Raw genomic sequence first — 133,125 nt, forward strand, 5'->3', positions numbered from 1 at the left:
CCTCTGGGCTATACTCCCAGATCTATTTTATATTTTTATTTGGAAACAGGGTCTCACTAAGTTGCTGAGAGCCTCACTAAGTAACTGAGGCTGGCTTCGAACCTGGTGATCTTCCTGTCTCAGCCTCCCAAGCGCGGGGATTACAAGCGTGTGCCACCACACCCGGCTATTATTCTTTATTTTGGAAAAGGGTCTCACTGAGTTGCAAAGGGCCTCACTAAGTAGCTGAGGCTATCTGAGAACCGCGATCCTCCGGTCTCAGCCTCCCAAATGCTGGGATTAGAAGCGTGCGCCACCACGCCCAGTTTATTCTTTATTTTGAAACAGGGCCTAAGTTACAAAGGGCCTCACTAAGTAGTAGCTGAGGCTGTCTATGATCCTCCTGCCCCAGCCTCCCAAATGTTGGGATTACAAGCATGCACCACCACACCTGCTTTTCCCACTTTTCTGTTAGTTAATTGCTAGCTAGTTAGAAACTATCAACTATCTTGTTTGTGGGGCGTTTATCTATTTATTTGTAGTGGGGGTTGAACCCAGGGCATTCTACCTCTGAGCTACACACCCCAGCCCTTTTTATTTTGAAACAGAATCTAGGTAAGTTGCTGATGTTGGCCTTGAACCTACAATCCTCCTATCTCAGCCTCCCAAGTACTGGGATTATAAGCATGTGCCATCATATCCAGCCTGTATTTAGTTTGTTTTTGTTTTTTCTTTTTCGGTACTGGGGATGAAACCCAGGGGCATTCCACCTCCAAGTGACACCCCCAGCCTTATTTTTTATTCTTTATTTTGAAACGGTCTCACTGAATTGCAAAGGGCCTCACTAAGTAGTAGCTGAGGCTGTCCATGAACCGCAATCGTCCTGTCTCAGCCTCCCAAATGCTGGAATCACAAGTGTGCATCACCTCGCTGAATTTAGGGTTTTGAAGAACCATTCCCTTGGGTTGTTCAGCCACATTCTTAGGAATAGAAGATCTCATTAGGACTCTAATACAACCCTAAGTTGTATTTGTTTAAAGACTTCAGGTATCAGTGTGTGTGTGTGTGTGTATGCGTGTGTTACTGGGGATGGAACCCAGAAGCATTTAGCTTCTGAGCTATTCCCCCCAACCCTATTTTATTCTTTTGTTTTGAAACAGGGTCTCACTAAGTTGTGGAGGACCTCACTAAATTGCTTGAGGCTGGCCGTGAATCTGTGCTCCTCTTATCTCAGCCTTCCAAGTACTGGGATTATAAGCATATACCAACATACCTAGCCAGGGTCTATTTTTAACAAAGGAGCATTTTCTAGCGATAACCAGGATCTTATTTTATTTTTCTGCCATGCTGAGGGTTGAACCCAGGGTCTTGAACATGCTAGGCAAGCTCTCTATCACAGAGCTACATTCCCATCCCTTTTTAAAATTATTTATTGTTGCAGTACTATGCATTAAACCCTGGGAATTCTACCTCCAAGCTACACTTCCACCTCTATTTTTATTCTTTATTTTGAAACAGGGTCTCATTAATTTGCATAGGGCCTCACTAAGTAGCTGAGGCTGGCAGTGAAGCTGTGATCCTCCTGTCTCAGCCTCCTAAGTACTAAACTAGTCTTAGAGAGGAGGATCATAGGTTCAAAACCAGTTTCATCAACTCAGTGAGCCTGTCAGCAAACTAATGAGACCCTGTTTCAAATTAAAAAACAAAATGGGGCTGGGGATGTGCCTCAGAGGTAAAATGCTCTTGTGTTTAATCCCCAGTACCACACACACATACACACCCCAGTACACACACAAAAAATATTTCTTTACTTATTTATATACATTTTTCTTTATTTTATGGTACTGGGGATTAAATCCAGGGGAGCTCTACCACAGAGTTACATTCCCAGACCTTTTAAATTTTTATTTATTTATTTATTTTGGTGGTACTGGGGTTCCTGGAAGTCCTTATATGCCCGGGCTACACTCCCAGACCTAATATATATATATATATATTTGGAAATGGTCTCATAAGCCAGTGAGGCTGGCTCTGAATCAGCGCTATCCTCCTGTCTCTGCCTCCTAAGCGTGGGGATTACAAGTGTGCACCACCTTGTCCGGTGACCTTTTAAATTTAAATTTAAAATTTTTTGTGCATACATGTGTGGTACTGAAGATTGAACCCAGGGACATTCTACCTCTAAGTATTTTGTTTTATTTTATTATCTTGTGGTACTAGAGGTGGAACCCAGGGGCTTTTCTACCTCCAGGCTATACTCCCAGACCTATTTTATACTTTATTTGGAAACAGGGTCTTACTAAGTTGCTGAGAGCCTCACTAAGTAGCTGAGGCTGGCTTTGAACCTGTGATCCTCCTGTCTCAGCCTCCCAAGCTCTGGGATTACACGTGTGCGCCACCATGTTGGGCTTCTTTTCTTGTTTTGAAACAAGGCCTCACTAAGTTGCTGAGGCCTCCCTAAGTAAGCTGAGGCTGACCACGAACCTGCAATCCTCCTGTCTCAACCTCCCAAGCACTGGGATTAAAACTGTGCGCACCATGGCCAGTTGTCTTTGTCCTCTCATAGTACTTCTCTTTCTGATTCTGATCTGCTTCTCCTGAAACTATTGTATCATTTCAGGGCTCAAGAAACTCAAGAACCAAGAAAAGTGAGGTTCAGGGAAGAAAGGTAGTATCAGGAGTCCTGCCTTATACCCCTGGTACCAGAAGAGAAGATGGGAAGACCTAAAGAGAGTCAGGGAGGCTGAGGTAGGCCTACACATAGAAATATATATAATACTTGTTTGGGTGGGGAGTTCCTTTTCCAAGCTCTCCCGTGTGGAGGTTGCCAGCCTCTTCTCTGTATCCTGTTTTGCTGCCTAGAACCCCAGCTCGGTGAGCCTGGGCTCAGAATGCTGGATGAGGGCACTGGGCAGTGTTCAAATCCTGAGGCCATGCCTGGATCTCCCCTGGACCTACAAGTTTCCCTGGTCACATCCCCACTGATCTTGGGGACCCCACCAGATCAACACTGTCCCTCAGTCTCTCCTCCACGTCCCCGCCAGCTCAGTTTCACCCTCTCTCTCCCCTTGTCTTTGTTTTCCTGACTCTTGGGTGCCCTCTTTCCGGTCCCATCTGTGTTCTCTGTCACCGGAGTCACCACTGGAGATGAGGGCTGGGCCTGGGTGCCTGGTGTGGGGGTAGTGGCCAGACCTGGGGCCCGGGACATGAGCGCAACTTTCCAAGATTCTCTTCCAGGCCCCTGTGGTTGGGGAGCTCCACAGAGGGAGAGATGAGTCACCAGGGCCGCAAAACCCCGGACTGGTTTGGGGTGGGCACGCTGGGGCTCCCCAGGGCCAAGGAGTGTGCTGAGCCCTCCAGGTCTCTAAATTCTAGTGTGTGTGGGGAGTAAAGGATCAGAGGTACCCTGGAGGTTCCTACACTAATCAAAGGTGGAGGTGGCACTCTGTAGGACCGGCCATAGTGCTCACATTTCCCTCATTTCCAGGTTCCTGTAGGGAGAGGGGCTCCTAAAGGCACTCTGGGAGACCTCAGGGCTCTCTTGAGCTCTGAAGTTGTGATGATAGGTCGGTGTGTGCGACGTATGTATTGATGTGAGGCTGCGCAGGTCCATGAGGCATATTAGGTGACTGTGCATCTGTATGCATGCACGTATTTTGGCACATGCATTTTTATTTATTTATTTTTTGCGGGTCTGGGGGTAGAACCCAAGGGCATTCTCTCTGAGTTATACCCCCTGCCCTATTTTTTTATTCTTTTTTTTTTTGTGGTACTGGGGGTGGAACCCAGAGGCTTTCTACCTCCGGGCTACACTCTCAGACCTTTTTGATATTTTATTTGGAAACAGGGTCTCACTAAGTTGCTGAGAGCCTCACTGAGTAGCTGAGGCTGGCTTCGAACCCACGCGATCCTCCTGTCTCAGCCTCCCAAGTGTGGGGATTACAAGCATGCGCCACCGTGCCCGGCCTATTTTTTTATTCTTTATTTTGAAACAGGGTCTCACTGAGTTGCAGAGGGCCTCACTAAGTAGCTGAGGCTGTCCGTGAACCCAGATCCTCCTGTCTCAGCCTCCCGAATGCTGGGATTACAAGCGTGTGCCACATGCATTTTTATGATTGAGGGTTGGAGGGTCTTAGGGTAAGCATTATGTATGTAATACATACATAATATAGTGAGTCAGTGCAGGTCTCTGTATAGTACATATATATGTGAACAAGTTAGCTAAGTGTTACTCAGCATATATGCAAATGTATATATCTGATGTGTGTCTCTCATCAGGTGTGTATTAGAGAATGTGCTGATCTCTATTTTGGGGTTCTATTAGCTATTCACTGCTAATACCTCTGCAGGGCAGCCAAACCTTCTGTAAGAGCATCAATGGAAGGGCTAGGAGTCACCTTGGATTAGGACTCTCAGAGGGAGCCCAGCCTGAAAGAGTGGGCAGAGTGCAGTGGATGAGGAAGGAGGGCGCTTTCCTCCGGATCAGAAAGTAGAAGTTTCCCACTCTCCCCAGGTTTTGCTCGCTCTCTCCCCCCACTGACCTTTCCAAAAAAGATCCACAGTTATTAGGGAGAACTGAAGCAGGTTCCAGATTCAAGCCCAGTAGCCTAGAAAGCCCACCCTGACTCTCCCAGGGGAAGGCGGGAAGGGAGTGGTCCCTGCGGTTCAGCTCAGTCCTGGCATTGGGAGATCAGAAAGGCACCATCCCACCCCTCCCTTCGGGGGCATCCATCGCTAGGAGCTCAGCGTCTGGGTGGCCATGGGCGGAGGCTGAGGGGCCCCCAGGGTGGTGGGGGGTGGATAGAAACCAGATGCCTAGGGGGTTTATACTGGAAGGACCAGAGCCGCAGCCTCTACCCGCCCCTGCCACATGGCGCCTGGGCTGCCCCACCCCCGGAGGCTGGGCTGAGGGGGGCCTGGCAGGGTGGAGGTAGGTCCTTGGTAAGGGATTCTAGTTGCTGCCCCCAGTCCCTGAGGGCCCTGGGAAGAGGGATGGGGAGCAGTGCCCAGGAATACCCCGACCTCAGCTGGGCTGCAGGACTATCTTTAGAAAGGGTGTAGAAGAAATCAGAGCCCAGGGCCTGAGGGCAGCGAGGCTGAGGGCTGTCTGGGGACTTAGGCAGCCCCTCTGCCTGTCTGGTGCCGACCTTTGGTGGGGGCACAGCTCTGTGTCCGGGGGCTATCCTATTGGGGTTAATGCATCAGGGGCCCTGGCTCCCATCTCCTGGGACACTGCTCCTTTCTTTCCTTCCCTACCACTCTTTTGGAGTTGTATACTTTTGCCAGTTAGAGTTCAGAATTAAAGCCCTCTAGGGGAGTGGAAACGGTGGACCCTTCTCTTCTCCCAAGCCCTCTTTCCCTCCTTTCATTTTATTATCCTTTTTTTCCCCCTGTCTTTTTCTTCCTCAATCTAGTTTGAGTTCCAACCCCCTCTCACCTGCTGTCTCTTCTCTAGCGTCCAGACTTTTCTTCCCGACTCAGTTTCCTGGCTGATCTTACTGGTCTTGGTTCTTCAGTTGACAGTATGGTGACTTTCCTTCTTTCTTTCTTTCTTTCTTTCTTTCTTTCTTTCTTTCTTTCTTTCTTTCTCTCTTTTTGTGGCACTGGGGATGGAAATCAGGAGCATTCTACCTCCAAGCTACACCCCCACCCAGCCCTATCTATCTTTTATCTATCTATCTATCTGTCTATCTACTTTCTTTCTTTCTTTCTTTCTTTCTTTCTTTCTTGGTGCTGAGGGTGGAACCTAGGGGCTTTTCCACCTCTGGGCTATACTCTCAAACCTATTTTATACTTTATTTGGAAACAGGATCACTAAGTTTTTGAAAGCATCACTCAGTAGCTGAGGCTGGATTCGAACCTGTGCGATCCTCTTGTCTCAGCCTCCCAAGCGCTGGGATTACAAGCGTGCATCACCAGGCCCAGCTGGTAATTTCTTTAAAGTTTGCCTTCTTTCCATCTTCAGAGTTAGGGGCCCCAGAAATTCAATTGGCACCTCAGGTTCAGATTCACTCTCCCGCCAGGGGGAGACTGGGAGGTCACTGGGACACCCTACCAAGAGCACTTCCTCTTGGCCAGACGGGTGGGGTGGCCGAGGAATCATTGGACGCAATTATGCGCTATTTATGCTCTGCCCCCCCCCCCACCTGCTGGCTGCTGTAACCCTCCACCTCCTCTGACCTGGCCATGCCTCTGGCTATTTTCCGTGTCCTTCAGAAGTTATTGTCTTCCTATCTTTGTTCTTCTGGGCCTGTTTCTTTTCCTTTTTTCTGCTATTTTCAAAAGCCATGCACCTGGTGGTCGTTTGTCATCTTTTTTTTTTTTTTTTTTTTGCGGGTCTGGGGATGGAATCCAGGGGCATTCTACCTCAGAGCTACACTCCCACAGCCCTATTTTTTATTCTTTATTGTGAAACCGGGTCTCACTGAGTTGCAAAGGGCCTCACTAAGTAACTGAGGCTGTCAGCGAACTGCGATCCTCCTGTCTCAACCTCTCAAATGCTGGGATTATAAGCGTGCGCCACCACACCTGGTTTTGCTGGGGATATTGAACCTAGGGATTAGAGGTGGGCACCACACATCCACCTGTACCTGGTCTTCTGTTTTCCTCTTCCTGCTCTCTTTCTTATACCCAGTAAGGTCTCTTCTGATTCCCTTAGACTGTGTTACTTGTTCTGAGTCTCTTGGTCTTGCTGTGTTTTTTTTGTTTTTTTTTTTTTACCTCATTCCCTTTGTTTGATAGCCCCTAGTTACTAACCCTGTCCCCCTAAACTGGGCTCACAGAGTTCCTTGGGGGGAAGAAAATAAAATCCTGGGTTCGAGCTTGAACACTGTTTCTTCCTCCTGCTTAAACTGCTCCATGGACCTCCATCTGCTCCTTCTACCTCCAAGCTTTTTCCTTGGAAGGTTGGGAGAGCAGAAGAATGCAAGTGCGTGCACAGAAAGAGAAACTGAGGGCTGTTGGGGAGTTAGGCAGGAATGAGCACAGACAGAGGGGTGTGCTGGGAACAGCCTTCAAGACCACTCCACTGTCTGGGCTCTCCTGTGGAACAAATGCTGGTTCTACGACTTGGCTGCCCAGTCCTGTCTCCCATAAATGTATCCCAGGGCCCCAGGTATGGGTTAAAAGACTCTGGATTTCTCTCTTAGCTCAGTTGAACTTTCCTTTCTTTTTTCCCAATTTGAAGGAAAGTCCTGATTAAGCTCTAACTTCAATTCTTTTGTGTGTGTGCGTGTGTGTGTGTGTGTGTGTGTGTGTGTGTGTGTGTGTGTGTTACTGATTGAACTCAGGGCATTCTATTCCAAGCTACACTCCCAACCCTATTTTTATGTTTTTTTTTTTTTTTTTTTTTTTTTTTTTTTTTGCGGGTCTGGGGGTGGAACCCAGGGGCATTTGACCTCCGAGCTACACCCCCTGCCCTATTTTTTATTCTTTATTTTGAAACCGGGTCTCACTGAGTTGCAGAGGGCCTCACTAAGTAGCTGAGGCTGTCCGCGAACCGCGATCCTCCAGGTCTCAGCCTCCCGAATGCTGGGATTACAAGCGTGCGCCACCACGCCCGGCTTTTTATGTTTTATTTTTAAACAGGTCTCACTAAGTTACAGAAGACCTCATGAGGTTGCTGAGGCTGGCTGTGAACCTGTGATCCTCCTGTCTCAGCATCCCAAGTATTGGGATTAAAAGTGTATTCCAGCTGGGCATGGTGGCGCACGCTTGTAATTCCTGCATTTGGGAGGCTGAGACAGGAGGATCACGGTTCACAGACAGCCTCAGCTACTTAGTGAGGCCCATTTTAACTCAGTGAGACCTTGTTTCAAAATAAAGAATAAAAAAAGGGCTGGGGGTGTAGCTCAGAGGTAGAGTGCCCCTGGGTTCCACCCCCAGTACCGCAAAATAAATAAATAAATAAAATAGAGCCAGGCATGGTGGCGCACGCTTGTAATCCCAGCATTCGGGAGGCTGAGACAGGAGGATTGCGGTTCATGGACAGCTTCAGCTAGTTAGTGAGGCCATTTGCAACCCAGTGTGACCCTGTTTCAAAATAAACAATAAAAATTAGGGCTGGGGATGTTGCTCGGAGGTAGAATGCCCTTGGGTTCCATCCCCAGTACTGCAATAAATAAGTAAATAAAATAAAATGAAATAAAATAAAAGTATACACCATCATACCTTCAATTCTTTTACTGTCCAGGGAACTGTTGCATTGCAATAAGCAAGAGAATCAGTGTTCCCTCCTGCGGAAGTGAGAATTATCTATCAAAAGATGGAAACTAAACCCCTGGCCATCCGGAGCTCAGGGATGCTAACTGGGGAACTGGCAAGGAATAATGGAGGCTGGGACGTGTCTTTTTCAGGGGGCTCTGTGCAAGTGGCTAAGTGTGGGCATGGATGATTTGACCCATTAACCTTTGCCCCAACCCTCACTCTTGCCTGCTTTAAATTTCCTCAGTCAGGCCGGGCGTGGTGGCGCACGCTTGTAATCCCCACGCTTGGGAGACGGAGATAGGAGGATCGCTCTGAAGCCAGCCGCGAGACCCTGTTTCCAAATAAAAATATAAAAAATAGGTCTGGGAGCGTAGCCCGGAGGTAGAAGGGCTTCCAGGAACCCCAGTACCAAAAATAAATAAATAAATAAATAAATAAATATAAATTTCCTCAGTTAGATTCTAGGATCTGCCATACGAAGTAAGGTGGGCCTAGAGCCTATGCCAAATAAATGCTTCCCCCTCTCTACCCTTTCTCCATGCCCGCCTCTGCAGCCTACCTCAGTGACCCTAAAAGTTTGAGTAGCAGAGACCTCCACTGGACACACCTTCTCTCCTGGCCTGCAACACACACACACGCACACGCACACGCACACACTGCTCTTCAGAGTTGGTGGTGAGTGGGGCGGGAAGCATCTCGTGGCAAGCCTGGGTATGTGTGGTACGTGTCTCTGGTGTGTCACCATGTTCATTTGTGTGTGAGTTTGTGTTCATTCATGACAGTGGCCGTACTTGTGTGGGCAGTACTGTATGTGTGTACGTGTACGTGCATCACCCCGTGCGTGTCCATGAGTGTGTGTGTCAGTGTGTTCCAGTCTCTCTGTGAGTGTCGTCCCCAATCCCCCATCCCCCCACTGGATGTCTAATTAGTGGTTTGGGGTTTGTTCCTTTTCCCTCCTGTTCCTTCCCTCAGCAGCAGCGGGCGGCAGCAGTGGCGGCAGCAGCAGCAGCGGCGGCGGCAGCAGCGGCGGCGGCGGCAGCAGCAGCAGAAGCCCAAGCTGTGGCCGCCCCGCAGCAGCAAGGACTTTGGAATCAGAGTAGGATTGTAAGGATCAGAGCAGCCGAGTGGAACAGGAGCAGATCCCTCCCAGCGCCCTCGGGCCACCCATTGCCTGCACTCTCGCTGCCAGACCTCAGAGACGGGACAGCCAGCCTCAGGTTCCCCCAGGTACAGGATGCTGAGGTGCTCTGGGAGGGCTGCCCACAGACGCCTATGGGCTCTCTGGGGGTGTGCAGGACTCCGGGGCCCGCCATCCCTTGAACCTTTCCCCAGAGCACCCTCAAGGGAGCCCTGACAACTTGCCCATGTTCCTATTCTCCCTTCCTGCCCCCACCCCTTCTCTGGGTGCCCCCCCTTCTCCTCTCTCTCCCAGATCCCTTCTTTGGGGAGCTCAGCAAATGGAGCAGGAAATTTGGACCCTCTGCCTCCCTCTCTCGCCCTCCTCATTGGATCCGGAGCCTTCTCCGCTGGGAAAGCTGTAATTAGAGGGTGGATCCCTACAGACAGAGAGCAGCCCCCCCACCCCACCCCCCAGTCCCTTCTAACTTTAGATCTCTTCTCTCCCATTCTCCCTCCCTCTCCCCTCTCCCTCTCTCCGGCTCGGCTCTCTCCATCTGCCTGGCTCCTTGGGACCCGGTCCCCAGCCTCAGGATGGCGTCCTCCCTGCTTGAGGTAACTGTCCCCTCCTCCCCCTAGGAAACCAGCCACAATCCTGAAGTCCTAATCCCTACACCCGCCCCCAACTCACATAGACAGTAGCTGTAGAGCTTGTCACTTCCAGAGTTCTGATGTGAGAGGAGTGGGCTCCTCCTTGTGGAGGGACAGGCGGGGAGGGTGCGTGTGTGAGAGCAGGGCCAGGGGTCAGAGGGCAGTCAAAGGGGGGTGAGAGAGGATTAGGTCACTGAAGGCATGGACCCCTGAGGTCAACTAAGCCAGTCACTGTGAGGAATGGGAAAGCAATGAAAAGAGGAGGGAGAAGTGAGGGGCAGTGGCAGAGAGGGGTGGAAGCAGCTACAAAGCTGGGGAGAGGGCTGAGAGCACTGGTTGAGTGGGCATGGGGTCGCAAATTGGCTGGAGTTTTGGGGTCCTGCCTACCTAAGCAGCACTCCTAGTCTAAGCAGGGTCTTGTCTGGGCTGGGGGGCTGGGCCTGTGAGCTGGTGTGAAGGAGAGAAGGAGGCAGCGTACAAGTGGGGGGGCTGGCCAGGGGAACGGAGCCCAGGCCTGAGAGGGAACCAAGGAGGAGGGACAGGGTCTGAGGCCGCCTGCCCAGCTCACAAATATTTAGCTTTCAGCCAAAGACAAACTCAGCTCTATTTTGGGAGTGGGAGGCTCCAGGGCGGACCGGGCCACTTCCCCTCCAGGCTGGGACCCCAGCATCCCTTGCCTCTACTGCTGGGGATGAAGGGAGTAGGTACCACAAGGGTGCAGGGGCTTCAGAAATCACTGACCCTCCCAGGGCGTCTGGGGGAAACTGAAGGCTCAGAGTTGGAAAGGGAGAATTCACAGCTGCTCAGCCCTGAGTTCTCCTTGCTTCTGGCTGTCTGTTTTTCTGTTGCCATCTCTGTCCTGCCTTCTGGGTCTCTCTACAGGAATTTGGGCCCAGAGCATCCTTCCTGAAAGCCATCTGCTTTAGCAGCCTTGAATCTGCCTATTCTTGGCCTTCAGAAGCCTCCATCTCTGTTTCTGGTGCCCTAACTCGGGTCCCAGGAGGATGGGCCAAACAGGAAGTCAACTCACTCAACCTGTAGGAGAGGTGCCTGTGAGATGAAACAGAAGTTCTTTCAAGTAAATGTTAGAGTGCAGTGGACTGTGCCTTCATACAGCAGGCTTTATGAGAGTGCAGGTGTGTGTGTGTGTGTGTGTTGGGCATCTAGATGCCATTAGTCCAAATGAGGAATGGTATCTGTGTAAGGCCGTGAGATGGCGAGTTTGTGGATGAATTTGAGTGAATGGCGCCCGTGCAAGCCAATGAGGCAGGCATTGCTTCTCTTCTTTTTGTATCCAGCCCCCCACTATGCCCTCAGGCAAGGAGGCAGATTTTCATCCTGCCACCTCCCCCAATAGACTCTACAAGGGACCATCAGTGAAACACTTTTCTTGAAGAAGCTGGAGGAATAAGGAAGGCTCATGGAAACCTTGGGTCCACGGGGGCAGGGGCAGTGTCGGTGGGCAGGGGCATATGCCAGCGTTGCCAGCGTGGCACTGGTGCCTGGGGGAGGGGTGGCCCAGAAGCCTGTTGGAGAGACACAGGACTGGGAGAGTGCTTGGCAAGAGGCATGTGTCATGGAAGCTAGGTTTTCAAGTCCTCTTGCTCCCTGTGAGCTGGAGAGGCTCTCGACACAAAGGCGCTTCAGTCCTTCCATCTTCTTTCACCTGGTTTTTGGGTACCCGGGTCCTCAACCTCCTCCCTACCTCCCCAGGAATCCCTCTGCCTGGCAGTGGGAAGAACTTGGGGTTGAGAGGGAAGCAGGTGCTGTGTAATGGGAGGTTCACCTGGACCAAGTGAAATGCAGGGGAACTTGGAGGAGGGAGAAATTGGAGGGGCCGCCGATGGGAGTGAAGGATTGAGAAGCTGGGGCTGGGCCAGTGTGTAGGTGAGTGGTAGCATGCTTGCCTCGTGTGTGTGAGCCTCTTGATTCATCCCAAGCACCCTCAACCCCTGCCAAGAAGGAAAAAGAAAAAGAGAATTGGGAAGCCAGGAGAACTAAGAAACTCAGGAAAAGGCAGAGAACATTAAGAACTCGAAGTAGGCATTTCCACAGGGAGGTCAGGCTGAGCTCTGTACTGTGAGCTCCTTGGAAAGAGGGGTCCTCTTGCCCCACTCCACCTGGGTGGGAGAACTGGGGTAGCTCCTATCTTGGTCTTTCTCTGAAGACTTCTCCTTAGGTACTTGCATTTTCAAGTGACTTAAAAGCTTGTGTTTTTGGTGACTATTGCTTTTTTTTTTTTTTTTTTAAGGATGGAGGGTTGGAGATGAGGGAGGGAAACACCCGTAACGTGGGATTTCTAGTCCTGGAAGGTAAAACATGCGATCAGGTGTAGGGGCACACACTCAGAACCCTTAGGCAGGACCCTCTGTGCTAGTTCTCAGGCGACAGCAATAAGCCAGAGAAGGAAACTGAGGCCAGTGAAACAGCCACATGCGGAGCTCCTGGCCTCTGGGCGGTCTGCGTGGCTCGGGCCTGGCTTCTCTTTCCCTGTCCTCAGTGGCCCTGGGGCCTCTGCCCAGGGCTGGGGTCTCCTGCTGGCCTGGGGCTGGCTGCCTTCTTTCACCCCTGCCTCCCTCCCCACAGCTGGGTGGGGTCCTTGGGCTTGGCTGAGGCCCCTGTGGCCACAGTGTGAGGGCCGGGCAGGGGGGGGACGGCGTCGGCGTTTTTAAAAATAAACCGACCGCAGGGAAACCATCGGAGCCGGGCCGGCCTGGGCTGGGCAGGGGGGGAGAAGGAGGGAGGAGTGGCCTGGTCTGGGGGTTTTGTAGAGCCCAGCACCATGGTGGTTTTCTTAGGTAGGAAGTGCTCCGCCTTCCCTCCTCCAACCCTCCCCCCCCTGCCTTCTTCCCCTCCAGTCTTCTCCTCTGTTTTCCTTAGCTTTCCTAGCCCAGGCTCATTTCCACCACCTCTCTTGGGTTTTTTCTGCTTTCCTCTCTCTCCCTCCCTTTTGTCTTCTTACCTTTCTGCTCCTTAGGGTCCCTGCCTCTTTCTACCTCTTTGCAGTTTTCCCCTCTCTGGAGCTCCTCTCCCTGTACAGGGTCCTCTGCACCCCCCGCCTGGGGCTCTGCTCTCCCTACCTCCTTGTTCCTACCTGCTACTCCCGCCCCATGGGCTGTCCTGTTTTAGCTAACCCTATGCTTAGAGCATCAGAGGCTCCAGGGAATCCTGACTGGGAATCAAACTCTGGGTATTTACTGTTGGAGAAATCTTTGGCTTAAATTTGGAATCCCATGGGGTCATCAGGACCTCAGAGAGAGGTAATTGGTTGAGTAGGGGGAGCAGCAAGCTTATATTTGGGCAGGAATAGAGAAGTGGTGACACCCCCCCCCCCAACTGCAATTTTAAGACCCCAGACCTACCTCTATGACTGGCATCAGACACACACATACTGTGTACTTAGAGCTGCTAAGAAGGTCTGAGAACCCTGGATTCATTCATTTTTTCTTTTTTTGGTACTGGGGATTGAACCCAGGGTCACTTCTACCTTTGAGCTACATCCTCAGCCCCTTTTTTTTGTTATTTTTTGAAACAGGGTCCTTCTAAATTGCTAAGGCTATCTTCAAACCTGTGACCCTTCCGTCTTAGCCTCCAAAGTATTGGGATTATAGGCATGTGCCACCACTTCCGGCTAACTCCGTGTGTGTGTGTGTGTGTGTGTGTGTGTGTGTGTGTGTGTGTGTGTTATTGGGAATTGAGCTCAGGGACATTCTACCTTTGAGTTACACCCCCAGCCCTACTTTTACTTTTATTTTGTAACAAGATCTTGCTGAAATGGGGATGGCTGAGCCTTGTGGTGCACACCTTTAATGCCAGTACATGGGAGGTTGAGATAGAAGGATCACAGGTTCGAGGACAGCCTTACCAAGTAGTGAGACTCTCATTAACCTAGAGAGCCTCTGTTTCAAACAAAACAAACAAACAAAGCCAGGAATGGTGCCACACGCCTGTAATCTCAGTACTGGGAGGCTGAGACAGGAGGATCTCAGGTTCAAGAACAGCCTCAGCAAGTAGTGAGACCCTGTTTCCAAATAAGAAATAAAATTAGGATGGGGGTGAGCCGGGCATGGTGGTGCACGCTTGTAATCCCAGCACTTAAGAGGCTGAGACAGGAGGATCGCATAGGTTCAAAGCCAGCCTCAGCTACTTAGTGAGGCTCTGGGCAATTTAGTGAGACCCTGTTTCAAAATAAAGTATAAGCCGGGCGTGGTGGCACATGCTTATAATCCCAGCATTTGGGAGGCTAAGACTGGAGGATTGTGGTTTGCAGACAGCCTTAGCTACTTAGTGAGGCCCTCCACAACTGTGAAACCCTGTTTCAAAATAAAGAATAAAAAATTGGGCAGTGGGTGTAGCTTGGAGGTCAAATGCCTCTGGGTTCCATCCCTAGACCTGCAAAAAAAATAAAAAATAAAAAATAAAAAATAAATAAATAAAATAAAGTATAAAATAGATCTGGGAGTACAGCCTGGAGGTAGAAAAGCCCCTGGGCTCCACCCCCAGTACTACCCCCCCAAAAAAAATTAGGCTTGGGGTGTAGCTCAAAGATAGAATGCCTCTGGTTCAATTCCCAGTATCCCCCCCCCCCACATGGATACCTGTGAGTATGTGCATGCGCGCATACGCACACACAATAGGGCTGGGGATGTAGCTTGGAGGTAGAATGCCCCTAGGTTTAATCCTCCGTAACAACAACACATTTATTATTAGTATTTATCTATTTATTTTTTTGTGATACTGGGGTCCCTGGAAGCCCTTCTACATCTGGGCTACACTCCCAGACCTATTTTTACATTTTTATTTGGAAACAGGGTCTCCTAAGCCAGCGCGCACAGCTGGCTTCGAACCTGCGCGATCCTCCTGTCTCTGCCTCCCAAGCGCGGGGATTACAAGTGTGCGCCACCACGCCGGGCCAACAACACATTTAAAAAATAAAAATAAAATAAGTAGCTGGGTGTGGTGGTACACACTTCTAATTTCAGTATTTGGGAGGCTGAGATAGTAGGATTAAAGGTTTGCGGCAAGCCTTAGCAACTTAGTGAGGCCCTTTGCAACTTAGTGAGACCCTGTTTCAAAATAAAGCATGAAAACATAGGATTGGAGGTATAGGTCAGAGGTAGAATGTTCCCGGGTTCGCCCCTCAGTTCTGCAAAATAAATAAAGTAAATAAAGTAAATAAAAATGGTGAGAGGTATAGCTGAGAGGTAGAATGTCTCCTGGTTCAATCCCCAGCACTATACACACACACAAACACACACACACACATAAAGGAAGAAATCTCAAAGTATCTCAAAGGTAGAATAAAAAATGCCCCTAGGTTCAATCCCCAATACAGAAGAAAGTAATTTTTTTTTGAGACAGGCTCTCACCAAGTGCCCAGGCTGGCCTTGAGCTTGCCGTCCTTCTGTCTTAGCCTCCTGAGGAGCTGGGTTTACAGGCATGCACCATCATGCCATACTTCTTGGGTTCTTTTCTTAGATTTACTGGACAGACACCAGCCTTTTTTCTTTTTTCTTTTTTTTTTTTTTGCAATACTGAGGATGGAACCCAGGGGCATTCTACCTCTGAGTGACAGCCCAGCCCTTTTTTTTTTTTGGTGGTACTAGGGGTGGAACCCAGAGGCTTTCTACCTTCAGCCTATACTCCCAGACCTATTTTATATTTTATTTGGAAACAGGGTCTCAGTAAGTCGCTGAGGCTGGCTTCAAACCAGTGCGATCCTCCTGTCTCAGCCTCTCAAAGGCAGGGCTTAAAAGCGTGCACCACCACACTCAGCATCCTGTTTTTTATTCTTTATTTTGAAACAGGGTCTCTCTGAGTTACAAAGGGCCTCACTAAGAAGCTGAGGCTGTCTGCAAAACATGATCTTCCTGTCTCAGCCTCTCAAATGCTGGGATTACAAGCATGGGCCACCATGTCCAGGCTCCTTTTTCTATTTTATTTTGAAACAAGGTTTCAGCTAAGTTATTGAGGGTCTTAATAAATTACTCATGGTCTCATTGCTAGCCTGCCAAGTACTAGGATTACAGGCCTGTAGTACTGTGCCCAGCTGGCAACTGGCTGTGTGTGTGTGTGTGTGTGTGTGTGTGTGTGTGTGATTGAAAATTAAACCCAAGCCGGGAGTGGTGGCGCATGCTTGTAATCCCAGCACTCGGGAGGCTGAGACCTGGAGGATGACGGTTCGCGGACAGCCTCAGCTACTTAGTGAGGCCCTCTGTAACTCAGTGAGACCCGGTTTCAAAATAAAGAATAAAAAATAGGGCAGGGGGTGTAGCTCGGAGGTCAAATGCCCCTGGGTTCCATCCCTATACCCGCAGAAAAAAAAAAAAAAAAAAGAAAAGAAAAGAAAAGAAAATTAAACCCAGAGGCATTCTATTACCCACCTACACCCCTATTGAACCCAGGGGCATTCTACCTCTGAGCTACACCCCCATACTTATTTTTTATCCTTTATTTTGAAACAGGGTCTCACTAAGTTGCAGAGAGCCTCGCTAAGTAGCTGAGGCTGGCCACGAATCTGGAATCCTCCTGTCTCAGCTTCCCAAGTACTAGGATTACAAGCATATGCCACCATGCCCAGCTCCTATCCTTTTCTTATTTATCTATCTATCTATTTATTTATTTATTTATTTATTATTATTATTTTTTTGGTGGTACTGGGGTTCCTGGAAGCCCTTCTACCTCCGGGCTACACTCCCAGACACCTATTTTGTATTTTTATTTGGAAACAGGGTCTCTTAAGCCAGTGCATGTGCCTGGCTTCGAACCTGCACGATCCTCCTGTCTCTGCCTCCCAAGCGTGGGGATTACAAGCGTGCGCCACCACGCCCGGCTCCTTTTCTTATTTTTTATGTTCTGTGGTATTGGAGATAAAACCGAGGGACATTCTACTTCTGAGCCAAACCCCAAGCCCCATTTTTTTTTTTTTTTTTTTGCGGTACCCCCAGCCCTATTTTTTATTCTTGGTTTTTGAAACAGGGTCTCACTAAGTTGCAGAAGACCTTACTAAGTAGCCGAGGCTGTCCGTGAACCAGGATCCTCAGGTCTCAGCCTCCTGAATGCTGGAATTACAAGCATGCACCACCACACCGGGCTATTCTTTATTTTTGAGACAGGGTCTTACTGAGTTGCAAAGGGCCTCACTCAGTAGCTGAGGCTGGCCGCGAACCATTATCCTCCCATTCTCAGCCTCCCAAATGCTGGGATTACAAGCATGTACCACTACACCTGGCTCCCAAGCCCTATTTTATTTTGTTTTAAATTTGAAAAGGAGTTTTACTAAATTGCAGAGGAATCTGGCTAAATTGCTAAGAATGGCCAAGATCCTGCAGTTCTCCTGTCTCATCCTCCCAAGTGCTGGGATTACAAACATGGGCCACCAGGCTTGGCTTTATGTTTTATTTTGAAAGGGTCTCTTTAGGTTGCTCTGAGTCTTGCTATGTTGCTGAGGCTGTCCTCAAACATGTGATCCTCCTGTATTAGCCTCCCAAGTACTGAGATTATACGTATGCACCACCGTGCCCCACTTGACAACTGGCTTTTGAGAACCTCAATCAGAGAACCTTACAAGGCCATCTTTTTTTTTTTTTTTTTTTTTTTTTTTTTTGGTGGTATTGAGGATTAAACTGGGGGAATTCTACTTTCGAGCTATACCCCCAGCCCTACTTCTGAGGGCCTCACTAAGTAGCTGAGTGCTGGCCTTGAACCCTGATCCTCCTGTCTCAGCCTCCCAAATACTGGAAATATAAGCCTGTGCCAACATGCCTGGCTCAAGGCCATCTTTTTTTTTTTTTTTTTTTTTTGTGACACTGGGGTTCCTGGAAACCCTTCTACCTCCAGGCTACACTCCCAGACCTATTTTATATTTTTATTTGGAAACAGAGTCTCTTAAACCAGTGAGGCTGGCTTCGAACCTTCTCGATCCTCCTGTCTCCACCTCCCAAATGTGGGGATTACAAGTGTGGGCCACCACACCTGGCTCAAGGCCATCTTTTAATGGCATCTTTTCTTGGTGGAATTCTTAGCAATGGACACATGTCTATGTTGGCCAGGGGCGCTGGAAGGCATCTCCTCCTAGGAAGTGGTACCATGAGCTTTTGAAGGAGGGGGTGTCTTGAGAGTGGTTTGGCAGGGTAGCAGCACCATGGTGGGCATTAAGGAGATACCTCTGCGTTTCCTTCCTTCCTTCCTTCTTTCTTCCTTCCTTCCTTCCTTCCTTCCTTTCTTTCTTTCTTTCTTTCTTTCTTTCTTTCTTTTCTTTCTTTCTCTTTCTTTCGCAATACTGGGGATGGAACCCAGTGGCATTCTACCTCTGAGCTGAAAACTCCAGCCCTATTTTTTATTCTTTATTTCAAAACAAGGTCTCAAGGTCTCACTGAGTTGCAAAGGGCCTCTCTAAGTAGCTGAGGCTGTCCAGGAACCACTATCCTCTTGTCTCAACCTCCTGAATGCTGTGATTACAAGAGTGCACCACCACGCCCGGCTGCATTTCCTTTTTTATTTTATTTTAATTAATTTATTTTTTGAAGGTCTGGAGATGGAACCCAGAGGCATTTGACCTCTGAGCTACACCCTCTGCCCATTTTTATAATTCTTTATTTTGAAACAGGGTCTCACTGAGTTGCAGAGGGCCTCACTAAGTAGCTGAGTCTGTCCACGAACCACGATCCTCCTGTCTCAGCCTCCCGAATGCTGGGATTACAAGCATGCACCACCATGCCCGGCTCCTTTTTATTATTTATTTATTTATTTTTTATTTTTTGGTACTGGGGTTGAACTCAGGGGTATTCTACCTCTGAGCTATACCCCTACTCCTATTTTTATTTTTATTTTTGAAACAGGGTCTCACTAGGTTGATGAGAGTCTTACTGCTTGCTGAGGCTGTCCTCAAAACTTCAATCCTCCTGTCTCAGCCTTTCAAGTACTGTCTGCATTTCCAAAAGACTCCCACGACCTACATACATGTCTTCCTTCATCCACTGCACTGGGAGAGTGAAGAGAGACCAACCACATGGGCTCAATGATAGGGGCACTGAGGCACAGAAGGGTGTAGCTGTGAGCCAGAATAGAAGCCGCTCCAGTTCACTGCCTTGTAGGGGCCTGAGGGCCTCGGGCTCTTCTATCTCCCCAAAGGGGTACTAACTGGCAGTAGAAAGCAGGAGGTGCCCACTGCCCACTTGAAAGACATTCTTGCCTCAGCCACAGTGCTGGCTTGGTGGCAGCTCTGTTCCTCTCAGCGTCCCAGGGTCTCTGCCATCACGTCCTCCGCTGCCCAGTCCAAGCTTCTGCCAAGAGATTCCTGACCATGGACATGTGGACTTAAGATCCCAGGGAGACCAGGCCACTGCCTCAGTCAGGAGGTGAAGCAGAGACAGGGAGTATGGGGTGAAGACAAGAAAACCTGGAATGGAATGAGGGCAGATACGGTCCCCTAGCACTTCTTTCTCTCCGCTCTTTTTGCTTTGTTTTGTACTGGGGATTGAACCTAGGAGTGTTCTACCTTTGAGCTATGCTCTGAACCCTTTTCTTTTTTTTGTTAGTTTGTTTTGAAATAGGGCTTCACTAGGTTGCTGAGTCTTACTAAATTGTCTAATCTGCCATCCTTCTCTTTGCCTCTCGAGTGCTGGGAGTACAGGCGTGCACCACCAGTCCTGGCTATAGCTGGTGGTGTGTGTGTGTGTGTGTGTGTGTGTGTGTGTTTTGCTGGGGATTGAACTCAGGGACAGTCTACCTCGGAGCTACACTGTCAGCTCTATTTTTTTTTTTTTTTCTTTGTAGTTCTGGAGATTGAACCCAGGGGCATTCTACTTCCAAGCTATACCCCAGCCCACTTTTCTATTCTGTGTGTGTGTGTGTGTGTGTGTGTGTGTGTGTGTGTGTGTGTGTGTTACTAGGGATGAAACCCAGGGACATTCTACCTCCAAGCTACACCCTCATTTTCCTTTTTTCCTTTTTTTTTTTTTTAAGCCCTATTTTCCTTTTTTTTTTTTTTTAAGGTCTGGGGTTGGAACCCAGGGGCATTCAACCTCTGAGCTACACCCCTTGCCCTATTTTTTTTTTATTCTTTATTTTGAAACAGGGTCTCGCTGAGTTGCAAAGGGCCTCACTAAGTCACTGAGGCTGTCCACGAACCACAATTTTCCTGTCTCATCCTCCCAAATGCTGGGGTTACAAGCATGTGCCACCATGCCTGGCTCCCAGCCCTATTTTTTTTTTTTATTCTTATTTTGAAACAGAGTCTCACAAAGTTATGAATGGCCTCACTAAGTAGATGAGGCTGGCTGAGAAGAACCTGTGATCTTCTTATCTCAGCCTCCAAGTGCTGAGATTATAGGCGTGTGCCACCATACCAGTTTTTCCAGTTCATTTCACAGCCATTTAGAGTCTCCTGTCAAGTTGGATGTGGTGGTGCACACCTGTAATCCCAGCATTTGGGAGGCTGAGACAGGAGGATTGTGGTTCATGGACAGCCTCAGCCACTTAGTAAGGCCCTCTGCAACTTAGTAACACCCTGTTTCAAAATAAAGAATATAATTTTAATTAATTAAAACCTTTTGCAGGTCTGGTGATGGAACCCAGGGGCATTCGAACTCTGAGCTATACCCCTTGCCCTATTTTTATTCTTTATTTTGAAACAGGGTCTCACTGAGTTGCAGAGGGCCTAACTAAATAGCTGAGGCTGTCCGCAAACCACAATCCTCCGGTCTCAGCCTCCCGAATGCTGGGATTACAAGTGTGTGCCACCATGCCCGGCTAAAATAAAGAATGTAAAATAGGGCTGGGGGTGTAGTTCTGAGATAGAATGCCCCTGGGTTCTACCCCCAGTACCACAAAAATAAATAAATAAATAAATAAAAACTAAAAATAAAATAGTCTCCTGTCCCTTGCACACCTATTGGGACTCTACAGCCCTGTGTCCTGCCTGTTGGGTTGGGGTACTGGGCCTCTGCTCTCTTTGTACGACTCAACTCCACCTTGGCTTGCCCATATACCAGCCATCAGTGGCCCACCTCTCTTTCCTCTAATTTCCTGTTTTCTTCAACTGTGATCTTCCCGTCTCAGCCTCCCGAATGCTGGGATTACAAGCGTGCGCCACCGCACCCGGCTTCTCTTCAGCTCTTCCCTGAGCCCTCTGCACTGTTCTGCAAGTCTCTAGGTCTCAGTCCCAGAGTATTGCCCTTCATCCTGCCCTTCTCCTCTTCCCCTAAGCACTGCATACTTCTCTCCACAGGAGGAAGCTCACTATGGCTCCAGTCCCCTGGCCATGCTGACAGCGGCGTGCAGTAAATTTGGCGGCTCCAGCCCTCTGCGGGACTCAACGACACTGGGCAAGACAGGCACAAAGAAGCCATACTCTGACCTTTCAGCACCCAAAGCCATGGGGGATGCTTACCCAGCCCCCTTTTCAAGCACCAATGGGCTCCTCTCACCTGCAGGCAGTCCTCCAGCACCCACCTCTGGCTATGCCAATGACTATCCATCCTTTTCCCACTCATTCCCTGGGCCCACCGGCACCCAGGACCCTGGGCTACTAGTACCCAAGGGGCACGGCTCTTCTGACTGCCTGCCCAGTGTCTACACCTCCCTGGACATGGCACACCCCTATGGCTCCTGGTACAAGGCGGGCATCCATGCAGGCATCTCACCAGGCCCAGGCAACACTCCTTCTCCTTGGTGGGACATGCATCCTGGGGGCAACTGGCTAGGAGGTGGGCAGGGCCAGGGTGATGGGCTGCAAGGAACGCTGCCTACAGGTCCTGCTCAGCCTCCACTGAACCCCCAGTTGCCTACCTACCCATCTGACTTTGCTCCTCTTAATCCGGCCCCCTACCCAGCACCCCATCTCCTGCAACCAGGGCCCCAGCATGTTCTGCCCCAAGATGTCTATAAGCCCAAGGCAGTGGGCAATAGTGGGCAGCTGGAGGGGAGTGGTGGAGCCAAAACCCCCCGGGGCGCAGGCACAGGGGGCAGTGGTGGATACGGGGGCGGAGGGGCAGGGCGCTCCTCCTGTGACTGCCCCAATTGTCAGGAGCTAGAGAGGCTGGGAGCAGCAGCTGCTGGCCTGCGGAAGAAGCCCATCCATAGCTGCCACATCCCTGGCTGTGGCAAGGTGTACGGCAAGGCCTCACACCTGAAGGCCCACTTGCGCTGGCACACAGGAGAGAGGCCCTTTGTCTGCAACTGGCTCTTCTGTGGCAAGAGATTCACCCGTTCTGACGAGCTGGAGCGCCATGTGCGCACTCACACCCGGGAGAAGAAATTCACCTGCCTGCTCTGCTCCAAGCGCTTTACCAGAAGTGATCATCTCAGCAAACACCAGCGCACCCATGGCGAGCCAGGCCCGGGCCCCCCTGCCAGTGGCCCCAAGGAGCTGGGGGAGGGCCGCAGCGTGGGAGAAGAAGAGGCCAGTCAGACACCCCGACCTTCGGCCTCGCCTGCACCCCCAGAGAAAGCCCCTGGAGGCAGCCCTGAGCAGAGCAACCTGCTAGAGATCTGAGCTGGGCCGAGGGTCTCTAGCGCCAGGGCCCCTGCCAGCCTCTCTGGGCTCTGTGGACCACTGCTTGCCTTCCCCCGCATGCTGTCCTTTGGGGGCTCCTCTGTCTCTCCCCTGGCCATTCCGCACCCTGCTATCTGCATGTCTGCTCATCTTGCCTCTTCCCTTTGCCATGAGCCTGGCTTTCGGCAAAACTCTTATCTCAGGCCCTCATCTGGTGCCCGATTCCTGTGCTCTGGCTTCCTGAGCTCTTTCCTGGCCCTGCTCACAGACTCGCTCCCCGGCTTTTGCCACACAAACTCACTGTCTTCCATTTGGACTCCCTCTCTTCTACCCCTTGACACACATCTTTTCTGCTTCCCAAGCTTATTTACCTGCTCTCCCTCAGCTTCCTGGACTGTCTTCCCAACTTCTTACTCCACTGCTTTCTAGTCTCGAGCTTTTTTCTTTTCACAAACACAATGATGATGATGATAATTTATTGCCCCCTGGTGGCCTCTTCATTAAGGACCAGAGTAGGGGCGTTGGGGTTGGTGACCTAGCTGGAAGCAGGATCCCAAGAGGGGGGCAGACCAGTGGGGATCTGATCCCAAAGATGGGGTGACCCCAGGGTCAGGGAGGCTGCCCCCAGGCCTGTATATTTAACCCCATGCACCAGGAGTAATGACTAGTAATAATAATAATTCTATTTATGTAAGTTATGATGACGGGTCAGGTAGAATGAGCTGGGGAGGGAAGGGAATCCACTCTGCTAAGGACATTCTAGCCAAATGCATCTCTGCTTAGACAGTGTAGTAGTGGAGATCTTGTTAATAGAATTCCTATCATCAGAGTCTCAATTAGTGGGGTTTCTCTTTTGATGAAGTTTTTGTTTTGTTTTGTTTTTTACAAATTGGGTTGGTTAGCTAGATCTGTTAGAGTTGATGTGGTATCGCTCAATTAGGAGGTCCCTGATATCCCCAGCCCCAGCCAGAAGCTGTGAAACTTCAAGTCCTATGAGGGGAGAAGGACTGGAATGTACCCCAGCTCCCTTGACCCCAGAGCAGGCTCTTCCGCTGTCCCTCCCCTCAGACACCATGACCTCATCAGGCTAATCGCCTGTTGCCATGGTTATGGAGAGCTTGCAGCTGCCATCTTAAACAGCTCTTTGGGAAGCCCATTCTAACGGAGGACATTGGTTTCGGGGATGTCCCTCCTGAACAATGGGTGGGGAAGTCTTTCTCTGGGATCAGATTCAAATAAATCCAGTATTTATTGAGTGCCTACTCTGTGAAAGGCGCTGTGCTAGGGCCTGGTGCCGAGAAGCCACAGGAAAGAATTTATAGAGCTAGGAGGATAGAGGTCCCTGAGTGGATTTGGGGGTACATCCACAGGGCCCCAGCCTGGGATCTTCGACTCCATCTCCAGTGACTTTTAAAGCCGCTTCGTGCCTTTGAGTGCCTTTCCTGAGACTTTGGATTCTCCTTTTCTGCCCCTGCTCCTTCAAGGCCCCAAGTTAAAGGGTAAAGCCTCTGGAGCGTGGGGAAAGGGTAACCTTGTAGAAGGGAAGGAATCATCCCCTTGTGGAGTCTTATTTTTTTTTTTAATTTAATAAAACTTCTATTTGAAATTGTGTCCTGGTGGAAAAAAAGGGAAGGGAAGGCAAAGGATGGGCCACAGGAAATTCTCCTAGCAAAGCGAGGACTCTATGGTTGATACTCCATTATGCATACATACTTTTGGTGTGTGTGTGTGGTACTAAGACTGGAACTCAGGAGAATTCTACCTCTGAACTACATCCCCCAGCCCTATTTTTATTTTTAATTTTATTTTTTTGCAGGTCTGGGGATGGAACTCAGGGACATTCAACCTCCAAGCTATACCCCCTGCCCTGATTTTTATTCTTTAATTTGAAACAGGGTCTCACTAAGTTGCAGAGGGCCTCACTAAGTAGCTGAGGCTGTCCCTGAACCGCAATCATCTGGTCTCAGCCTCCTGAATGCTGGGATTACAAGCGTGCACCACCATGCCCGGCTTCCCCTGCCCTATTTTTTATTCTTTATTTTGAAACAGGGTCTCACTAGGTTGCAGAGGGCCTCACTAGGTTGCAGAGGGCCTCACTAAGTAGCTGAGGCTGTCTGTGAACCATGATCCTCAGGTCTCCGCCTCCTGAATGCTGGGATTACAAGCATGTGCCACCACACCCAGCTTGCACACTTGCATTTTATCTCCTGTGTGTGTGTGTGTGTGTGTGTGTGTGTGTGTGTGTGTGTGTGGTACGGGGGTGGAACCCAGAGGCTTTCTACCTCCGGGCTATACTCGCAGACCTATTTTATATTTTATTTGGAAATAGGGTCTCACTAAGTTGCTGAGAGCCTCAATTAGTATCTGAGTGAGGCTGGCTTTGAACCTGCGCGATCCTATCTCAGCCTCCCAAGCGCGGGGATTACAAGCGTGCGCCACTACACCCGGAGCACACTTGCATTTTTATGCTCCAAGAAAACTTTTGTTAGCCATCCCCTCCAGCCTTGTAGCGTTTTTTTTTTTTTTTTTAAATCATCTTTTCTGGGGATTGAACCAGGGGCACCTCCAAGGTATACCCCCAGACCTATCTTTTATTCTTCATTTTCAAACAGGGTGTCACTAAATTGTGGAGGGCCTAAGTAGCTGAGGCTGGCCGAGAACCTGTGCTCCTCCTGTCTCAGCCTCCCAAGTACTGGGATTACTAGCGAGGGCCACCACTCCCGGCGGGGTGGCGTTTTAATTGTCCAGTGCGGTCCGCAGAGTTAGGAAGGCAGGGTGGTTTCTTCCAGGGCCCTTTCTCTGACTGCGCCACTAGCCTCGGCCAGTGCTGTGACCCGGGCGGGAGCTGGCACCGCGGCCCCAGCGCGGCTCCCGGCGGGCGGACCCCGCCTGGCACGTACCCGCCCCCTGCCCCAGCCTGCAATCAGCGGTGCCCGCCGCGGAGTTAGCGGAGCAACAAAAGCCACTCTGTGGCCGCCAGCCCTAAGCCACAATAGGGCTTTGTGCAGCGCCCGCCCCCCGGGGCGCCGCGGGGTGCTCCCCCAGGCCTGGGTCGGACTCGCGCGGCACCCCCGACGGCGGACCACCCGCCGGGGCCGCGGGGCGCGGTCAGCGCGGGCTCGGGTTCCCGGCCCGCCCCGCCGGCCACGCCCGCCCCCGCCCAGGTGCTATCCCCCTGCCCGCCCCGGGGCGCGGCTTCAAAGGCGCTTTGAAGAGGCCGAGTTCCGACGGCTTCGTTAGTGGGCTGGGGGCTGCGGCGGAAGAGCCCGGGGAGGGCCGGGGGCAGGGCGCGGGGCGCCGCGGAGCCGGGGGCGCGGGGCCGGGTGGGCTCCCGGGACCCCCCAGGGTCTGGCCCTCGGCCCCCGGCCCCCGCCCGTCGTGCCAGCTCCCGCCCGCCGCGGCCCGCGGTCCTCCCTCCCCGGCCCCTCGGCTCCTTTCATCTTCCCTAGACTCCGCTTGGGGTTTTGCTGGTTTCTGGGAGATAAAAACCGCCTCAAATAGCGGCGGCGCACTGCCAGGACAAACAGGGCCGCCGGGCCATGTGCGCCTGGTTACGGCCGGCCGAGCCCGGGCACCCCGGCTCCGGGGGCGCCTCCGGGGGGCCTCTCGGGCAGCGCCTAGCCGGCTGCCTCGGTTTCCCGCCCAGGTCGTAGGGAGGGTCCCTGGGGCGGCCGCGAGCTCTCGCCGCCGGGGCGGTGGGTCGCAGCTGCGCTGTCGCCGGGGCCGTCGCGCCCCCTGGTGAGGTTGCTAAGGGAGCTCTCCGGGTCTGGACCTCGGCCTCCCCAGAACCCGCAAATTGTGAAAACCATTCAACAAATGTTAAATAAGCAGCGGGAGGGAGGAGGACAGTATTTGGGCCAGGCCAGGGCGGTGGCAGGGAGCAGAATAGCACTGTTTCTTTTCCCAGTTCACATTACAGGGTAAGAGGCAGACACCTAACCAATAATTACAACATAACCTGTTGGTGAAAATCAAGTTTTCATCGAAGGGCAGTGGAAGCTGCGAGCGGGAGAGAGTTTTGGGGGTGTTCGTCCGGATGCTGTAACAAACAGAAGGAACTTGGCAGGCTTGACGGCTCAGCCTCGTAATCCCAGCACTTGGCAAAATGAGACAGGAGAATCACAGGTTCGTGGCCAGCCTCAGCTACCTAGTGAGGCCCTCCACAAAGTAGTGAGACCTTGTTTCAAAATGAAAAGAATAAAATAGGTCGGTCTGGGGGTGTAGCTCGGAGGCAGAATGCCCCTGGCTTTCATCCCCAGTGCCAGAAAAACAGAAGAGCCTGGCGCAGTGGCACACACTTGTAATCCCAGTTGAGACAGGAGGATTACAGGTTCGTAGCCAGACTTGGCTATTTAGTGAGGCCCTGTTTCAAAATAAGCTAGGCTTGGTGGTGCAAGTTTGTAATCCCAGCATTTGGGAGGCTGAGTCAGGAGGATCCAAGTTTGCCAACAGCCTCAGCTACTTGGTGAGGCCCTTTGCAACTCAGTGAGACCTTGTTTTGAAATAAACAATATAGCTGGGCGTGTTGATGCACGCTTGTAATGCCAGCATTGGGAGGCTTAGTGAGGTCCTTTGCAATTCATTGAGACCCTGTTTCAAAATAAAGAATAAAAAATAGGCTGGACGTGGTGGCGCACATTTGTAATCCCTCATGCTTGGAAGGTGGAGACAGGAGGATCGCGCAGATTCGAAGCCAGCCTCTCTGGCTTAAGAGACTATATATATATATATATATATATATATATATATTTAGTCTGGGAGTGTAGCCTGGAGGTAGAAGGTCCCATCCTCAGTACCACCAAAATAAAGAATAAAAAATAGGGCTGAGAGTGTAGCTCAGAGATAGAATGCCCCTGAGTTCCATTCCCAGTAACACAAATAAATAAATAATAAATAAAAATAAAAAAGAAACAATACAAACACCGGGGGTGGTGGCACAAGTTTGTAATACCAGCTCTTGGGAGGCTGAGCCAAAAGGATTGCACAGGTTTAAAGCCAGCTTCAGCTGTTTAGTGAGGCTCTCAGCAACTTAGACCCTGTTCCCAAATAAAGTATAAAATAGGTCTGGGAGTGTAGCCCAGAGGTAGAAAAGCCCCTGGCTTTCGCCTCCAGTACCACCAATAAACAAACAAACAAAATGGGGCTAGGGGTGCAGCTAGGAGGTAGAATGCAACTACTGCCAATATATATATATATATATGTAAATAAAAAAGGCCTGGGAGCTTGGGATGGTGGCACACGGTTGTAATCCTAGTACTTGGGAGGCTGAAACAGGAGGATGGCAGGTTCTCCATCAACTTCAACTAGTGAGGTCATTTGCAACTCAGTGAGACCCTCTTTCAAAATAAGAATAAAAAATAGGGCTGGGGGTGTAGCTCAGAGGTAGAATGCCCCTGGGTTCCATCCCCAGCACCCAGAAGAAACTTTGCAGGTCCGACCTCAGTGCTTTTCACTAACCTGGATGCACTATTTTCCTTCAATCCTGCTTGCTTCCCTTTTTCTGGGAAACCTTTCCTAACCGGGTTCCCCAGGGCTGACTCTGTTTATACCTTATGCCCTTATGCTCCTTTTTTTTTTTTTTTTTTTGCAGGTCTGAGGATGGAACCCAGGGGCATTTGACCTCCGAGCTACATCCCCTGCCCTATTTTTTATTCTTTATTTTGAAACCGGGTCTCACTGAGTTGCAGAGGGCCTCACTGAGTAACTGAGGCTGTCCGCGAACCGCGATCCTCCAGGTCTCAGCCTCCCGAATGCCGGGATTTCAAGTATGCGCCACCTCGCCCGGCTTATGCTCTTTAAACGTTTTTTTTTTTTTTGGTGCTAGAGATTGAACCCAGGGGTGTTAGACCGCTGACCTACACCCCCAGCCCCTTCCTTCCTTTCTTCCTTTTTCTTTTTCTTTTTTCTTTGTGGTACTGGGTATTGAACTCAGGAGCACTCTACCTTTTAGCAGTACCTACAGCCCTTTTTATTTTTTGTTTTGAGATAGGGTCATAAGTTGCTCAGGCCTTGAACTGTACTTGTGATTCTCTTGTCTCAGCCTCCCAAGTACTGGGATTACAGGTGTGTGCCAGCTTTAACTTTAAACTTTATGTGACTTTCAAGATGACAGGCCTGTAATTTAAGATAATTATGAGGTAAGACAGGAGGATCACAAGTTCAAGACCAGCATGTGGTAATTTAGGGAGACTCTGTCTCAAAATAAAAAATAAAAGCCAGGAGTCAGGCATGGTGGCCCGTGCTTGGGAGGCTGAGACAGGAAGATCACAGGTTCCTGGCCAGCTTTGGCTACTTACCGGCTACTTAGTGAGGCCCTTTGCAACTTAGTGAGACTCTGTTTAAAAAAAAAAAAAGTATAAAAATAGGCCTGGGGTGGAGTTTGGACGTCTAATGCTCCTGAGTTCTATTCCCAGCACCACAAAAGTAAATAAATATATGAAAAAAAAGCCAGGCATGGTGTCCAACGCTTGTAATTCTAGTACTTGGAAAGCTGAGATGGGAGGTTTAAGGCCAGCCTTGGCAATTTAGCAAGACCCTGCTTCAAAATAAAGAATAAAAAGGGCTGGGGGTGTAACTTAGAGGTAGAACCCTCCTTGGGTTCAACCCCTGTACCAAAAAACAAACAAACAAAAAAAGAAAGAAAGCAAAGGAAAAAACCATAAATAAATAAACAGAAAATTGGCGTGGTGGCACAGGCTTGAAATCCCAGCGTTTGGGAGACTGAGACTGGAGGATCCCGGTTTGCAGCCAGCCTTAGCTACTTAGTGAGGTCCTTTGCAATTCAGTGAAACCCTGTTTCAAAATAAAGAATAAAAAATAGGGCCAGGCGTGGTGGAACACGCTTGTAATCCTAGCATTCGGGAGGCTGAGACAGGAGGATCGCAGTTCGTGGACAGCCTCAGCTACTTAGTGAGGCCCTCCGCAACTTAGTGAGACCCTTTTTCAAAATAAAGAATAAAAAATACTGCCAGGTGTGTAACCCAGAGATGGAATGCACCTGGGTTCCATTCCAGTACTGAAGATGTATCCTCCTCAACCATGCCAGGCTGAGATTGGTCTTTTATTATTTTTTTTCCGGTACTGAAAATTTTCAGTACTGGGGCATAGTACCTCTGAGCTACAGCCCCAGCCTGATTTTATTCTTTATTTTGAAACAGAGTCTCATTAAGCTGTGGAGGGCCTCACTAAATAGCTGAGGCTGGCCGCGAACCCAGATCCTCCTGTCTCAGCCTCCCAAGTACTGGAATTACAAGTGTGCGCCACCACACCCAGCTGAGGCTGGTCTTAAACCTGCAATCCTCCTGGTTCAGCTTCTCAAGTACTGGGATTATAGGCAGGTACCACCATGGCTAGCTGTTTTTTTTTTTTTTTTTTTTTTTAATCTTGTTAAATTGCTGAGGGTGTGGCTAAATTGCTGAGGCTGGACTTCAATCTGTAATTCTCCTGTCTCAGCTTCCCAAGTGCTGCGATTATAGGTGAGTACCATCACTGCTGACTAGATCACCTGGTTATGGCAACTCTGACATTTGTATAGCATTACAATTTTTTAAATGGCTTTTTTGGGGGATGGTGATGGGTATTGAACTCAGGGACATTTTACTTCCAAGCTACATCCTTGGCCCTATATTTTTAGGGAGAAGTATTAGGAATTGAACCCAGGGGCATCTACATCCAGTCCTATTATTATTATTATTATTATTATTACTATTATTATTATTTCATATGGTATTGGGGATGGAACCTAGAGGCATTATATCTCCAAGATACACCCCCAGCCCTATTTTTTATTCTTTATTTTGAAACAGGGTCTCATTGAAAACCAGCGCGATCCTCCTGTTTCCGCCTTCCAACTTAGTGACATCCTGTTTCCAAATAATATAAAAAATAGCCGGGCATTGTGGGCATTGTGGCGCATGCTTGTAATCCCTGCACCTGGGAGGCGAAGACAGGAGGATAGCGCAGGTTCGAAGCCAAATACAAATATAAAATAGTGTAGCTGGAGGTGGAAGGGTTCCATCTCCAGTACCACAAATAAATAAATAAATAAATAAATAAATAAATAAATAAATAAATAAATAAAATAGAAAATAGGCCTGGGAGTGTAGCCTGAAGGTAGAAAGCCTCTGGGTTCAATCCCCTGCACCACACACACACACACAAAATAACCCCACATAAACAAAAACAAAAACACAACAACTAAAAAGGGATGGGGGTGTAGCTCCGTGGTAGAATGTTCCTCAGTTCAATCCCCAGTACTAAAACAAAACAAAAGTAAAGAGAGTGCTCATGGTAATGTGCTCAAGAAAATTTTACTGTTTTCCAGGTGTCGCTACTTCCCCTTCCAGGAAGCCTAACCTTGCGTGCCTTGGATTTGGGGGGCGACGCTCTGTACATCCTCAGGTCTCCCTTCTGACTTCTCTCCTGCAAGCTTTTCCTGAGCTTTTTAGGTAGCCGCCTAAAACTATATTTTCCTCTGGGCGATCCACAGGTCTTGAGAAGGCTTAATTGGGTATTTTCCTGAAAGTGGCTTATTTTGGGCTTTCTAAGCGCTGAGAGAGTGAGTGGGAGACAGCGTTGGGGAACTTGGAGTTGGAAAAAAACAGTAGTTTCACAGGAAACCCCCAAAATAACAAAACCACTTTGGCCTTTAACCAAAGGTTGGCCCAGTGGACGTGCCCACGCTGCTCCCCCTCCGGCCACCAGGAGGCGCGCGAGGACGCTCCGGAAGCCCATCCCGGGACCGCACGCGCAGCTTCTCCTACTCTTCCCGTCCTAGAGCTTCGCGTCGTCGTATGTCCCTTGCGGCTTCCCGTCCGCGTATGAATCTAGCCCGGGAACTAAGAGTCACAGGAGCGCAATCTGCAGTCACTGGTCGGGAGCCTGCCGGCTGCAGGCGTCCTCGGGATTGGCGAGATGTGCTCTTTGGGGTTGTTTCCCCCGCCGCCGCCTAGGGATCAGGTCACCCTGTATGAGTACAATAACGAACTGGTGACGGGCGGCAGCTATGAGAGCCCGCCTCCCGACTTCCGGGGCCAGGTAGCGGGGGCGCGGAGCGGCGGAGCGGGCTGGGCGGGAGTGGGGAGCGCAGGCCTGGGGGCGGCGGCGGGGCGCGGGCCCCATGCTGGCGGCCCCGGCGGGGCGGGAGACGAGGACCGCGAGGTATTTTAGAGCCGGTATAGACCAATCAGGGATGCCAAGAAGCTGTGGGCCGGCCTAGAGGGGATGGAGAGAATGAATGTGACCAAGACGTGTGAGGGTGCTGGAGAACTATTTAAACGTTGGTGACAGTGTCTGGGAGAATCAGGAACTTTTTCATCAGAGTTTCTGGGAAGGAAAAGGAAAGGAAGCTTATATTTATTGAGTTTCTGCTATGTAAGACGGAGGTTCTGAGTCAGGTGTTTCTTAAAATGAACCCTGTGAAAAATCATTCCAGTTTTACAGATAAGGGAAGTAAGACTTGAAGTTTCCCTTAATCACAGGTCTCGGGAAACAGGACTCAGGAATTAGGACTCCGGCGTGTGATTAGCCCAGCCATGGGTTGTAGAAAGCAGGGAGTTCAGAAATCTGGGAACGACTCTCACTGTCCTATCCCTCACTTCTGGGCTACAGTGGATCAATCTTCCGGTCGTACACCTGAGCAAGGATCCCCTAAAGACCCCTGGGAGGCTGGATCATGGCACAAGAACTGCCTTCATTCATCATCGGGAGCAAGTGTGGAAGAGGTGTATCAATATTTGGTGAGGAGTGTCAAAGGGTTTCCTGGGCCATGGTTTCTAGATCCTGGCGAAGCTAAGGTCACCACTCTCTTGCTGCTCTTCAAAAGACTGTTTTAAGCTGGGCATGGTGGTATACACTTATAATCTATTTGGGAGGTTGATCCTGGAGGATCACAGCCTTAGCAAGTAGATTCTTATTAACCTAGTGAAACCCTGTTTCAAAATAAAAATAAAGCCAGGTGTGATGGCACATACTTGTAATCCTAGTACTTGGGAGGCTGAGACAGGCCAGCATCAGCTACTTAGGCCCTTGCAACTTAGACCCTGTTTCAAAATATAGAATAGAGGCTGGGCGTGGTGTCACACGCTTGTAATCCCAGCACTGGGGAGGGGGAGACCGGAGGATCGCGGTTTGGGCACAGCTTCAGCTACATTGCGATACTGGGGATGGGACCTAAGGACATTCTACCTCTGAACTATACCTTGGCCCTATTTTTTTATTCTTTATTTGAAACAGGATCTCACTAAGTTGTGGCGGGCCTCACTAAGTAGCTGAGGCTGGCCGTGAACCATAATCCTCCTGTCTCAGCCTCCCGAATGCTGGGATTACAAGTGTGCACCACCACGTCCAGCTTTTTTTTTTTTTTTTTTTTTTTTTTTTGCGGGTCTGGGGATGGAACCCAGGGGCATTTGACCTCCGGGCTACACCCCCTGCCCTATTTTTTATTCTTTATTTTGAAACCGGGTCTCACTGAGTTGCAGAGGGCCTCACTAAGTAGCTGAGGCTGTCTGTGAACCGTGATCCTTCAGCCTCCCGAATGCTGGGATTACAAGCGTGCGCCACCACGCCCGGCGACGTCCAGCTTATTTTGAAACAGGGTTTCACTAAGTTGTGGAGTGCCTAAGTAGCCGAGGCTGGTCGCAAATCTGCAATCCTCCTGTCTCAGCCTTCCAACTACTAAGGCCACCACACCTGGCTGCAGTACAGTTTAACTTGCATGTCCCTATGAGAGTGAAGTTGAATATCAATTTGCTGCCTGAATCATGCATTCCTGGACTCATTTTTCGGCTTCTACCTCTGGCTGCTGCTTTTCTGCCTTTTGGGTGACTCTCCTTCCTTGTGTACCTTAAGTGTTGGTGGCCCTAGGGTGGGATTTCCAGTTGATGCACCAGATGTGGGTGCTCACTTGTTTGCCAACTATCCTTGTTTGGTTATTCCATACACGTTCCACTTGTTCAAATTCAGTCTCTTCATGTCCCTCTCTACACCTGCTTCTTCGCTGGGCTTTTCATTTCAAGAAATGGTCACAGTCATTCAGGAGCAGATAGTTTGAATGTAGCCTCTGGGCCAGACAGTTTAATTCTCACTCTTCTACTTCCTACTTAGGTCACCTTAATCATATTAATTAGTCTCTTCACACCCTAGTTTTCTTGTCTGAAAGTGCTGTGTTAACAATACCTGTTTTGGGCCAGTTGTAGTGGCACACGCTTGTAATCCCAGCATTGAGGAATCTGAGACAGAAGGATCATTGTTCGAGGACAGCTTCAGCTATTTAGTGAGGTCCTTTGCAACTCAGTAAAAAATAAAGAATAAAAAATAGGGCTGGGGGTGTATCCTAGAAGTAGAATGCCCCCCGGGTTCCATCCCCAGTACCTCACACTCAAAAAAAGTAGATCATTGAAGCACCTAGCCCATTGCCTAGCACATTATAAACATTAACCAATATAATTGCTATTAGGTTTTTCCCTCGATAATATTTTTTTCATTATTCGTGTCTAATTATTCCTCAGATCTTGTATATTCTACTTCCTAAATCTGTTTCCTTTACTACATCTCTGCTGGTTCAGGCCATTTCATCGTTATTTCTGAAGAGGCCTCAAGGAGCCTCATAACTGGTTTCTTTGCCTCTGTTCTGTCTCCTCTGAACTCTAGCCACACTCACTGAAATGCTGATGTGATTACTTACTTTCTTTCTTTTTTCTTTTTTTTGGGGGTACTGGGGGCTTTCTACCTCCGGGCTATACTCCCAGACCTATTTTATATTTTATTTGGAAACAGGGTCTCACGAAGTTGCCGAGAGCCTCACTCAGTAGCTGAGGCTGGCTTCGAACCTGCGCGATCCTCCTGTCTCAGCCTCCCAAGCGCGGGGATTACAAGCGTGCGCCACCGTGCCCGGCAGATGGTCACTTTCTTTCTTTGCTCCAAACCCTTCTGTGTTTCCTTTATTGTCCTAGAGCAAGTCTCAACTCCCTGAGTTGCCCCAAGACCCTCAGCCTTAGTTTCTTCATCTGTGAACGGGCCAAGTGCCATTTAGAATGTTAGTGTGATAAGTACACAAAAGGACAAATTATAAAGTGCCTGGTACAAGCTGGGTGTGGTGGCACACGCTTGTAATCTCAGCATTTGGGAGGCTGAGACAGGAGGATCATTGTTCGCGGACAGCTACTTAGGCCCTTTGCAACTCAATGAGACCCTTCCTTCTTTCCTTCCTTCCTCCCTCTTTCTTTCTTTCTTTCTTTCTTTCTTTCTTTCTTTCTTTCTTTCTTTCTTTCTTTCTTTTGTGGTGCTGAGGGTGGAACCCAGGGGCTTTTCTACCTCTGGGCTATACTCGCAGACCTATTTTATACTTTATTTGGAAATAGGGTCTCACTAAGTTACTGAGAGCCTCACTCAGTAGCTGAGGCTGGCTTCGAACCTGTGCGATCCTCCTGTCTCAGCCTCCCAAGTGCAGGGATTATAAGCGTGCGCCACCACGCCAGGCTTGAGACCCTGTTTTAAAATAAAGAATAAAAAATAGGGCTGGGGTGTAGCTCGGAGGTAGAATGCCCCTGGATTCCATCCCCAATACTGCAAAAAAAAAAAAAAAAAAAAAAGGTAATAATAAAAAGCATGTATACGGGGATCAGAGTTATGTGAGTCACAGCTTCCTCTCCTTATTAGGCGTGATGTGGGCCTTTTTGGGGTGCTGAATGAAATTTCGAACTCAGAAGAAGAGGGTAAGTGTTTTTCTCTGATTTTGTCATTGATATCACCCTTCTGTATTCTTTTTTTTTTCTTTCTTATAGTACAGAGTATTGAATCCAGGGGCATTCTACCTCTAAGCTACACCCCCAGCCCTATTTTTTCCTCTCTTTCTTGCTTGCTTGCTTTTTTGAGGTACTGGGGATGGAATCCAGGGGTATTCTACCCCCAGCCCTAATTTTATTCTTTATTTTGAAACAGGGTCTCACTGAGTTGCAAAGGGCCTCACTAAGTAGCTGAGGCTGGCCGAGAACCATGATCCTCCTGTCTCAGCCTCCTAATTGCTGAGATTACAAGTGTGCACCACCATGTCTGGCTTTTTTCTTTATTTTGAAACAGGGTCTGGCTAGATTGGAAAGGGCCTCACTAAGTAGCTGAGGCTGGCTATAAACCTATGATCCTCCTGTCTCAGCCTCCCAGGTACTGGGATTACAAGCATGGACCACCATGCCCAGCTAACCATTATTATTTTTTTTATTTTTATTTTTTGTGGTACTGGGGATGGAACCCAGGGGCATTCTACCTCTGAGCTACATTCCCTGCCCTATTTTATTTATTTATTTATTTTATTTATTTATTTTATTTTTTGTGGTACTGGTGGTGGAACCCAGGGGCTTTTCTACCTCTGGGCTATACTCCCAGACCTATTTTATACTTTATTTGGAAACAGGGTCTCACTAAGTTGCCGAGAGCCTCACTCAGTAGCTGAGGCTGGCTTTGAACCTGTGTGATCCTCCCCTCTCAGCCTCCCAACTGCTGGGATTATAAGTGCTTGCCACCATGCCCAGCTAATTATTTTTTATTCTTTATTTTGAAACAAGGTCTCACTAAGTTGCAGAAGACCTCATTAAGTAGCTGAGGGTGTCCATGAACCATGATCCTCCTGTCTTAGCCTTCCAAGTACTGGGATTACAAGTGTGTGCCACCACACTTGGCCCCTTCTGTATTCTTTTTTTTGTGGTACTGGGGATGGAACCCACAGCCATTCTACCTCTGAGCGACACCCCCAGGCCTATTTTCTTTGGTGGTACTGGGGTTCCTGGAAGCCCTTCTACCTCCAGACTACACTCCCAGACCTATTTTATATTTTTTTTTATTTGGAAACAGGGTCTCTTAAGCCAGAGAGGCTGGCTTCGAACCAGCGCTATCCTCCTGTCTCCACCTCCCAAGTGCAGGGATTATAAGCATGCGCCACCACGCCTGGCTCCCCCAGGCCTATTTTTATTCTTTTTTTTTTTTTTTAACAGGTCTGGGGATGGAACTCAGGGGCATTCAACCTCCGAGCTACACCCCTTGCCCTGATTTTTTTTCTTTATTTTGAAACAGGGTCTCGATAAGTTGCGGAGGGTCTCGCTAAACAGCTGAGGGTGTTTGTGAACTGTGATCCTTCCATCTCAGCTTCCCAAATGCTGGTATTACATATGTGCACCACCACGCCCGCCCCTATTATTATTCTTTATTTTTTTGAAACAGGGTCTCACTGAGTTGCAAAGGGCCTCACTAAATAGCTGAGGCTGTTTTCGAACTGTGATCTTCCTGTCTCAGCCCCCCAAATGTTGAGGTTATAAGCGTGTGCCACCACGCCCGGCCCCTTCTATATTCTTTTTTTTTTTTTTTTTTTTTCTTTTTTCTTTTTTTGGTGGTACTGGGGTTCCTGGAAACCCTTCTACCTCCGAACTACACTCCTAGACCCATTTTATACTTTTTAATTTGGAAACAGGGTCTCTTAAAGCCAGCGAGGCTGGTTTTGAACCTGCGCGCTCCTCCTGACTCTGCCTCCCAAGAGCGGGGATTACAAGTGTGCACCACCACGCCCGGCCCTTCTATATTCTTAAGGTTGCTTCTTTTTTTTTTTTCTTGGCACTGGAGATTGAACCTGGGGACATTCTACTTATAATCCTTTTATTTTTACACCCCCCCAGCTGTTTTTATTTTATTTTTTATTTTGAAACATCTCTCACTAAGTTGCTGAGACTGGTCTTTATTTATTTATTTATTTTTGTGGTACTCGGGGTGGAACCCAGAGGCTTTCTATCTCCGGGCCTATTTTATTCTTCCAGACCTATTTTATTCTTTATTTGGAAACAGGGTCTCACTAAATACTGAGTGAGGCTGAGAGCCTCACTCAGTAGTTGAGGCTGGCTTTGAACCTGTGTGATCCTCCTGTCTCTGCCTCCCAATCGCTGGGATTACAAGCGTGTGCCACCACGCCCGGCCTGAGACTGGTCTTTAACCTGAGATCCTCCCATCTCAGCCTCTCAAGTACTGAGGTTACAGGCTTGTGCCACTATGCCTGGCCATATTCTTTTTGAATTCTTCCAATACCTATTAGCTGTGTCTTTTTCCTTTTACGTCAGTTTTTCTGTCACCTTCTTTTCTACCCTTCTACCTACCCAAATAGTCCAGGTGTCCAGAGAGAGGTGTACAAAGCTTTTGCTGGGCAGCTGGACCTAGGGAGTGCTTGTTCTTGTTCCCACCTAATAAAGTAACCTGAGAAAGGAAGAGTCTCGAGTAGTTTAATCAGAGTTGTTTCCTCGCTCCCACAGTGTTTGAGTGGGTAAAGACGGCGTCCACCTGGGCCCTGGCACTCTATCGATGGGCCTCATCCCTCCATGGGTCCCTGTTCCCCCATCTCTCTGTAAGTTTGGCTTCCTCCTGGCCTTCCTTGTTGGGTGGGATAACTTCAGAGGATGGAAGTGGCCCAGGTCCATTGTGGGAATCTAGAGGGATGAACTCCTATCGTCCCGGCGTGTCCTTTGTCTACTTTCTTCTTACAGCTCAAGAGTGAAGATCTGATTGCTGAATTTTCTCAAGTCACAAATTGGTGAGTGCACAAGTTCTGGGGCCTTGTAGGAAGGAAGTGCGTAACCTTAGAATTTCTGGGTAGAGGGAACTCAAGGAAGAGACTCCTTCCACTCCTGTCTTGACTGCTCACCACATTTTCACTCCTCCTATGCAATCCTCCAAAGAAAAAAGGAATAAAATAAAAAGTAGAGAATAAGTATCTCCTTAAGCAGAAGGGGGTCGGATTGCTGGGCTGGGTGTGGAAGGAGCAGGCTCTGACTATGCTCACTCCGCCCAGGTCCAGCTGCTGCCTGCGGGCCTTTGCATGGCACCCTCACACCAACAAGTTTGCGGTGGCCCTGCTGGATGACTCCGTCCGTGTATACAACGCCAACAGGTGCGTGTGGGTGTAGTGAGGGTGGCTTTGACTTGTCAGTTTCCCCTTGCTTCCAGCACTGGCCCCAGGGGAGTCTTGCAGTTCCTGAGCCTGGCCTGCAGGGCTCCATTTAGAACTAGGGTCAGGGAAACTTCATAACCAAATGTATCCTTTCTAGGCCAGGAGTGTACACCTGTAATCCCAGTACTTGAGAGATTAAGACAGGAGGATCTCAGGTTCAAAAGCCAACCTCAGCAGGTAGTGAAATTCTCATTAAACTTGTGAGACCCTGTTTCAAAATAAAAATAAAATAGGGCTGGAGGTGTAGGTCAGAGGTAGAATGCCCCTGGGTTCATCCACAGCACCACATGCACATACAGAGAAAAGCTGGGAGTGGTGTTGCACACCTGTAATACCAGTACTTGGGAGACTGAGACAGGATGTGAGTACTTTGTTTTTCTCTTGTTATTATGCTGGCCAAGAGGTTTTCTTCTTTACTTTTTATTTTTTTGGGGGGTTATATCACATCTTTATTTATTTAATTATTTTTTTTTAAGAATTTTATTAGAAAGATAGAAATACAGAAAATAGAAATACAGCTCCATACCAGACTGGCATGAAGGGGTGACTCGAAATGAATACACCCTGTTTTATTTTATTTTTTGTGGTCCTGGGGATGGAACCCAGGGGCCTCTACCTCTGGGCTATACCCCCAACCTATTTTATATTTTATTTGGAAACAGGGTCTCACTAAGTTGCTGAGAGCCTCACTAAGTAGCTGAGGCTGGCTTTGAACCTGTGCGATCCTCCTGTCTTAGCCTCCCAAATACTGGGATTATAAGCGTGCGCCACCATGCCTGGCTACTTTTATTTTTAAAATTTTATTTATTTATTTGGTACAGGGGATGGAACCCAGGGGCAGTCGAACCCAGGGCATTCTACCTCCAAGTTGCATTCCAGCCCTATTTTTTAATTCTTTATTTTGAAACAGGGTCTCACTGAGTTGCAAAGGGCCTCAACAAATAGTTAAGGCTGTCCATGAACCGGGATGCTCCTCTCTCAGCCTCCTAAATGCTGGGATTATAAGCATGTGCCACCATGCCCAGCTTTATTTTATTTTTGTTGTGGTACTGGGGATCGAACCCAGGGTCATCCTACCTCCAAGCTACACCCTCAGCCCTATTTTATTTTTTTATTTTTTGCAATGTTAGGGATTGAACCCAAGAACATTCTACCTCTGAGCTATACTCCCAGCCCTATTTTTTTTTTTTTCAGGTCTGGGGTTGGAACCCAGGGGCATTCAACCTCCGAGCTATACCCTCTGCCCTATGTTCTATTTTCTGTTCTTTATTTTGAGACAGAGTCTAAGTGGCAGAGAGCTTCACTAAATAGCTGAGGCTGTCCGTGAACCTGTGAACCTCTTGTATCATCTTCCCAAGTACTGGGATTACAAGCATGTGCCACGAAGCCCGGCTTTGTTTTTTCTTTGAAATGGTCTCAGCCAGGTGTGTTGGCACATGCTTGTAATCCCAGTACTTGGGAAGATGATACAAGAGGTTCACAGGTTCACGGACAGACTCAGCAAGTGGTGAGACTCTGATCAACCTAGTGAGACCCTGATTCAAAGTAAACATAAAATAGGGTTGGGAGTGTAGCTCGAAGGTGGAATACCCCTGCGTTCAACCCCCAGCACCCCCACACACTCACAAAGAAGGTCTCACTACGTTGCTGAGGCTGGTCTGGCATCTGTGATTCTTCTGTCTCAGCCTCCCAACAACTGGAATTATAGGCATGCTCTACCACACCCAGCTGGATGTGGCCTTTTTTTAGGTCTAACTCTTATCCTGGCTGGTTCTGCAGTACCCTTGGGCCCTGGGTGGATTAGCTTTCTTCTTTGTGACTTTCCTGCCTTAACTATACTCAGGTCCCTTGAGCCTTAGTGTTCCCGCTTTGATGAAATCTCCTGCTGTTTTTGCTCTAGCACTATAATTCCCTCCCTGAAGCACCGTCTACAGCGCAGTGTGGCAGCTCTGGCCTGGAAGCCGCTCAGTGCCTCTGTCTTGGCTGTGGCCTGTCAGAGCTGCATACTCATCTGGACTCTGGACCCTACCTCCTTGTCTACCCGGTGAGTCCCAGCAACCTGCAGCCTGTCTTTAAAAAAACTTATTTAATTAAATGAATTAACTGATGTATTTATTTTTGGCATGCTGTTGTAACTTGGCCTGAGGGTTGTGGCCATGCCAAGGATGGTGAGTGCTGAGGTGTCTAGAAGTTCTTTGTCCTTAGCAGGGTGTGGTGGCGCACGCTTGTAAACCCAGCGTTTGGGAGGCTGAGACTGGAGGATCGCAGTTCACGGACAGCCTCAGCTACTTAGTGAGGCCCTTTGCAACTCAGTGAGACCCTGTTTCAAAATAAAGAATAAAAAATAGGGCAGGGGGTGTAGCTCGGAGGTCAAATACCTCTGGGTTCCAGCCTCAGACCTGCCCCCCCAAAAAAAAGAAGTCCTCACAGAACTTCTCAGGACTATGGGAAAAGTATCTCTGAGATCAAGGTGGTAGGCTAAAAATTTCTAATCTAGAGAAGGGGGCAGAAGTAGGGGCTTCTAGCATTGTAGGGAGGATTATAAGCGTGCGCCACTACACCCAGCTCCTCCAGTACTTAAAAATTTTAACTTATATTTATTTATGATACTGGGGATGGAACTGAGGGGCCTTCTTTTTTTTTTTTTTTTTTTAAGGCAGCATGAGAAATGTACATTTTTTCCCTTAGATTATATTTATTTTTTTATTTTTTTTAACAATTTTTTTATTGAACATAAATAGTATACATTTACACTATATTTGGTGCCCTCTCCCCCCCTGCCCCCATTTTCTCTTCCCCCCTCCCACCAATGGTTGTCCAGGTTAACCATGTCTTATTCATAATTTTACACATGTTCAGGTGTAGACCCTCTTTAATCAAGATCGGCCCTGAGGGGCCTTCTATCTGTGTTACATGCCAGACCTCACTAAGTTGCTGAGGCTTGCTTCAAATCTGCAATCCTCCTGTCTCATCCTCCCAAGTACTTTGATTACAAGCATGTGCCACCATGCCTCACAATAGTATTTTTTTGTGTGGGTCTGGGAATGGAACCCAGGGATATTCAACCTCTGAGCTACACCCCCTGCCCTACTTCCCTACTTTTTATTCTTTTTTTTTTTTTTTTTTTTTTTTTTTGCGGGTCTGGGGATGGAACCCAGGGGCATTTGACCTCCAAGCTACATCCCCTGCCCAATTTTTTATTCTTTATTTTGAAACAGGCTCTCACTGAGTTACAGAGGGTCACTAAGTAGCTGAGGCTGTTCACGAACCGCGATCCTCCTGTCTCAGCCTCCCAAATGCTGGGATTACAAGCGTGCGCCACCACGCCTGGCTTCCTTTATTCTTTATTTTGAGACAGGGTCTCACTAAGTTGCAAAGGGCCTCACTAAGTAGCTGAGGCTGTCCACGAACTGCGATCCTCCAGTCTCTGCCTCCCAAAGGCTGGGATTACAAGCGTGTGCCACCATGCCTGGCTTCCACAATAGTATTTTTTTATAGCATTGTTTATAATAACAACAAAAAATTACAGACAACCCAAATATCCATTGGTAGGGTCATGACAAAACAAATTATAGTTCTTATATACAGTGGAGCCACTGAAAAGAATGAGATAGATCTCTGTAAACTGATGTGAAAAGATAGCTGTGCTTTATAGTTGAAAATAATTGTAGCCAGGCTTGGTGGCGCACGCTTATAATCCCCATGCTTGGGAGGCAGAGACAGGAGGATCGCGCAGGTTTGAAGGCAGCCTTGCTGGCCTAAGAGACCCTGTTTCCAAATAAAATATAAAATAGGTCTGGGAGTGTAGCCCAAAGCCCGGAGGTAGGAAGGTTCCATCCCCAGTACCACTAAAAAAAAGAAAAAGAAAATAATTGTATATCAGTGACCTAAGATTTCATTGAAACTAACAGTGGCTGTAGTTAGGTGGAGAGGGGAGAAGGTGGCATTAGTTTGGGTGTCTGTCAGGCTGGACATGTGGCTTTGGAAATACAAAGCTGATTGACACAGCAGGTGACCTCAGGTAGTTCCCAGCATAATAATGGAAGTGAATGCACACGGAAGCCTTATGGTAGGCAACAGCAAGGTCACAGAGGTGGGAGACTTCCTGACTAGGAAAGGCAGAAGGCAGTGTTAGAATTCTGTGAGTGGAAGCCAGGCGTGGTGGCGCACGCTTGTAATCCCAGCATTCGGGAGACTGAGACCCGGAGGATCGCGGTTCGTGGACAGCCTCAGCTACTTAGTGAGGTCCTCTGCAACTCAGTGAGACCCGGTTTCAAAAAAAAAAAAATAAAAATTAGGGCAGGGGCTGTAGCTCGGAGGTCAAATGCCCCTGGGTTCCATCCCCAGACCCGCAAAAAAAGAATTCTGTGAGTGGTAGGTAACTCCGGCTGAGGAGTTGGAGCCTTGAGGTAGTGTTATCTATGATCCAGGCCTGGGCTGACCGGTCTCTGGGGAGAGGGCTGGCCTCCAGGGCAGAGCATGACACTCCTCCACGCCGTTCTGGCTTTAGTGGTCAGCAGCTGTCTCCTGGAGGTCTGGGGTGAAAGCTCACCCCACTTCATTGACCTGTTCTCAGTAGGACTCCTGGTGATGATTTCCTTACTTCATCTTTTTTCCCCTTTTACTTCCCTAATCCTTATTTCTTAAACCCAACCTAGATTTGAGCTCAGAGGGGCCACTGATATTGGGAGGTTTTAGCAAGGAAATGGAATCGGGGCTTCCTTCCTGCCGTCTTCCAACTCCACATCCTATTTCCCCTTGGCAGACCCTCTTCCGGCTGTGCCCAGGTGTTGTCTCATCCTGGGCACGCACCTGTCACCAGCTTGGCCTGGGCCCCCAGTGGGGGGCGGTTGCTCTCAGCCTCACCTGTGGATGCTGCAATCCTGGTGAGTTGGTCTCTCCCCTGCCTTGTTCATGGTGCTAGGGATTGAACCCAGGTCTTTTTACATGTTAGGCAAGTGCTGTGCCACTGAGTGACACCCTCACAGTCACAGTGGCACCATGCCAGTGTCTCCCTTTTTATGGTCATTTTAGCCACCTCTCAGCCTTGAGGCAAGAGGGTTCTTCTGAAGTATGGACCTAACTGGTAATTAAAAATAGCATGGGCGGCCGGGCGTGGTGGCGCACGCTTGTAATCCCAGCATTCGGGAGGCTGAGACCGGAGGATCGCGGTTTGTGGCCAGCCTCAGCTACTTAGTGAGGCCCTCTGCGACTCAGTGAGACCAGGTTTCAAAATAAAGAATAAAAAAAATAGGACAGGGGTTGTGGCTCAGAGGTCGAATGCCCCTGAGTTCCATCCCCAAACCCGCAAAAAAAAAAAAAGTATCATGGGCAAGAGTGGGATCATTGTCCATTCAGCCATCAACTTAGGGAAGCCGCTTCATCGCCTGGACTCCTCAGAGCTAAAACTCCACCCGCTACCACTGTAAATGCAAATCCGTGCCCTCGTGTTCAACTGTCCCTGTCCCAATTTTCCCCCTTCTAGTTCTTCATATATTAAAAAAGACTGTCTGTTATAAGTTGATAGGGTGTTTGAGTTTCTTCTTTCTAACTCTATTAGGTATGGGATGTCTCAACAGAGATTTGTGTCCCCCTTCCCTGGTTTCGAGGAGGTGGGGTTACCAACCTGCTCTGGTCCCCCGATGGCAGCAAAGTCCTGGCCACCACTCCTTCCGCTGTCTTTCGGTGAGTAGTAGAAGGGTAGGGGATGGGAAGGGTAGGGAAACTTAGCCCCTGGAACCTGTACAGCCCTGAGACTGTAGAGGGAGGGGTCCAGTTTTGTGGAGCCTGGAGGCCCTAAGCTGTAATTTGTCTCTTTTTGGCTCAGAGTGTGGGAGGCCCAGATGTGGACTTGTGAGAGATGGCCTACTCTATCAGGGCGCTGTCAGGTAAGGGGACTGTGATTGACAGAAGCTAGGTGATTCCAATAGGCCCTGTTTCCCCAGAGTTGGCTCCCCACCTCCTCTACTTCGTTCCCTCCTGCATCCCCTATAGACTTCCCTTCCTCTGCCTTTTGCTTCCTGACCCCAGACTGGCTGCTGGAGCCCAGATGGAAACCGACTGCTCTTCACTGTCCTGGGAGAACCGCTGATTTATTCCTTGTCATTCCCAGAACGTTGTGGTGAGTCAGGGCAACACTTCAGAGTGAAGAGTACCTAGAGTGGCCAGCAGGGCGCAGCAGCCTGTAGGATGACATTCTGAAGAATAAAGCTTAGGAGACTTCAGAGGTGCTCTGGTGCCTGCTGTGAGCTGACTGGGACTAGCAGGTGGGCTATTTTCTACACTAAGAACCTCTGCCCTCATCCACAGGTGAGGGAAAGGGGCGAGTTGGAGGTGCAAAATCAGCCACGATTGTGGCAGATCTGTCTGAGACAACAATACAGACACCAGATGGTGAGGAGAGGTGAGCTGAGTGTGTATGTGCTGGGGGGCAGTGGAAGGAACACGGCAAGATCCACACCGAGCCGGGCATGGTGGCACGTTTGTAATTGCAGGCTGAGACAGGAGGGTTGTTCTCAGACAGCCTCAGCTGCTATTTAGTAATGTTCTTTGCAACTCAGTCAGACCCTTTCAAAGTAAGTAATAAAAAACAGGGCTGGGGGTGTAGCTTGGAGGTAGAATGCCCCTGGGTTCCATCCCCAGTGCTGGGGGGAAAAATCCACATGGACAACTCCTGACCTCCTGTCCTCACCATAGGCTGGGAGGAGAGGCCCACTCCATGGTCTGGGACCCGAGCGGGGAGCGGCTGGCTGTGCTTATGAAAGGTAACAGACGAGGAGGGAGGGCTTTGCTGGTGTAGCCATCTTCCCCATGTGTTCATGCTACAGCCTCCTATTCTCTTCTCTGGGACTCTGCCTCGAGTCTCCCCATCCATGGACTCTGTGTGTATGTGTGTATGGTGCTAGGGATCGAATCTAGGGTCTCTTGCATGCTAGGCAAGTGCTATACTGCTGATCTACACCCATCTCTGGACCCATTTCTTATAGGAAACCCCCGGGTACAGGATGGGAGACCCGTCATCCTCCTTTTTCGTACTCGAAACAGCCCTGTGTTTGAGCTACTTCCCTGGTGAGTGCTGGGCAGGCCCTTAGGTCTGGCTCCTCACCACCTTCCCACCCCATTCCGGCACCTCCTTTCTGCCTCCAGCTGCCTCACCTGTTCCTCTTCTTCTCCTAGTGGCATTATCCAGGGCGAGCCAGGAGCCCAGGCCCAGCTCATCACTTTCCATCCCTCCTTCAACAAAGGGGCCCTGCTCAGTGTGGTGAGTAGGCCAGGCTGCTGGGACCCTAGGGCGTGGGGTAGAGAAACTGAGGGCTTTGGCTCAGGCTGTGATACTTTTCTTTTCCCACTCTCTGCAGTGCTGGTCCACGGGCCGAATTGCCCACATCCCTCTGTACTTTGTCAATGCCCAGTTTCCACGTTTTAGCCCGGTGCTTGGCCGGCCCCAGGAGCCTCCAGCAGGAGGTGGAGGCTGTCTTCATGACCTGCCACTATTTACTGAAACATCCCCAGCCTCTGCTCCTTGGGAGCCTCTGCCAGGGCCATCTACTCCTCAGCACCACTCCCCTCAACCCCACTTCTAATAATAAAGTCTTGTCTGTCACTCAGTTACCAGATTCTATCCTTTCTAGGAAGTTGCACTGGACTATAGGAGGGAGAAGGGGCAGTGTGGATAAGGTCCTGCTGTTATTTTTTAGCTACTTCTTGCAAGTTTGATCAAATTGTTTAAGGTTGGGAACTGAAGGGTTGGGTTTTTTTTGGTGGTACTGGGGGTGGAACCCAGGGTCTTTCTACCTCCAGGCTATACTCCCAGATCTTTTTTATATTTTATTTGGAAACAGGGTCTCACTAAGTTGCTGGAAGCCTCACTGAGTAGCTGAGGCTGGCTTCAAACCCGTGCAATCCTCCTGTCTCAGCCTCCCAAGCACAGGGATCACAAGCGTGCGCCACCACACCCGGCTCTGAAGGGTTTTTAAATGATTTGTAAAGCAAAGCTGAGAAATTGTGGTAAGGAGAAAATACCTAAAGCCAGGCATGGTGGTGTACACCTGTAATCTCAGTACTGGGAGGCTGACTGGAGGATTGCAGATTCCAGGACAGCCTCAGCAAGCAGTAAAACAACCTAGCAAGACCCTGTTTCAAATAAGATAGGGCTGGGGACGTAGCTTGGAGGTAGCATAAAAGATGTTTAGCTTTTGTCAAGTTTGAGCAAGTTCTCAGGATAGTGTAGAGAAATAAGGATGGGTCAGTAAGAGATGAGAGAAGTTTTATTGGACTAGGAGACTTGTGGCAGGCATTGCTGGGTGCTGGGCTAGAGTGGCACGGGCCATGCTCAAGGCACCCTCTCGAGTGCGGTTTCCACCAATGAAGCCGCTGGCATGGACAAACACACAGCCAGGGATCCCACTGACTTGGTCCAGGGCTTCGTCCCGAAGGCCTCGCCAGGGCTCTGGCAGGGGCAGCCTAGAAATGAACAAGCAGAAAGATGGAATTGGTGAGCTGAAGCAGGCCTGAAAATGTGCAGGGCGGTTACCCCAGTGCCTTACCGGCTTTGGAATGAGTGTGGCTCCTTGGGCACACACTGGACCCGCCACTGTCCAGCCTGGTCAGTGTAGATAACAAACAGGATGGTCACTGGGGGGGACAGTCCAGATTCCAGGTGGTAGAGATGCTCCTTCCAGGGGCACCCACCTTTCGCCAGTTCTACTATCTCACCACTTGGATCCACCTGGAAGGACAGTAGGGCTTGGCTAAGTTAGGGGCCCTAGCTGACTAGCAGCCTGCCAGCCATCACTGGTCCTCCTCCCAATGCCTCCTTCCAGGCCTGTACCTGGAACCGTTGGGCCAAAGCCTCTTCCACCAAGGCCCGTGCTGGCAGCCAGCTGTGCTGGTAGAAGTCTAGTCTCTGCAAAAACTCCTCTCGAACCAAATCCATTGCACGCCTGAACCCTGCCTGGGAATGGTGGGAATTGGAATCATGGTGCTGGTTCAAGCTTGATTTTGCTAGGCGTAGGAGGAGCAAATGTTACCGCTTCCCTCTCTGAGGTTCTTGTGTCTCAGTCTCTTTCTCAAGGGAACCTCTTTACCTCAGTGTCTTGGTTGGGCTGGTTCCAGGTGGGATTAAGTCGAGCAACCCGGGCACTCAGAGTAGTGGTCAGTGCATATCGAGGTTCCCCCTCTGCCCACTGGGCGATCCCATTGTCCACCGCATCCACCTCCTCCACGAAGTTCTCGTACATCTAAAGCAGCAGGAGCAGGGACATGCGCTTGAGGATACCAGCCTTTTGTGCAAAGTCATCTAGGTTTCAAGTACGTATGTATGTGCCTTTTCAGTTAATTCTTTTTTGTGTGTGTGTGGTACTGGGGATGGAACCCAGGCACATTCCACCTCTGTGCAACACCCCCAGCCCCATTTTTTATTCTTTATTTTGAAACAGGGTCTCACTGAGTTGCAAAAGGCCTCACTAAGTAGCTGAGACTGTCCTTGAACCGTGACCCTCCTGTCTCAGCCTCCCGAATGCCGGGATTACAGGTGTGTGCCACCGTGCCCGGCTCAGTTAACTCTTACCACAGCCTAATCAGGATCTCACCATTAACTGAATGAAGAGAGGGAGGATGGAGTGTTCAGTGTCTTGCTCAGGCCAGAGAGCTCATGCTGCTGGGACTGGACGTCAGGCCACTTGTCTTTTGGTGCCACTGGGGATTGACCCAGCAGGTATATATATCAATTTTGAAATGGGCTTTACTAGGTTCTCCAGGCTAGCCTCACACTTGCCATCCTCCCAAGTACAGGGCTTACAGGTGTGCACCACTACACCTGGCTAGGTCACCTGATTCTACTCTACAGCTCAATGCATTGCATAAAGTCCAATCCAGGGCCAGCATGTATAGGGGAGGGGCTGCTGATTTCTGAACAAGGAGGGTCTCAGCCGGACATGGTAGCACACGCTTGTAATATCCTAGTACTTGGGCCAGGCGTGGTGGCGCACGCTTGTAATCCCCGCGCAGAGACAGGAGGATCACGCAGGTTCGAAGCCAGCCGCACGCGCTGGCTTAGGAGACCCTGTTTCCAAATAAAAATGTAAAAATAGGTCTGGGGGTGTAGCCCAGAGGTAGAAGGGCTTCCAGGAACCCCAGTACCTCCCCCCCACACACACACACTCTCTCTCTCTCTCTCCTAGTACTTGGGAGTCTGAGACAGGATGACTGCAAATTCAAACCTAAGTCCAACTTAGGCAATGTAGCAAGGTTCACAGCAACCCAGTGAGATCCTGTTTTCAAATAAGAAATAAAATTGGGCTGGAGGGTGTAGCTTGGAGGTAAAATGCCTCTGGGTTTGATCCCCAGTACCAAGAAAAAAAAAAAAGCTCCTAGAAGGGCTTGTGGAGTGGATTCAACAGCTAAAGAAAGGTGATGGGGGGTTGAGAAGGCCACTTGGTGGCACAGCTGATGAGCCACCGGAGGGCCTGGTTCAACACGAGCTACGTGGGAAAGAGTAAGTCCTAGACTAGACACTAAGAACTATGACGTGGGGTTTGGTTCCAGGGAAGCCCACATGTGCATGGGATAGTAGCAGCTGCAGCATTTTTTGCCCTTGAGAGTTTGGGGCAGAAACTGGATGTATTTTATACACAATAGCTGCCTTACAAAATAGGCTGCCATTCTCTGTTATACCTGTGGTATGTAGAAAATTAACTCCCCTTAGGGAGGTCCTTTGTGCATAGCACCTCTTGGTCTGGACCCCAACCATGCTTGATTAAAACACAGGTTTAGAGATGGGTGCAGTGGCACATGCCTGTAATTCCAGTACTTGGGAGGCTGAGATAAGATCACAGGTTCAAGGCCAGCCTCAGCAACCCAGTGAGACCTGTTTCAAAATAATAATAAAAATAAGGCCTGAGGTGTAGCTCAGAAGTAGAATACTTCTGGGTTCAATCTCTAGTCTCTCTCACACACACACAAAGATTAGAGTAGGTGTAGTGGCTCATACTTGTAATTCCAGTACTTGAGAGGCTGGGACAGGAGGTTCCAGATCAGCCTCAGCAACTTAGACCCTGCCTAAATAAATAAAATAGGGCTGGGGATGTGGTTTAGAGGTAGAATGCCCCTAAGTTCCATCCCCAAAGAAAAGCAAGCAAGAAAAAAACAAAGAACAAAAAACTGGGAAATGCTGCTTTGTGAGGTTTTTTTCCCTCTTCTTTTGTTCTGAGAATTGAACCCAGGGGCATTCTGCCTTTGAGCTACCCCACCCTTCTTTATTTACTTATTTATTGGTGGTACTGGGGTTCCTGGAAGCCCTTCTACCTCCAGGCTACACTCCCAGACCTATTTTATACTTTTTATTTAGAAACAGGGTTTCTTAAGCCAGCGCAGCTGGCTTAGAACCTACACGATCCTCCTGTCTCCGCCTCCCAAGCATGGGGATTATAAGCGTGCACCACCACGCCTGGCTTCGGCCTTATTTAAAAAAAAAAAAAAATTGGAAACAGGGTCTCCCTAAGCTTTTTTTTTTTTTTTTGTACTAGGGATGGAACCCCAGGGGCATTCTATCTCTGAGCTATATCCCCAGCCCTATTTTTTAATTCTTTATTTGAAAACAGGGTCTCACTGAATTGCAAAAGGCCTTGCTAATTAGCTGAGGCTGTCCGTGAACCATGATCCTCCAGTCTCCCGTCTCCCAAATGCTGGGATTACAAGAGTGTGCCACCACTCCAGGCTTGCTTTTTTTTAATTGTTTGTTTTGTGGTAGTGGGGTTGAACCCTGGGGCATTTTACCTCAGAGTTATGCCCCCAGCCTTATTTTGAAAGGGATCTCACTAATTTGCAGAGGCTCTTGATAGGTTGCTGATGCTTCGATCTTCCTGTCTCAGCTTTTCAAGTACTGAGATTACAGATGTTTGCCACTACGCCCATCTATGCTTTCTGATTTTCAAGGACCTTCCCCAGCCAGGTGTGGTGATGCATACCTATAGTCCCAGTTACTCGGAGGTGAGGCAGAGGCAGAACGATGGCTTACGCTTTAGGAATTTGAGACCAGCCTGGGCAACATAGTGAGATCAGTCTGTTAAAATAAAATACACCAAAACCCCTCCCATGTTTTTATCATCCACTCTTGCAGCCACCCAAGGATGGAGACTGTCACAAGACCATCCCCTTGTGAGGTGAGCCTGACCTGCGGCCAAGCCCTGAGTGCTGCATGAGTGCCACTCCCACAGGCCTAGAGAGATGCATGTGCGGGGTTCTCCCCACCTTGTCATAGAGGGTGCCCACCACGCTGTCCTCTTCACTAGTGCCCAGCAACTGGGCCAGCAGCTTCTGCCCGAAGTGCAGGTAGATGAGTCCCGCGCTGCTCAGCTTGGTTTGCCATGGCTTCCCTGGGCACAGGGAGCTCATGGTGTCTGTGAAAGACCTGAGGAGCACAAGGAGGTGGGATGGAGGTGACACAGCTGGCCCCAGTTAACACAGTGTGTGTGTATACACACATGTGCACACGGGTAGACTTGGGTAAGGAGGATGGAGAATGGAATAGGGAGGAGAAAGCCCAGTTGGGAAGGCTTTGGCTCTTCCTTCAAGGTTAATATGGACTCAATTCACACATTCATTCTACAATGGTTAAAACTCAAAGCTTGCCACATGCTAGGTTTTGTGTTTTAGACATTTAATAGAAAAAGCTAAAATCCTATCCTTGCCTTTCAAATTCATCCACTGGAAGCAGATAAACACAAGCAACAAAACAAGTATGGCCACCCCTCAGTATCTGTGGGGAACTGACTCCAGGACCAACTGACTTCCCTACCAAGCTCAATGGAGACTCAAGTTTTTCATATAAAATGGTATAGTACTGCTGGGTGTGGTGACATGTGCCTGTAATCCCAGTACTTGAGAGGCTGAGACAGGAGGATCACAGTTTCGAGGTCAGTCTTAAGCAACTTAATGAGGCCCTAGCAACCTAGTGAGATCCTGTTTCAAGACAAAAATATAAGCCAGGCATGGTGGTGCACATTTGTAATCCCAGTACTTGGGAGGCTGAGAAAGGAGGATTGCAAGTTCATGGGCAGCCTCAGCTACTTAGGCCTCAGCAACTAGGTGAGACCCTATTTCTAAACAGACTAAAAAATTAGGCTGGGGGTGTAGCTTAAGAGATAGAATGCCCCTGGGTTCAATTTCCACTGCAGGGGGAAAAAAAAAAAAAAAAAAAAGAAGCTAGGGGTGTAGCCTGGAGGTAGAATGCCCCTGGGTCCAACCCCTAGTACCAAAAACAACAGAAATGCTGGAGGCAGACCTATGAAATCCCAAAAGAGAAAGTGACAGATTGGAAAGGGGCAGATGATTAACCTCCAACAGAAGGGAACATTTTTTTCCTGAACTGGAAAGAGCTGAGGATGTCTGGAGGTGGAAAAGGGAGGAAATGCATGCAAGTTCCTTCCAGAGCAGCTGGGGACATAATGGCCTGAGTAGGGACTTGAAGAGGGAAAAGGACCAGAATGGGAATGTGGACCATGGGCTCTGCTTGAACAAGGATCTCCCAGTGGGAGAGTGTAAAGCAAGGACACCTGATAGCCTAACCCCAGATGGGATTTGCTGGGGTGATGACCGTGCTGGTGGAGAAAAGCTCGACCAAGGCAAGGAAAGAAGTGAGTCAGGGGGCCTGAAGGAGTGTCCAGGGCCAGGGAGACGGTGAAGAGCCGGCAGAGAGTTTGATTCCCTTGATCCCTTCCCTGACATGGTTTTCGGCAGTCAATGGCTGGATCTGGGCGTGTAAGAAAGTTAGGGAAGTTAGGAAGCCGGCCGGGCATGGTGGCGCACGCTTGCAATCCCAGCATTTGGGAGGCTGAGACCGGACAACCCCAGCTACTTAGTGAGGCCCTCCGCAACTCAGTGAGACTGTTTCAAAATAAAGGAAAAAAGGGGGGGGGGGCAGGGGTGTAGCTCGAGGTCAAGAGCCTCTGGGTTCCATCCTCGGACCCGCAAAAAAAGAATGGGAAGTTAGGGCTGGGGATGAGGGAGGGTCTAGCTGGGATGAGGGAGGGGCTACTCGGTAGAGTGGGTTCGATCCCCGGTACCGCAAAAAAAAAAAAAAAAAAAGGAAAAAAGAGTTATCTGGGCACCCACCTCTGGTGATGGTCATATCGGTGTCTCTGTGGATCGTACTCGCCACCCACGTCCACCACGATGTCACAAGAAGCGAGTTTCTCGGGGTCCCGGGTCCGCACAATCTCTGCATCCTGCAGGGGACACAGCAGGTGAAGGCGCTGCTAGGCCGGGGTCGCGCGGGCAGCGCACCAGTGTTTTCCGGGGGAAGCTGGCGCGCGCCCTCAGAGGCCAGGCAGGGCCAGGGTCAGTTTGGCGGCGTACCCGGTACTCCGGCAGCAGGCGAAGCAAGGCGCAAGCCAGTGCCTCGTCGCAGTGGAAGGTGCCGTTGTGCGTCCCGATTCGGGGCGGTGCCATGTGGCTGCTGCGGGGCCTTTTGGGAGGCGGGTCGCTCTCAGAGCTCAGCATGCGGTGCCGGGCTTGGAGGGGCGACCGGGGCCACAGCGTTGAGAGACCTTGCAGGAAGCGGCGGCGCATGGGGCTCCCCGCGGAGAGGCGGGAGCGCCGACCCGGAAGCGGAAGCGCCCGGCCGCCCCACCTCCGCTTGGCTGCCGTTCCTATGGTGACCGGCACGCTACTGGAGTGGCGTTCCACAGTTCACAGGCACTGGGCGGAAGCCTGCAACCCTGTCCACCACCAGCTCGGTCACATCACCAGGCCCTTGCTTAACTCAAGAGAAGACCAACAGTCTGCCCAGCTGGCACATTTATTAACATCAAACAAAAACTCTTCCCTTCCCAGACACCAGGAGACCTTGCCCACAAAGTCCCAAGCTCGTGCAGCAGAGTCCTCCGCTGCCATTTTGGCAACATGTTTTCAGGCCTTGGCAGTAGCCTGAGCTGCTCCCAAGGCCGTGAGCTGCTGAATCTTCTGGCTCATCATTTCCATGACAGCTGCGGGGAAAAAAAGAGTGACAACCTGGTGAGGAACTAAAGATTGTCAGGTCGACAACCAACTACACTTAAACCTTTATGGGAGGCGGGGAAGTACTGGCGATCGAATCCAAGTGCGTTCTTCCTCTGAGTTACACCCCAGCCCCTTTTAGTCTCAAAAGATTGCTGAAAGTCTTGCTCGGTTGCTGATGCTAGAACCTGCCATCCTCCTGTCTTCAGCATCCCAAGTACTGGGATTATGGAAGTGTACCACCATATCTGGCTCAGTTAAACTTTTTTTATTTTTTTATTTTAACTGGGTCTGGTGGTGCATGCTTGTAATCCCAGTACTTAGGAGGATGAGACAAAGGATCACACAGGTTCGAAGCCAGCCTCATCTACTTAATGAGGCTCTCAGCAACTAGGTGAGTAATAAAAAAAATATAAAATAGGTCTGGGAGTGTACCCCGGAGGCAGAAAGCCCCTGGATTCCATCCTCAGTACCACACACACAAAAAAAACCTCATACACACCCCCCCCCAACAAAAAAAACCATCCACTTTTTTTTGTGGGACTTGGGATAGAACCCAGGGGCTTTCTACCTCTGAGCTACATCCGTAGCCATAGTTTTTATTCTTTATTTTGAAACAGGGTCTCACTGAGTTGCAAAGGGCCTCACTAAGTAGCTGAGGCTGTCTGCAAACCATGATCCTCCTGCCTCAGCCTCCCAAATGATGGGATTACAAGGGTGCGCTCCCATGTGTGGCTCAGTTAAACTTTTTGGGTCTTTTTAATGGTACCAGGGATGGAACCCAGAGGCATTCTACCTCTGAGCGACACCCCCAGCCCTATTTTTTTATTCTATTTTTGAAACGGTCTCACTCAGTTGCAAAGAGCCTCGTTTAGCAGCTGAGACTGTCTGCGAACTGCAGTCCTCCCAAATGCTGGTATTACGAGCACGCACCACGGCGCCCGGCTTTCAGTTAAACTTTTAATAGTGACCCACTCTGGGGGACAAACCAATGAATTTGCAGAGTGCTCAATGTAAATACATAAAAGGCAGCACGCCAGGTTCAACCCTGAGGAAGGGAAGGGGGGCAGGATATCAAAGAGAGAGTGTTTTTTGTTTGACTGCTAGGCAAGCACTTTGCCAATGAGCTATATCTCAAAGCCATTTATAATTTATTAATTTTACCTACTTTCTTTTGTGATATTGGGGATTGAACCCAGGGGCATTCTACTTCTGAGCTACAGCTACAAGCCCAGCACTTTTAAAAAAATTTTGTCTTGATGCCGGGCGTGGTGGCGCACGCTTGTAATCCCAGCACTTGGGAGGCTGAGACAGGAGGGTCACATAGGTTCGAAACCAGCCTCAGCTACTGAGTGAGGCTCTCAGCAACTTAGTGAGACCCTATTTCCAAATAAAATATATAAAATAGTTCTGGGAGCGTAGCCCGGAGGTAGAAAGCCTCTGGGTTCCACCCCCAGTACCACCAAAAATAAATAAATAAATAAAAATAGCCAGGCGTGGTGGTGTACATTATAATCCCAGTATTTGGGAGGGCTTATACCTTGTTTCATGGCATGCTTCTCCTGCAGAGCTGGCTGGATTTTCTCCATCTGCTTGGTGAGGAAGTCTATCTTCCTCTTGAAGAAGTCTTTGGCATCCTCAGCTGTCTGCAAGAACAGAGGTGGACGAAAGAGCAAAAGGAGACCCCATTTCTACCCAAGGGACCTTCCTCTAGACTCCCACTCTCTGTTCAGAGGGCACCTGCATGCTGCCTCCCACTCACCTTCTCCACATAGTAGCCTGTTCCCACATCAATGAGCACATGTTCCACATCATGCAGCTTCCCAGGGACATACATCTGAGAGGCAAGGATTAAGGAAATACTAGCCCAGCATGAGCCATGATTCCCTGTCAGCTGGCCTGACAGGCACATAAGACCCTGTTTCTGAGCTGGGCGTGGTGGCGCACACTTGTAATCCCAGCATTTGCTGAGACTGGAGGATCGCGGTTCGCCGACAGCTTCAGCTACTTAGTGAGGCACTCTGTAATTTAATGAGACCCTGTTTCAAAACAGAATAAGCCGGGCGTGGTGGTGCAGGCTTGTAATCCCAGCATTCGGGAGGCTGAGACCGGAGGATCTGGGTTTGAGGACAGCCTCAGCTACTTAGTGAAGCCCTAAATAACTGAGACCCTGTTTAAAAATAAAGAATACGGAGCCGGGCATGGTGGCACATGCTTGTAGGGCATGGTGGCACATGCTTGTAATCCCAGCATTTGGGAGGCTGAGACTGGAGGATCAGGGTTCATAGACGCCACCACATCAAGTGAATGCGAGAGGAGGCACGGTACAGTTAATGTGGAAAGGATACAGAACTCGTCAGTGGGACGAGCAATTCTTTCCCTGTGAAAGCAATGAAGATAAACACCGGGGGAAGGTTGGCAGCTCCCACGAGAAGTTGTTAAAGGGAGCTCCCGAGGGCACGGCGCCCACCGACAGGGTGAAACGCACGGAAACTGGGGCGACAGGAGCAGAGGAATGACGGTCTTATACGTTTCCACGCTCCGCAGACGACATGCAAAGGGCTCAGGACGCGGCACACAAGGCACAACGGACCGTTTTCTCTAAGGAAAACTGGATTAGGAAGTGGGAGAAGGGCCGGCTCGCCAGTCCCAGGCTGCCCTCACCCGCGCCCCCATACCCTCGTTGCTCTTGTTCAGCACGTTCAGGCAGTCCTTGGCTTCCACATACTTGGTCTGCACCACCTTGAGCTGGGCAATGGACGTGGACAAGAACTCCACCTCCTGCACAGGACCAGAGAGAGGGTGAGAGCGCGCCGGCGGGTCTGGGCCGCGCCGGGTTTCTCCGGGGAAGCGGCCTCCCGGAGCCGCAGGGAGCGCGGGCAGGGCTGCACGGGAGAAGGGCGCCTCGGGCCGGCCCCACCTGGTCCAGCTGGTTCTTGAGCATTTCAAGCTGGGGCAGATTCAGCTCCGTGATGTTAATCGACTGGGCCATGTTGGGCTGGACGACTAGCGAAGAGGAAGCGGCTGGGCGCGGCGCTCTAGCCGGCCTCGGCCTCTCTATGGCTGCGCCCGCGGCCTCTCTGCGCCGGCGTCTCTATGACCCTGGGCGGGGCCGCGGAGTTACTAAAACAAGCGCGCTGAAATTGTGGCAAACCCGACTTCTGCCCGCAAGCAACTTAGAAATCTTTTTTTTTTTTTTGGTACTGGGGATGGAACCCAGCGGCAGTCTACCTCCGAGCGACACCCCCAGCCCTATCTTTTACTCTCTATTTTGAAACAGGGTCTCATTGAGTTGCAAAGGGCCTGAGTACCGCGGCTGTCCGCGAACCGCCGTCGTCCTTTCTCAGTCTCCCAAATGCTGGGATTACAAGTGTGCGCCACCACCCCCGGCTCTTAGAAACCTTAAAAGAACTCAGGGCACAATCACAGCACTGCAAAATGGTGTAAGCGTTTCACATGGGTGGTACAAGGATGTTCTTTGGATGTCAAATAGCAGCAGCAGCGTGGTGAAAACAGCGCTTTGGGTGGATGAGGCTGAAGAAAGTTTGGACGTGGAGGAGACACTGAGACACCGATGCCAACCAACAAGTACCCAAGATTTATTAATAAAACGTTATTACCGGGCGTGGTGGCACACGTTGTGATAATCACAGTGTTTAAGAGATTGAGACAGAAGGAATCGCAGTTTCAAGGGCAGCCTCTGCAAGTAGTGAGATTCTCATCAACCTAGTAAGATTCTCAACTACTTAGTGAGACCCTGTTTCTAAATAAAAATAAAATAGGCCGGGCGTGGTGGCGCACGCTTGTAATCCCAGCATTCGGGAGGCTGAGACCGGAGGATCACTGTTTGCGGACAGCTTCAGCCACTTAGTGAGGTCCTTTGCAACTCAGTGAGACCCGGTTTCAAAGTAAAGAATAAAAAATAGGGCAGGGGGTGTTACTGGGAGGTCAAATGCCCCTGGGTTCCATCCCCAGATCCGCAAAATAAATAAATAAATAAATAAATAAATAAATAAATAAATAAATAAATGGCTGGGGGTGTAGCTCAGATGTAGGATGGGTTCAACCCCCAGTACCAAAATTAATAATAATAATATTATAAAATAGAGTTGGGTGTGGTGGTACATGCTTGTAATCTCAGTATTTGGGAGGCTGAGACAGGATGGCAGGTTCGTGCCCAGTCTTAGCTACTTAGTGAGACCCTCTGCAATTTATTTAATTTTGGGGGTCCTGGGAATAGAACCCAGGGACATTCTACCTCCGAACTACACCCCCACCCTGATATTTTATTTTGAAACAGGGTCTCACTGAGTTGCAAAGCGTCTTGCTAAGTAGCTGAGGTTGTCCACAAACTGTGATCCTCCTGTCTCAGCCTCCCAAATGCTGGGATTACAAGCGTACACTACCACATCCCTCTGACTCTCTGCAATTTAGTGAGACCCTGTTTCAAAATAAAATAGGGCTGGGGATGTAGTTCAGAGGTAGAATGCCCCTTCTTTCCATTCCCTATACCACAAAAATAAATAAAAGTAGATAGGTAAATGTTACGGCCAAGGGTGGTGGTGCACATTTGTAATCCCAGAGGCTGAGACAGGATAATCACAGGTTTCTGGCCAACAATAGCTAGTGAGATCCTCTGAAACCTAGTGAGACCCTGTTTCAAAAAGTAAAAATAGCCGGGCGTGATGGCGCACACTTGTAATCCCAGCCCTTGGGAGGCAGAGACAGGAGAATAGCTTAGGTTCGAAGCCAGCCTCAGCTACTGAGTGAAGCTTCAGCAACTTAGTGAGACCCTACTTTCAAATAAAGTAAAAATAGGTCTGGGAGTGTAGCCCAGAGGTAGAAAAGCCCCCGTATTCCACTCCCAGGACCATAAATAAATAAATAAATAAATAAATAAATAAATAAGCCGGGCATGGTGGTGCACACTTGTAATCTTAGCATTTGGGAGGCTGAGACAGGAGGATCTCGATTCACAGCCAGCCTCAGCTACTTAGTGAGGCCCTTTGCAACTCAGTGAGACCATGTTTCAAAATAAAGAATAAAAAATAGGCTGAGATAGGCTGAGGGTGTAGCTCGAAGGTAGAATGTCCCTGAGTTCCATCCTCAGTACTGCCAAAAAAAAAAAAAAAATTAAATAAATATAAAAAGTTGGGGGTGTAGCTCAGAGGTAGAATGACTCTGGGTTCAATTCCTTGTAACATATATATACAAAAAGGGCTGGATTTGTAGCTCATTGATAGATGTACCTAGAATGGGTCAAGTCCTGAGTTTAACCCCCAATACCACCCCCCCAATACCACCACCAAAACCAAAAAAACAAACCCCGAACCCCTGCAAGCTGTTTTCATCTGCTTATAGTACCCACAGAGGAAGGGAGAAAGCTGTCTTACTTTAGATTTTTTTCCAACTACACAAAACAGGGTGTAAGTAAAATATCTTTATTACATTAAAGGTTAAATTAAAACGAACTGTTTTATAAACACTGGGAAAAATCACTAAGAATTACATCTAAATTTGGAGGTAGAACAATCAAATAGCTTCTACCACCAGTGAGACAGCTTCAAGATGTTACTGCAGGGAGACAGGCAAGCCATAGGCTACAGGTGCAGCTCCGATAAGATACTTGAGCCGGGGAGCCTGGCGGGCCTGGTTGACGTAGTAGAGAAGCGGGGCCCCTGGGCCTGCTCCAAGCCAGCCCTGTAGCAGAGCCTCCATGTAGCGGTCAATGTCCCGGTCAGTCACATCCCAGAGGTTACCCAGAAACAAGGGACTAGGAAACGAGAAGAAATACAGTGTGAGGGCTGTAACAGAACACACTGGAAAATATGACTAGTGGTGGTAATGGGTGAGCAGAGAGGACTGAAGCAACAAATAACTAACGGGCCCTTAGAGTTCTAGGAGGATAGAAGGGGGCAAAGGGGTAAAGGCCCAGGCATGCCAGGGAACTAGGATGGGAGGAAGGTGGAGCGCGAGAGGAGGATTCAGGGTTCAGATGTGGGGAAGAACCTGGGGTGGACGGGTCTTATCGCCTGAGGACAGGTCCCACCCCTGGGCCTCACCAGCCAGCCATGATGTACTTGAGCACGATCCCAGCTCCCTCCAGGTTTCCATGCACAGCCAGGGCTGCACTGCTGCAGCCAAACAGCAGGGCCACTGCCCGGCAACTCAGCCGCAGGACGGCCTGCCCATCCAGGAAGCGGGCGCCGGCCCCATGCCCTGCATAGCTAAGCAGAAAGGAAGTGATAAATATCACCCCAGCAGTGCTAGGCCTCTGCCCGTGAATCCAGAGGCTCTAAAATAAAGTGCCAAAGCAACCCGGGACAAGACCACCCTTGGGACTGTCCCTCCCTCCCTCCCCACCTGAAGCACTCACATATACAAGTCTCGCTCTGTCAGGGCCGCCTGCACTTGCTCGAGGCTTGGCACCTCCCCGACTACCCCTCGCCAGCCAGCTTCACTGCAGGGAAAAGACAGGAGTAAGGATAGGGAACTGCACAGCAGGGGGCACGTGGCAGAGGGCGGAGGAACAGTAGACAGAAGGTGGGCTGCAACCGCTGATTCTGGAGAAGAGACATAGCGCCCTGCGTGTCACCTCTGCCGTTCCCCAGCTCCTGACCTGCTAAAATTGGCTCGAAATTGTTCCTCTGTGCTTGACAAGTTATTGTGAGGGTTCAGGACGTAGAAGGTACTTCGCGGATCCACCCCTTGGCTCAGCACCGGCGAGGCCCCAGCCTGACAAGGAAATGCTGCTGGTTCCGACCCTGGTCTCACCAAGGGCCCAGTCTCCATCTCATATCTGATGCATTCCTGAGACCCTCTCCTGTCCTCCCAGGCCTCTCTGCCCCTCCTTCAGCTTCCCCCCAGTCACTAATGATCCCTCGACACCACACAATGAACCCCACCTCTCTGATGATGGAATAGCTGAGTAGGAATCGGAAGGAGGGCAACCGGGTGACAGGCTGTGCTCGGAGGCTGGGTATGCTTTCCCACGGCAGCTTCTGTAGGTCCTGGGCAAACGATATTCTGAGGTTACTGTCCCCAGCCAGGTAAGCAGGAGCCCGAGGGGCCTGGGGGTGAACTGGTGATCATTAGACACTGCCCCTTGGCCCTGGCTCCTTACCTTGTCTAGCACCAAGACAAGGTGCCCATTGCTTGGTGCCATCTGGCCCTGCACACGTCCTACTGCTGCATTCAGGAGCTCCTGGGCTCGCTCTGGCTGGGCGGGACACAGCCCAAAGGCCAGGGCTTGAACATCCTGGGGAGTGAGGGTATTGGCGCCACTAAGGATGACCTGCAGGGAAACAGTGATTAGTCGGCGCCATTAACTCCCATCTCTGCTCACCGTGGCTGGTGGGACAGAAATCAAGTCTGGTGGCTTCCCTTCCCTGCTTTCTGAACTCACTTTCAGAAGAGTGGGGTCAGGATATTTCCAGCCACATTCCTGCAGCAACTCTTGTAGGCGGGAGGCCTCCTGGGCGGGGCCCGGCTCCGGGCTGGAGGGCAGCAGCAGCCCCCTCCAGCAGCCCAGCACGTGTTTTTCCAGGCCAGCGATGAGATCCTGGGGAAGGGGCAGAGAGCCCTCAGAGAGGCCGGCTCCTCCCCACAGACACTAATGTCTTGGAGATGAGATGAGGGAAGTGGTTTTCCAATGTGTTTGTTCTACTAGATATCTTTCTGCCAGTTATAAAAGGCAAGAGTCTAACACACCTTTTTTCTCTCATTTTTTGATTTCAGAGAGTAGACTATCTGTTATATATCACTATGCTATGACAAATATGAAAAGGTATGCATTGAAAGCCACTGCTGAGAAGCTGAAACTCGGCTTAAGTCTTTTGTCTACTGTGTATCTTTTTTCTTATGGTATTGGGGACTGAACCCAGGGGGATTCCACCTCTGAGCTACACCCTCAGTCCTTTTAAAAATTTTTCATTTCTAGCCAGGCATGAAATCCCAGTACTTGGGAAGCCCAGAGAATCGCAGGTTCACAGCCAGCCTCAGCAACCTGTGAGGCCCTCTGCAACTTAGTGAGATCCTGCTTCAAAATAAAGAATAAAAAATAGGGAAGGGGGCGTAGGTCAGAGGTAAAATGCCTCTCAGTTCAATCCTCAGTAGCATAAAAAATACAATTTCTCGCTGGGTGTGGTGGCGCACGCTTGTAATCCCTGCGCTTGGGAGGCTGAGACAGGAGGATCATGCTGGTTCGGAGCCAGCCGCGTTGGCTCCTCTTGTTGGCTTCAAACCTGCGTGATCCTCCTGTCTCAGCCTTCCAAGCGCGGGGATTACAAGTGTGCGCCACCACGCCCGGCTGGAAACAGGGTCTTACTGAGTTGCTGAGAGCCTCACTAAGTAGCTGAGGCTGGCTTTTTTTTTTTTTTTTTTGCGGGTCTGGGGATGGAACCCAGGGGCATTTGACCTCTGAGCTACACCCCCTGCCCTATTTTTTATTCTTTATTGTGAAACCAGGTCCCACTGAGTTGCAGAGCGCCTCACTAAGTAGCTGAGGCTGTCTGCAAACCGCAAACCATGATCCTCCAGGTCTCAGCCTCCCAAATGCTGGGATTAATGCCTGGTTTATTCTTTATTTTGAAACAAGGTCTCACTAAGTTGCAGAGGGCCTCATTAAATAGCCAGTGCTGGCCATGAACCTGCAATACTCCTGTCTCAGCCTCCCAAGTACTGTGGTTATAAGCATGAGCCACTACGCCTGGCTATAGTTTTATTTACAGTGACAGAAGAAAGGACTTGAAACAGCTCAGCACTGACTTGGGGTCTCTGCTGGGGAAGCCATGGCACCCCTGAGTCATTCCTGGGGCATGACCACCCAACCACCCCAGAAGCACACACCTCCATCCTGCGGTCCAGTGCCAGCCGCCCCATCCACCATGCTCGCTTGTCAGTACAGCTACTGTTCTCTTTCTGGTCCTTCTGGATGGCATCGAACTCTCTTAAGGCCATACTCAGCGAGAACTGTGGGCAGTGGGGTTGCAGATCTTGGCTCAGTGATCAGTGTCTCCCGACCCAGTTTGACCAGAGGGAGGGCCACCCCAGCCCCACGTTGCTCCTTGGCCCAGGAGCCCTACCTTGCTTTGGGCAGTAGGGATCTGAACAGTGACAGGGGGATTGTCCTTTTCCAGCCGGGTCAGCAGGAGGGTGTTGCCCACAGTTCCGGGTTGGAGGGTGGCCAGGGCCAACACACAGACAGTCACCCCTAATACACAGGACACACCGAGTATGTCAGTGATTAGGAGGACTTCTCGTCCCTCTCTCTTGCAGTGTCCCTACCCATCACTCAAGACACCTCCAGGAAGTCTTCCCTGGTCACTGGCGTTCAAGGTGCCTGAACTATTCCCTAGAGATGGCAAGCTTATACTTCTTTGTGTCCCACAGCAACTAACAAAGGCCCCGCACAGAGTAAGGCACTCAAATCATCTGTCAATGTGTTTCATGTTACTGTAGAAAGACCACAGACAACTGAACTGGCACCTGAAGAAAGCCCAAAGTTTGCTAGTAGCTCATAGTTGAGGTTACCAGGCTTTCCGATTCAAGTATGTCTGTTTGGTGAGCGAAACAAATGGCTGGCGGACGAAGAGGAAAGATGTAAGGAATGCAAAGCTGCGTAAGCTGACCAATGCCTTAAACTCCTCCCAGCTCAGTAGGAGGATGCATAAGAGGACAGAGAGCCTGCCAGAAGCCCGTCACCGTACCACTGGGGATCAGAGCCAGGCGCTCCTGGAAACTCTCCTTCTCCGGCTGGAGGAAGCGGTCAGGTTCTGAAGCCTTGAAGGAAAAGAGGCGCTGAATGCAGGCCAGGGGGATATGGCCAGGCCTTTCCTGGAGGTTCAGCCCTTGCAGCTGGTCTGCCAGTTCAGGTGACCCTTGGTGCTTCTGGGCCTTGCTGTGGAGAACACAAGCAGGGGTGAGTCCCCCCTTTCAACATCTGGGCCCTCCCGGGCCTGCCCAGCACGAGCCTGATGACGGGGAGCACTCACCTGAGCTGTCTGTGAAGGTGGGTGAGCAGCTGGTGGCGACAGGTGATGGAGACAGACTCAGCCACAAGGAAGGCGGTGGCATAGGGATCCCGGTGGCCCAGGCACAAGGCCAGGAAGCGGCAGAGGTGGGCATAGAGTGCACTAGGAGGACAGTGACTGACTCCACGGAAAGCAACACGCAGTGAGTCGCAGATGGAATCCAGGGTGGAAAGACCTAGAGGAAAGTTGAGACACCCTCGCTAAAGATGAATCCCTATTCCTAGTTGACGGGACTGTTTTCCCTATTTCCTAGTTGGTGGAAACTTCCGAGAAGGAGTCCCTATCTCATCTCCCACTATGGAAAACAGCAGCTGCCATATGTGAAGGGCGATGTGCCGTGTGAGGTGCTTTGCAACCAAGAGACACCGACTCACTCCATCCTCCCCAAGGCGCATCTGACAGTGAAGAAACACAGCTCAGGAAGGGTATTTCAGAGCGCTGAGATTCAACAGGGTCAGACAGCCAGATCCAGGTGGGGACCCAAAGCCAGAAGGACCAGGGGACCTAGAGGCTCAGCTCGCTCCAGGTGACCGCACCTTGGTGCCAGTACACTCACCAATGGCTACAGAGGATGAGGGGAGCTGGAGCCAAGGACCGAGGTCCCTGTCACTCTCTTTGTCTGGGCCTGGGATGGATGGTACCATCTTGCTGGAATCCCGTCTCAGCACCTCGCACTCTCCTATGGATGCATCAGGACCTGGAGCTGGTGCCTTGCCACCTGGGGGCAGAGTGTGACTTTCATGGAGTTCCCTTCTCCTGCCTTACCCTTTCCCTCCCCCTACAGTCCAGCCCCTTAGCTCTGGCAAAAGAGCTCGCCTACTGGGACTCCCTTGATACCAATTTATTCTCTCTCTCTCTTTTTTTTTTTGTAGTTCTAGGGATGGAACCCAGGGGCATTCTACCTTCAAGCTACAACTATGGCCCTTTTTATTTTGGGTTTGTGTTCTGTTTTTTGGTATGGGGGATGGAACCCAGAGACCATCTATCTCCAAGTTACACCCCTAACCTTTTTTTTTTTTTTTTTCCCAGTTCTGGGGATGGAACCCAGGGGCATTCGACCTCTGAGCGACACCCCCAGCCCTATTTTTTATTCTTTATTTTGAAACAAGGTCTCACTAAGTTGCAGAGGGCCTCACTAAGTTGCCAAGGTTGACTTCAAACCTCTGATCCTCCTGTCTCAGCTTCCCAAGTACTGGGATTAAAAGCATGTGCCAACATGCTTGGCTTTTTATTTTGAAACAGGGTCTCACTAAGTGGGTGGGGTCTGGCTAGGTTGCTGAGGCTGTCCTCAAACCTAAAGTTCTCCTGCCTTAGCCTCCCAAGCTAGGACTCCAGGCGTGTGCCCCCATGCCCAGTGGCACATTATTTCTTTAGCCTTGGCTCTACCTACACTCCCCACACATGCACTTTCTACCTCCTGTCCTCGCCACTGTACCTGGGGCTGAGTCTTCTCCGTCAGAGCCCCGGAGGGTCTCAAAGCTCATTTCCATCCAGTTGTCTGTCAGCTCCTCCTCAGGGATGGTCCTCATGACCTCAGGGCCCAACCTGGCCTGGCCACAAAGGGCCGTCTGGGGATCCTGCTCTTCACAATGTCTTGATGCCACATTCTTGGTCCTCCGACTTCTACTGCTCAAGCCAGGGCGCCCAGGGGCCCTATCTGGGGCAACCTCTGCATTCGTCTTCAAGCTCAGGCCCTTCCGGCCCCGGCCCCGGCCCCGGCCCCGGCCCCGGCCTGCAGTGCCTCGTCTCTTAGGTTCCTCTACAAGCTGTACTTCTGCGGAGACAGGGTCTTCTAAATCACTGTCATCACTGAAGGTCACCTGGTATCAGAGAAAGGGAGAAAGGCCAAGGAGCTTTCAGTGACACCTTCTGACGGCAGGTGGCGCTGTGGAGATGCCAGCAGGCACCATCACAGAGGCCTTCCCAAGACTTAGCTTCTCATGTTACACCTGCCACTCCTTTCTTCTTCATTTGTGTGTATGGTACCCAGGGGTACTTTACCACTAAGCTACATTCCCAGTCCTTTTTTTTTTTACTTTGAAATGGGGTCTAAGTTGCCAAGGCTGGTCTAGAACTTGTGATCTTCCTGTCTCAATCTCCCAAGTATAGGAGTGCATCATGACACGCCCAGCTAACACCAGCCACTCCAATCCAGTGGGTGGCTCCCAATGTAAAAAAAAAAAAAAAAAAGGAGGGGCCGGAAGAGAAGGAAGAATAAGGAAAAGGAACCAGCCAGGCATGGTGATGTATGCCTGTAATCCTAATACTTGGGAGACTGAGACAGAATTGTAAGTTCAAGGCCAGCCTCATCAATACAGCAAGATTCTCAAGCAATCTAGTGAGACCCTGTTTCAAAATAAAAACAAAGCTGGCCATGGTGGCACACTCTTGTAATCCCAGCATTTGGGAGTCTGAGGTAGGAAGATTGTAGTTTACAGATAGCCTCAGCTACTTAGTGAGGCCCTTTGCAATTTACTGAGACCCTTTTTCAAAATAAAGAATAAATTTTATTTTGAGGGTGTAGCTCCAAGCTACACCAGTACCACACACACAAAAAAGACAAAAACAAAACTCACACACAAAACAAACCAAAAACAATAAAAATAAAGGGCTGGGGCCGGGCGTGGTGCTGCACACTTGTAATCTCAGAGACAGGAAGAATGCACAGATTTGAAGCCAGCCTCAGCTACTTAGTGAGGCTCTCAGCAACTTAGTGAGACTTTGTTTCCAAATAAAATAGAAAATAGGGCCTGGAGTGGTGGTGCAAACTTGTAATCCCTGTGCTTGGGAGGCAGAGACAGGAGGATCACGCAGGTTCGAAGCCAGCCACAAGCTAGCCACGCGAAGCCAGCCACGCAGGAGACCCTGTTTCCAAATATAAAATGTAAAAAGAGGTCTGGGAGTATAGCCCGGAAGTAGAAGGGCTTCCAGGAACCCCAGTACCACCAAAAAAAAAGAGTAAAGAATGAAAAAAAAGAGGTGGAGATGTAGCTTGATGGTAGATGCCCCTGGGTTCAATCCCCAGGGCCGCAAAAAAATAAATAAATAAATAAATAAAATAAATAAATAAATAAATAAATATATAAATAAAAATAAAATAGGTCTGGGAATACAGCCCTGAGGTAGAAAAGCCCCTGGATTCCACCCCCAGTACCACAAAAAAAAAAAAAAAAAAAAAAAAAAAAGGGATGGGGTATACTTTTTTTTTTTTTTCGGGTCTGGGGATGGAACCCAGGGGCATTTGACCTCCGAGCTACACCCACTGCCCTATTTTTTATTCTTTATTTTGAAACCAGGTCTCACTGAGTTGCAGAGGGCCTCACTAAGTAGCTGAGGCTGTCCACAAACCGTGATGCTCCAGGTCTCAGCCTCCCGAATGCTGGGATTACAAGTGTGCACCACCACGCCCGGCTGATGGGGTATACCTTGACGGTAGAATGTTCCTAGGTTCAATCCCCAGTACCACAAACACACTTAAAAAAAAAAAAGGAAAGGGAAAGGAAGCAGAGTTAGAAAAAGATTATGTAGGTGTCCTGCAGACAGGTCAAGGTTCCACTAGACCCTGGGAGCTGTTCCATAGGGACACTACTCTGCAGAATCCTCCCCTCTCCCGCCCCAGCCCACGCCAGTACCACTTGGCCACACCTTGAGACGAGTCTGGACCCTGTGATGTACCCTGGGGGCACGGGGAACTTCAGGCTTGTTCTTCGTAGGGCAGACTTCTTCAAACACAGTGAAGGGGACTCGAGGGCCAGCTGGCCGGATCCTGCTTGCAGGCTTAGGTGTACAGGGCGGTCCTCCACCTTCCAGACCTTTCTGAGAGGTATTATGGGAAGCAGAGGGAGCACAGGCCACCTGCTGGCATCCTTGTCCAGAACAATTTTGGCTTCGAGTCTTAGGAGGCTCTGAGCCTGGAGTGCTTCCTAATAATGGTGGCTGCCAGCCCCAGGAGCTTGCAAAAAGTTGGGTAGTAGAGCAGCAGAGGCTGGCCAGCTTTGTGAGAGCCTGGGTCAAGAGCAGGCTGGCTTGCCAGGGCTCCAGGTGGTGTAGCCGTCCAGCTGTGAACTTCAGCCCCAACTCTAGGACCTTCCCCAGGCTCTTGTTTGATGGCTGGCTCAGGCCCTCTAGTGCCAGCTGTGTGTATGCCTGAGCCAAGATCTCATCTAAGAGGGTTGGGACAGAAGAGGGGGGAGCTTTGTGATTCAGAGATGATTGGAGAGTTTGTGTGAAGCGTTTGGCAGCTGCAGGGCAACCCTTCAGCACAACCTGCAGCAGATCCAGCCCCTGGGCCTCATGGCCCAAGGCCAGCTTCACTCCTGCTGTGACCAACATCCAGCGCAGACAGACTGCAGAGAGGACAGGGCTGGCACACAGCGAACAGTCACAGGTGGGTGAATGGGACAAGAAGCCGGGTCTTGGCTGGGGCTTGGTTTTCAGGACTGGGGAGGAGTTTGTAGAAGGTGCAATGGGGCCAGGCTCTTTGGCTACCGTGGCCACCAGCTCTAGAGCAGGGCCTCTGAGGAAGGGCTCCTCCTCTGGGAGCTGCGTGGGGCAGGGAACCCGGGCCTGCTGCTTCCCCTTCTGCAAGTGGACCTTCTTCACAGAGTCCGGGTGCTGGGTCAGCCCACAAAACTCTAGGGAGAAAGCAGAACAAGAATTACAACACTGGAGAAATGCTATCAGCACTTTCTGAGTGACCTCAGGGCCCAACTCCCAAATATACACGCCATTTGCTTAGAAATTACTCATAGTGATATTAGTGGAATTTGTTTTTAAAGAAAAATTCCTAATGTTTTCTTCCCATCCAACAATGGATCAACAATCACGGAAGCCTACAGCCTGGCAGCTCACGACCACAGAGTTCAGAAGCAGACTGGCACCAAGACCCACATTTTTTTGTGTGTGGTACTATAGAGATTGAGCCCGGGAATGTTCTACCTTCAAGTTCCACCTCCAGCCTTATTTTATTTACTTATTTATTTGTTGTGGTACTGGGGTTCCTGGAAACCCTTCCACCTCTGGGCTATACTCCCAGACCTATTTTATATTTTTATTTGGAAACAGGGTCTCTTAAGCCAGCAAGGCTGGCTTCGAACCAGCGCGATCCTCCTGTCTCCGCCTCCCAAGTGCGGGGATTACAAGTGTGCGCCACCATGCCTGGCTTATTTATTTACTTTTTCTTGTGTGGTACTGGGGTGTGGAACCCAGGGGCTTTTCTAGTTCTGGGCTATACCCTCAGCTCTATTTTATACTTTATTTAGAAACAGGGTCTCACTAAGTTGCCGAGAGCCTCACTAAGTAGCTGACACTGGCTTTGAACCTGTGTAATCTTCCTGTCTCAGCCTCCCAAGTACTGGGCTTACAAGCGTGCACCACCATGCCCAGCCTTATTTTTTATCTTGATACAAAGTCTTGCCAAGTTGCTGAGGGCCTCACTAAATTGCTAAGGCTGTCCTTATATCTGTAATCTTCCTGTCTCAGCCTCCTAAGTACTAGGATTACAGGTGTACATCACCATACCTGGCAGAAGCTCACATGTTAATCTTGACTCCAGCCCTGTGATCCTGGCCCAAAACTATTTTCCTTTTTTACAAAAAAAAAAAAAAAAAGAAAAAAAGAAAAGAAAAGTCTGTGCTTTCATCTGACTATACAGGGTTCTGTGTGGGGCAAATGAAATCCTAGAGGTAAAAATGGTAAACAGTGACACGTTCCTATGATCCCGGCTATTCAGAAGGTGGAGGCAAGAAAACTAAGTCTGAGGACAGCCTGAGGAACTTTGCAAGACCCAAGTGGTAGAGGACTCCTAAGTATTTAATCCCCAGTATCATTGGGGGGGGGTGATAAAAAAAAATATGCACAATAAATACAATGTTTTCAGCAGGGCATGGTGGCACACACCTGCAGGGTTGAGGACAGCCTCAGCAACTAGTGAGACTCTCATCAACCTAGCGAGACCCTATTTCCAAATAAGAAATAAAATTGGGCTGGGGTGTAGCTCAAAGGTAGAATGCCTCTGAGTTCAACCCCTAGTACCAACAAAACAAACAAAAAACAACAACAAGCCAAAAATATACTGGGCAGTGCTGAAAATCAGAACAGGGAGGGTTGTTCCTGGGAAGGCTATCTAAAGTAGGGCTACCAATGGTCAAAGGGTGCTGCCTGGGACCAAACATCAGTCTCATTTAGAAGGGAACCAAACCTTTATACAAGGGGCGTGTTGTAGCACGCGTGTTGCTCTCCACCGCCTACAGGCAGCGGGGCATGGCTCCTCACCTGTGCAAGACTCGAGCAGGAACAGGACCTGCTGCAGGTCTGACTGACAGAGGTCAATGTCACTGCGGGCCAGCTCCAGCTCGCCCTTCAGCACCAGAAATAGGGCACACCTTGTTGGGAGAGGAGTTGAGAACCAATCAGTGGAAGCCTTTGTTTCCTGGAGAGTCTGTCTCCTTTTCCCAAGCCGAGCATTAGTCTGTCTTTCCCTGCCTCCAGGGCTCCGAGGGTGGAGGGAGGAGACCCTCTACACTTCTCTTTCATCCCCAATTATCCCTGTGCATTAGGACAGGATTTCCCAAATGCATTCCTCAAGAAAAGGATGCCATGGGCAAATAAACTTAGGAAAATGCAATATACTAGACCGACTGTGGAGATTTACAAGATGTATTAACATACTGAAGGACATGCAGAGTCCTGTAGGAAATCAAAACATCGCACCTTGATTAGCTCAGCATCTCACTTAGCCATGGGACGTCTCCCTCCACCGACCTCTCTAAGCGTATCTCATTTCTAGAGCAGTTTGGGGATTCATGGCCCAGAGTACGTGGCACCCAGGGGCGAGAACGCGCATCCTCTTGGGCCCTGCACTCACTGGCTGGGCAGCTGCAGCTTCGTTGTAAGTTTCAGGGCCTCTAAGCAAAAGGCCTTGGCTTCGCCCACACTCCCGAGGCGGCCCAGGCGGCAGACCAGCTTCTCTGAGCAGCTCAGGACCTCTGTAAGAACCTGCCATTTTTGGACCAGATTTTCACCTGCAAAGAAGGGGAGAGACAAGACCTCATCACCCAGCCATAGTCCTGATCGTCTCGAGATAAAACTGCTGGCTCCACCAACTGGCTGGTCCATTCCTGCAGGGCCCTGCTGTCCTTCTCAGACCCACCATAGTCCAGAAACGGTGTCTCCACAGGTGCTTTTTGGATGGAGAGCACATCACTGCCCATCAGCAGGAGGATGATGCTTCGGAGGAGCTTATGGGAATCTATGAGCGCCGTCTCAGGTGTCTGCCAGCCTGTGGTAGGTGAGTGGAGAAAGGAGAAAAGCGATATGGCAAAGCATGCTACTGTTCTCTTCCTCCTGTACCTGAGGCAGACAGAACTAGTCAACTACAGAAGTCTCTCTCTGAGTTCTCATGGGGTCTCAGAATTCTTTGTCTATTCCAAATAGTTGCTACTTAATTGACTACAGAAAGCAGGTGAAGTGAAACCCAACTGCTATTCCAGACCTATTTTGAGAAGGTCCTAGGTAGGCTACTCCACATCACTGGGACAGCAGAGGGGATGGGGATGAGAAGAGCTGGTAAGCACATAAACCATGCCCATCATCCAAGAAGGGCCACCTGCCCTACTCTTTCACCTTGGGCCCAGAGCTGCTCTCGCATAGCATCCGAGAGGCTGTTGGATGAGAGGCTAAGGTAGATGGCCAGTAGCTGCAGGGCCTGGACACGCAGCAAGTACCAAGCCTTGGATGACTTCTGGAGGGCAGGATCCCGAAGGACAGACAGCAAAAGAGAGACACCTTCAGCCACCTGAGACAGAAGGATGGAGAATGGCAGTCAGATAAGCATTTCAGAGCTTTATTTTCTCTTTCTTTCTTTCTTTCTTTCTTTCTTTCTTTCTTTCTTTCTTTCTTTCTTTCTTTCTTTCTTTCTTTCTTTCTTTCTTTCACGGGTCTGGGGATGGAACCCAGGGGCATTCGACCTCTGAGCTATACCCCCTGCACTATTTTCAGATAAGCATTTTAGAGCTTTATTTTCTTTCTTTCTCTCTCCTTCCTTCCTTCTTTCATGGGTCTGGGGATGGAACCCAGGGGCATTTGACCTCTGAGCTACACCCCCTGCCCTATTTTTTTTTTTTTTTTGGTGGTACTGGGGGTGGAACCCAGAGGCTTTCTATCTCCGGGCTATACTCCCAGACCTCTCTTTTTTATATTTTATTTGGAAACAGGGTCTCACTAAGTTGCTGAGAGCTTCACTAAGTAGCTGAGGCTGGCTTCGAACCTGTGCAATACTCCTATCTCAGCCTCCCAAGCACAGGGATTACAAGCGTGCACCACCACACCCAGCCCCCTACCCAATTTTTTATTCTTTATCTTGAAACAGGGTCTCGCTAAGTTGCAGAGGGCCTCACTAAGTAGCTGAGGCTGTCCGTGAACTGCGATCCGGTCTCAGCCTCCCTAATGCTGGGATTACAAGCGTGTGCCACCACGCCCTGCTATCCCCTGTCATTTTTATTTTTGTATGTAGTACAGGGGATTGAACCTAGGAGAGTTCTGCCTCTGATTATACCCCCAGTCCCATTTTCTTATTTATTTATTTATTTTATTTATTTATTGTGGTACTGAGGATGGAATCCAGGGGCATTCTACCTCCAAGCTATACCCCCAGCACTATTTTTTATTTATTTTGAAAAAGGGTCTTACTGAGTTGCAAAAGGCTAAGTAGCTAAGACTGTCTGCAAACCGCAATCCTCCTGTCTCAGCCTCCCAAATGCTGGAAACATGCATCATCGCACCTGGCTATTTTGTATTTTGAAACAGGGTCTTGCTAAGTTACAGCAGGCTTACCTTGAACCTGTGATCTTCCTGTCTCTGCCTCCCAAGTACTAGAATTATAGGCAGATGCCACCATAACTGGATTATTTTTTGAGACAGGGTCTGGCTAAATTGCCCAAGCTGACCTCCAACTTGCAATCCTCCTGCCTTAGCCTCCTGAGTCATTGGGATTACTTGTCACTGGCATGTGTCACTGTGCCAGTTCTATTCCTCTGCTTTTTTTTTTTCCTGATAATGGGGATCGAACCTGGGGTTATTCTGCCTCAGAGCTACACCCCCAACCCTTTGGGGATGGAACCCAGGGGCATTCGACCTCCGAGTTACAGCCCCTGCCCTATTTTTTATTCTTTATTTTGAAACCTGGTCTTACTGAGTTGCAGAGGGCCTCACTAAGTAGCTGAGGCTGTCCGCGAACCGTGATCCTCCAGTCTCAGCTTCCCGAATGCTGGGATTACAAGCATGTGCCACCACACCTGGCTACCCCCAACCCTTTTTATTTTTACATTTTCTTTGAAATAGGATCTTGGTAAGTTGCTGGCTGGCCTCAAATCTGTGATCTTCCTGTCTCAACTTCCCAAGTAGTAGGATTATAAGTAGGTGTGTACCATAGCACCCATCTTCCCCTGCATGTGTGTGTGTGTGTGTGTGTGTGTGTGTGTGTGTGTGTGTGTGTTCCTAGGGACTGAACTTAGGGGAATTCTACCTAACCCTGTTGTTTATTTGGAAACAGGGTCTTGGTAAGTTGCTGACAGCCTCACTAAATTGCAAAGGCTGCCTGCTAACCTGTAATCCTTCTGTCTCAGCCTCCCGACTACTGGGATTATGGGCATGCACCACCATAACAGCTACCCATTTTGTATTTTTATGGTACTGATGATTAAACCCAAGGGCATTCTACCTCCAACCTACACCCCAAACCCAATTTTTTTAGTTGTTTTTTTTTTTTAAAAAAAAGGTTTTAGCTAGGCGTGGTGGCACACGCTTGTAATCCCAGCATTTGGGAGGTTGAGACAGGAATGTCCGGGTTCACGGACAGCCTCAGCTACTTAGTGAGGCCCTCTGCAACTCAGTGAGACCTGGTTTCAAAATAAAGAATAAAAAATAGGGCAGGGGGTGTAGTTCGGAGGTCAAATGCCTCTGAGGTCGAATGCCCCTGGGTTCCATCCCCAGACCCACAAAAACCAAACAAACAAACAAAAACGATAGAGAAACTAGAGCCTGAGAGAATGTAAGACTTGGCCAAAACACAGCTAGTTTGGGTCTTTTGTATCCTGCTGAACTTTTCTTATTTCGGTGCTGGGGATTGAGCATAGAGGCATTCTACTTCTGAGCTATGTCCTTTTCATTATATTATTATTATTATTATTATTATTATTATTATTATTATTATTATTATTTTGTGGGGATTGTACCCAGGGGGCACTCTACCACTGAGCTACAAACCCAACCCTATTTTATTCTTTTGAAATAGGGTCTCACTAGGTTGATGAGAGTCTCACTACTTGCTGAGGCTGTCCTCAAACCTATGATCTACCTGTCTCAGCCTCTCAAGTATTACAGGTGTATGCCACCATACCCAGCTATTTTTTATTTTGAAACAGGGCCTCAGTAAACTGCTGAGGGCCTAAGTTACTGAGGCTGTCCTTGAACCTGTGCTGCTCCTGTCTCAGCCTCCCAAGTACTAGGATTCCAGGTGTAGACCACCATGCCCCGCTCTGCTGGATTTCTAGTCTGGGGTTCAGTGCTTTCCTAGGGCTGCTGCCTTCCCGGTTTCTAGTTCCCCTCATCCCTTCAGAAACTGGAAAGTGAAGAGGATAACATTTCTGCTAGAGAAGGACTGCTGAGGGCAAGGCTAGAAATGTTTTTTGTTTTTTTCCCCAGTACTGGAGATTAAATTCAGGAGCATTCCACCTCAGAGCTACATCCCCAGTCCTAATTTTTATTCTTTGTTTTCAAACAGGGTCTCACTAAATTGTAGAAGGCCTCACTAAGTTGCTGAAGCTGGCCTTGAACCTATGATCCTCCTGTCTCAGCCTCCCAAATGCTAGGATTACAAGCATGCACCACCACACCCGGCTCCTAAGGCTAGGAAATTTTATTGCTTCTCAGGGTTAGAAACACACTATGTAGCTCTAGGGAAATTTCAGAACCCATACAATTTTCCCACAAATCCTAAAATTTTTCCGATATTCAGGACCTTTAGGCCTTAAGAAAGTGAGAAATGCTGGGTGCGGTGGCGCACACTTGTAATCCCAGCATTCGAAAGGCTGAGACTGGAGGATTGTGGTTAGCGGACAGCTTCAGCTACTTAGTGAAGCTTTGCAACTCAGTGAGACCCTGTTTCAAAATAAAAAGAATAAAAAATTGGGCTGCCATGTTGGCGCACACTTGTAATCCCAGCATTTGGGAGGCTGAGATAGGAGGATCGTGGTTCGACAGCCTCAGCCACTTAGTGAGGCCCTCTGCAACTCAGTGAGACCCTGTTTCCAAATAAGGAATAAAAAATAGGGCTGGGAGTGTCGCGCCGCTCAGAGATAGAATACCCCTGGTGATCACTTGCTTAGCATGTGTGAGGCCCTGGGTTTGATCCCTAGCACCACAAAAAATTAAAAAAGGAGGGAGAGAGAAATACCTTCTGGTGAGTCCAGCAGAGTTGACTCTGAAGAAGATCACAGGTCAGGGAGAGAAGCACGCGGGCATCTGTGGTCTGATCGAGACGCTTGAGGCTTGATTCTGCCTCTTTCAGGTGTAACTAAGGGAGCAGTCAGAAGGGCTGTGAGCACACTGATGAGGAAAGGCAGGCAGGCTCTTGAAATTAAAGAGGAGTAAAGCATTCACCAGCAAAATGCTGAATATGGCCAATTAAATATAGTAAGTTCTTTCAAATACAATCTTCACAAGTTGTTTGCTTATTGAATCCTCACCTAACAGTATAAATTCTCATACTAGAAAATTCTTTCTAAAGGAAAAGAGCAAGCTTTTCCCTTTTCCTAGGAGATGAAAAGAGTAAAGAGAACCTTCTAATAGCTTGCGGGGAATGGGGACCCAGGCATACGTAGTAATCATGAAACAATGTCTTCAGTGCTATCCAGGGGCAGGGGCACCCAGGAAAGTGGTTGATTCTGCCCTTGAAGAAGTAGATATATAAAGATGTATAGTAGCGTCTACACATGGAGTCCAAATAGTATCCTTCAGGTAACAGAAAAGCCATGAAAATCTGAGCAAGAAAGAAATGAGATCAGACCCATGCCTACCAGTGGTAGTTAGAAGATGAAGCTGAAAAGGGAGGCAAATCTGTGACCTATGAACCACTGATTCTTGCAGTAAGAAGGAAAAAGCTGCTTCTTCCCACAGCCACCTTCCATGACTCCACAGCTAGTGTGGTGGAAGACAGAAGCTGCACCTTCAGTGTCCAGGTAAGATGAGCCTCTAAAGCCATGTACCCCGTGCTGCCCCCAGGCTTGGCTGGCCGGCACTCACCTGGGCATAGCTGGGACAGCCGAGGTTGAGGAGGAGCTGGGCGAGGTGGCAGGAGGAGCTGGCTGCCTTTGCGTGGTCCTCCAGCTTCTCAGAGACGATCCGCAGAAGGAGGAGGGTCTCCAGAGCCTGCAGGGGCTGGCCAGCCAGGAGCAGCAAGTTAACCCCACTGTTGCATGAGCCTCTATTTCTACCCTCTACCCTCCAGCCTGTTAGGACCTTGGACTACAGTCTGACCTCAGGCCCTGGATGGAATATGGCCATACACACAGAAAGCCATCGACCACCCTCTGGGACCCTGCAAGCCACCCTGTCCCTCCTCTGTTTTTGGTTTTTGTTTTTTCGTTTTTGCAGTACCGGGGATGGAACCCAGGGGCATCCTACCTCTGAGCTACACCCCCTGGTCCTATTTTTTAGTCTTCATATTTTTTGAAACAGGGTCTCGCCGAGTTGCGAAGGGGCTCGCTAAGTAGCTGAGGCTGTCCGCGAACAGCGGTCCTCTGGACTCTGCCTCCAGGTGCTTGGGATTACAAGCGCGCGCCACCACGCCTGGCGCCCTTCTGTTTTGCAGCCTAAATGCCAGTCATCAGTAATCACCAGGACTTACTGAGTGCTGACTATGCTCTAAGCACGGTGCCAAGAGGTTTACATGCATCAACTCATTTAATCTTCGTAGCAACTCTAATCCTAATGTTATGGCATAGGTAAAGTTGCTTGTCCGAGTTCACGTAACATGTCTGTAGTAGACCCAAGATTCAAATCTCGGGCGGAGGTAGCTTCCCAGCCTTCCTTGTACTACAAATATGACCTGAAACTCATAAGGCTCCTCTGTGTGCAATTTTTTTGGTTTCCATTTTAAGTTTCCTAATGTGGAGCCCAAAGATTAGCATCAAGGAGTCTGAAGCCCCTTGAAATGCATGTAAAACTGTGTCTATAGGCATCTATGCATTTTTCTGAGTGTACAGGTCTCACATTATCTAGTTATTATTAATAATTAAGGATAACATTTGAGTCTTCCGCTTACATAAAACATCTTCCATGATTGCCCCTCTTTCAGAGATAAGGAAGCTTGAGTTTAGAAGGTTAAGTTGCTTGCCTGAGGCCACATACTAATAAATGACAGAGCCTAGTAGAACCCAGGGAACTGGTGATAAGCCTATGCTCTCAATCACTGGGTCATAGGGCTTAGCTGGTTCACAGGCCAAGGAAGGGGAGGGGGGCTCAGTTTCTGCTTAGGCTCTATCCATGCCCGGCCCTTACCTTTGCCACCAGCTCATAGAGAGCCACGAGGACCTGTAGTGAGGCTGCTGTCTGCTGGAGACACCGCACGGCTGGGGCCTGCTTCTTTGTAAGTACCTCCTTCCACAGGGCCAGGGCCTGGTCCAGGCATTTGGACTGAGCTGCAAATCAAAAGAAAGTGACATTCTCCCTGCATGGGCCATCTGAAAAGAATCTGACCTTTTTATGTCTGTATTTATTTATTTTTGGTATTGGTGATTGAACCCAGGGGCATTCTACCTTTAGGCTATACCCCTAGCCCTTATTATTTATTATTTATTTTTTTGTGGGTCTGGGAATTGAACCCAGGGGCATTCAACCTCCGAGCTACACCCCCTGCCCTATTTTTATTCTTTATTTTAAAATAGGGTCTCACTGAGTTGCAGAGGGCCTAAGTAGCTGAGGCTGTCCACGAACCGCGATCCTCTGGTCTCACCCTCCCGAATGCTGGGATTATAAGTGTGCGCCACCACGCCCAGCTTCCTTATTGTTCTTAACTATATTTTGTGCGTATGTCTGTGTGTGTGGTACTCAAGAATGAGCCCAGGGGCATTCTACCTCTGAGCTATAACTCCAGCCCTATTTTATTTTATTTTTTGTGATACTGTGGACTAAACCCAAGGGCATTCTACCTCCAAGCTACATCACCAGCCATATATATATATATATATATATATATATATTTTTTTTTTTTTTTTTTTTTTTTTTTTTTTTGCAGTGCTGGGGATGGAGCCCTGGGGAATTCTACCTCCGAGCTACACCCCCAGCCCTATATTTTATTCTTTTTTTTTTTGTGTGTGTGTGTGGTACTGGGGGTGAAGCCCAGGGGCTTTTTCTACCTCCGGGCTATACTCCCAGACCTATTTTATACTTTATTTGGAAATAGGGTCTCACTAAGTTGCTGAGAGCCTCACTAAGTAGCTGAGGCTGGCTTCGAACCTGTGTGATACTCCTCTCTCAGCCTCCCAAGAGCTAGGATTACAAGCCTGTGTCACCATGCCCAGCTATTTTTTATTCTTTATTTTGAGTTGCAAAGGGCCTCACTAAGTAGCTAAGACTATCTGCGAACCTCAATCCTCCTGTCTCAGCCTCCCAAATGCTGGGATTACAAACATGCACCACCACACCCGGCTCCAATTTTTTTTTTTTATTAATTACTTTTGTGTGTGTGTGGGGGGGGGGTACTGGGGGTGGAACCCAGGGGCTTTTCTACCTCCAGGATATACTCCCAGACCTATATTTTATTTGGAAACAGGGTCTCACTAAGTTGCTGAGAGCCTCACTAAGTAGCTGAGGCTAGCCACAAACCTGTGATCCTCCTGTCTCAGCCTCTAAAGTACTGTGATCACAAGTATGTGCCACAAGATCCAGCTAGTTTAGTTTTTGTGTGTGTGTTACTGGGTACTGAATGCAGGGGCATTTTACCTCTAAGGTACATCTCAGCCTATTTTATTTTTTATTTTGAAACAGGGTCTTGCTAAGTTGCCGAGAGCCTTGCTAGTTACAAAGAGCCTCCCTTAGTTGCTGAAGCTGGCTGCAAACCTGCAATCTCCTATCTTAGCCTCCCAATCGCTGGGATTATAGGTGTGCGCCACCACCCTCGGCTGAACTCAGCTTTCTCTGTAACATCACCTGCCCTTTGTGCTAGCCTCCCTCTTCGCCACTCATCTCTCCCCATCAGGGCCTACTTGTCCCATACTGGGGATGCTTATTTTGTTCTTAGGAAGCCATGAAGGACAGTCTCATGCCACACTGCATTTACTGCCCTCACCTGCATCCGCAGCCAGGTTGAAGGCAATGTTACTGTAGAGGAAACGGTCTTCCTGGAGTTTATCCTCATAGTTTAGGTCATTGACTTCAAATTCTTCCAGGTTATTAGGAGCCTGGGCTCTCCGATCCCGCTCAATACCCTGTGTGGGAAGATTAAGGTATAAAACAGGGCTTGTTACAGCTTGCTTACTAGGAGTCCAGCTGACTACATCCCATTCCCCTCAGCCCCACTCACTTCCTGCATTTTGGCCTCCAAGGTACAGATGTAGAGCCATAGCAGGGCTTGTGCTTTATCATCCAAGAGCCGATCCTCGGCCTGGGCCTCGGGCCTCACAGACTGCAGAAGCTGCAGAGCTTCCTGGATAGCATCCAGGGCAGAACTGTAGGGAGAAGATGCACTTAGGCTACAAGTACTGACCACAGAGCCCTGGGAAGGACCCAGGGCAGATCATCTGGCCTCATCTGAATGAGTGCCCAAGGCCACAGAATGAAGGGGACGCTCAGTAACATGAGAGGGAAACTGACCCCTAAGAGAATAAGAAGACCCACGCAAGGAGTGAGAGGCCGCCCCCGCTATTCCTCCTCACCAGTCAGTCTGCTGAGCAAAGTCGTGGTAGCAGAGCACCTGAGCCAGTTCCACCAGGTAAGTAGCTCGTGCCCATGCCCCAGCTGGCGTCTCCTCAGGGCTCAGCTCCAGCAGATCACAGATAACATTGAAGCGTTCCTGTCCAGTGTCAGCCCGCACTGCCTTGTAGGCCTGCAGCTCCTCCCTCAGCAGGAGGACCAGGGTCTCCAGGTCCCAGCCGTTGAGGCTGTCTCGCAGAGTCCTGAGAGAGGGCAGGCTCAGCAACAGGGTGGAGTCCAGGAAGCATGGAGCTTCTGGCCCCATGTCAAGAAACCCCGGCTGCGGCTTAGAGTTCATCAAGTTTCTATTTGAGGCTTTCAGAGTCTAAATCAGATGGGCTGCGCTCCTCTATTTAATAGACTGCAATGGACTGCCACCAAGAATCATATCTAAATCTTCACCATGGCCTCTGCCACCTTGACCACATTCCATGGCTCCCTTCACCCCGCTACCTTCAACATACTGGCTTCCTCCAGTGTGTCCCCAAGCTTTGGAGCCTGTGTATGTGTGTCTAACTCTGAGCTACACTCCCAACCCTTTTATTTTTTATTTTGGAACAAATTCTCATTAAATGACTGTGTGCTAGCCAGGCATAGTGGCGTACACTTGCAATCCCAGCATTCAGGAGGCTGTGACAGGAGGATTGTGGTTTGCAGACAGCCTCAGCTACTTAGCGAGACCCTCTGCAACTCAGTGAGACCCTGTTTCAAAATAAATAAAATAAATAGGGTTGCAGAGGTAGAATGCCCCTGGGTTTCATCCACAGTACCGCAAAAAAAAAAAAAAAAAAAGTACTGTGTGCTATCCGGGCACGGTGGTACACGCTTATAATCCCAGCATTTGGGAGGCTGAGACAGGAGGATTGAGGTTCGCCGACAGCCTCATAGTGAGGCCCTTTGCAACTCGGTGAGACCCTATTTCAAAATAAAGAATAAAAAATAAGATTGCGAGTATAGCTCAGAGGTAGAATGCCCCCTGGATTCCATCCTCAGTAATGGAAAAAAAAAATTACTGTGTGCTGTCCTTGAACCTGCAATCCTCCTATCCCAGCCTCCCAAGTACTGGGATTACAGGTGTGCACCACAAGGCTGGGCTACCTAGAAGCCTTTCTATATACGTACTATTCCCTCTGCACGAAACACTCTTACCCAGGAATTTTTTTTTTTTTTTTGGTGTGTATATTTTTATTTTGAAACAGGATCTTGCTAGATTGATGAGAGCCTATTTGCTGAGGCTGACCTTGAACCTGTGATCTTCCTGTCTCAGCCTCCCAAGTACTGGAGTTACAGGCATGCACCACCAGAGCTAGCTCCTTTTTATTTGGAAACAGGATCTAAATTGATCAGGGCTTTCCTAAGTTGCTGAGGCATGTGCCACAATGCCTGGTTTTACTTTTTGTGTGTGTGTGTGGTACTGGAGGTGGAACCCAGGCGCTTTTTCTACCTCTGGGTTATACTCCCAGACTTATTTTATACTTTATTTGGAAACAAGGCCTCACTAAGTTGCTGACAGCCTCACTAAGTAGCTGAGGCTGGCTTGGATCCTGTGCAATCCTCCTGTCTCAGCCTCCCAAGAGCTGGGATTACAAGCCTGCGCTGCCATGCCCAGCATTTACTTTTTTAAATATCTCCCAAAGGAGACTTTAGCCACTACAAATGTAGACTGTCACCTGTCACCAGCTAAGTATTAGCACAGTGGCTGGCACACAGAAGGCACTTGATGAATAACTGATGAATAAAGGAATCATTGCCTTTCTCAGACCTAAGAATTGAGGGATTGAACCATGAGTACAAAAAGCCATCCTCTTCATGGGCGAACCCGCTGCCCTCCTCCTCGCTAACTCACTTCAGCTGCAGCTCCTTGTCTCCAGCCTTGGCTGTATCCATCTTCACCCGAACCCAGAATGCGATGGGCTCAGTCATGTGCTCCGGACTATAGGACTGTAGGGCTGCCAGCCATAAGGTCACCATCTTGCAGCCTTGGGCCTGTTTACCCAGTTTCTTCAAACTCTCTACATGCAGCCGGAAGCACCTGTGCAACTGACCAGAGATGAGGAAGAACAAGCTGGAGGGAGAAGCAGTGTGTGTGTCCAGCTGAGGACGTGCATACACAAACACATGCCACCCACTAGGGGGAGCTAAGAACTACACCACCTGGGTGCACTCAACCTCAGAGGCTCCCATCTACCCTGCCCCACAGTCACCATCCACACTGCTGAAGGCCTGTCCTCCTCCTGTGGTCCTTCCCTCAGCAACTGACCCTACCTGGTCCTGAGTCAGGAACACAGGAGCCACCCTTTCCTCTCCTCTCCCCCCTGCCTCCTAGACCTCTGCTTACCATGTGAAATCTTGACTTTTTGGGGAGTACTGAAGGTTGAGCCCAGGGGCATTCTACCTCTGAGCTATAATCCCAGCCCTATTTTTTTTTTTAAACAGGGTCTCACTAAATTGTTGAGGCTGGCTTTTAATCTGCAATCCTGTCTCCATTTCCCAAAGTACTGGGATTACAGATGCATGCCGCCACACCTGCAAACCTTGACTACTTTTTTTTTCCCTTCTTCTTTGTGGTACTGGGGATTGAACCCAGGGGCATTCTACCTCTGAGATCCTACCCCCTGCCCTATTTTTGTTTTAATTTTTTATTTTGAAACAAGGTTTCACAATGAAAATTAAAAAGGGCTAGGATTGCCGGGCATGGTGGCACACGCTTGTAATCCCAGCATTTGGGAGGCTGAGAAAGGAGGATTGCAGTTTGCGGACAGTCTCAGCTACTTAGTGAGACCCTTTGCAACTCAGTGAGACCCTGTTTCAAAAAATAAAAAGACTAGGCCAGCTAGGCATGGTGGCGCACACTTGTAATCCCCACACTTGGGAGGCGGAGACAGGAGGATTGTGCTGGTTTGAAGCCAGTCTTACTGGCTTAAGAGACCCTGTTTCCAAATAAAAAAATATATAGGTCTTATATAGGTCTAGGAGTGTAGCCCGGAGGTAGAGGGATTTCCAGGAACCCCAGTACCACCAAAAAAAAAAAAAAAAAAAAAAAAAGGACTAGGCCAGGTATGGTGGCTTTAATCCCAGTGCTTGGGAGGCTGAGACAGAAGGATGGCACAGGTTCAAAGCCATCCTTAGCACAGGCCGGGTGTGGTGGCGCACATTTGTAATCCCCGCGCTTGGGAGGCTGAGACAGGAAGATCGCACAGGTTCGAAGCCAGCCTCAGCTACTTAGTGAGGCTCTCAGCAACTCAGTGAGACCCTTTTCCAAATAAAATATATATAAAAAAAAAGGTCTGGGAGTATAGCCCGGAGGTAGAAAGCCTCTGGGTTCCACCCTCAGTACCACCAAAGCCAGCCTTAGCTACTTAGGCTCTCAGCAACTTAGTGAGATCCTGTTTCCAAATAAAATATAAAATAGGTCTGGGAGTATAGCCCAGAGGTAGAAAGCCCCTGGGTTCCACCCCTAGTACCACAAAAATAAATTAATTAAGGCTGGGGGTAGAACACCCCTGAGTTCCATCCCAGTACTACAAAATAAGTAAATAAATGACCAGGTGTGGTGGTGCACACCTATAATCCCATAATCCCAGTACTTAGGAGAGTCGCAGGTTGAAGGCCAGCCTTAGCAATTTAGTGAGGCTTTCAGCAACCTAGCAAGACCCTGTTTCCAAATAAAAAATAAAGAAGGTCTGAAGGTAGAAGGCCTGTGGGTTGAATCCTCTGTACCAAACACACAAAATAAATAAAAAGGGCTGAGGGTATAACTCTAAGGTAGAATGAACAATCTTGGGTTCAATCCCCAATATCAAAAAACAAAAGTTTTGTGTGATGGTACATGCTTATAATCCCAGGACTTAGGCCAGGCGTGGTGGCACAAGCTTGTAATCCCCGCGCTTGGGAGGCGGAGACAGAAGGATCGCACAGGCTCGAAGCCAGCCATGCTGGCTTAAGAGACCCTGTTTCCAAGTAAAAAAGTTATAAAAATGGGTCTGGGAGTGTAGCCCGGAGGTAGAAGAGTTTCCATGAACCCCAGTACCACAAAAAAAAAAAAAAAGAAAGAAAGAAAGAAAGAAAAGCCGGGCGTGGTGGCGAACGCTTGTAATCCCCGCGCTTGGGAGGCGGAGACAGGAGGATCGCGCAGGTTCGAAGCCAGCCGCGCGCGCTGGCTTAGGAGACCCTGTTTCCAAAAATGAAAATGTAAAAATAGGTCTGGGAGTGTAGCCCGGAGGTAGAAGGGCTTCCAGGAACCCCAGTACCACCAAAAAAAAAAAAGAAAGAAAGAAAAGCAAAAAATAAAATAAAATAATCCCAGGATTTGAGAGGCTGAGACCCAAGGATCACAGGTTCATGGCAAACCTCAGATACTTAATGAGGCCCCCTGCAACTTAGTAAGATCCTGTTTCAAAATAACAAATTTTAAAAGGCCAGGCGTGGTGTCGCACACTTATAATCCCAGCGCTTGGGAGGCCAAGACAGGAGGATCGCACAACTTCGAAGCCAGCCTCAGCTACTTAGTGAGGCTCTCAGCAACTTAGTAAGAACCTGTTTCCAAATAAAGTTTAAAATAGTTCTGGGAATATAGCCCGGAGGCAGAAGAGCCCCTGAGTTCCACCCCCAGTAACACACACACACACACACACACACACACACACACACACACACACAATAAAAATAGGGCTGGGGCTCAAAAGTAGAATGCCCCTGGGTTCAATTTAGTACTGAAAAAAATAAGTAAAAATAAAAAAGAATCACTCAGTGATAGGGTACCCAGACTGGTACCGGGTTCCATCCCCACTATCACAAAATAAAAAAGAAGCTCATCATATGCATCTAGGTTGTAAGCCACTGGCTTAGAGAAAGATTAAATAGTCAGTCATGGTGCCAACATGTAGTTCCTAGCATCCTACTCCAAGGCAGGGTCCCAGGCAGGCTCTGACACTACTCAGACCCCCAGCCCCCAGCCTCCCTTCACCCCCTCTTCTTCCCCTTACCTTCTCAGGAGGCATGTCAGGGTAAGTGCCTGGCTTCGCGGAGCCCAGGTGCTGACAGAGTGGCTCAGAGATGGCACAGGCCTCGGCATAGAGCTTGTGGCTATAGAAACTGTAGGCCAAGTTGCTGGTGTAAGAGGCTGCGGGGGAGAGAAAGGACAGTTGGCCCCAGAATGATTCCCACTGCCCTGTCCTGTTGAAGAGGCAGCAGAGAGAAGCAGCCTGGGTCAGCTCAGCAGCTTCTAGATCAAAGAGACACACCTGTCTCGAGGGAAAGAGGGAGGGACAGCCCTCCATTCCAGCTGCCCTCCATCCCAGTACCATCAGCCCTTCTGCTCTGGTTTTACAAGGACTCATTCCCACACAGGGCTGACTGCACACACATTTTAAGGGAAACATTCTGGTCTGTCTCTTTGCCTTCTTCTCCCCCACTCACTCCACTGAACCACACTAGCTTCCTTGCTATTCCTTGAATATGCCAGACCTTCTCCTGCCCCAGGGCCTTGGTACTGGCTGGTTCCTCTGCCAGGGATGCTCTTTCCCAGGCATCTACGTGGCTAGCTCCTTTGAACCCAAGTCTTTGCTCATGTTGTCCTCTGAATGAGGTCTGCCCTGACCCCATGGTAACTTTCCCCCTCACTTACCTTGGACTCCTAAAGCCCTCCCTAATCCTACTCTCCCCCTCCCCCATATTTTCTCTCTCTCTCTCTCTTTTTTTTTTTTTGGCAGTTCTGGAGATTGAGCACAAGGCCTAATGCATGCAAGACACATACACTACCAATGAACTATACTCCCACACAATTTTATTTAAAATTTGAGGCAGAGCCGGGGCATAGTGTTCAACTACTGAGAACATGAGAAGTTCCCCAGACCCTTCCCTTGACTGAACTCCTTGGGATAATATAATTTAAATGGAAGGGGCCATATTTTTTATAAAATGAGAGGAAAATGTATTATGAAGTACAAGAATAGGCAAAGCTGTTAGGATAGTGGTTGTTAGAATGAGGATGGTGACTGGAAGTGGACACAGGGAGGGGTTGTGTGTTTTGTAATAAGTCATACTCTGTTACTTGCTGACTACAAAGTATGTTTGCTTTGTAAAAATATATTAGCCAAGTTGGGTGTGGTGGCACATGCTTGTAATCTCAGCACTTGGGAGGCTGAGACAGGAGGATTGCAGGTTCAGTGCTAGCCTCAGCTACTTAGTGAGGCTACTTACTGAGACCCTGTTTCAAAATAAATAAAAAATAGGGCTGGGGATATAGCTCAAAAGTAGAATGCCCCTGGGTTCAATCTCTAGTATCAAAAAGATTAAAAAAAAAAAAAAAGACATTAAGCCGGGCGTGGCGGCGCACACTTGTAATCCCAGTGCTTGGGAGGCTGAGACAAGAGGATCGCAAAAGTTCGAAGCCAGCCTCAGCTACTGAGTGAGGCTCTCAGCAACTTAGTGAGACCGTGTTTCCAAATAAAGTATAAAATAGGTCTGGGAGTATAGCCCAGAGGTAGAAAGCCCCTGGGTTCCACCCCCAGTACCACACACACACACACACACACACACACACACACACACACACACACAAGACATTAGCCAGCCTGGTGTGGTGCTAACAGGCCTGTAATCCCAGTATGTAAGAGGCTGAAACAGGAGGCGGATCACAGGTTTAAGGACAGGCTCAGCAAGTAGTGAGACTCTCAACTTTTTTTTTTTTTTGCGGGTCTGGAGATGGAACTCAGGGGCATTCACCTCCGAGCTACACCCCCTGCCCTATTTTTTATTCTTTATTTTGAAACCGGGTCTCACTGAGTTGCAGAGGGCCTCACTACGTAGCTGAGGCTGTCTGCGAACCATGATCCTCCGGTCTCAGCCTCCCGAATGCTGGGATTACAAGCGTGAGCCACCACGCCCGGCTCATCAACTTTTTGTGTGTGTGTGTGATGCTGAGGATGGAACTCAGAGGCTTTCTACCTTCGAGCTATGCTCCCAAACCTATTTTCTATTTTATTTGGAAACAGGGTCTCACTAAGTTGCTGAGAGCCTAAGTAGCTGAGGCTGGCTTCGAACCTGTGCGATCCTCCTGTCTCAGCCTCCCAAGTACTGGGATTACAAGTGTGCACCACCACGCCCGGTGTCTCTCATCAACTTTAGGACTGCGGGTATAGCTCAGAGGTAGAATGCCCCTGGTTTTAATCCCCAGTCCCACACAAAAAAACTATTCTACTGCTGAGCTACACGCCCAGCCCTATTTTACACACCCCCCCACCCCCACCCCCACCCGTCCTGAGGGTGGAACCCAAGGGCATTCTACCTTTGAGCTCCACCCCCCAGGCTTTTTTGTGTGTATGTGTGGAACAGGGGGTGGAACCCAGGGAACTTCTACCTTTGGGCTACACTCCCAGATCTATATCTTATATTTTATTTGGAAACAAGTTCTCACTAAGTTACTGAGAGCCTCACTAAGCTGAGGCTGGCAGTGAACCTATGTGACCATCCTATCTCAGACTCAGAACTGGGATTACAAGCGTGTGCCACCATGCCTGGCCCCGAGCCCTATTTTTAATTCTGTACCTGAAATATGGTCTCACTAAGTTGCAAAGGGCTTCACTAAGTAGCTGAGGCTGGCCATAAACCTGGATCCTCCTGTCTTAGACTCCCAAGTACTAGGATTACAAGTATGCACCACCACGCCCAGCTTTATTTTTTGCAGTACTGGGGATGAAATCGAAAGGCATTCTACCTCCAAGCTACACCTACACCCCTAGCCCTGTTTTCTTTTTTTTTCCTTTTTTTTTTTTTTTGGTGGTACTGAGGATGGAACCCTTCTACCTCCGGGCCAAACTCCCAGACCTATTTTATATTTTTATTTGGAAACAGGGTCTCTTAAGCCAGGGAGGCTGGCTTCGAAACTGCGAGATCTTCCTGTCTCCACCTCCCAAGCCTGGGGATTGCAAGCATGCACCACCACGCCCAGCTGCAGCCCTATTTTCTATTCCTTATTTTGAAACAGGGTCTCACTGAGTTGCAGAAGACTTCCCTAAGTTGCTGAGGCTGGCCACAAATCTGTGATCCTCCTGTTTCAACCTCTTAAGTACATAGATTACAGCAATGCACCACCCACCCCAGTGAATGTTCTTTAAAATTTAAAGGTCTTTGCTAGGCGTGGAGGCGCACGCTTGTAATCTCAGCACCCAGCCTCAGCTACTTAGCGAGGCCCTCCACAACTTAGTGAGACCCTGTTTCAAAATAAAGAATAAAAAATAGGGCAGGGGATGTAGCTCGGAGGTCGAATCCCCCTGTGTTCCATCCCTAGAACTGCAAAAAAATAAAAAAAATAACCTGGGTGTGGTGGCGAATACTTGTAATCCCAGCATTTGGGAGGCTGAGACAGGAGGATCGCAGTTCGCAGACAGCCTCAGCTACTTAGTGAGGCCCTCTGCAACTCAGTGAGACCCTGTTTCAAAATAAAGAATAAAAAATAGGGCAGGGAGTGTAGCTTCGAGGTCAAATACCCCTGGGTCCCATCCCCAAACCCACAAAAATAAAAAAAATAAATAAATATAAATAAAATATAAAATAAAATTTAAAGGTCTTAAGGTCACAAATCAGGTACAAATTTTTTTTTTTTCAGTACTGGGGGTGGAACTCAGGGGCACTGTACCTCTAAGCTACACCCCCAGCCCTATTTTCTAGACTTTTTATTTTGAATTAGAGTCTCACTGAGTTGCAAAGGGCCTCACTAAGTAGCTGAGGCTGTCCCCAACTGTGATTCTCAATCCTCTGGTCTCTACCTCCCCAGTGCTGGGATTACAAGCCTGTGCCACCACGCCCAGCTTGTGTGTGTGTGTGTGTATTGCTGTGGATGAAATCCAGGGGCCTTCTACCTCCGGGTCACACTCCCAGACCTATTTTATAATTTATTTGGAAACAGGGTCTCACAAAGTTGCTGAGAGCCTCACTAAGTAGCTGAGGCTGGCTTCAAATCTGCACAATCTTCCTGTCTCTGCCTTCCAAGTACTGGGATTACAAGTGTGAGCTACCACACCCAGCCATTTTTTTTTCCTTTCTTTTTGAAACAGAGTCTCACCAAGTTGCAGAGTGCCTCCCTAAGTAGCTGAGGCTGGCCGCACACCTGCGATCCTCCTGCCTCCCAGTACTGGGATTACAAGCATGCACCACTGTGCCTAGCACAGGTACAACAATTTTTATAGCAAATCAAATTTAAAAATCAACGAGGGGAAAAAAAATCAATGCATACTGTCATAAGGTAACTTCTTCACTTCTCTACTGGTACTGTTTGCCTGCCTAAGGCGTGAGGACCCTCCCAAGAACCCAGCATCTGGGGCCCACGGCACTAACCAGTTTTCCCCAGGTAGTCAGTTAGCTCTTGGCCTGAGAGCTCCCCTAAAGCCTCCAGCATCCAGACAACGACACATCTGCAACTCTCCACTAGCTGGGCCAGGTCAGCCAAATCAGATACCTAAAGGGACCAGAAAGACTTCTGAGGGTAAGAAGAGTCTGACTAGTCCAAGATAAATTCCACCCCACCCCACCCCATGCCCAAAGCCACCCCAAAGCTCTTCCAAGGAGTAATCCCAGATCCTGGGGTCCTATGCAGGTTCCTTGATTTTAAGACCGTACCTGACAGCCTTGGGCAAAGTCATAAACCATCACCGTGTAGAGGTGAATACCCTGAAAGTGTATCTGAAGCAAAGACTGCTGCTGTTTGGAGGAGTCCCCACAGACCTGCGGGAAAGGAAGGAGGACGTTGGTTTCAAGGACAGAGAGTATGTTCCAAGTTGAAGACTCTTAGGGTACTGAAGAGTTGAAATAGCCCTGGGAGGAAGGACACTGGGAGGGGCCACTGCCTTCTTAGGACAGTCTGTGCTGCTTGCCAGGTACAGGCCAGAGAGCAGCTTACTAAGGAGGACCCAGGGCTTCCAGACCTTGACAAAGACTCCAGGCTGGTATAAGTTCATACAACCACATCCCCACCCCACCTCTAGGTTCTTAACTCACACCACCATCCTGTAGCTGTTGGATAAGTGAGCAATACCCTCCGAGAAAAGCAAAGAGGCTCAGAATAGCATCAGGTCTGTATTGCCTCTTGATGCCTCGCTCTAGGCCTGAAAGGAAGAACTGGCAGCTGTCATATAATGCACGGAGCGGAGGTGACGGTGCTTCCAAACTGTTGTTCAGCACAGCTGATGCCTTCATCAGAAGCTGGGCCACTGCCTGAGATCCTTCATCCCCAGCCTGTAGCAGCTCGACCCCCAACTGGCATAGCTGAAGGCTGGGGGCTAGGCTGGTGTTCCCTAGGTAACCAAGAGCCTTTTCCACTGTGCTGGTGGCCTTTCTGTAGTGGCAGCTCCAGCAGAGGCGACGACAATGTTCCAAGGTGAGCTCCAAGAGGCAGAGGGCCCTCTGGGGAGAAAGAGCAAGAGAGCCATCTTCCTCACCCACCAAGGCTCCAATCACATGCCTGGAGAGCAAGTCATCTAGGAAATCAGCATCCGCTTCATCTAGACCATGCCCACTGGCATCAAATAGCTGATTGGCAGCTACCATGCGACAGGCTGATGGAGAAGCAAAGTGAGGGAGCTCACAAGGGGGGCTTCCATCCTCCACGAGTACCAGGAAGCTCAAGGCCTTTAGCCGAGCTGAGAATGCAGCTCGCCGATCTGACAGTGCTTCTGCTCCTTTCCAAAGCAGCGAAAAGCTGCCCCGAGTCACGGCCTCATAATCCTGGGGGGCAGCTTCCCGCGAGCATTGCACCAAGCAAGCATGGAGAGGCTGGGCAAGGTCGAGCATGGCCTCTGGGCTGCCCTGAGAGCCAGCATTCCGCAGCAAGATGAAGAGAATTCGTTCCAGGTAGAGGGGAGGGCGCTGGGGGGTTGATACCAAGTAACCATCACAGGCCAGCTTCACCAGCTCTAGCAGAGTCCCCAGGTGCCCAAGGCAAGCTAGCTTGGCAGCCAGCTGCTGGTTACAAGCCCTCAAGATGGCGTCACAAACTTGTCTCCTCTCAGCATCAGATCGACTGCTGGGAAAACCAGCTGGGGACTTGGACAGGAACTCCTAGGGAAAGGAAAAGATGAATAGGCTAGCGAAGAAGAGAAAGACGTAGGGTTGCCTAGGAGAGGGTCCCCTACTTATCCCTCTCATCAAAATAAGGCAAAACAAAACAGCTGAGCTCAGGAGCCAGGTGTGTCCTAAGCTCTTTAAGAGAGCACCCGCACCTTCAAGTCAGGCAGCAATGCTTCGGCTTCCTTCTGGCTGCTCAGCAGAGTCCCAAAGTTAATCCCTTTGAAGTTCCTCATGGCGCTGGAGAGCTGTGGAAAAAGAGACTGATTAGACAGATGCCACCAGAAATACTAACTAGAGCTGGGCGTGGTGATGCACCCCTGTAATCGCTGTACTTGGGAGGCTGGGACAGGAGGATTGTAGGAGGTTTGAAGCCAGCCTCAGCAACTTAGTGAGGTTCTCAGCAACTCAGCGACTGTTCCCAAATAAGAAATAAGTCTAGGGAGATAGAAGGCCCCTGAGTTCAATCCCCAGTACTGCAATAATAATAAATAAGTAAATGGGCTGGAGCCAGGTGTATTAGCACATGCATGTAATTACAGTATTTGGGAGGCTGACAGAGACCATAGATTCAAGGCCAACCACTACAACTTAGCAAAATAAAAAAATAAAACCGGGTTGGGGGTGTAGCTCAGAGGTAGAATGCACCCTGGGTTCAATCCCCAGTACCAAAAAATAAAGTTAAAAATAAAAGAGCTGGGCCCTTCGCAACTCAGTGAGACCCTGTTTCAAAATAAAGATTAAAATAATAGGGCAGGGGGTGTAGCTCTGAGGTCGAATGCCCCTGGGTTCCATCCCCAGCCCCGCAAAAACTAACCAACTAAATAAATATGGCTGGAATTTAGCTCAGCGAAAGAGCATGACTGAGGCCCAGGGCTCAATCTCGATAGCAGGACGCGGCACTCCAGTTATAAACCGACATCTCGGCTCCCCCTTCCTCCAGCCGGATCCCCGACCTCTACCCTATCACCACATCCCAGAGGCCTCCGCCGACCCCTCCGGCGCCCACTAGGATGTCCCTAGGTCTCCAGCACTCCCTCGCAGTGCCGTCCCCACCGCACCCCAAATCAGCACTAGGAACCTCAGCTCGAACACGCGATCCTGGATCCCTCCGGGTCTTACCGCCACAAAGGGCCCCCCTTTTCTGAATTCAGCGATTAGCTCCAGGAGAAGCACTCCACTAAGATCCCAAAGGTAACCTTCGCTTTCCGCGCCAGCCCCTCCTTTCAAATATCGCCAGCGGCCAATCAGCGAGAACGCCCAACGCCGACGGGCCGCGCGGCGCCCTGGGAGTTGTAGTTTACCGGTGGCGCTGCCCGGCCACGTGACGCGAGCCGCGGGGAGCTGCTGCACTGGGTGTGGAGGTCTCTGGGGCCCGGTGCCCCATCTTTCCCGATCAGGGCTCAGTTCCTCAGTTCCCAGCGTCTGGGTCATCATCCTTTATCGAGAAGGCCAGACCCCTGCCTCTTCGCTTTATCTTAAGAACTCAGACCAGCCGGGCATGGTGGCTCACGCTTGTAATCCTAGCATTCAGGAGGATGAGACGGGAGGATCGCGGTTCGCAGACAGCTTCAGCTACTTAGTGAGGCCCTCTGCAACTCAGTGAGACCCAATTTCAAAATAAAGAATAAAAAATCGGGCAGGAGCTGTAGCTCGGAGGTAAAATGCCCCTGGGTTCCATCCTCACCCGCAAAAAAAAAAAAAAAAAAAAAAAAAACAAACCACCAAAAAAAAAAAAAAAACAACTCAGACAAGAGTTTAAATTTCAAAAAGACCTGAGTGTGGATGCACACATGTGTAATCCCAGTACTAAGGAGAAAGACAAGAGGATAGCAGGTTTGAGGCTAGCCTCAGCAATTTAGCGAGGTCCTCAGGAATTTAGCGAGGGCCTGTTCCAAAATAAAAAAAAATAATTGCCGGGTGTGGTGGTGCACACTTGTAATCCCAGCATTTGGGAGGATGAGACAGGAGGATCGTGGTTCGCAGACAGCCTCAATTACTTAGTGAGATCCTTTGCAATTCAGTGAGACCCTCTTTCAAAAATAAAGAATAAAAATAGGGCTGGGGTGTAGCTCAGATGTAGAAAGCCCCTGGGTTCCATCCCCAGTACCTAAAAAAAAAAAAAATAGGGCTGGGGGGTGTAGCTCAGAGGTAGAATGTCTCTGGGTTTCATCCCCAGTACTGCAAAAATAGTAAGTAAATAAGTAAATAAATAAATGCCAGGCTTGGTGGCACAAGCTTGTAATCTCAACATTTGGGAGGCTGAGACAGGATGATCACAGAGGATCTATTTGCAGTCAGTCTCAGCTACTTTGTGAAATCCTTTGCAACTCAGTGCAAACCTGTCTCAAAATAATAAAAAACAGGGCTAGGGGTTAGGGGCGTGGCTCTGAGGTAGAATGCCCCTGGGTTCCATCCTCAGTACTGCAAAAAATAAAAAAAGAATGATAAATAAATAAATAAATAAATAAATAAATAAATAAATAAATAGGGCTGGCTGGGGTTGTAAATCAAAGCTAAAATGCCCTCGGGTTCAATCTCCAATACAAAGCAAAAAGCAGGCGTGGTGGCACATACTTATATACTTATAATCCCGGTACTTGGGAGGCTGAAACAGGAGGATTGCACCTTTGTAGCCAGCCTAAGCAATTTAGCAAGGCCCTCTGCAATTTAGTAAGACTCTGTTTCAAAATAAAAAAATAAGCTTGGCCTGGTGGCAGACTTGTAATCCCCATACTTGGGAGGCTAAGACAGGAGGATCCAAGGTTTCAGGACAGCCTCAGTAAATTGTGAGACTTTCATCAACCTAGCAAGACCTTGTTTCCAAACAAAAAATAAAACAGGGCTGGTGTGTAGCTCAGAGGTTGAATGCCTCTGGGTTCCATCCCCAGACTACACAAAAATAAAAAATAAAAAAAATAAAATGGGGCTGGGGTGTAACTCAAAGGTATAATGTCCCAGAGTTTGATCCCCAGTCTTATACACATCACACACACACACACACACACACACACACACACACACACACACACACGGAATTTCAAGAGAATTAGAACTTCCTTGGAAACTCCTGCATTTGGGGTTACTAGGGGAAAAAAAGTTATAGCCATTTTATGGAATTGTTAATATAGTTTGGAGGGACAAAATTGAGTATAGTGACAACTTTCAGCTCTTGGGCTCTTTCTGCTTTCCAACCTTACTCAGTAGAGGAAGACAGGATCTCGTGCTCCTGGATAGAGGATAAAGGTTTAGGTTGTGTGAAGGTGGTGATTTAGGTGGAGAACTAGGAATATTCAATCACTGGGTATTTCAGTCTTTTCCTGATGGGGGTAGTGGGGGGAGGCTGGGGACTGAATTGAGGACTTTGCTTAGGCTATGCTTAGCACTTTACTACTGAGCTATATCCCCAGCCCTTTTTCTTTTATTTTTTTGGTACTGGAGATTGAACCCAGAGATATTTTACCTTCAAGCTATACCCCAGCCTTCTCCTCCCATTTATTTATTTTATTTATTTATTTTTAGTGTGTGTATGTGTATGTGTGTGTGTTTTGCTGGGGATAGGACCCAGGAGGGCTTTCTACTTTAGAGCTATCCCCCAACCCTATTTTATTTTATTTTTTATTTTATTTTTTATTTTTTTAGTGGTACTGGGGGTGGAACCCAGAGGCTTTCTACCTCCGGGCTATACTCCCAGACCCATTTTATATTTTATTTGGAAATGGTCTCACTAAGTTGCTGAGAGCCTCACTAAGTAGCTGAGGCTGGCTTCGAACCTCTGTGATCCTCCGGTCTCAGCCTCCCAAGCGCGGGGATTACAAGCATGTGCCACCACGCCCGGCTATTTTTTTCATTTGGAAACGGTATTGCTAAGTTGCTGAAAGCCTCACTAAGTTGTCGAAGCTGGTTTCAAACCTGCAATCCTCCTGTCTCAGCCTCCCAAGTACTGGGATTACAGGCATACTCCATGCTAGGCTTTGACTATCTTTTAATGAACTAGGAAAAGAGTCAATAACATTGTGAAAATGAATAAACTGTCCATATCAAAATACAAAGGTACTATCAATAATTTCCTTTGATTGAGATTTAAATTCAATGCAATTGAGACTCTCATCAACCTAGCCAAACCCAGCCTAAAAATAAAAATAAAACAGAGCTGTGGATGTAGCTCAGAGGTAGAATGCTCCTGGGTTCAATCCCCAGTGCCACAATCAATCAATCAATCAATCAATAAATAAATAAATAAATAAATAAATAAATGTAGTGCAATTGACAAATACATTGCTAAAGAAAAATGTAGCTTAAACATACTCAAAACATTTGTGTCAGCCAGGCATGAAATTTCAGTACTTGGGAGGTTGAGACAGAAGGATCACAGGTTCAGAGCCAGTCTCAGCTTCTTATCGAGGCCCTCTGCAACTTAGTGAGACCCTGTTTCAAAATAAAGAATAAAAGCCGGGCGTGGTGGCGCACGCTTGTAATCCCCGTGCTTGGGAGGCAGAGACAAGAGGATCCTGTAGGTTCGAAGCCAGCCTCAGCTGGCTTAAGAGACCCTGTTTCCAAATAAAATATAATATAGGTCTGGGAGTTTAGCCCTGAGGTTGAAGGCCCCTGGGTTCCATCCCCAGTACCACCAAAAAATAAAAAGAAAGAAAGAAAGAAAGAAAGAGAAAGAAAGAAAGAAAAAAGAATAGGGCAGAGGGTATAGCTCAGAGACCTGGGTTTCATCCCCAGACCCACACCCACACACACACACAAAAATAAATAAATAAATAATAAAAAAGACTAAAAAATATGGCTGGGGTGTAGCTTGGAGGTACAATGACCTAGGGTTCAATCCCCAGTACCACAAAAAATAAAAATAAAAAATAAAGTGAAAAGGCTGCCCTCCATGCCATTCTGGCATGGAGCTGTAACTATTTTCTGTATTTCTATCTTTTTAATAAACTTCTTTAAATCTTCAAAAAAAAAGAAGGTTTTTTGTTTTGTTTTGTTTTGTTTTTGTTGCTACTGGGAGTGGAACCCAGGAGCTTTTCTACCTCTAGGACCTATTTTATACTTTATTTGGAAACAGTGTCTCACTAAGTTGCTGAAAGCCTCACTAAGTAGCTGAGGCTGGCTTTGAACCTATGCCATCATCCTGTCTCAGCCTCCCAAGAGCTGGGATTACAAACCTGCGCCACCACGCCCAGCTAATCAGGAGGCACTTAATGAAAATGGTGGTATATATCAAGTCTGACCCCAGCCTGACCTTTCCACTTGAGGAAGAGGAAACAAGTTTAAGTGGAACATACTGACACCCAACTCAATTGTTCACTTACACCCATAGTGGAAGATCTCAGATAGCTTGATACTTGTATCTGGGCCAGGACCAAGGATAAACACTGCTGGGAATCCCCCAACCATTGGGATATGTTAAAAAATTCTACACCAAGCCAGGCATGGTGGTGCACACTTGTAATCCCAGCATTTGGGAGGCTGAGACAGGAGGATCGTGGTTCGAGGACAGCCTCAGATACTTAGTGAGGCTCTTTGCAATGCAGTGAGACCCTGTTTCAAAATAAAGAATAAAAATATAGGACTGGGGGTGTAGCTCAAAGGTAGAATGCCCCTGGGTTCCATCCCCAGTACTGAAAGAAAAAAAAAATCTACAACACATTACAGCCTTATCTATTCCCTCTCACACCCAGTACCACATAGGGTCCTCTGAACTGGAAAAGTTAGAAAATAAAATATAAAGCTGGGCAAGGTGGCACATACTTGTAATTCTAGTATTTGGGAGGCTGAGGCAGGAGGATCACAGGTTTGTGGCCAGCCTCTGCTACTTAGTGAGACCCTCTGCAACTTAGTGAGACCCTGTTTCAAAATAAAGGATATAGGGCTGGGGGTGTAGCTCCAGGGTAGAATGCCCCTGGGTTCAATCCCCAGTACCACAAAAAATAAAATAAAATATAAAGGCAAATACTGGAGCTAGGGGTGTAGCTCAGTGTTAGAGCACATGCTTAGTATGCATGAGGGCCAATCCTAGCACTACAAAAACAAACAAAAACTATGTATACTGTGGGCCAAGTACTGTTTTCTTCTTTTCTTGAGATAGAGTGTGGCTATGTTACCCAGGCCAGCCTCCAACTTCTAGGCTCAAGGGATCCTCCTGCTTCAGCCTCCTGAGCAACTGAGCCACTGGGACTACAGGTGTTCAGTGGGATCAAGTACTATTCTAAGCACTTAAATATAGTGCTGAGGCCGGGCGTGGTGGTGCACGCTTGTAATCCCAGCACTTGGGCGGCTGAGACAGGAGGATCGCACAGGTTCCAAGCCAGCCTGAGCTACTTAGTGAGGCTCTCAGCAACTTAGTGAGACCCTTTTTCCAGATAAAGTATAAAACAGGTCTGGAAGTAAAGCCTGGAGGTAGAAAAACCCCTGGGTTCCACCCTCAGTACCCCCCCAAATATATATAGCAATACATTTAATCCTCACAAGAGCCCTATGGGGCAGGGCTCCCCATTTTACTGACAAGTAAACTGAAGCACAGAGTGGTGGAGTGAGACTGAACACTTGGGTCTGGATCCGTCCCTGCTGGGGGTGAGTCAGGGTCTCCTGAACAGCAGTCAAGTGCTCTACGAGGAGCAGCAAACTGAATCGGTGCTTAGCCACTTCTCTACACTGCCTCAGGCAGAGCATCGTGAGCAGCATTTTTCAGGCAGTGTGTACCTGGACCAGTCCCTCACAGAACATGGTCAGATGCTCATACGTGGTCCAGATGGCCAACGCTAAATGCTTCCACTATCTTGCCTGTCTCCAGGGACAGAGCTCAGGATAGGGGAGCATGGCTAGACAATGAAAGGCAGGAAGGTGGCAAAGGCCCACAGGTCACAGACAGTGTGTTTCATCAGAGAGGCCTGGGCTGGCAACTCACTTGCTATAGGCTCTTAGGGAAATTACTTCCTGTATTTAAGCAGATTTTCTTTTTTCTTCTTTAATTTGTGGTACTAGGGCTTGAACTCAGGGGTACTCTACCACTGAGCCACATCCTCAGACATTTTATTTTCCAGTTTGAGACAGGGTCTCACTAAATTGCCCAGTCTGACCTAGAATTTACGATCATCCTGTGTCAGCATCCCATGTATCAGGATTACAGGCATGCGCCACAATGCCCAGCTAACTGGATTTTCCAGTTGGGTAAAAATAAATACATAAATCACCAGCACTTAGCAATACAATGAATAATATATAGTAGGTATTCAATAAAAAAAAATTGTTTAAGCCGGGCATGGTGGCGCATGCTTGTAATCCCAGCATTTGGGAGGCTGAGACAGGAGGACCGCGGTTTACAGACAGCCTCAGCTACTTAGTGAGGGCCTTTGCAACTCAGTGAGACCCCATTTCAAAATAAAGAATAAAAAATAGGGCTGGGGATGTAGCTTGGAAGTAGAATGTCCTTAGGTGCCATCCCCAGTACCACAAAAGAAAAAAAATTTTTTTAAATCTAAATGGACAATCCCTAACCTGCCTTTCAGCTCTTAGCACACTGGGTCTGCCAGGAAAGACCCTGCACACTCTGTCTGTTCTCAGCTCCTGTGAAGAAAGCTCAGCAGATACAAAGCTAAAAGAACCTTGGTAGTCTGTCTCCCCCAGCCCCCATTTCATTATCAGTTAAGAATGAATGTGAGGCCCCCTCATAGCTCCAACAGTCAACTGCTGTCATCCAGAACAATTAATTAATGATGAGGATTTAGGTTCTAGTCTAACTGACTCCCTACATGGGCAGCTCTGGAAAAGCCAGGTGAGAGCTAGCCTGTCTCTTCTCCAGAGAGGTACTGAGCACAGCCATGGACAAAGCACCCAGTTGTGTGTGTATTTAGGAGAGACAATGGTGAATAAGATAGTTTCTCCCTCCCCCCCCAAGAAGATCATAGATTGGAAGGGATGAAAAGTCTATAAATACCTACAAAATATATCTAGGTTTAGGCTCAACAAGGCAGAAAAAAGTAGAGCTATTACAACAGACTGTCTTTAGTCTAAAGATGATGGGTGGGGGAGAAAAAAATACCTGTTTGAGCTGGGCGTGGTAGCACACACTTGTAATCCCAGCATTCAGGAGGCTCAGACTTGAGGACTGTGGTTCGCAGACAGTCTCAGCAACTTAGTGAGGCCCTCCACAACTTAGTGAGAACTGTTTCAAAATAAAGAATAAAAAATAGGGCAAGGAAGCCGGGAGTGGTGGCGCACGCTTGTAATCCCAGCATTTGGGAGGCTGAGACCGGAGGATCGTGGTTCGCGGACAGCCTCAGCTACCTAGTGAGGCCCTTTGCAACTCAGTGAGACCCGGTTTCAAAATAAAGAATAAAAAAATAGGGCAGGGGGTGTAGCTTGGAGGTCAAATGCCCCTGGGTTCCATCCCCAAACCTGCAAAAACAAACAAACAAACAAAAAAATAGGGCAAGGGATGTAGCTCGGAGGTTGAGGTCGAATGCCCCTGGGTTACATCCCCAGACCCATAAAAAAAAAGTTTGTACTTAACCTAAACTTCTGCAGCTTGGATGGGGGAATGTGAATTTTCTGTTCTGAAGAGGGACCTGAGACTACTGTCCATTCCTCCTCCAGCCTCACTCTGCTGGAGCCCTTCCACTCTTCTCCTCCAGCACCAGCTGATGCTGTCTCTCCATACAGGTTGGGACCTGTAGGGCTTGGGACATTTTGGATCTTCCTGTCTGGGAAGTAGCCTAAAACCCAAGGAAAGGTCATCAACTCCTTTCCAGAACAGGTGGGTGGCCTATACCCATCTCAAATACATACCAGGACACGCCCTTGAGCCACTCTCTCTCCATCCCCACCTTTCTTAGAGTTGGCTCTGTTTCCCACAGGTTCAGGTTTTGGTGGGAGGAGGAAAGGCAGATACAATCAGAGGTGAGGCAGGGAGTGGCCCACAGTACCAGTTCTCACTGGTACTGTTCCTGCCCTGATGGCTCCCCCACCCTCACTCAGGCTGGGTGGGGAAAGCTGGGTACAGACAAGATGTCCCCATCCCTCAACCCTTCACCACTCTCTCCTCTTGGCAGTGCAAACTTAGATTTTATGCAGGGACACAGGACGTGGTGGGTCCAGAGACCAAGCAACATGTAGCTGCCAAGCAGCAAGCTTATTCCTGCAGGAAGGGCCTTGTTTGCCTGAAGGGGTGATCACAGCAGCAGTCCAAGCCCTGGAATCTTTGTTCAGTGACCTGGCATAGGGTGAATTTTACTCCATGTGATAGATCACTCTAGATGTGGTGCAAAGGTATTGCTTGACAACTGGGTAGGATGCCTGTCCCAGAAGTGGAGGACCTAGAATCCTTAGGCCCTTTCTGCCCAATACTGCTCAGAAGCAATCTGACAGCTTTGTATGAAGTGCAGGCTTGGAGAAGCTAGAAATACAGATCTTTTACTGGTACTCTCACCTCTACCTCAAAACTTCCAGCTGTCTACCAGAAACTGCTGAAGTGGATACAGGTGAGGATGAGTAAGTCAACTCAATGCTCCATTAAAAGTGTTTATTTTTAAATGGCAAGGGGGGAAAGGAGTAACACAGTCAATTTTGGCACCTTCTTTTCAGTCCATCACCCCCATGTCCTTCCCAACACAAAGCACTGGCAGGGGGGATGGCAGGACAGAGTCACAAAGTGAGTCACAGAGAGATCTGTACAACTCTGGAGAGGCGGGATTCAAGAGTCCATCCCAGACCTCCTGTTCTAGAACAGGATTAGAGCTCAGGGGCATAAGGCTCCCCAGTGGGTGAGGGTACCCGCAGCTCAGCATCGTGCCTCACCACAGTGAAGAGTCCCACCACTGCCAGCAGAGCCATCACCATGACCGCAGAGCAAATGCTGAACATGTTCCGAGTGCCGGTCTTTCGATCGCTGTCATGGAGGACAAGAAGCCCTAGGCAGGCCAGTAAGTGTAGGGGCACCCGGAACCAGTTGAGTACACCGGCCTGCTCTGTCTCAGGGATCACCTTTCTCCGCAGGAAGCTCATACTGGGAAAGTACAGCCCACAGGCCAACTCAATAAGTAGAAAAGCAATGAAGGACTCCACCGGACTCTCCTGGCCTGGGCTCGTAGAAAAAGTCAACATGAAGAGAGAGAAGACGACGATGAGGACAGCAAGGGAGAGCAGGTGCATGGGCTGAAGGTGGTACCTCTTGGAGGTAGCGATGCGGTACAAGGAAGAGCCCAGCAGGCTAGCGGCCATAAAGCTGGAGAAGACAATGCCCAGTGGGGCCCCATGTGGATCCAGCACAGGTGTCCAGAGGAAGACAAAGATGAAGATGACACTCTCAAACAGGGCCTGTATGGTGCCCAGCAGCAGCACGCGGCGGTCTGACAGGAGGCAGCGCAGGCCTCCAGCACAGGTCCTTGAGAAGGCTCGCTGCCGGTCATAGTTCTCTCCCCAGTTGCGGAGGGCCGAGGCCCCAGTCAGAGCCAGGAGAGGGATGGCGACCACAAAGGGCGCTACAGGCCCCAGCCCCATCCAGCTAGCTACAGCCTCAGCTGCCACACCTGCCACTACAGCCAGCACATGGTTCCAGAAGGCAACTCGGGCAAATGTAGCTGGGATCCACTCAGCAGGGAAGTCGTGCCGCTCCAAATGCTCATGGATGTACCAGGCCTCAAAAGCTGAGAAGAGGAGGGCAGTGGACAGCCCACCAAGTGCTCGGCCCACCAGCAGCACAAAATAGTCCTGAGAAAGTTTGGTTAAGCAGCACAGAGAGTACGTGAGAGAGAAGAGGACACAAGACTTCTTGCGGCCCAGCCAATCCACAAGGGAGGAGGCAACCAGGCCAAAGAGGACTGTGGAGGCAAGGCCACAAACGTAGAGGATGGCAATTTGACCCTCCAGGAAGTGGTAATGCTGATAGAGCTTATAGAGGTAGGGGGCCTGGAGCCAGTCAGCAGCCAGGGCCAGGAAGTAGACCTGATAGAAGTCCAGTTGAAACTGAAGGAAGGAAGGATTGCTGCAGGCCCTTCCAGGGGGTTTAGCCCGGCATCTTGACAGCTCCAGCCCCAGGCAGGAGGCCAGGAGGCCCAGGAAAGCCAGGTAGGCAGTCACCAGCATGGTGGGCCCCCGGACGACCTGGAGAGAGAGGGGGAAGGGTCAGTCACATCCTGGTAGCACAGTCTAGGGGCTGAATGTCTATAAGCAGAAAGCAGCTCCACCCAACCCCCCCCCAACTCCACTCCCCCAGAACTCAGACCGGAGGGACCAGTTGGGTGGGTGGGAGGAGTGGCCCGCCAAAGCTGTCTCCTAGGACACTGTGAGGCAGGGCGGGGTCAGAGGACAGGGGAGAGGCCTCCGCATTCGCCCCACCCTTGCCATCTACAGCAAGGGGGAGTCCTTTCAGTAACGCAGGTCCCGCAAGTTCTAGAGGGGCTGTTGCCCTCTTCCACAACAGCTTCTGCACGCTTCCTTCTGTCAACTCCCATCCTCGCTGGGGCGCCCGTTTTGCTCTCAGTGTCTGGATATCTATCCCGGGCATCCCTCCCGCCCGCGCGGGCCTCTCCAATTGCATCACGGTCACGCGCGTGCGTCTCGGATTCCCCTCTTCCAGGTCACCGGCACCCCTCTGCGCCCCCTGGCCCCCGCCCAGCGCCGCCGCACCCGCTGGCGCCTCGCCCGGCCCGGGTCTCACCTGCTGCCCCGGTCTGCGGGGACGCTCCGGACTCGTCCGGCTCCAGGCCGCCCGGCAGCCCTCCCCGGCTCTGGCTCCAGCTCCGCTCGGGTTCCAGCAGCGCGCCCGCCCCTCACAGGCTGCTTCCGGGAGCCCGGCAGGCCTCTGGCGGCCGCCATGATGGCGGCGTCACGTGACAGGGCGCGCCGCCGAGGCCCCGCCCCGCCCTCACCCCGGCCCCGCCCCGCCCGCCCTCACCCCGCCAGGCCCCGCCCCCAGCCAGGCCCCGCCCCGCCCTCACCCCGCGCTCGGGCGCCGCGGGTGGAGCCGGTGCAGGGGGCGCCCAGGGTTGGCAGCGGTAGTTGTTTTTGTTTCTGTCGTCCGCGGCCCCCTGGGGACACTCGCTCCTCCGAATCTTGGATACCTGCTGGCCACCCGACATAAGGCCATTTTCTCTCTTTTCCTCTGTGCGGTGCCTGGGAAAGAGGCTTGCGATCCCTCTGAGCGAGGGGCTGCAGCTCCCTAAGGAACTCCCGCTTCCCTCAGCCCAGAGGACTCCGCTGTTTGCCTTTTCCCACCGTAGGGGAAAAAAAATTAGTATTGTCCAGACACCTGAGGGAGGCGGTGTGGTGTAAAGAACTCGGATGGGACTGCAGACAGACTGAGATTCCAAACGGGCTGGCACCTACTCACTTGCCAGCTGTGTGGCCTTAGGCAAGCCGCATAACTCCTGGGCGGCCCAGTTCTTTGTATGAAGTCATAGGAGAGTAGCGCCCAAATAAAGAAGGCTAAAGTTCAGTGGCAGCATGGGGCTAACCCATTATGTCCCAAGTTTCCAATTCCGCGAATATTTAAACGAAATTGACACAGGTGCATTAAAATAGAGATTATATATGCTTTACTATCGTGAAGAACAACACAGATCATCCTATAAATAGGACACTGGAACAATATAGTAACTTTTAAATATATAAGTAGTCCTGTAAATAGGACATTAAGCATATATTGTATTCTTTCACATATTACACAATATACACAGAAGTGACTTGCATGACCCATTGAACAATTAATTTTGGTAGGAAAGAGGAAAAGACTAAAAAGGGGTTATGTTTTTTACATGTCAGTTTCACATGACATGGTCCTTGTTCTTGCTGTTTGAGAGTAATAATACTTCGGACAATAGTAGGTTAAGAGTATTACATTTTCTTTCTCTTCATGTTCCTCTTGATAGTTATTTTTCTTCTCTCTTTCTTTCTCTCCTCTTCTCTTCCATTCTCTTTTCTTTTCTCTCTCTCTCTCTCTCTCTCTCTCTCTCTCTCTCTCTCTCTCTCTCTCTCTCTCAATGGAAAATTGGAGATTGAGCCGCCCAGGGGAGTTCTACCTCTGAGCTACACGCCCAGCCCTTTTTGTTTGAAACAAGTTCTCATTAATTGCCAGGATTGGCCTCAAACTTGTGATCCTCCTGTCACAGCCTCCCAAGTACTAGGATTAAAGGCATGTGCCACCTCACTCAGCTTAGAGCTCTCTTTTGTGTTTTGTTTTTAGTTTTTGTGGTACTGAGGATGGAACCCAGAGCTTTCTAACTCCAGGCTACACTCTCAGACCTATTTTATATTTTATTTGGAAACAGAGTCTCACTAAGTTTTTGAGAGCCTCACTAAGTAGCTGAGGCTGGCTTCGAACCTGCATGATCCTCCTGTCTCAGCCTCCCAAGTACTGGGATTACAAACATGCACCACCACCACCCAGCTTAGAACCCCCAACCCCTCTCTCCCTGGCTGGCAGTACCTGGGATGGACTCAGGGGCATTCTATCTCTGAGCGACACCCCCAGCCCTATTTTTTTATTCTATTTTCGAAACAGAGTCTCACTCAGTTGCAAAGGGCCTCGCTGAGTGGCTGAGGCTGTCCGCGAACCACGATCCTCTGATCTCAGCCTCCCAAAGGCGTGCGTCACCACTGAGTTTCACAGGGCCTCTCGCTAAGTAGCTGAGGCTATTTGTAAACTATGATCCTCCTGTCTCAGCCTCCCAAATGCTGGGATTACAAGGGTGTGCCACTACACCTGGCTTGTACTTAAGTTTTGTTTTAAGAAACTCCGGTTAAAGCTGGACATGTTGCACATCCCTGTAATCCCAGGATTTGGGAGGCTGAGACAGGAGGATTGCAGGTTCACAGCCAGCTTTAGCTACTTGGTGAGGCCCTCTGCAACTTAATGAGACCCTGTTTCAAAATAAAGAATAAAATATAGGACTGCGGGTGTTGCTCAGAGGTAGAATGCCCGAGTTTAATTCCTAGTTCCACAAAAAAAAAAAAAAGAAAAAAATTTTCAGAGTTGTGACCTGCCTCAGCTGCTTAATGAGTCTCTCTCTCTCTCTCTCTCTCTCTCTCTCTCTCTCTCTCTCTCTGTCTGTCTGTCTTTCTTTCTTTGTGGTACTAGAGTGGAACCCAGGGGCTTTTCTACCTCTGGGCTATACTCCCAGACCTATTTTATATTTTATGTGGAAACAGGGTCTCACTAAGTTGCTGAGAGCCTCACTAAGTAGCTGAGGCTGGCTTCAAACCTGTGCGATCCCCTGTCTCAGCCTCCCAAACTCTGGGATTACAAGCGTGCGCCACCACACCCGGCTAGTGAGATCCTATTTCAAAATTAAAAATTAAAAAAGGGAGAGGGTCTGGGTTGTAACTTGGAAGTAGAGTGCCCCGGGATTCAGTCCCTGGCACTACAAGAGAAAAAAAGAGAAAGTTCTGGGCCAACTGCTATAGATGACATATCTTATTTAATTTTCATAGCAACCCATAAATCACATAATATTATTATCCCTCAGAGTTGGAAAGGTTAGGTCACATCTCCAGAGGCACATAGTAAGAGGTAGAGTAGGAAGCCAGGTGTGGTGGTACATGCCTTTAATCCCTTGGGAGGCTCAAACAGGAGAATTGCAGGTTTGTAGCCAGCCTCAGCTACTTAGTGAGGCCCTCTGTAACTTAGTGAGACCCTGTTTCAAAAAGAAAGAATAAAAAAATAGGGCTGAGGCATAGTTCAAAAGTAGAATGTCCCTGGGTCCAATCCTCAGTACTGCAAAAAAGAAAAAAGTTTTGCAGGGCCTCCTTAAGTAGCTGAGGCTGGCCATGAACCTGTTATCCTCCTGTCTCAGCCTCCCAAGTACTGGGATTACAAGGGTTCATGACTAAGCCCGGTTCCCAGACCTTTTCTTACTTTTTATTTGGGGGCCAAGTTTTAAATTGCCAAGGTGGTTTTGAACTTGTGATTCTCCTACCTAAGCCTCCCAGTTTTCTGGGATTATGGGCCTGTGGCATTGCCATTATGCCCAGCAAAATATATCTACACTATGGTTGCTCTGGCTCCTCAGAGCTGTGAAGCATAGCCAGGAAATGGGGAATTTGACAGCAGAGGACTGGAGGGGATAAAAAGTGGACTATCAGTTGGGTGTGGTGGCACATGCTTGTAATCCCAATACTTGGGAGGCTGAGACTGGAGGATCACACGTTTGAAGCCAGCCTCAGCAAATAATGAGACTCTCATCGACCTAGTGAGACTCTGTTTCAAAGTAAAAATAAAATAGGACTAGAGGTATAGCTCAGAGGCAGAATGGTTTCTGGCATTGGTTCAATCTCCAGTGCCACAAAAAAAGTGGGGGGAAGGCTATAAATGCAATCCTTTTTTTTTTTTTTTTTTTTTGCGGGTCTGGGGATGGAGCCCAGGGACATTCAACCTCTGAGCTATACCCCCCTGCCCTATTTTTTATTCTTTATTTTGAAACCGGGTCTCACTGAGTTGCGGAGGGCCTGACTAAGTAGCTGAGGCTGTCTGCAAACCGTGATCCTCCTGTCTCAGCCTCCCGAATGCTGGGATTACAAGCGTGCGCCACCACACCCGGGTTGTAATCCATTTCTAGAACATGCTTGTGGTAGGGGTAAGGGAGGGCTGGAGTCTGTATGTGAGGACTCATGAGGGAAGTCCTGGCTTCCAGGGAAATTGGGGAGAACACTCTGGGAATTACCAGAAATCATGCTTACCAAAAAGCGTCATTGAAAACTTTTTATTATGAAAATATTGAAACAGACATAAAGATAGCATGGTCCTAGGAACCTACATGTACTTAATTCAACAATTATGGATTTCATCATTTTTGTTCCTTCTACCTCTTTCTATCCATCGTTCTTCTGCTGAAATATTTAAAATTAAAAGCTGGGCGTGGTGGTGCACGCTTGTAATCCCTGCACTTGGGAGGCTGAGACAGGAAGATTGCACAGGTTCGAAGCCAGCCTCAGCTACTTAGTGAGGCTCTCAGGAGCTTAGTGAGACCCTGTTTCCAAATAAAATATAAAATAGGTCTCGGAGTATAGCCCGGAGGTAGAAAGCCCGAGTTCCACCCTCAGTACTACCAAAAAAAAAAAAAAAAATTAAATTGGTCACTTTACTACACACTTCATCGTGCATCTCTAGGGAATGAGGACCTCCTTTTGTATAACCTCAGAGGCATTTTTACATCTAACAATATTAACAATGATTCCTTGGCATCATATATACCCAGTCCACAACGAACTGTCCCCCAAGTGTCTGAAAATGTCTTTTTACAGTTGGGTTCTCCAAATAATGAACCAGGAGACGTCCATATGTTCCACGTAAGTAGTCATTTTTGCTTTTCTGGTGCTGAGATTAAACCCAGGGCCCTCTACGAGGTAGGCAAGCACCGTCCCCTGAGCCACACCCCAGCCCTGTGGTTGTCTTTTTAAGTCCCGACTCACTCTTTCCCCTCAGCCATTGGCTACCAGAGGGAATTGAGTCAGATTTCCTTCAGAACGCTCCACAACTGGATGCATCCGATTATTTCCTCGCTGTGTCATTTAACATGTTCTTCCATCTCTTGAATTTTCCATTAAATGAACATTAGCACTGGGGGTTTGACTAGATTCACGATCAGGGTTTGGGTTGTGTCTTAGTTTTGGCAAGAACACTTCCAAGGCCCTGAAGAGTGCTTCGATTGCGTCAGGGCAGGGCCCGGTCTGGCTGGGTCCCACTTTAGTGATGCTAAGACTCATCAGTGGGCTCCAGTTGTGGCAGCGTCAGTCCTCCATCAAAAAGTTCTTCTTCATCGGTCATCCTCCATTCAATCACACCTGAGTCTTGCTTCAACTGATTATTTTATTAAGAATTACAACACGGTTGGGCGTGGTGGCGCAGGCTTGTAATCCCGGTGCTTGGGAGGCGGAGACAGGAGGATCGTGCTGGTTCGGAGCCAGCCTCGCTGGCTTAAGAGATCCTGTTTCCAAATTTAAAAAAAATATATAAAATAGGTCTGGGAGTGTAGCCCAGAGGTAGAAGGGCTTCCAGGAACCCCAGTACCACCACCAAAAAAAAAAAAAGAATTACAAAACGACGGTTTTTCTCATTCCATTGTTCTGCATTAGCTGGAATTCTTCTTTAAATAAGAGGTTGACTCCACCAATTACAGCTATTTGGCAATCCTGAAATAGAGTTTACTTAGAACAGGAAGAATAAGTCGTAAATACTTAATTCTGTGTGGTGTGTATGTGTACTAGGGATTGAGCCCTGGGCCATGTGCATCCTAAGCAAGCACTCTACCGCTGAGCAACACCTCCCACCCGGCTTTCTTTCTTTCTTTCTTTCCTTCTTTCTTTCTTTCCTCCTTCCTTCCTTCTTTCTTTCTTTCTTTCTTTCTTTCTCTCCTTCCTTCCTTCCTTCCTTCCTTCCTTCCTTCCTTCCTTGGGACTGAACCCAGGGGCATTGTATCTCTGAACTAATCTCCACCCTATTTTGTTTTTATTTTGAAACAGGGTCTTTCTAAGTTGCTGAGTGTCTTGCTAAGTTATTAAGGCTGTCCTTGAATCTGTGATTCTCCCGTCTCAGTCTCAGTTTCCCAAGTGCCAGAATTATACACCCAGCTTGCTTGCTTGCTTTTCTTTTTCTTTCTTTCTTCTTCTTCTTCTTTTTTTTTTTTTTTTTTTTTTTTTGCGAACTTGGGATGGAACCCAGGGGCATTCTACCTTTGAGCTACACCCACAGTCCTATTTTTTTATTCGTGTGTGTGTGTGTGTGTGTGTGTGTGTGTGTGTGTGTGTGTGTGTTAGTTACTGGGGGTGGAACTCAGGGGCTTTTCTACCTCTGGGCTACACTCCCAGACCTATTTTATACTTTATTTGGAAACATGGTCTCATGAAGTTGCTGAGAGCCTCACCAAGTAGCTGAGGCTGGCTTGGAATCTGTGTAATCCTCCTGTCTCAGCCTCCCAAGTGCTGGGATTACAAGAGTGTGCCACCATGCCTGGCTTTATTCTTTTTTTTTTTTTTCTTTTTTTGGTGGTACTGGGGGTGGAACCCAGAGGCTTTCTACCTCCGGGCTATACTCCCAGACCTTTTTTATATTTTATTTGGAAACAGGGTCTCACTAAGTTGCTGAAAGCCTCACTAAGTAACTGAGGCTGGCTTCGAACCTGTGCGATCCTCCTGTCTCCGCCTCCCAAGCGCGGGGATTACAAGCGTGCGCCACCACGCCCGGCTTATTCTTTATTTTGAAACAGCGTCTCACTAAATCACAGAGAGCCTCACTAAGTAGCTGAGGCTGGCCACAAACCTGCAATCCTCCTGTCTCAGCCTCCCAAGAACTGGGGTTACAAGCATGTGCCACCACGCCCCACTAGTTATCTTTCTGTACTGGGAATTGATCTCAGGTCGCATTCTACCTATGAGCTAGACCTCCCCACCCCGGCCTTATTTTATCTTATCTTATTTTAGTTTTTCAGGTACTGGGGATGGAACTCAGGGGCCTTCTACCTGCCCCCCCCAGCTGTACCCCCAAGCCTATTTTATTTTTTGTTTGGAATCAGGGTCCCACTAAGTTCCTAAGGCTGGCTTTGAACCCGTGGTTCTCTCATCTCCGCTTCTCAAGCACTGGGATTACAAGCGTACACCACCATGCCCAACTAATTTTAGTTTCTTATTGTTTTGTGGTGCTGGGATTGAATACCAGGGGCATTCTGCCTCCGAGCTACACACCCCTGACCCTATTTTATTTTCTATTTGGAAACACGGTCTGGCTATTATTGAAACCTCAATTGCTGAGGCTGGTTTTAAACCTGCGATCCTCCTGTCTCAGCCTCCCAAGTACTGGGATTTCATGCATGTACCACCATACTGGGCTTGCTTATTTATTTATTTATTTATTTATTTATTTATTTATTTATTTATTATTTTTGTGGTACTGAGGATTGAACTTAGGGGCATTCTACCTCTGAGCTACCTCCCAGCCCTATTTTATCCTTTATTTTGAAACAAGGGTCTCACTAAGTTGTGGAGAGCCTCAAAAGTTGTGGAGGCTGTCCGTGAACCTGCGATCCTCCTATCCCAGGCTCCCAAGTACTTGGATTGCAAGTGTATGCCACCACACCTAGTATTATTATTATTATTTTTTTTTTGTGTGTGTGTGGTATTGGGGATGGAACCCAGGGGCTTTCTACCTCCAGGGTACACTCCCAGACCTATTTTTTTTTATATTTTATTTGGAAGCAAGGTCTCACTAGGTTGCTGATAGCCTCACTAAGTAGCTGAGACTGGTTTTGAACCTGCACAATCCTCCCCAGTGTCAGCCTCCTAAGTATTGGGATTACAAGCATGTGTCACCATGCCCAGGTTATTATTTATTTTATTTTATTTTATTTTATGTTTTGTGGTACTAGGATGGAACCCAGGGGCTTTCTACCTCTGGGCTACACTACCAGACCTATTTTATATTTTATTTGGAAACAGGGTCTCACTAGCTTGCTGAGAGCCTCCCTAAGTAGCTGAAGCTGGCTTTGAACCAGCGTGATCCTCCTGTCTCAGCCTCCCAAAGGCATGGATTACAAGTGTGCGCCACCACACCAGGCTTATTTTTAATTTTTGAAACATGGTCTTCTAATTTATAGTGCACTGGCCTCTACTGATTTCCTCACATCTCAGCCTCCTAAGTACTAAGGTTATAGGTACATACCACTGCACCTGACTACGAAGTATCATTTTCAGGATTCTATGTGCAGAGGCACATGCCTGTGATCCCAGTAATTGGGAGGCTGAGCCAGAAGGACTGCACATTCAAAACTAGCCTCGGCAGCTTAATGAAAGAGGTCAGTGTCCTAGACCTTGGGCAGCAACAAGTGGACATGACACAGGCCTGGTGTGCAGACAGCTATAGAACCCAGGAAGAAATACATGGGGTTAGAGAGGTAGGGGGGGAGAGAGAGAGAGAGAAGGAAATTGGGAAGAGAAGCAGAGAGTTAAGAAGTAAAAAACAGGGTCCCTACTTCCCTCATCCCTATGCCAGATGAGCATGGCTGTCACAGATGGGATTACCACCGCAAGATTGAGGTCAGGAGGCTGAGGGAACTCTCAGAGATTAGAAAGACAACACATCCAGGCAGACTGTTGCTGGCTAGAAGCAAAGGACCAGGAAGCACAGTAAAGCTGTCCAGTGGGAGGGAGGATCCAGGAGCCCTCTGCTCAGCCACTGCTTCTGGTCCAAGGACCACTGACCTTCTCTGCCTGATTGGAGATGAGAGGTCAGAGACTCTTGGAGGGCAATCAGGAGTATGGATGGGGGTCCAAGGGGCCAGAAGCAGCCTCTAGAAAAAGGGTCTTCCACTTCCTAAGAGGACGAGGCCATCATATTCACATGAACTGCAGAGGAGATAAGCAAAGAAGGGTTTCCACTGGAGGCTGAGTGGAGGGGAAGAAATGGTCAACGTGCTCACCTTCAGGGGCTGAGGGAGGCTCTGAGAAAAACACTTTCCATTCCAGAAGTTGCAGAGGAGGAGGTTCTGTCCCCGCAGGCCTGAGGAGAGGGGCTCTAAGTAGTCTGCCTGGGCAGGGGCCCAGCTGAGCCCTCTCCACTCCAGCCAGAGCTCCAGCTTGAGGAAGGAGCTCCAGAAATACTCAGGAGGCTGATAGTCTCAGGGACAGCAGGCCACCTAGACTATCAGACAGTGCCCGTGAGAAGCTCGCTGTCCCCTGAAGCAGAAGCCACAGCAGCCAGTGGAGCCTGGAGGCCTCCAGGCAGCCCCTCGGCCACAGCCACAGCTGTCATTGCAGCCCGAGCGGGAGTTGCAGCAGGTGGCTTGGCCCTTGGAGCAAGGGTAACCGGGGCAAGGTGAGGGGTGGCAACAGGTCAAGGGAGGACCGGAGCAGGGGACGTAGACGGGATGGGGACAAGACAAGGGAGGGCAGGCAGGGCAAGGAGGGCAAGAGCAGGTGCAGGGTGGCCCAGGGAAGCCTGGACAGGAAGGAAAGGGAGCTGCATAAGAGGGACAAGCACTGCAGGAGCAGGTGGGAGGGGGACAGCCAGGGCAGTGGCAGGCACAAGCCGAGGGTGGACAGGGCAGGCAGGGAGAGGCGGCAGTGGGCGCGCAGTGCCCAGAGGGTGTAGGGGCCTCTTGCTGGGCAGTCTTCTTGTTCCGTGGCCCCAAGCGTAGGCCCAGAGAGAAGTCCATTCAGCTGCAGGAGCAGGCAAGCCAGGGCTGGGTAGAAGGGAGGGCAGGCTGGAGTAGGAGGGGTAGACTGTGGGGGGCAGGATTAAATCTAAGACACGCTGAGCCTTGCTGATCCTGTGGGGAGTTCAGACCTCCCCAGCCAGCCCTCCCCTTCCAGATCTGCTCACAAAGCTCTCCTGCCACACTGCCCTCCACAGCACCCTCTAACTGCACCAGACCAGAACGTGTTCTTCTGGTAGAACATGCACGCTCACGCCTCCAATCTTTGTTCACACTGCTCCTGCTTGGAATGTCTTTCTTTATCTTCTCTGAAGACTTCCCCTCTATTCAGTCACAAGGAATTTCTTACACTCTGGGCTCTGACACCTGCATGAGTCTCTCCAATGCTGGTGGCTAGAGCTACTGCTTCAGGGCCCCAGAGGACTCTGGGAGGGGGCAGGGGGCGAAGGGCACACTGGGAGGGACTGAGGTGGGGATGGTGTTGGGAGCTGGCAGGGGAGCTAGGATGCCTGGGTTCTGGGAGTTCCAGAGCAAGTCTCCGGTGCGGGTGCGGCGATGCCTGACTGTCTCTGGAAACCTGACAACTAGCCTGAACAACTATTATCTGTGGGCCTATTATAGGTCAGGCATTGACTTAGTAGTGAATAAGACAGTTCTCTCTCATGGAGCTCCCATAAAAGTGAGGGGTGAGCCAGGTATAGTGGCACACACCTGTAAGCCCAGTACTTGGGAGCCTGATGGGAGAATTGCAGAATTGAGGACAGCCTCAGCAAGTCGTGAGACTCATCATCTAATGAGACTGTCAAAAATAAAAATAAGCCGGGCGTGGTGGCGCACGCTTGTAATCCCCGCGCTTGGGAGGCTGAGACAGGAGGATTGCACAGTTTCAAAGCCAGCCTCAGCTACTTAGTGAGGCTCTCAGCAGCTTAGTGAGACCCTGTTTCCAAATAAAATAGAAAATAGGTCTAGGAGTATAGCCCAGAGGTAGAAAGCCCCTGAGTTCCACTCCCAATACCACCAAAAATAAATAAATAAATAAATAAATAAATAAATAAATATAGGGTTGAAGGTGTAGCTCAGAGGTAGAATACCCTAGGTTAATCCCCAGTACCACACCAAGGAGAAAAAGAGAGAGACAGAGAGACAGAGACAGAGACAGAGAAAGGAATGGAGTAGGGTAGTATATGGAAGAAAAACAAACAGGTAAACAAATTAGCTTGTTTCAGAATACAAGAATGGCTACTCTCATTATCACAGGGTAATGAGATAAAAAATGACTCAGAATTGGGCCAATCAGAGGACCAGCTAGATAACCCCAAGCAGTCAGGTATGACTTGGGGAGAGATACAGTCTGTTTAAGGCCTGGTGGTAGAGCGGGCTTCCTAAGACTGAAACCCAAATAATTAGGTTATGGAGAAGAATAAAGCGGAAAAAAGAATAAGGGAAGCCCTAGGTTTGATCCTTAGCACCATATTCTTTTTTCTTTTTTTCTTTTCTTTTCTTTTTTTTTTTTTTTTTTTGTGGTGCTGGGAATTGAACTCAGGGGCATTCTACTTCTGAGCTACACTTCCAGCCCTTTTTTAAAAAATTATTATTATTCTTTATTTTGAAACAGAGTCTCATTGAGTTGTAGAGGCCCTCACTAAGTAGCTGAGGCTGTCCGCAAACCTGAGATCCTCCTGTCCAGCCTCCCAAATGCTGGGATTACAAGTGTGTACCACGACACCCAGCCTCCCAGAACAATATTAAAAAAAAAAGAAAGTGGGTGTGGTGGCACACGCTTGTAATCCCAGCATTCAGGAGGCTGAGACAGGAGGATTGTGATTCACAGACAGCCTCATCTACTCAGTAAGGCCCTTTGCAACTCAGTGAAACCCTGTTTCAAAATAAAAAATAAAAAATAGGGTTGGGGTGTAGTTTGGAAGTAGAACGCCCCTGAGTTCCATCCCCAGTACCGAAAACAAAACAAAACAATAAAAACTATGCATGGTGGCACAAGCCTGTAATCCCAGAATTTGGGAGGCTGAGACTGGAGGTTCACAGTTCAAGACCAGCCTCAGCAATTTAGCGAGACTCAGAGCCACCTATTGAGATTCTGTTTCAAAATAAAACACAAGAGCCAGGCATGGTGGCACCGGCTGTAATCCTAGTATTTGGGAGGATGAGGAGGATTGCAGTTCAAGGACAGCCTCGGTGAGTAGTGAGACTCTCATTGACCTAGCAAGACCCTATGTTAAAATAAAAATACAAGCCAGGCGTGGTGGCGCACGCTTGTAATCCCCGCGCTTGGGAGGCAGAGACAGGAGGATCGCACAGGTTCGAAGCCAGCCTCAGCTACTTAGTGGGGCTCTCAGCAACTTAGTGAGACCCTGTTTCCAAATAAAGTATTAAATAGGTCTGGGAATATAGCTCGGAGGTAGAAAGCCCCCAGTACCACAAAAAATGAATAAATAAATAAATAATAAAAATACAATAGGGCGCCGGGCGTGGTGGCGCACGCTTGTAATCCCCGCGCTTGGGAGGCAGAGACAGGAGGATCGCGCAGGTTTGAAGCCAGCCGCGCGCGCTGGCTTGGGAGACCCTGTTTCCAAATAAAAATATAAAAATAGGTCTGGGAGTGTAGCCCGGAGGTAGAAGGGCTTCCAGGAACCCCAGTACCACCAAAAAAAAAAAAAAAAAAAAAAAAAAAAATACAATAGGGCTTGGAGTATAGCTCAGAGATAGAATGTCCCTGAGTTCAATCCCCAGTATCAAAAAAGTAAGAAAAGAAAAAGAAAAAGAAAAAAGGTTGAGGGTATAATCTGCAACAAGAAGCTTCTGGGTTCAATCCCCAGTAACACACACACACACACACACACACACACACACACACACCCAAGGAAGTGAGGGAGCAAGCCATGGAACTATCTATGAAGGAACATTCCAGAGAGTGTCATGATGATCAAAAGGGAGATTCAGAATGGCCCAAGAAGACAGGCAGAATTCTGTTCTATCTTGCAGGGCCAACATAGGTACTAAGAGCTCATTCCCAATGAAAAGGGAAAACACTGACAGTTTTAGGCAAGAAAGTGGATGGGTCTCTTTACTCCTATAACTAATCCGGGTTAGAATGTTCTACTATCTATGTAATTGACACAACCCTTTGGGAAAACAGTTTGTCATTATCTGATAAAACTGAACCTACGTTAGCTTGGCTCTTAGTTCTATATCCTAGGAAAACTCTTGCATGTATGTACTGGGAAACATGTACAGGAATAAGCATGGTAATAGCCACAGTTGTTTATGATAGCTCAAACCGAAACAACTTGGAAGTCTACCAACTGTAGAATGAAAAAAGGAATTGTGGTATAGTCATGCGAGGGATAATCTGCAACAAGAAGCCGGCTCTGTGTGACAACTTGGATAGCTCTTACAAAAGAGCCTACGGCCGGGGATGCAGCTCAGTGGCAGAACTTTTGCATAGCATGTGTAAGGCCCTGGGTTCAACCCAGTATCAGGGGAAAAAGCTGAGCAAAATAAGTTCTTTGATTACAAGTACTATGAAAGTCAGGATTGTGTATGTGTGTGGTATTAGAGACTTTCCTTCCTTTTTTTTTCTTTCTTTTCTTTTCTTTTTTTTGGTGGTATGGGGGTTACTGGAAGCCCTTCTACCTCTGGGCTACACTCCCAGACCTATTTTATATTTTTTTATTTGGAAACAGGTTCTCTTTAACGAGGCTGGCTTCGAACCTGCACGATCCTCCTGTCTCTGTCTCCCAAGCACAGGGATTACAAACCTTCACCCGGCCTTTTTTCTTTTTTTCTTTTTTGGTAGTAGTGGAGATTGAACCCTGGGGCATTCTACCTCTGAGCTACACCCCCAGCCCTATTTTTTTTTCTTTATTTTGAAACAAGATCTCATTAAGTTGTGAAGGGCCTCACTAAGTAGCTAAGGCTGGCTGTGAACCTGCAATTCTCCTGTTTCAGCCTCCCAAGTACTGGGATTACAGATTTGCGCCACTATGCTTGGTTGTTTTTTGTTTTGTTTTGTTTTTGGTACTTGAGATTGAATCCAGAAGCACTCTATCTTTGAGCCATGCCCCCCCAGCCCTATTTATGTATGTATGTATGTATGTATGTATGTATGTATGTATGTATGTGTGTGTGTGGTACCGAGGAATGAACCCAGGGGCATTCTACCTCTGAGCTACATTTTTTTTTTTTGTTTGTTTGCTTTTTGCTTTTTCTTTTGTACTGGAGTTGGAACCCAGGCGCTATCTATCTCTGAGCTACAGTACCCCAGCACTATTCTTTGTTCTTTATTTTGAAACAAGTCTTCACAAAGTTGCAGAAGGCCTCACTAAGTAGCGGAGGCTGGCTGAGAATCTGGGATCCTCCTGCCTCAGCCTCCCAAATACTGAGATTACAAGCAGGGTGCCAACACAACTGGTTATTCCTGATTATTCTTTGGGCGTGGGTGATACTGGGGATTGAATCCAGGGACATTCCATCTCTGAGCTACATCCCAGCCAATTTTTTTATTTTTTATTTTTGGTACTGGGAATTGAACCCAGGGGCATTTTCTACCTCAGAGCTATAATTCCCAGTAGTGTGTGTGTGTGTGTGTGTGTGTGTGTGTGTGTGTTACTGGGGATGAAATCTAGGGGCATTCTACCTCTGAGCTACACCCGCAGCCCTATTTTATTCTTTTATTTTAAAACAGGGTCTTACTAAGTTGTAGAGGGCCTCACTAAGGCCGTTAAGGCTCGCTGTGAACCTGCAATCCTCTTGTCTCAGCCTCTCAAGTCCTGGGATTACAAGTGTGCAAACCGGGCATGGTGGTGCACGTCTGTAGTCCCTGCTCTTGGGAGGCTGAGACAGGAGGATCCCACAGGTTTGAAGCCAGCCTCAGCTACTTAGTGAGGCTCTCAGCAACTTAGTGAGACCCTGTTTCCAAATAAAAAAATATATATATATATATAAAAAGGTCTGGGAGTGTAGCCCGGAGGTAGAAAGCCTCTGGGTTCCACCCCCAGTACCACCAAAATAAAATAAAACAAATAACTAAATAAAAACAAGTGTGCACCACTATGCCTGGCTCCCCAACTGTGTGTGTGTGTGTGTGTGTGTGTGTGTGTGTGTGTGCACTTGCGGTACTAGGAATGGAACCCAGAGGCATTCTACCTACAAGCTACACCCCCAACCCCCTATTTTTTATTCTTTATTTTGAAACAGGGTCTCATTGAATTGCAAAGGGCCTCACTAAATAGCTGAAGCTGTGGGCTTTTCTTTTCTTTTCTTTTTCTTTCTTTGGTACTGGGGAATAAACCTGGGGGCATTCTTCCATTAAGCTATATACCAGCCCTTTTTAATTTTATTTTTTGCAGGTCTGGGGATGGAACCCAGGGGCATTCGACCTCTGAGCTACACCCCCTACCCTATTTTGTATTCTTTATTTTAAAACAGGGTCTCACTAAGTTGCGGAGGGCCTCACTAAGTAGCTGAGGCTGTCTGCAAACCCTGATCCTCTGGTCTCAGTTTCACAAATGCTGGGATTACAAGCATGTGCCACCATGCCCAGTTTATCCCAGCCCTATTTATTTATTTATTTATTTATTTATTTATTTATTTTTATTTTTATTTTTTGGTGGTACTGGAGTTCCTGGAAGCCCTTCTACCTCCGGGCTACACTCCCAGATCTATTTTTACATTTTTATTTTGGAAACAGGGTCTCCTAAGCCAGCGCGTGCGGCTGGCTTCGAACCTGCGTGATCCTCCTGTCTCTGCCTCCCAAGCGCAGGGATTACAAGCGTGCGCCACCATGCCCGGCAACCCCCTTTTTATTTTTTATTTTGAAATAGGTTCTCAGCAAACTGCAGAGGACCTCACTAAATTGCTGAGGCTGGCCCTAACCTGTGATCCTCTAATGTCAGCCTTTCTAGTACTGGGATTACAGATATGAGCCACAATGCCAGGCTTACTTTTTATTTGATTGATTGATTGATTGAGGTACTGGGGATGGAACCCAGGGGCATTCGACCTCTGAGCTACACCCCTGCCCTATTTTGTTTTTTTTTTATTTTGAAACAGGTTCTCCCTGAGTTCCGGAGGGCTTCACTAAGTAGCTGAGGCTGTTCATGAACTGGGATCCTCTGGTCTCAGCCTCCTGAATGCTGGGATTATAAACGTGTGCCACCATGCCCGGTTTTATTTTAAACAAGGTCTTGCTAAACTGCTGAGGCTGGTATTGAGCCTAGGATTCTCCTGTCTCAGCTTCTCAAATACTGGGATTATAGGTATGTTCCCTTATGCCAGGCTTAATTTACACATTGCTCACATATACTTACATTCTCTGTGCAGAAAAAAAAAATAAAAGTGCCTCTCTGGCTGGGCAGGGTGGTGCATGCTTGTAATTCCAGCATTTGGGAGGCTGAGACAGGAGGATCACAGTTTACAGACAGCCTCGGCTACATAGTGAGGCCCTTTGCAACTCAGTGAGACCCTGTTTCAAAACAAAGAATAAAAAATAGGGCTGGGAGTGCCGCTCAGAGATAGAATGCCCCTGGGTTCCATCCCCAGTACTGAAAAAAAAAAAGTGCTTCTTTTTCTGTGCTCTATACCACCTTGTTCAAATTATGCTGAAGTTAGACACTTTCTAATCCATACACCCATCTTTTTCCCAGATCTTGGGAACAAGCGATCTTCTGATTTCTACCAGTGCCTGACATATACTGGATGCTCAATAAATGTTTGCTGAACTGTATCTAACTAAATTTCCCACCGGGAATGGTGGCCCACACTTATAATCCCAGCATTTGGGAGGCTGAGACCGGAGGATCGTGGTTCTCAGACAGCCTCAGCTACTTAGTGAGGCCCCTTGCAACTCAGTGGGACCCTGTTTCAAAATAAAGAATATAAAATAGGGCAGGCCAGGCGTGGTGGCGCACCCTTGTAATCCCCGCACTTGGGAGGCGGAGACAGGAGGATCGCGCAGGTTCGAAGCCAGCCGCGCTGGCTTAAGAGACCCTGTTTCCAAAAATAAAAAATAGGTCTGGGAGTGTAACCCGGAGGTAGAAGGGCTTCCAGGAACCCCAGCACCACCAAAAAAAAATTAATAATAATAATAAAATAAAATAAAATAGGGCAAAGGGTGTAGCTTGGAGGTCAAATGCCCCTGTGTTCCATCCCCAGACCCATAAATAAATAAATAAATAAATAAATAAATAAATAAATAAATAAATTTCCCCTGCTTGTCACCCCATGGAGAGGTGGGCAGCTGGGAGGAAAGGGTAGGAAGCTTATTATGGTAAAGAGAGTACAGGACCACCTAGACCGAGCTTTCCATATCTCAGCTATTTCCTAGCTGCGTGGTATTAGGCAAGTCACTTGACCTCTGTGGTTCTCAGCTCTCTCCTCTCTGAAATGGGGAAGATAACCGCTAGCTCTCTGCACTGCCTTGCTCTGCAGATAAAAGATAATGTGCACGCTTAGGACAATGCCTGCACATAGTAGGTGCTCCATGTAGGACAGCTTCCCTCAAACCTCCTCTCCCCAGCCTGACATTGTTTCTTCAAAGGAGTCCAGCAGATGAGGGCAGTCCGTGCCAAAGGGTGGGCCCACTGCTTTGGGGCCCCTTAGTGCTGGCACAGAGATGTAGTTTGGCAGAAGGCTGGCAGAAGAGAGATCTGACTGAAGGTGAGCCGAACCCAGGCAGTTGGTGGGAGTTGGCAGGGGAGGCAGAATGCCTGGGTTCTGGGAGTTTCCATCCAGGGGAAGTCCCAGGTGTGGGTGCAGGGGTGCCAGGCTAGCCCCACCCAACACCTTGGCCCCAGGGGATGTGGGCACAGGGAGGAAAGTGGGTCAGAGCAGAGCTAGAACTTAACCCCATTTGTCCCATGACCTCTTTGTCAGCTCCAGAACAGGTGCAGCCATAAAGAAACCTGTTCCTTCCTCTAAAGGTTCAAAATCCCCCCAATTTCTTCTTCTTCTTTTTTTTTTTCTTGTTGAAGAACTGGGAATTAAGCCCAGGGTTTTGCACATGCCAGGCCAAGTATTCTACCACTGAGCTACATTTCCCACCCAGTTTTTACTTACTTGATTTTTTCTTTTTTAATTTAGTGGTGCTGAGGACTGAACCTAGAGCCTCCCTCATACATGTTAGGCAAGCACTGTACCACTGAGCTACGTCCTCAGCCCCAATTCCTTTTCTTTAGAAAGGAACCCAAAGGGCTGGGCATGTAGTTCAGTAGCAGAATGCTAGTCCAACATGTGCAAGTCCCGGGCTTGATCCTTAGTACCATGCCAAAAAGAAAGAAAGAAAGAAAGAAAGAAAGAAAGAAAGAAAGAAAGAAAGAAAGAAAGAAAGGGAAAAAAAGGAAAACCTTAGAACTTTGGTGTGTAGGCAGAAGGAACTGGAAGTACCCTAGTGGACATAGGAAAGAGAATCTCACAACTCCTGGGCAGAGGTGCTGTGCAAAACAGACAAATGCACCCACCCCCACACTAGCTTGCAGGCACCTGGAGCCCTCACCTCACACACTGCAAGCAGACACTCCAGCTCCAGGGAGCAGGACAGGTTGGGGCTGGATCCTTGGTGGGGGAGGTGCAGGGAAGAGCAGGCCAGGAGGAGAAAGCTTTCTGTCTAGGGAGGCTACAGCTGAGCACATGCAGAAATCTTCAGCCCAGAGGATTTGCCAACATGGGGCCTCAGTTTCTGTAGTATAATCTCAGGCTTAAGCCTGTAATTCCTATTCCCTCCCTGTGTCTTGAGCAGATGAAGGAATGAGTGGAATCATTCCAGGACAGAATAATCACCAGGTGTCCAGGTCCTGCTTTAGCCACCAGGCGCTGCTCTCCAGGTCTCCTTGTCTCTTGTGGTATACTGGATTCAAGTGAGCTGTAGGATTGGAAGGTCCCTCTTCTTTCTGAGACAGCAGGCTGGCTAAGAGCCAAGACCTCAATTCCAGGGCCTTTGGACATACTCTTTGACTGCCCTCCTCTCCACTCTCCGCTCATTTTTCCTGGAAGGCTTTTCTGGCTCTCTTGGCTGGGGGGAATACTCTTAGGCTCCATTTTCATTGCACCTCATGCCTCTCCATGCTGATTATCCTAGTTGCAATTTTGTAAACTGTTTAATACCTGACTATTAACCGGCAAGGTCAGGGACCAGACTTAAGTCTTCCCAGGGCCTAGCGCAGTTTGGCACAAAGTAGATGTCAATAAAAAAATTTACTGAATTAGTGGATGGTGCATGTTCAGGGAAGAAAATCCTAGAGCTGTGTAGATTAGTCCTAAAATCACATTCTTCAATGCCCTAGCTGGGCATGGTGGACCAGTAATTCCAGTAATTGGGAGGCTTAGACAGGAGGATCGCTGTTTTCAGGATAACCTCAACAACTTAAGCAAGGCCCTGTTTTAAAATAAATAAAAAGGACTGGGAATGCAGCTCAGGGGTAGATTGTCCTGTATTCAATCCCCGGTAAATGTGTGATATATGTGTGTGTGTGTGTGTGTGTGTGTGTGTGTGTGTGTGTGTGTATATGTATATATATATATATATATATGTATATGTATATATATATGTATATATGTGTGTGTGTATGTGTGTGTGTGTGTGTGTATGTATGTATGTATATAAAAAAGTGAAGGCCTTGCTGGATGAAGTGGAATATGCCTACAATCCCAGCTACTTGGGAGGCTGAGGCAGGAAGAAGGTTAAGCCAGGAGGACCTTAAGTTCAAGGCCAGTCTGGGAAACTTAGTGAGATCCTATCTTGAAAAAAATAAAGGAGTAGCCGGGCGTGGTGGCGCACGCTTGTCATCCCAGCATTCAGGAGGCTGAGACCCAGAGAATCTCGGTTCGCGGACGGCCTCAGCTACTTAGTGAGGCCCTCTGCAACTCAGTGAGACCCTGTTTCAAAATAAAGAATAAAAAATAGGGCAGGGGGTGTAGCTCGGAGGTAGAATACCCCTGGGTTCCATCCCCAGACCCGTAAAATAAAATAAAATAAAATAAAGGAGTGAGAAAATGGATGGGGATGTAGCTTAGTAGCAGAGCACTCCTGGGTTCAAGCCCAGTAATGCAAAAACAGAAACAACTCCCCACCCAGGGCTTCTATATGGGGATTTGAGCAGCCTAGGGCTGGGAAGGACCTTCCACACACAAACTTGTTCACTAGGAAAGCCAGCAAGCTGGCAAGCCGCAGAAGAAGCCTGGTCAAGGGGTGGAATTGAGCAACACTGGGGGCAGGGGCTGGCACCAGCCTTGGCACAGAGCAGGGTAGAGGAAGGAGGTGGGAGAGGAGGGGAGGAGGGAGGCCACGTGTTGTACAAAACATGTTTTCATCACACCGTCCCGAGTGCCCTGGTCTCCAAGCCCCCGCAGCACTTCTGTGCCTTAATGATGTCCTTAGGGGCTGTGACACACCTCCCCCCCAGACATCTGCCAGCCACCTCTGAGCATGGCATGGGACACCCCTACAGGTCAAAATTGCTCATGGGAAAATGACCTATTCCGTGTCCTGATCCTGGGAAGGGGCAAGGGTGAAGAGATGGGGCAATAGGGCAAAATCAGGGCAGTAGGGCAGATGCCTGCATCCTTTCCTCTCCTCAGTCTCTTCTGCTCTTGACTCTGAGGAGGGAAGCAAATGAAGACTGGTTCTTGGGTGCCCAAGATATCATTTCTCCAAGTTGCCAGGGTGACAGAGTGCAGCGGCCACAAACAGAGGGAAGCCTAGAAATAGGCATGACCCCAGGGAACGAGAAATGAGGGGAGCTCTCTCCACCAGTTTCCAGACTGGGAAGCCCTCTTCTCAAGCCTCCTCCTCAATAGCTGGACAGACAAAAAGCAGGCTCTGCTGCAAGGTGAGGGTAGAAGGGATGAAGAATCTGCGCCCCTCTTCCCTGCTCCCCAATATGCTGTGGCTGTATGGTCGACTGCCAAACTTCTGCAACGCACAGACCCCAGTCTGGGGTCCTGGGGAGGGGCGGCAGAGGAGGCGAGGCGGAGGCGGGGCAACCCGAGGGGAGGGGCCTGAAGAGGGCGGGTCTTCCTGGGCATCGCCCCCTGGCTGCCGTCGTCGGCTGGGGACCTGGAGGCCGCCAAAGGGAGGGGCTACTACAGTTACCAAGACGGATGGATGGACAAACGCCCACCAGAGACAAAGACAGAGGCAGACTGACGGACAAAGCAAGACAAAGGAGAAGGCAGAGACAAATGGAATTCTGCATTCTCTCTGCCCTTGGAGGCCACCCCAAGTGTTTTGTCTCGGAGCTTAGCTTCCCAGTCCCCATCTGCTACCCAGCCGCACAGTCTCAGAGCTCTAGTTCTTGGTATCTGGGACCAGCCCCAGAAACCCTCTAAAGAAGGGGAAGGGAAGAACCGAGCGAGGTGACACCCAGTGGAGACAGCGTCACTGCCTGGTCTGTGTCAGAGTGCCCGGCCAGGGAGGGAGTGGTGCCCTCCCTGGTTCAGGAGGACAGGAGACTCATTCACTGTAAACCAAGTTCAGATGTGCTGGGGGTGGGGGATCAGGGCCACATTCCCAAACCGCAGCAGGGCCCGCCCTCCTTCCACCAGCCACCAGCAGGGCAAGGCAGGAGGGGTTAACTTTGCAGCCTCCTGGCAGGATCCCTGCCACACAAGCTGGGCACCATCCCACCCCAGCCTGGACGCCAGGGTCCAACTCCCTGACAGCCGCCCCTCCCACATTGCTAAGAGCTGCTCCCAGGGTAACCAGCAAAGTCAACAGCAGCCAGGCCACCTGGGGATGGGACCCTGGAGTACCTATTCCCAGCCCTGGAGTGAAAGGGAGGGCTTGTCTACACCCCCACTAACGTCTCTCCTCTCCTGAGACAGCCACAGCAGGCTTCTTCTCCCCCCTCCCTTCACCTGACTGGCTACCCAAAGTGGTGTTTCCCAGGAGGGAGGCCACCTGGCCTCCAGGGTGGCATCAGGACAGAGCAGAGTAATTCCAGAATGGAAAATGTGACGTGACCCATCGGCCCATGCCCCAGGTGCTGGCCACCCTGGGAGTGTTGCTGGGGAAGGTCCTTCGGGCTAGAACCCAGTCCAACCCCTACAGCGTTCCCTTTCTCCTCTTCCTCACTCCCAGCCCCCGTCCCTGAGGGCGTGTGTCAGTCTGTGCACATATCTTGGACCTCAGTCCCCTTCTTTTCTCTGGCTCCGTGCTCAGCAGAATGGAGTGAAACCTCTGGGTTTCTACTCCAGGGTGGGCAGTCTGTCTGTGTTGGTCAGCTGAAGTCTGATTATGTGTCCCGTCAAACACAGGCACTGGTTCTGGGCTCCCAGAGACCCAGAGTCAACAACATTTGTGGCGCATCCACGGGGCAGCCAGGCAGGCAGTGCTGGCCAGGGCAGACACTCACCCTCCCTGGACTCTCTCCCTCACACCCAGCCCAGACTCCTCCCACTCCCAGCTACAGTTCCTCCCGCACTCCTCCCTGACTTTCCCTCTCCAAATCCAAGCCTAAAGGTGGGGACAAAATTGGCAGCCAGGGACCCAAGCGCCCAAACTTCTGGAGCTTACTCCAGGCAGGGTGAGAGGGAGGAGGTCGGTGAATGCAAGTCTCAGCACCCCCACTAGTTAAACCAGTTTCCTCCGGGGGCAAAGGACTGGGGAGGCGAGGGGAAGACCGGCAGGTGGAGGCTAAGCCAAGGGCAGGGGCAGCCGCATCTGCGCGGGCATACTCCGGCCCCTCATGCCACCCTTGGCCAGACCCCCAACTGCCTACCCCGGGAGGTATGAGACGACGCTGGCCTTGCAGCACACAGCCTGGCCAGAGACAACCCAACGAGTCCCCCCAAATGGCAGGAAGGGGGAAGCGCCAGAGAGAAGGGGTTGGCATCCCGGGCCGAGGACACTGACCTCCTCTGCCAGCCATGCCCGGCCTCCCCGGGGATGGAGCCACGGAAGCCCAGCAAATGGGAGGGGCAGAGACCCAGGCGTCCCGGGCCGCCCCGCCCCGCCCCTCACCCACCCCGCCCCCCAGCCCCAGGGCACCGAGGAGGGAGCCGGGCAGGGGCAGGCGGCAGGGGAGGGAGGAGCGAGGGAGGGAGGGGGAGGAGGGAGCCGGGCAGGGAGGGAGGTGGGGGGGGTAGGGAGGGAGAAAAAGAAAGAAAATATTTTCCGTGTCCCCGCCTGCAGAGTCAGTGTGCGGTTTGGGAGAAAATGTGTCGGATATTTTGGGGCGGTCACGTGGGCGGGCGGGCTCCGAGAGGCCCCGGGACAGTCCCAGCCTAGAGCCGTGCCCCCCCGGAGCCCCCCATTACCGCGAGCCCCTGACACCGCGACGCCGCGTCCCCAAGACTGCCCGACGCCGGGACCTCGGGGCTCCGCGGCCTCCCTTCCCCCGCCCTCCCCTCCAGGTGAGTCAGGCGGGGAAGCCGGCCCGCCCGCCCGCGGACGCCTGGGTCCTCGCCGAGGTGGGCTGGGGGCGGCGGCGCTCCGGGTGCAGCCTCGCCGGTGCCTTCCTTCCCGCGGGTCGGGCTGTCCGCCGGGCTGGGGGGGGGGGGCTTGCCGCCCCGACTTGGGGTCAGCTTTGGTGTGAGAAGGGAGTGGGAAGAGTTCAGAGGCTGGGATGGTTGGGTGTCTGCCCTTGATTTTGTGAGTGGTGGTGGGAGGTCTTCATCTAGGGGGCATTTCTCCTCCTTTGGTGCTTGGACTATGATGGAGTTCCCTCCTATGGGTACAGCCCCAGGGGGCTGTGAGGGGTGGATTTGATGGTCCAAACTGGTCGAGTGCCTCCTTCCCCAGTGGAATAGCAGGGCTTGAACATCAGAAGGGCAAAGAAAGGGTCCAGGGGCAAGTGACCCTGGCTGTGTGGGTCCAGAGGTTGGAGGGAGAAGAGAGGGCCTATGAAGTTTCCTTTACCTATTAGTAAGGATTCTCTGACCACGGTGTGAGTCTTGGCTCCCTCAGCCCAGGCAGGGGCTTCTCTGTAGTACTCACAGGGGAGCCCAACTGAACAAAGGAAAGGCAGGAGGACTGGGACAGGGAGCCAGGGGTCCTAGTCCTGGAGCCCCACTGACGCAGCCTTTCTGTCTTCAGCACTTACAGCCCAGTCCCTCAACCTGACCCAGCATGTAGGAGGGAAACTCTGCAGGTGGCCAGAGGGTAAGAATATGCCTGGTGGTTGGGGCTGGTGGTCTGGAGTGGGCAGGAAGCCTGAGACCTGAGGAAGGGTCTGTAGGGCAAGAAGCTGAGATGATTGGCCCCCTTAGGGGTCCTGTCCTGGGCAGCTGAAATCCCAGTCCTCAAATCTGAAGTTCCAGCCCTTAAATGCTCCTCAAATGCTGAGCTGGGGTTGTGGACCACAGCCAGTGTCCCATAGCCTTGAGGCAGGATAGAGATGACAGGGGAAGATGAAGATGGGGGGGGTGCAAGGTGCTGGGAGCTTAGGAACCCCAAAGAGAACACACACACACACACACACACACACACACACACACACACACACACACACACTGGCTTAGAGCCTGGCAGGCAGCACAGGGCACTCCCCCAAACCCGGCACACCCCCACCCCTGGCTCAGAAAGCCACCTAACTGGCACCTCCAGTTCCCCCCTCTGCCCCACCCTGCCCGTGCCCTCCAATGCCCACACACATTCCACTGGCATTGCCTGCCTGCCTCCTGGGCACGGCCCCTCCCTGGGGCCAGTGGGGTGGAGGGAGGGCACCTGGGGATGAAAGGTGGAGACTCAAGGGTCTTGACTCCCCCAAGAGTGGCACAGGGCCAGGGAAACCAGGCACACTGTGGCCTCCTGAGGAGTAGACAGAGGTCCCAGGCTACAGCAGAGGATGCCTGGGTTCTCTGCCCAGGCTGGAGATGGGGTCATGGAAAAAGGTGGTCGTGTTTATACAGAGGGGAGGGGGCGGCGGGTGGAGAGCAGCCGACAAGAGCAGCTTTGTTCCAGGCTCTGGAGCGGGCAGGGCAGCAGGGAGACGCCCCCCTCCATCCGGCAGCCCCTTCATCCATGCCCTCCCCTCAGCTCCACCTCAGCTCTAAGAGAAGCGGCTTTGTGAGAGCCCCTTTCCCCCAGTCCGCTGCCCCCCCCCATCTGAGGTGGCATATGGGGAAGAGAGAAGTGTTTTCTCCCTTCCACAGGTTCCCCAAAGATCCAAGACATCTGGGGCCCTCGTTTAGGATTTCCTTTACTTTGCACTGTCTTCATTTCCTCCTCTTCCTCTACCCTGAAGACCCTCCCTTCCCTTCTCAGCCAGGCAGATAGACCAGGGCTCAGAAAGGGGCGGACTCTCTGCCCCTTCCTCTCTTCACTTGATTCCCAGGGCCCTTCTCCAAGACAGAGAGGAGGAAGGCCAGAGAGAGTTGGCTTGTCCTTTGCTCACATACAGCCTCGGTCCTTGGTGAAAACCAAGAGTCTGAGCATCCTTCTCTGCAACACCAGATGAAACCCTGTTGCTTTACCCTTACGGTCTGTTTCCCACCTATAGGTGAGAAGCAAAGACAAAGATGGAGTAGACAGCTCCATTCCCAGGCTAAGCAGAGTCTGGGGCAGATGGTGGGGGTGCCCTACTAGCTTCTCACCCTTGGCATCAGAGGGGTTAATTCACCTGGAATGTGGCCTGGCCTGTTGAACTCTGGCCCAGGGGCCTCAGGAGCCCAGGACTCCTGGCTCCACCTGGGCCTAAACAGGGATGAGAACTCCATGGAATAGGGAAGGACCCCGAGGCTCAGAGCTCAGACTTTTAGAGCCTGGGGAAACGCTGAGTTAAAGAGGTGGAGGGTCCTGGAGGTGTGAGTGGTGCCTGGCAAGGGGCAGGACTGCTTCAGGTGCCGGGGTCGAGTAAAGGGCAGTGGTATTGGAGTCTGAGCTCCTGTAACTGCCATGAAAATTTGCTCTCAGGGGTTTGAAGGCCAAGATGAGAGAAGGAAAGAAATAAAGGAGGAGGTACAAATAAAGACAGAGCTATTGATCCTAGAAGCAAATACTGATGGGAAGAGATGTAGAAGTACCCATCTCATACGTCTGCATCTGCCCCCCCCCCCCCTGTGGCTCTGTGTTTTACTCTCCTGTGGTCTCTCTCTGTCTCTCTTCTTATTATTCTGTTCTGGTTCTGGCTGGTGGAGGTATCCAGGCTGGGATGACTCTCCTTCCTCAGCTCTTTGACTCCCCATAGAGGTAGATGGTTCTGGGACTCCTAGGAAACCCAACCTTTCCCTGGTCAGAGCAGCAGGAGAGAAACCACTTGCCAGCCCTGGAATACTCATTTCATCTCTCTCCCTGCTTTATCTCCCCTTCCCTGGGTTGGAGTTAAAAACCTCTGTGGGAGCCTGGTATGGTAGCAAATGTTTATAATCCCAGTGTTTTAGGATGCTGAGGCAGGAGGATCTCAAGTTCAAGGCCAGCCTTGGCAATTTAGCAAGACCTTGTCTCAAAATAAAAAAAATAAAAAGCCGGGCGTGGTGGCGCACGCTTGTAATCCCCGCGCTTGGGAGGCAGAGACAGGAGGATCGCGCAGGTTTGAAGCCAGCTGCTTGCGCTGGCTTAGGAGACCCTGTTTCCAAATAAAAATGTAAAAATAGGTCTGGGAGTGTAGCCCGAAGGTAGAAGGGCTTCCAGGAACCCCAGTACCACCAAAAAAAAAAAAAAAAAGGATTACAGCCGAGTGTGGTGGCACAAGCCTGTAATCCTAGTACTTAGGAGGCTGAGACAGGAGGATCACAGGTTCCAGGACAGCCTCAGCTACTTAGTGAGGCCTTTTGAAACTTAGTGAGAGGCCCTGTTTCCAAATAAGAAATAAAATAGGTCTGGGGAAGCCGGGCATGGTGGCACCCACTTGTAATCCCAGCATGTGAGAGGCTGAGACAGAAGGATCCGGGTTTTCGGCCAGCCTCAGGTACTTAGGCCCTTTACAACTTAGTGAAACCCTGTTTCAAAATAAAGAATAAAAAATAGGGATTGGGGTATAGCTCGGAGGTAGAATGCCCCTGGGTTCCATCCCCATTACTGCAAAATAAATAAATAAATAATAAAGTAGGGCGTGGGGGTGCATGCTTGTAATCCCAGTGCTTGGGAAGCTGAGACAGGAATACCGCACAGGTTCGAAGCCAGCCCCAGCTACTTAGTGAGGCTCTCAGCAACTTAGTGAGACGCTATTTCCAAATAAAATATAAAATAAGTCTGGGAGTATATCCTGGAGAGAGAAAAGCCCCTGGGTTCCACCCCTAGTACCAAGAAAAAAAAAAAAAAGAAAGAAAAATCAAAAGAAAGAATAAAAAATAAGGGAGGGGGTGTAGCTTGGAGGATGAATGTCCCTGGGTTCCATCCCCAGACCTGCAAAAAATAAATTCTGGGGGTATAGCCTGAAGGTAGAAGGCACCTGGGTTCCATCCCCAGTAACACACACACACACACACACACACACACACACACACACACACACAGGCTAGGGTATAGCTCTGTTCAGCCAGGCATAGTGGCACATGCTTGTAATCCCAGCATTCGGGAGGCTGACACAGGAGAATTGTGGTTCACAGACAGCCTCAGCTACTTAGTGAGGCCCTTTGCAACTCAGGGAGACTCTGTTTCAAAATAAAGAATAAAAATTAGGGCTGGGGGTGTAGTTTGAAGGTAGAATGTCCCTGGATTCCATGCCCAGTACCGATTAAAAAAAAAAAAAAAAAGAATGCCCCTGGGTTCAATCTCCAGTACCATAGCCGGGCATGGTGGTGCACACTTGTAATCCCAGTACTTTGGAGTTTGAGACAGGAGGATCACAGGTTCGCAGACAGTCTCGGCTACTTAGGCCCTCCACAATTTAGAGACCCTATTTCAAAATAAAGAATAGCCGGGTGTGGTGGCACACGCTTGTAATCCCAGCATTTAGGAGGCTGAGACAGGTGGATCGCGGTTTGTGGACAGCCTCGGATACTTAGTGAGGAGCCTTGGAACTCAGGAAAATCTGGTTTCAAACTTAAGAATAAAAAATAGGGCAGGGACGCCGGGCGTGGTGGCGCACGCTTGTCATCCCCGCACTTGGGAGGCAGAGACAGGAGGCGGAGACAGGAGGATCGCGCAGGTTCGAAGTCAGCCTCAGCTACTTAATTAAGCTTTTTGCAACTCAGTGAAACCCTGTTTCAAAATAAAGAATAAAAAAAATAGGACTAGGGTGAGGATGTAGCTCCAGGTAGAATGCCCCTGGGTTCCACCCCCAGTATTGCAAAAAAAAAAAAAAAAAAAAAAGAAAGAAAAGAAAAGAAAAAAAGAAAGAAAGAAAGAAAGAAAGAGAGAAGAAAAGAAAAAGAATAAAGTTGGGCATTGAGGCACACACTTGTAATCTCAGCATTTGAGAGGCAGAGGTGGGAGGATCAAAGTTCTAGAACAGCCTCAGCTACTTAGTGAGACCCTGTTTCAAAATAAAGAATAAAAAATAGGGCTGGGAGTGTAGCTTGGAGTTAGAATGCCCCTTGGTTCAATCCCCAGTACCATACATACACAAAAAAATCTCTAGTACGCCGGGCGTGGTGGCGCACGCTTGTAATCCCCGCGCTTGGGAGGCTGAGACAGGAGGATCGCACGGGTTCGAAGCCAGCCTCAGCTACTTAAGCTCTCAGCAACTTAGTGAGACCCTGTTTCCAAATAAAATATAAAATGGGTCTGGGAGTGTAGCCCAGAGGTAGAAAGCCTCTGGGTTTCACCCCCAGTACCACCAAAAAAAAAAAAAATCTTTAGTACTATACACACACACACACACACACACACACACACACACACACACACACACACAGGCTAGGGACTGGGACTGTAGCTCAGTGACAGAATACTTGCTTAGCATGAGCAAAGCCTAGTACTCAGTACTGGAGGAAAAAATTTCAGAGGAAAGCTACATTTGCAGGAAGAGAGGATGATGTCGTAGGAAGAACTTTCCAAAAGCAGGTAGCCCAGAGATGAGAAAGAATAGGAGATGGACAAGTCAGGTGCAGTAGTGCGTACCTGCAATCCCACCACTTAGGAGGGTGAGTCAGGATAGCAGGTTCGAGGCCAGCCTCAGAAATTTAACAAGACTCTAAGTTTTCAAGACCATGTTTCAAAACTTAAAAAATCAAATAAAAAGGGCTGTGGGGTGGATCTTGGAGGTAGAATGCCCCTAGGTATTAATATCCAGGACCAAAAAAAGAAAAAGAAAAAGAAAGTAAAAGAAAGGGCCAGGCATGGTGCACACCTATAATCCCAGTATTTGGGAGTCTGAGACAGAGGAATCACAGGTTCATGGCCAGCCTCAGCAATTTAGGGAGGCCCTCTGCAATTTAATGAGATCTTGTTTCAAAATAAAAAATTTTAAATTAGGGCAGGGCATGGGGGTGCACACCTGTAATAGGAGCCTGAGACAGGAGGATCACAGGTTCTTTTGTGTGTGTGTGTGTGTGTGGTACTGGGGTTCCTGGAAACCCTTCTATTTTCGGGCTACAATCTCAGACCTATTTTATATTTTTTATTTGGAAACAGGGTCTCTTAAGCCAGAGAGGCTGGTTTTGAACCTGCGCGATCCTCCACCTCCCAAGCGCGGGGATTACAAGTGTGCGCCACCACGCCCGGCCCTATTTTTATTTTTAATTAATTAATTTTTTTGAGGTACTGGGGTTGGAACCCAGACGCATTCTACCCCTGAACTACACCCCCAGCCCTATTATTTATTCTTTATTTTAAAACAGGGTCTCAGTTGTGGAGGGTCTCACTGAGTAGCTGAGGCTGTCGGTGAACATCCATCCTCCTGTCTCAGCCTCCCAAATGCTGGGATTCCAAGTGTATGCCACCATACCAGGCTCTTATTTTTTTATTCTTTATTTTGAAACAGGGTCTCACTAAGTTGCAAATGGCCTCACTAAGTAGCTGAGGCTGGCCACAACCCTTTGATCCTCCTATTTCAGCCTCTCAAGTATTTGGATTACAAGCAGGGGCCACCACACTCAGCAAGACCCTGTTTCAAAATAAAACATTTGGCAGGCTGAGACAGGAGGATTACAGTTCACAGACAGCCTCAGATACTTAGTGAGGCCCTTTGCAACTCAGTGAGACCCTGTTTCAAAACACAGAATAAAAATTTAGTCTGGGTGTGTAGCTCGGAGGTAGAATGCCCCTGGGTTCTTATCCTCAGTACTGAAAAAAAAAAAAAAATTAGGGCTGGGAGTGTAGCTCAGAGGTAGAATGTCCCTGAGTCCAATCCTCAATACTAGGGGGGTGGGAGGTGGGGGGATCAAGCTGGGCGGGCGTGGTGGCACAGGCTTGTAATCCCAGCATTTGGGAGCTAAAACAGGAGGATCGCGGTTTGTGGACAGCTTCAGCTACTTAGTGAGGCCCTCTGCAACTCATTGAGACCCTGCTTCAAAATATAAAAATAAAAAAATAGGGCTGGTGGTATCACTCGGAGGTAGAATGCCCCTGGGTTCCATCCCCAGTACCGCAAAAAAGAAAAAAAGAAAAAAGAGAAAAGAAAAGAAAGAAAGAAAGAGAGAGAGAAAGAAAAAAGAAAAGAGATGGAAAGTAAAGTAAACCAAAGACAAGGAAAATTTCCACAGGCCTGTAATGACATTATTTGGGAGGCTGAGACAGGAGAATTGCAGGTTCGCAGCTAGCCTCAGCAATTTAGAGAAGCTCTTAGCAACGTAATAAGATCCTCTTTCCAAATAAAAAATAAAATAGGTCTGGAGCTGGGCATGGTGGTGCACGCTTGTAACCCCAGTACTTGGGAGGCTGAGACAGGAGCATCATTCGAGGACAGCCTCAGCTACTAATTGAGGCCCTCTGCAATCTAGTGAGACCCTGTTTCAAAATAAAGAATTAAAAATTGGGCTGAGGGTATAGCTAGGAGGTAGAATGCCCCTGGGTTCAATCCCCAGCACCAATAAATAAATAAATAAATAAATAAATAAATAAATAAATAAATAAATAAGATAGGTCTGGGAGTGTAACTTGGAGGTAAAAGGCTCCTGGGTTCCATCCTCAGTATTGGGGTGGGGGAATCTCAGCAATTTAGCAAGGCCTTCTGCAACTAAGTAAGATCCTTTTTCAACATAAAATATAAAGCCAGCCAGGTGTGGTGGCACACGCTTGTAATCCCTGAGCTTGGGAGGCTGAGACAGGAGGATCGCGCAGGTTCGAAGCCAGCCTCAGCTACTTAGTGAGGCTCTCAGCAACTTAGTAAGACCCTGTTTCCAAATAAAATATAAAATGGGTCTGGGAGTATAGCCCGGAAGTAGAAAGCCTCTGGGTTCCACCCCCAGTACCACCAAAAATAAATAAATAAATAAATAAATAAATAAAATATAAAGCCAGGGCTGGGTGTGGTGGTGCATGCTTGTACTCCCTGTGCTTGGGAGGCGGAGACAGGAGGATCAGGATCTTGCAGCTTTGAAGCCAGCCTCGCTGGCTTAAAGAGACCCTGTTTCCAAATTTTAAAAATATATGAAATAGGTCTGGGAGTGTAGCCCAGAGGTAGAAGGGTTTCCAGGAACCCCAGTACCACCATAAAAATAAAAATA

The 133,125-nt window shown here is 49.3% G+C and overlaps 7 protein-coding genes across 8 annotated transcripts; 2 read left to right on the plus strand and 5 right to left on the minus strand.

Moving 5' to 3' along the window:
* Nucleotides 1-19,242: 19,242 nt before the first annotated feature.
* On the plus strand, nt 19,243-22,447 carry SP7 (Sp7 transcription factor; the record flags this gene model as incomplete). The annotated part of the gene is made up of 2 exons (XM_080705545.1): nt 19,243-19,328; nt 21,182-22,447. The coding sequence occupies exon 2, from the start codon at nt 21,215-21,217 to the stop codon at nt 22,445-22,447; it is 1,233 nt and encodes a 410-aa protein (XP_080561671.1). The 5' UTR covers nt 19,243-19,328; nt 21,182-21,214.
* An 8,913-nt stretch (nt 22,448-31,360) lies between these two features.
* Nucleotides 31,361-46,009, plus strand: AAAS (aladin WD repeat nucleoporin; the record flags this gene model as incomplete). Its single annotated transcript, XM_080706181.1, has 16 exons — nt 31,361-31,483; nt 32,057-32,184; nt 35,105-35,160; nt 37,732-37,823; nt 37,963-38,009; nt 38,268-38,366; nt 40,327-40,470; nt 43,192-43,312; nt 43,987-44,111; nt 44,254-44,314; nt 44,457-44,547; nt 44,736-44,829; nt 45,123-45,190; nt 45,413-45,494; nt 45,603-45,687; nt 45,785-46,009. 16 exons carry the CDS (start codon nt 31,361-31,363, stop codon nt 46,007-46,009), a joined length of 1,641 nt encoding a protein of 546 aa, XP_080562307.1.
* A 684-nt stretch (nt 46,010-46,693) lies between these two features.
* On the minus strand, nt 46,694-52,994 carry MYG1 (MYG1 exonuclease; the record flags this gene model as incomplete). Its single annotated transcript, XM_080706371.1, has 7 exons — nt 46,694-46,889; nt 46,973-47,154; nt 47,257-47,379; nt 47,513-47,665; nt 50,676-50,835; nt 52,539-52,651; nt 52,782-52,994. 7 exons carry the CDS (start codon nt 52,992-52,994, stop codon nt 46,694-46,696), a joined length of 1,140 nt encoding a protein of 379 aa, XP_080562497.1.
* A 213-nt stretch (nt 52,995-53,207) lies between these two features.
* Nucleotides 53,208-56,412, minus strand: PFDN5 (prefoldin subunit 5; the record flags this gene model as incomplete). 2 transcript variants are annotated; one of them, XM_080706426.1, is made up of 6 exons in its annotated part: nt 53,208-53,410; nt 54,961-55,066; nt 55,183-55,257; nt 55,769-55,800; nt 56,099-56,201; nt 56,341-56,412. In XM_080706426.1, 6 exons carry the CDS (start codon nt 56,410-56,412, stop codon nt 53,334-53,336), a joined length of 465 nt encoding a protein of 154 aa, XP_080562552.1. In that variant the 3' UTR covers nt 53,208-53,333. The 2 variants fall into 2 exon arrangements, with proteins under 2 accessions (XP_080562552.1, XP_080562553.1); XM_080706427.1 differs by lacking the exons at nt 55,769-55,800; nt 56,099-56,201.
* A 2,579-nt stretch (nt 56,413-58,991) lies between these two features.
* On the minus strand, nt 58,992-90,717 carry ESPL1 (extra spindle pole bodies like 1, separase; the record flags this gene model as incomplete). Its single annotated transcript, XM_080706596.1, has 30 exons — nt 58,992-59,193; nt 59,483-59,647; nt 59,797-59,880; nt 60,040-60,155; nt 60,326-60,430; nt 60,544-60,714; nt 60,826-60,981; nt 62,268-62,390; nt 62,504-62,631; nt 63,128-63,318; nt 63,413-63,626; nt 64,008-64,169; nt 64,887-65,271; nt 67,097-68,085; nt 69,725-69,834; nt 70,317-70,473; nt 70,602-70,730; nt 71,075-71,246; nt 74,904-75,023; nt 75,752-75,886; nt 77,009-77,148; nt 78,798-78,936; nt 79,032-79,176; nt 79,384-79,623; nt 81,267-81,460; nt 84,406-84,542; nt 88,757-88,877; nt 89,039-89,143; nt 89,417-90,475; nt 90,637-90,717. The coding sequence occupies 30 exons, from the start codon at nt 90,715-90,717 to the stop codon at nt 58,992-58,994; spliced, it is 6,375 nt and encodes a 2,124-aa protein (XP_080562722.1).
* Nucleotides 90,718-100,216: 9,499 nt separating this feature from the next.
* Nucleotides 100,217-102,564, minus strand: MFSD5 (major facilitator superfamily domain containing 5; the record flags this gene model as incomplete). Its single annotated transcript, XM_080704875.1, has 2 exons — nt 100,217-101,587; nt 102,424-102,564. 2 exons carry the CDS (start codon nt 102,562-102,564, stop codon nt 100,217-100,219), a joined length of 1,512 nt encoding a protein of 503 aa, XP_080561001.1.
* Nucleotides 102,565-111,105: 8,541 nt separating this feature from the next.
* LOC308269512 (uncharacterized protein) lies at nt 111,106-111,624 on the minus strand (the record flags this gene model as incomplete). Its single annotated transcript, XM_080704876.1, has 1 exon — nt 111,106-111,624. The coding sequence occupies one exon, from the start codon at nt 111,622-111,624 to the stop codon at nt 111,106-111,108; it is 519 nt and encodes a 172-aa protein (XP_080561002.1).
* Between the last annotated feature and the right edge of the window lie 21,501 nt (nt 111,625-133,125).

This window comes from Muscardinus avellanarius, assembly GCF_963383645.1.
Source record: "Muscardinus avellanarius genome assembly, chromosome: 11".
Lineage (NCBI taxonomy): Eukaryota > Metazoa > Chordata > Mammalia > Rodentia > Gliridae > Muscardinus > Muscardinus avellanarius.